The sequence below is a fragment of the Lemur catta genome, chromosome 11, assembly GCF_020740605.2.
Source record: "Lemur catta isolate mLemCat1 chromosome 11, mLemCat1.pri, whole genome shotgun sequence".
Lineage (NCBI taxonomy): Eukaryota > Metazoa > Chordata > Mammalia > Primates > Lemuridae > Lemur > Lemur catta.
The window spans coordinates 54,488,172-54,632,350 of NC_059138.1; the positions used below are offsets into that span (position 1 = coordinate 54,488,172).

Here is a 144,179-nt window from a genome sequence, read left to right on the forward strand (position 1 = left end):
GGAGGCCAAGGCGGGCGGATTGTGTGAGCTCAGGAGTTCGAGACCAGCCTGAGCAAGAGCGAGACCCCATCTCTACTAAAAATAGAAAGAAACTATATGGACAGCTAAAGAAATATATATAGAAAAAATTAGCCAGGCATGGTGGCGCATGGCTGCAGTCCCAGCTACTTGGGAGGCTGAGGCAGAAGGATTGCTTGAGCCCAGGAGTTTAAGGTTGCTGTGAGCTAGGCTGATGCCATGGCACTCTAGCCTGGGCAACAGAGTAAGACTCTGTCTCAAAAAAAAAAAAAGAAAAGGGGTGATCTCTTTTGTTCTCTCACTTTCAAATTTTTATTGCAATTATAATTAAATAAACAGCAAGTCATAATTGTCATTTATTTTTGTCCAAGCTACATCTAGCACCACAGAAAAAGAACTAGCTCTTCCAGCATTTCCTATCAACAGGTTTTCAGTCGTGTACTCACTTGCAAATGATTACACATTTGCAGGAAAGAAATGTGTTTTGGTTGGAAAAAGTCCCAGCAGGCCCATAGGGTGGGCATTTGATTCCTTGATAAAAAGCCAAGTCCCACTGTCTAGAAAGGAGGAAATTAGAAAAGGGGCAAAGAACCATTTGCTTCAGGGCCTAAAATAACACCAATTTCAGCAAGAACTATGAGCAGCAAGATAGCGGAATTAAACAGTAAAGAAAAATTCCTGTCTAAGACTTCTTCAGCTATAAAATAACTTAGAAAATAACTTCAAAATAATTTCCCAATTCACAATAATATTTTGACCAAGAATATATTGAAAGGCAATTTGGTAAGATGTTTTAGAGGACTTTAACATAGTAAAAGATACCTTTTTAGATCAAGAAGAGATGAATAAATACTAATGCAACAACAAAAAACCTTTGATGTACCTTTTAATCCTGAGATTATATTTTTTGTGTGTGAGTTATTTCCTTGTGTGTGTGTGTATGTGTCTTTTCTCACCCCACCTCTCTCTCTCTCTCTCTCTCTTTCTCTCTTAATTATACTGTAAAAATCAAGCCAGCAGGAACCGCTTCTTAACATTTAATCATTATCCACCCTGGCTGTCATAAATTTTTTTTCTTTTCTTATGGAGAAATTTTTCTTTCTATTGCCTATACTTCTCTCTAGCACATTAATTATCTTTCCTGTGACAAGCCCCTAATCCATTTTTGTTCTGTGAAATCTGTAGCACTTAATGAAGATTATTCTCACTTTGTAAAGGCTTTAGAAGGGACTTTTCAGATCCTGTCTAAATGAGGGCCTCTTAAGTCATATGATGAGCTTAGATTGGAGCCGTGGTCTCTTAGATTTGATTAGCAGGTCCCGATGGCTTGCTACTACTTTGCTCAGCTCTGTGATTTTAGCAAGAAAAAAAGCAAAAAAAGAAAAACAAGAGTAGCTATCTGGGTAATAGCAGGAACAAGTCAGAGAGGAGAATATCCACCTGCCATATGCACTATAACTGAATACAGTCATTAGCTACAGATGCCTGGTAATTTGAAATGGGGACCTTTATGCCTCTTATCTTAGGTAGTCTCAGGGCTGAGACCAGTATGTGTAAATAAGAGCCTATTCATTTTCTACTGGGGCTTAGAATTAGTAATTCTAGCATGTGGTTCTCCCTTCCTGTGTCTTCATGACCTTTCTGCCTTTTAAAGAATCAGTACTTCGTGATTATGGTATGCTTGTTTTTAGGTCTGCCTACGCTATTCCCTCTCAGGAGGAAAAAGGCATATAATGTATTAAATCCCAGTTCTGGGAAAATAGGATCCAGGTCTAAAAAGCAGATGTCATTGTGACTATCACTAAAGGAGCTTAGACAACATGATTCCCATCTTCTTTCACACTTGGGGGGAAAGTCATATTCCAGCCTTATGCTATCCGAAACATGTGCACCTCACCAGATGATAATTAGATTCGAGTTTCCAATATTCCCCCAAATTAATGACACACACACACCCAGGTGTTTTAAATTGGAGCTACACATTTGGCAACTTATGGACCACCGATGGCTGGAAGAGTAAAATCAAACACTGGGAACAAGATGACATGATTTCGAAATAAATCTAAATAATAGAAAATAAGAAGTGATGGCTTTTTGCAGTAACTATGATTAAACTAGCTTCTTCTGCCCCTTGGAACCAGATGAGAAAGAAAAAATGACAACAAAAACAACAACAATTAATATTTATTGGTAATGTACTAAGGTGTTTCTTTCATTCTTTTGATTATCATAACAAATCTTATAAGATAGATATACTGTTTCCAGGTTTAATATATATGGGAAATAAATTGTGAAGTTATATTAACTTGCCCAACATCGCGGGTTTTGGAAATAGAAGAGTCGAGATTCTAAGCTGGGATTCTGTCATGTCAGAGCGTGTGCTCTTAATCACTACATCTTCTTCACTAGGGCCCCGGCCCCACCAAGCCCCCAGTGGAGATTTGCCACATCCCTCCTTCCAAGCTGTACCCAAGTCCAAGCCCAGACTTCTGGTGGAATCCCACCAGCCAACAAGCCTGGGAAGGAACATAACTAGATTGCAAAATCTTTATGATGTGGATGAGGTATGATCCAGAAAACAAACAGATATAGGAATGCTACCTCCCATAGAAAAGCTCATCCTTAGCCTGATGCCCAAGGCAATCAGGACTCTGGGATGTTGCCTGATACTTTTCCTCCCAGCCTTCATGCATGATATTCCTGTTCCTAGGAAATTGTCTTTTGTTTCCCCTTTCCCTGACCCACCCAAACTCTGGCTTCACTTAGAAACTCCCATTTCAGCCTCAGTCTGAAATTCACTTCCTCCAACAAGCCTTCTTGATCCCCCTAGACCAGAAGAGAATTATCCCTCATGAATTCCTGTGCCCCTCTACACTTTGCTTATTATAACACAAATTACCATGTGTCATACTTTCTTGTTTTATTGGTCTTCCTCCTTACTGGATTATAAATTCCATTAAAGTCGAAAACCCTATCTGCCCTATTGCCTAATTCATACTAGACCTTAAATATATAATTGTTGAATAAGAAGTGAATAAATGAAGAAATAGCACATCTCTTGATAGTACAGAGTACCAAATTCTGAAATACTTTTTACAGGTAGAAGATAGAAATGTACTTTTTCTGAAAATCCTGAAAAGCAGGATCAATCATCAGGTAAGAAGAACTAACTGTCCTTTCCAGGTCTTTTCTAGTCCTACAATTCTTCTTCTTCTTTTTTTTTTTTGAGCAAAACTGCCAACATAAATTTTAGATTAATAATTGTGTTGTCGTCATTATGTCACCACTTCACTAGATGAGTGCCCGAGACGAAGGTGAATAGCAGGCCTGGCCTCATCTAATCAAGCCCTGAACAGCACTTGTCTCGAGGTGTGAGGGCACAATTCCACTCCTCAGCATTAATGCCATTAGAAAAAAAGAGGCGATAAGGAGATTTCTGTTAAGTAGAATTCTTTAGTCTGTGCGATTTCACCCTCGACACTGATTATTTACCAAGCTCACAGTCTTTGTTCCAGAGTAGGCAGATTTTTTTTTTAAAGTTGACTTTCCCTGTTAACCAGGTGAATTTCTGCACAAACAAATATTTTATTATGTTCATCTGACAAAAGTAACTAATTCAGGACATGCCATTCTTAAAAATCAACTCTGTCAATATTTCAGAGACAGAATAGCTGGTTTTACCAACTTGATGGACACCTTTTAACATAACATAAAAGATTTGATATACCTATTTAGATTGAGTAGGGGCCATTGTGTATGAAGGTTTATATTATTTTCCTGGTATGATGCAACTTTATAGAACCGGACAGCTTACTGTTGGCTTTGTAAACTGGAATATTCAACAGAAACTAAAAATGAGGAAGAGAGAGTATCAGTCATTAGCATAAAGTACTCCTTCTTATTTCCATCTTCCCTGAAGGTGTCACTTGAACCCATTTTAACCTATTTTAGGTGAGAAAAATGAGGCACTGAGAAGTCAAAGTCAAAATATATTTTAGTAATCTGACAATAATTTTATTTTTTTTTTACTCTTAACTGTCTTGATGAAGTAATGCTCATTTGGAAGGGAAAATGTGAAGGACCTGGAAAATAAACTGAATTATGAAATATTTTAAATACATAAATCCATGAAAATCATTGGACTGTGGGGTCTTCAGAGACAAACTATTACCTTCTGTCTTGAATTTTCAGCCCAATGTCTAGAGTAGAGCTAGTACTTAATACAAGGCAGATAAGTCAAAGAATAAATAGTAGGGATATGGCATGCCCATTTCACTTGGATATATGGTTAAAGTCTTCAACCTTGCTTATGAGGCCTCTTAGGAGCTGTCCTTTGCTTACCTCTCCAGAATCGCCTCTCGACGTTTCTCCCTTGCTGACTACCCTCCAGATATTTTTTCAAACATGTTTTGCCTTCTTTTTTGCCTTGAAAACTTCAAGCATGCTGCTCCCTCTGCCTGCAGCTCTCACCTCCCTCTTCACCTATCCCCTAGAGTCTTGCTTCAGTCTTGGCTTAAATGACGCCTCGTCTGGGAAGTTTTCCCCATCAGGGTCAGCTTCTACATTCCCAGCACCTGTTTTTCTCTGTCCCAGAACTTATCCCACCTGTTTGGCATTGTCTACTTAACAACTGTGGGTCTTTCCAGTAGATTCTATGTTCTTTGAGGCCAAAGGTTGTGTCTGCTTAATATTAGTCAGGTCTCCTTTTGTTGCAAGTCACAGAAAGCCTACTAAAACTTACTCATGCTAAAAAAAAAAAAGGGATTTATTAGCTATATATTTAGGCATTCCAGATACTTGTTTGAAGTTATCAAGCCTCTCTTTCTCCTTCTTCATCTCTTTCTCTCACTCGTGCTTCTCTCTATATGTTAGTTTTCTTATCTCTACCCCCTTTCATCTTCTATGATCTCTCTATCTCCACCATCCCTTCATCTCTAGCTTGCTAACTTTCACTTGTGCTTCTTTCAATATGTTAGTCATCTTCTTTCCCACTATAGATAACTTCCTGCAAATGTTGGGACAGTACCTAGGGAGGTGTGTGGGGGGGTGTGGTTTGGCTATAAACAGCTCCAGATTATGTCATCCCAGTTTAATGATCACAAAGGAAAAAAAGCCTCTCTCTTGGCATCCAAGTATAAAATCTGGGGCTGGAGCACTGGGTTTGGACCAGTGCTCTGGGATTGGACCAATGCTTGGACCATTTGCTGCAGCCAGGGGAAAGAACTACTATGGTTACTCAGTCCTGAGGCATATTAGCAGCCCAAGGGTCTGGGCCAGTGGGGGCATGTGACAGGCAGCCACACCAGAATTAGAATTGAGGACGGATGGTTTCCTCAAGTGAAAAGGGTACTGTTACTTGAAGAGAGGAGGAAGTGATGCTGTGTGAACAAAACAATAAAATTTCACTCTTACTTGATTAACATTATATTCCTAGACCCTACTATTAAATCTTGCATACTGTTGTTGTTCAATAAATAGTCAATGAATGAACGAATAAATTAACTTAGGAAATGGATTTGGATGACAAATTAATATCTGGGGTACTGGAACTCATAAGTGAGCGTGAAAAAAGCACAAGCTATTTCTTACGACAATAAGAAAAAGAGAGCAATGCGTTTTGATGGCTAAAAAGCTATTTCTACGCTTGGTAAATATTTACAAATGCAATATACTTAAAATTATGTCACAGAATGTCTGCCAGAAGGTCAATGTGTTTGACTGATGATTGTATAATGATCAATTGTATAACTGATGATTATATTAATACAATGTCCTTCCTGGCTCCCTAGTCCCATGTAAGCCTAACTAGCAGATATGCCTACAAAACTCTCACCTTTGAGATCAGGTCTATCTTTTAACTGAGACCAGTGTATTCTAAGCAGGAGGTACCTATGCCTCTCTCTTTGTATGGCTCTCTGTTTCAGAACTGAGGTATTCTTGTGACTTCAGAGCCTTGGGGTTAGGTACCTATCTTTTTTTGGTCTCCTCCAAGCCTCTGTACACCTGTGCCCTGCATTCTAGCCCTGCCTCTATTCACCTTCCGATTTGGATCTAAGTGGGTACATCCATCTTTGGTTTCCTACAAATTCCTTCGATCATTGGACTTTGAATAAGTTCACTCCACTGGACTTCCCTTCGTTGTCTGTTTTGTTCCTGGCTGCATTGAAATGAGAGATCCAGAAATCTGGACCAACTCACCTCACTGTACTCAGTTCAGTTGGTGAATCCTTTCCCTAGAAGTGATTTTCTTTTCAATGTTCACTGCTCACAAATGAATAGCACATGGACACAGACTTTGTTTCAACCCATAGTTCTGCCGGGCCGTTTCCATTATGGCTGATTTTTCTGGCTACTCATTCCAATTGGAATAGATAATAATTTTCCAGAAAATTCTATCTTATTATGATCTTCTAGTAAATGAAGATTTACAAGAGTAAAATATTCAGCATCATTTTATCATGCCTACTAATTTCCTCAGAAGGATGGCACATTGTGACATTTGACTCTGAAATGCCCTTATAAGAAATTGTAGTGAGGTCGAATACTTCCTTGCCCCAGCAAAGAAAAAGCCTAAATGACTTACCACATAGTATTTTATCAAACACTAATTTCTTTAGTTTCCTGGGGATACAGCATTAGCTTTCAATTATAGCCTTAATATAATTTCCAGAATATGCTCATTTCAAGATACATTAAAATGTTTATGTTTATATCATTAAACATAGCATTCCTAGTTATATCTTCCTAAAATCATAGAAACTGAATAGTTCCAAAATCTGAATGTCAGTTAAGTTCTTTATTTTTCTGGTTATACACTTGAGAGAAAAAACAAAAAAGTCATCACTAACCTAATCACCTGGCGTAAGAGACTACTTATCCCTTATGTGTCAAAGTAATAATCATTTCAGTCACATGTCAATTTGAATTTCCAAGAGGAAGAATAGCCCACCACATTTTTCTTACTGTTATTTAAGATGACTATCTAAGAACTAGCAGACAAACTGTGTCTCATACATTCATTTGATTATATATTCTCTGTCATGCCAACTGGCATTCATTCATTAAACAAACACCAGATGCCTAATATATATCAGGGCAATGTTAATTCAAATCATAGATCTTGAACCCTAAAAGCCAATATTCTATTTCACCACTAAAAACGAAATGCCAAGAAAAATTTTCTTCCTGCATAGTTTTGTGATAGGACTACAATTCCTTACTTTTTGTAGGGCCGTTGCAATACATATCATGGTGGTCATGGCTTAGAGCCACTCAGTAAATCTCACACATGAAAATTCTGAGATAAACAGATTAATTCAATACTTCATTAAAAAGTAAGCACGAGAGAGATCAAATGAAAGTTCAGGTCAATTTGTCTGCATTCTCAACATTTACTATTCCTAATTCCTTAACAAGGCATTTTAGATTTGACTAAAGAAGCCTCAAATAATTATATGCAAAATGCTCCAAGATGAATAAAGGACTATAATAGAGGAATAAACTTCATTTTGCCTCCTTGGAACTATTAAAATAAAATGCAGTCATTTGGGACATTATCCTCTGATATAGCCAATAAGAGGTGCTCCAGAACTGGGTACAGGGCATTCCCAGGGATTTCTCTCTGTGATTTATGAGAGGTATTTGTCACACAGGACCTGACTTCTGCTTTTCTCTCTTTGGTCCAATTGCTTGCTACATATCTGTTAAATCTGAGGTTCTGTTCAGGTAAAAGGTTTGGAAGGGAGAGGCTGAAGGAAAGGACTAAAATAAGGTTGGGATTACCTATGAATGTAAGTTTTTCCTCTGCCAGGACCACAAATAATAAAGAGGATATTTTAAAGGCTAATAATTAAAAGCAACTCCACCCGCTTCCCCTTTGGTAGATGAGGAAAACAGGCAGAGAGATGGTGCAGGCTGCAATACTGTGGTTCTGAAGGAATGAGTGCTAACGTGGCCTCCTCCCTCTTGGAACCAAACCTATATCATTTGGAAAACCTTTATTCATTATGCAGAAGCTGAGAGACACACAATATTCCAGCTGGTTTCAGAGACCGATGTTACTAACAGCCACGTCACCTCTCTCTCCCTTCCTCTTTCCCTTTTCTCTTCATTTTTCTCTTTCTTCCCTTTTCCTTTCCTTCCTTCCAAGTAAGTGAGTTTCCAACATCCCCTGTTATTCTTAGTTCTCATAGCATGTGCTTGATTTTTTTTTTTTTTAAATCATGGCAAACAAACCGTATTGGTGGCGTTCAAGGATTGGGCTTTTTCCTTCCTATCAACTTGCCATGGTGCAATTAAATGGAGGTAACCAAATCCTTTTAGAGAGGCTGTTGCCATTATCCTACAAGGTCTGCCCTTTGCATTAAGAACCAGGAGACATGGGTTAGAGAGGCAGTCTCCAGCCCCTTGGGAAAGTGAATTACCAAAAACAAGGCAGCTTGGGAAAGCCCCCTGAGACAACATACTTCAAGCTTCTGGGTGGGACTCTGTCCTGGATTGCAGGAAGAGGACAAGAAAATGACATGAATTGATTGGTCAGATATAAGAAGAAACTCTATAATTTCAAGATTATGTGTTTGTGTGTATTCAAGAGAAATAACTTTTATAGGGAGAAAGAAATTTTTAAAGAAATTAAATTTTGGCTAAAAGAGAAGTACACTAAAATCCCAAGATTTATAACTGAAAGTGTTTCTTAGACTCTGCAACTACTCATGAGCTTTTAGTCTTCTTGAAAACCTCCCTAGTAATAAAGAGGAAAACATTATGAGTATCAAGTTTCTATAGCGCAGCTGATGCTGGTCTGCCTGTCTGGAAACACCAAGAGTAGTGACATATGATTTCAATTATGTTCACAGTTCCACAAAAATATCCTCTGTACAAAATGGAAAAAGTGCTAGAATAGGACCAATGTTACTAAGGAGCCTTTGGTTTATCCTTGGGCATTTTAGTGCATTGTTCCTAATAGATTTCCAATAATAAGGTAATCACATCCTCAAAGTCTCAACAAGGCCTAACTTGGAACAATACTGACTGATGAATGAATGATCACATTAGTCCCAGGACTCAGTATGAAATCAGACATCGAATGATTAAGTTCTGGAGAATCTTTGCTTCCCATTGCCAGGTGCTGAGGCTTTGCCCTCTGGAGAATGGTCATCTCAATCGTCTTTGCTCTTTATGCTCAAAGGAACTTTGTGCAAATTTGTTGGATGACACCTCAAAAACATTTGAAAGCCTCAGAAATGTAAATTTCCAAACACTATGCCTGCAAGCACCAAAATTACATCAGAAGTTGCTTTTATATATTAGCTGCCACTTTAGTTCTATGAAGAATAAAACCAGAAAATTTCCTTTCTGTACAATCCTTCCGTTTACTCACATAATCACACCCCAGAAACTATCAATGGTCATATATCTGGAAGGTACTATTTAACAAAATATCATTTTCTTCAATTCTATACAGAAATAGTCTTTAAGTACTGATTAAGGTTATAGCTTAATAATTACGTTTAAGTAGAGTTCACAAAGAAAAATGACTCACTAACTTGATATTTAAGTTGTTTGTTATTCACTAGTATCCTTCGTGAAGAAAAATATAAAACTGATCTTTCTCAGAATCGAAAGTATTAAGCATGTTAGCCTGGAAAAGGGCCTTCCCTCCAAAAACCTTTTGAGTATTTACATTAAAATATTCAGATATCTATGATCTTCTGGCATAACAAAAGTCACAATTCTAACGAGAAGTTTTCAGATACTTGGGAACAAAACATCTGCCCATCTGCCATATTTCTGTATTCTACTTTGGTTTTTTGCATAATCATCTAACACTGAAAATAAATGTATGAGTATGTGTCTAAACTCTGAGGTCTCCGTGGGATGGCTGAGCCTATGAACAGAACTACAATAAATACCTACAACTATACTCAATGGGAATGGTGCCATGCTACACAAAGCCATGGGAGTTTGTCTCTTGTCATCAACTTGCATATGAATATTTTATGACTAGATGAAGAGTCATGACTATGAGGAAAAGTCAGAGTTTCCTCCTGGAAAGGGGGAATTCTAAATCTAGATGAGAACTTGGACATGATCTAGCATAATATCCTCATTTAATAGATGAAGAAACCAAGGCCCAGAGCATTCAATTTCTTTCTTTAAGGCCTCCTGACTATTCAGTTAGCCAAAGCGAATTGGAACCAGCAACAACAAGCACACTTTTAAATTAGACTTATTTCAGAAATGTAACACTTGCCTTAGCCAGCATCGTATGCTATGTTTTAATACTTCACACAGAAGTCGAGCTTTTGGGAAAATGAGGCCTGTCTTCTTCACTAACTTTCAAGCCCAAGTCTAACTACTCAACTTAGCAGGGTCAAATTGGTCTCATAATTTTTTTTAAATTTTAGACCCGAAGGGTTTTACGAAACATTTTTGCTTATATCACTAGATGTATAGTGGGAAAACTGAGACCTGGAGAGAATAGATGAATTGTCCCAAACACAAATAGAATCCACGCATGTGGACACAAGAGGCACAGAAAGTAATTTTCAAAAGGACATCAGGGAAGGCCCCATTAAGAAGATGACATTTGAGGAAAAACTTGAAAGAGGGAAGAGAGTGAGCCATGTAGTTAGGTATCAAGGAAAGTATTTCCCCCGCAGAGCCATTTTCCAGGAACGTAACGAGGCCAGTATGGCTGGAGTAGTGTGAACCAGGTAGAGAGAAGTTGGAGATAAGGTCAGAGAAGTAATGGGAGGCCAGATCGTGGAGAGCTCTGGTAACCATTATAAGGATCTGGGCATTTACTCCAGCTGAAATGTAGAGCTACTCAAGGTTGTTGAGCAGAGGAGTGGCATAAGCTATCTTTATTTTTAAAGGATTGATCTGGCTGCTATGTTCAGAATCTACTGTAAGAGGGCAAAGTTTGAAGCAGAGACCACTCAGAGGTTCTTAGAGTAAATCCAGGTGAGAAAGGGTAGGAGCTCAGACCTGCCCCATAGAACGAGGTGGTGAGGAGCAGTCAGATTCTGTGTGTGTTCTAAAACCTAATGGATTTAGAGTCGGGAAAGGGAAAAGCCAAGGGTAACTCCCAAGGTTCTGGGCTTGGGTAACTGGAAGGATGAAGCTGTCATTAACTGAGGTGACAAAGGCTGTGAGAGAAACAGGAATGGGGGTGGTGAAGATGAAGAATTCAGTTTTGGACATGTGAAGTTTGAGATGTCTCTTACCATACACAAAGTAAATAAATCAAGTGTGCAAGTGAACACGCAAGTCTGGAGTACAGGAGAAGGTCCAGGCCAGACACAAAAATTTGGGAATTATCATTCTGTATTTGTCATAGGTAGTATTTGAATCCCTTTTCTTAAGTTAAATACAAATCTTTCAATGCTCAGCTGCAGTAACACATAAAGCAATAAAAAGAAAAAAAAAAGATAAAAAAATAAAAAAAAAAAAGAAATACAAAAACATGAGGCCGAGGTGGCTCATGCCTGTAATCCTAGCACTCTGGGAGGCCGAGGTGGGAGGATTGCTTGAGGTTAGGAGTTAGTTAGGAGGTTAGGAGACCAGCCTGAGGAAGGGCAATATCTCATTTCTACTAAAAATAGAAAAAAAAAAATTAGGTGGGCATAGTGGTGCACATCTGTAGTCCCAGTTACTTGGGAAACTGAGGCAGGAGAATCACTTGAGCCCAGAAATTTGAGGTTGGACTGAACTAGGCTGACCCAGGGTGACAGAGCGAGACTCTGTCTCAAAAAAAAAAAAAAATGTAATATATGAATTGCATTTAACTGTATTTCAATGTCCACTTAAGAAAAAAGCTAGCAAAAATGTCATAAAAGAATGAATTAAATCTTATTAAATTTTATGTTTGCTTTGTGGCTGGTTTCTTTGGTATTCTAAATATTATACCAGGAAACATTGATTTTCTGGATGAAAATGCAATCAGTTTACAATATGCCATAGGGTTGCCTCCTTATCTTTAACTAATTTCCTTAGAAATACACATTAGATTAGTTTTTACAATTATGTTCATTGTATCACGATGACCCCATCCTGAATTCCTACATAAAATGATGTTTTAATTTGACAATTAATTACCACTTTCTTCACTTCTCATGATCTGAGAAAATCAAGAGACCTTATCTGGGATATGCAGAAAGAGATGTGACCCTGGCTGCCTTACTAACAGTTGACAAGGTTTGACTTACTATAAGCAATATTTTGCCTTTTCCTTAAGAAAGTAATTCAGAAAATACACAAAAGATGTATTTCATGAGTATGTAACAATTTAAGGATCAATTAATTAATCATTAAATTTTCCCCATTAAGTACTTTGGTTTATATCTCTATAGTACTATAAAGTCACTAATGAAAGCCACATATGCTGTAGTTTCATTTCCTTTGAGAGAGTACCTATTAAATTTTTTTAATTAGCCTCCTTTAAATACATTTAAATCTCTTACATCTAGAATATTTTACACAAAAGTTCCCACTTAGGTTTAGGAATCCCCTCCTTAAAAAAAAGAGAGAGAGAGAGAGATGGGTCCAATTAATACCTATTTCTGGAACGAAACTCTCTGTAAATGATTTTATTTTAAACTGAGAAAATAACACATAATTAGAATGGTATTGAAGAAGATACTTAGCATGCAAGAATCATCGGGAAAGAATTGAGGTGAGATAGTTCCACCACTAGACATTTCAGAGTAAATTCTTGTGCTAAGACAGGAGTGACTGACTTGTCTGTTTTCTCTGCAGATTCCTGCCTCCCCCTCAAAAACGTACTTAGGGTATATTTAAAGGAGATAGGAGATCATAAAACAATTCTAAAGGCAACACAAGTGGAGGCAGCTGTTGGATTTATTTTGTTTTGGCAGTATATAAAGGTAATTAAAAACAGAAAGGCATATGGAAGGGGGAAGTAACACAATTTACAAAGGCATAAGCCATCCAAATATACAAAAACACACACTAAAAATCAAAACACTTTATGTGGAGACCATCATCAGTGAATAAACAATCTGTGCATGACATGTGTTCCCCTTTTCTACTCTTACTGTGAGAGATCCAACTGTCATGCATTAGTCATTCAGTCAACAAATGTCTAGAAACTCCTCTAACCCTGCCCTGTGCTAGTCACTGAGAATACAGTGGGGCACATCTCATGGAGTTTTCAGTTGAGTAGGAAAGATACATAGGAAAGCAGGCGGGTGAGGAAGGATGAATGTTTGTAACGGGGAATCTCAGGCACCTCTGCTCTCCATCATGCTTACTACCAACACCTGCCACAATCCACACCTTTGCTAGTGTCTGCCATTGCCCTTCTGCCCAGGAATTCCACTTGATCATCTAAGGAGGTTCTGAATCCTACCACCCAGACAGGTGAAGGTAAGTTCTTCATTCCTTGGTTTGTAATTGCCATAAATCGCTCATACAAATTCTTAAATTTATGCCACGTATACCTCTCTCCTCGTATGTACTGGCCACTGCAAAGCCCAGGAGAAACAAACCATGTTCCTTGCTCTTATCAGCAGGGACAGATATGAACATGAATATTCTAACACATATCACCATATGATAAGGCATCCAGAGTCAGGTATAAATGACATTGTTGGGAGGGGCCAAGGCTTAGGAGGAAAACATTCAGTACAAATCAAAAGAAGACTACCAAATCCATGAATGATATCTGAGATGGATCATAAGCAACGCTTAGAATTTCAGTAGGCAGAAAAGAGAATAAAGGATAGTCCAATTTAAAGAGAACAAGATAGCAAACTCACAATTATGGAAAAGTAGGGTGAGATGAAGGGATAACAAAGGGTCTGGAAGAACTGGAGTGTGGAAGGAACACTTCACTTAGTCCACGTTATGTCTGCTCACTTGTGTGTTTGTCAGTGAGTGATTTCTGTGGATTTCTTGCATATTGACATCCCTGCCACTTTCCCAAAAGTGCTTAAGTGACAAAGTAAAAGCCTTGGGCTCAGAAAACCTAAGACCCAATCACATTGACTACACGACCATAAAAAAGTCGTGTTATCTTCCTGATGTCAGACTTCCTCTTCTTTCTGTGAAATGGAGAAGAGAATCTATCTTACAGAAGAGTCCAAGGGCACAATAAGATAATGGCCTTGGAAACATACCACACTGTAAAGGTTGTGAAAATGCTTAAGATCTTTCCTGGGACTTAATAGTTGCACATAAAGGGTTTTGTTGTTTCATAAGTCAGTACAACTACAGCCACAAGTTTTTATTTAATTTCAAGTCACCAGTTTCACTTGGCAGTTTCACCAGAGATCACTCTGTCACAGCAAAATTGACCCCACCATTACTCTTCCAAAAGACTTAGTCTTCACTAAGTAATGACACACATATCAACATCAACTACAATACTTAACCATATTTTAATTTTTGATTTGAGATTTCTGTTAGGGAGAGAGGGTATATCACTTTTATAAAAAAAAATCACAGCATCTAACATGGTTGTTATCACTTTCTGCAGGAATATTACAGTTTATGAAAGTTCAAGCTAGCACTATAAATTCTTAAAATTAGGGAGGACAAAAAGAAAATGCAGAGGGGAGAAAGGAATAGTTAAGAGGTAATGCTATTCATTTCCATGTCTGGAAGATACCTCCTGGAAAATACAAAAGAAGTTTAAGAACTGGCGTAAGAGCCTTGTTTTAAACCCATATGTGTACATAAAATTATAATCTACATTTAACAAAGATGCTATTTCTTAAATTGCCAATTGAAAATATGAGGTTTTTTTCCCCCTAGAGCGACATTTTGGTATGTAAAACTTATCAGAAATATACAACTGCTCTAAGAAAGTGTTATATATTAGAATATCTCTGTGAACTTTTATCATTGCTAAATGTAAACTCATTTCATTCTGAAACTTAAATTCAAATAGCATTTCAACTTCTTATAATTCTAATGCTTCTCTCCTTCCACGGTAGCAGGCAGATATTACTAAAATGTATTCAATTTTCTTTTTGAACATTCCATTGAAAGAAGAAGCCTAAATCTCAGTGAAATAAATGGTATTTAGTATGTATATATAGTGCTGTCAAAAAAACTGAACTAAGACTAGTTGGTATGAGAAAATAAAATAGCTCCAAAACTGATTGGACTCCTCAGATGTGATATAAGAACAGCCCTTGTCACTGCACTGGCAGTGACATTAATGTGATGTATAAGAAACCCAGGGGGAATCTACTGTGTTTGCATATGTGGTAGAAGGCAGTGCGATGTCATGGAAAGAGCAGTGGTTTGAAAGCTGGAGGATCCTTGCTCTCTTTACAGTGCTTGTGAACTTGAGCAAGTCACTGAACATCTCAGGACTTTGTTTTCCTCATTGACAAAATGAGAGGCTAGCCTTGGGCAGAGTTCTAAAAAACAAAACAAAACTCCTATGATTCTAATCATTGTTTACTTTCCAGTTACACACAGGAAGGATGACCAGGAGCTCTATGGCAAATTGCCTCAGAAAGTTCCAGAAATAAAATTTTTAGAAAGTCACATCACAAGAACTGCAAGTCCTGTTTTCCTCATCTTTTTTCTCTTTTGCTCTCAGCCATTTGTGGGGGGTGGGGAGGGAATGGAGGGCAATTGTTGCAGCAACATTCTCAGAGAATCTTAAAATATTTTAGAAAGGAATAAAGCTGTTTGGTTTGGTTTCTGTTTGGTCCCAAGTAGATTGCCAATAGTCATCCTTTAATGTGTCTCACTCTATAGCAGCTGAGTCAGACGGAAATGTGTTTCTCTTTTAAGATTGGATACAGTTCTTAAATTGTCTCCACAGTGAGTTCTCCTACCTCCATAACTCTCTGAGCACTTATTTTATGCTGACTTACTATTGTAGGATATTTTTAAAGTATTTCTTCTTAGATAGATAGCAAATCACACTTAGATACACACAAAATATTGTGTACTTCTTTGTATTTGGGGCCCTTCTAAAACCCCAGTCCTTTGAGGCATTACTGTCAGGAAATTTAATATTTTTTAAAAAGTATAAATAAGAAAAAATATATAAAGCCCCAGTCCATAGAGCAAGGCTTTTTATACATGTCTTTAATAAATATTTTATTATGAATTAATAAATGAGTGTGGTAGAGAGATTCTACAATAGCTCCCAGTGACCCTCGCCTCTGTGTTGTCCCCTCCCCTAATCGTGGGCTGGACTTGGTGACTGGATTCTAATGAACAGAATACAGGGAAAGTGAAGAGATACCATTCCCATGATTAGGTTACAGAAAGAATGTGACTTCTCCCTTGCTTGCAGTCTCTCATTCTTTCTCAGAGCTTTTAATCTAGGGAAGCAAGTGGCCATGCTGTGAATAGCCCTATCAAGAAGCCGACATGGCAAGGAACTGAGGCTGCCAGTCAACAGCCATCATGAGTGTCCCAGCAGCCATGCGAGGAAGCTTGGAAGTGTATCCTCCCCAGATAGCACCTTGAAATGACTAGAGCCCTCGATGACACTTTGACTGCTGCATTGTGACAGGCTCTGACACAGAGGGTCCAGTTAAGCCACACCCACATTTGTGACTCAAGGAAACTGAGATTATAGATATTTATTGTTTTTAGCCTCTAAATTTTGAGCCAAGTTGTTACACAGTGATAGATAACTAATACAATTAGCAAAGCAATAAGAATAAGAAAGGAAGAAAAGAAGGAAGGGAGAAAGAAAGAAAAGAAAGAAAGAATGAAGAAAGAAAGAGAGAAAGAAAGGAAAGAAAGAAACCATATACATTTAGAAATGTAGCATCCAAGGATGTACAACTTTCCTGTATTGATTTTCTTTGAAAAATATTGAGGGGGAAAAAATCCTTTCCCTATCTCTCTCACCACCACCTCATACACAAACACATAAAGTTTCAACTAAAATAGACCACAAAATTATTTCTGCACTTGTCATATTTTTTTGTTGGTCCATAACCATTCATGCCATTAGAAAGATCGACCTTTGTATCAAATTAAAACATTTTTGCACAGCAAAGGAAACAATTAACAGAGTAAAGAGACAACCTACAGAATGGGAGAAAATATTTGCAAGCTATACATCTGATAAAGAGTTAATATCCAGAATATATAAGGAACTCAAATGACTCAACAGCAAAAATAAAATAACCCAATTTAAAAATGGGCAAAAAACCTTAATAGACATTTCTCAAGAGAAGACATACAAATGGCCAACAGGTACATGAAAAAATTATCAACATCATTAGTCATCAGGAAAATGCATATCAAAGCCACAATGAGATACCACCTCACTCCATTTAGAATAGCTATTATCAAAAAGAAGAAAGAAAAGTGTTGGGGAGCGTGTGAAGAAAAGGAACCCTTACATATGGTTGATGAGAATGTAAATTAGCATAGCCATTATGGAAAACAGCATGGAACTTCCTCAAAAAATTAAAAAATATAACTAGCACATGATTCCAGGCATAGGATCAGGCTAGAGAAAGGACAGTTGATAAGACTCAGATTGAATTTATAGATAAGAACTAAGGCCTGAAAGACTGACTATGTGTGCCCTGCTGTGTACATTTGTTATCCTCTGTTCAAGGAGAAGTCATGAGAGGGCTGTAGGCAAGAAGAGAGCAGTAAGTTAGCAATAGGAGGGCCTGAGATAACAGCAGGGGACTGGAGACAAGAAGACTGATTGCAAGAGATTCGGTGTTTAAGAAGTTGTATCTCTAAGACCTGATGATTTATTGCAGGTTTAGGTAAGGGAGTAGGAAAGAAAGGATGACTCACGAAATTGGCAAAATGGAAGATCTGTGGGGAATATCTTTATTTTTCTCTTACATGACAGAGATGAGTAATGTAAACAACAGGATGGCCCTGGGTATTCAAGACTAAAGACATGTCTATTGTTCATCATTGTATCTCTTGATATTGGCAGTTCAATAAACTATGGGGACATTTGTACCCCCGGAGGTAGAGAATTTGAAATTCGAAAGAAATACTTCATAATTAAAATAGCAGAGAAATAGGTAGGATGCTTTTTTTTTAAATAACACAAAATAAATCATCTTTACATTCTTTAAAAACTGGATAGGAAGTGGAGGTTAAATCACCAAATCTTTACTTAGGAAATGAAAAATTATCTAACTATTTTTCTCATTACTCCTTGTCTTCAGATCACCAATAACTTTACTGAAGTTGCGAAAACAAACAAAGAAAAAAAAAAAACTTGAAGTCTTTCAGGAGATGTTTCTCCAAGTGGAAACATTGAGAAAACATTGTAATAGGGATGGGGAAAGATATGCTTGATAAGTGAGAGAAAACCTCGGAGTCTGAGAGAGGAAATCATTTTTGGAAAACATTTTGAAGAGGTAAGAAAGGGCACAAGGCAATAACAAAATGCTTGCCTGGGGGTAGAGAATAGGATTTTGAAAGAAATCGAAAAGTCAAGAGTGCTGAGTACTGAGCGAGAATAATTCTTAAGAAAGACTAGAAAAATAGGAGGGGAAAATGGAAGCAAACAAGCGGTTTGAGAAAAAATAACAAAGCAGTCCCCTAAATCTCACTCTGAGGTAGAAAAGACAAAGAGGTTAAAAACAGTGTTAGGATACTGTCAGAATTCTTTAACTCAGTAATCTAACCCTCGGTTTCTTCATCTGTAAAAAAGGGAACCAATTCAGGCTTGTATTAGTCAGGTTAGGCTGCCATAACAAAATATCACAGACTGGGTGGCTTAAACAACCGAAATTTATTTTCTCACAGTTCTGGAGGCTGGAAGTCCAAGGTCAAGGTCTGGCAGGATCAGTTTCTTGCGAAGGCTCTCTTCCTGGTTTGCAGATGTCCACCTTCTCCCTCTGTCCTCCCGCGGTGGAGAGAGAATAAGCCCTCTGTGTCTCTTCTTTTAAGAACACTAATTCTGTTTGATCAGGTCACTTCCCTGATGACCTCGTTTAACCTTAATCATTTCTGAAATGCCCTATCACATTGGCAGGGGAGACAGGGCTTCAACATATGAACTTAGAGGGACACAATGCAGTCCATACATAGCAAGGTCATTATAAGAAATACGTGAAGTTATGCAAAGGACATTGTGCCCGGCACGTAGTAAGTGCTCAGTAAATGCTAGCTAATGTGAGCTATGACATTTCATTGTGATAGGTGTCATCTCTGAAGTAACTTATGCTTTTTCTTTTATATTTTGCAAGCAGTGCTACAGATGGAAAAAGCACCTATTTCCTTCCCACTGCTCGCCTGAAAACAGCTCAGTTGCTTAGCACAATAAGGTGTTCTCAGGTCTGTGTTACAAATCCCATCGAATGTAGAAGGAGATATAAAGGAGCCCAGATAAGAAAAGGCAGTGGAGGAAGAGAAGATCGAGGGAGGGGAGCGAAGACAGAGGGGGCAGAGTTAAGGAGAACTAAGAGCATGCAGAGCTTCTCTTCTTCCCACACATCCACATGACTGCAGCTAAGTTACCTGATGAAAGAAGGCACATTACAACTTCCACCTCCAGGAGTGCTCACTGGAAACCTCTATTGAGGAAGAGACAAAAACATGCTATTATTTAAGACACTTCAGCACTATTCTCACGTTATTCCATTCAGAGAAACCATGGTAAGCAAAGCAGACCACATCTCAGGTGGTCATACTCTTAATAGAAATGTTGTTCTGACCTATGAAAATATTTTAGTTTGGAAAACATGCTGCTACTTTTACTCAAAGGCTACTGTGTACATTAGGCTCAAAGGATAAGACCAGCTATGGACTATAGAGTCCATTAAAGTATAAAAACTCCATAAAAAGGGCTATGAATTTTCCATCTCATATCCTAAAATTTTAAATAAAAATACAGAAAGAAAATCATTGTATTGAAGAATCCAGGAAATTGGCCAGGTGCAGTGGCTTACGCCTATAATCCCAGCACTTTGGGAAGCCAAGGTAGGAGGGTGGCTTGAGCCCAGGATTTCAAGGTTACAGTGAGCTATGATCTGGCCACTGCACTAGAGGCTGGGCAACAGAGTGAGACCATCTTTTAAAAAGAAGTAAAAAAGAAAATGCAGGAAACGTAGTCTACATAAGTCACTCAATTTATCACAAACCTACCACGATGCATTTTTAAACTATCTACCTTCTCAAAGGGGTGAGACATTCTAAGTTGAAACAATGCCCTGCTTGGCACTACTATAAATGCAGTGACCATCATTTATTCAGTGCCTAGAATGGCAGGCACTTTAAAGATACTATCTCATTCATTTATTCCTAAAAACCCTGTTGGATTGCTATTATTTTTTAACATCCCACAAATAAGTAAACCAAAGATCTTGTCCAAGGTTATACAACTAATAAATCAAGGTTAGAATTCAAACCATGTCTAACTGCAAATACAACCCTCCTTTATGCCAGATCATTATGATCCTTAGGATATAGGGACATGTGAGTATGGCTAGGAAAACATGGGCCAGCCTGGTTAAAAACAAAAAAGTTGACATTGATTCTTAAATCAAGGTATGTATTTTCTGATGTCATTCTTATGAGTATTTACTTACTCACATTTTTTAAATTGCCTAAAAAATGCCTCAACACTGAAACATTGCTCTACCATTCTAGTCACTTGATCACATAATGGGCTTTTTTATTTAGATTCTAGAGCAGAAGATCTGGGTTGCAATTCAGCATTGCTACTTCAAAACTGTGTGATTTCGGGCAAATTGCTTATCTCCTCTTAGCATCCATTCTCGAGGGAGCATTATTGCCTATGTCATAGGGAAATTTTAAGAATTACATAAAATAGTCTGCAAAAGCATTGTAAACTGCCACATTAGCACTTAGTGCTTATATTTTAAAAGTTAATGAAAACATTGCCAACATCTCTATTTCTAAATAAGGGCAAGCAAGAGAGACTGTATGAATTTTTACAAAGAATCCTAATGCCTGAAAATTAGGACTCATTATCATGTAAACTCTAGACATAATCAGAATTGTTTCCAAGCTTCATTGTTCCAATCTAGTTTATCTCTGTTCTCCCCCAGTTATTTTGATGGGTGTTTTACAAACTATGCAGACTTCAATAACTCACTCTCCAATAATATACTTTGGATAATTGTTAGCTTCATGAAATGCAATTGCCTATACTTTAAGTTATAATTAAAGGCATTACTTAAACCCTCAAGTGGCCTTTGGAAATCTGAAAATGGAAGTTGAATTCATAAATACTAAGGAAGAATAGGAAATCCCAGAACCCTAAATCACCAGACTCCAATTTGTGCGAACACACTGAAAGAGAGGCCTCCTCTTGCTTTGTTTATAACCACCAGACTTCTGCTGACATTAACACCAGTGCTACAGTTACTAAATGAGAAAACTGGGCTCACTAAGATCAGCTCTTTAATGTTCAATACATCTACTGATGGAAAAGCCTTTGTGACTCAGTGGAACAAAGGAAATGCAGTTTTAAAAACAGACCTTTTGAATAAAGGACAACGGTAGCCACGAAGACAGTCCAAATGTGCCTCTGCAGCATCTGATTGAGTGAGACGGTGAATTTTGCAAATTAGGTATCTAAGACTTGGTCAATCTGGGATCATTTGCCTCCTTTCCTAAAATATGATTTGCTGTTGTCAGAAAATGACTTCAGTAGCCATATATAGAAAGACCCATAAGTTATTGCCATTATTGACAGCTTGAGCATTCTATAGTTTTTTTTCAAAAAAATTGATAATTTCTCTACATTTCAATAACCTTGTCAGAAGAATTCCATTGCACTAGCCATTCCAAAATGAAGTTAAGATCATCTCACCTTAAAGTCCTGCTCCAAGCTCTATCTTCTTTTCCATCACTGTAAGCCCTAATTCTCTACCTAATATATGTATATGTATAAACTACATAGACTCTAAACTCTACCCTTCCTACCTACAAAATTAAAATGTAAAATATGAGTTTAAATACATAACTAAGCTCCTCCTCCCTAATGAACAATAATGTTGGTCCTTTTTTCAAGTAAGTTCAATTTAATACACATTATTTTTTTATTCTTATGGCTCAGCTACACTAAGGGTATTTAGGGCCAAATACACTAAGATGAATAAGCCATGAACCCTATCCTCGAAGATGTCACTAGAAAGTAAGACTTATATGATATCTCTACTTTATGAAATGTATTAATAGATGGCCTATCAGTTCATAATGTTCCCATCTTTCTTTCAAGACCTATATTTCCCATTTTTCTCTAAGGTTGTCTATGACTATATCACTCCACAGAACATCATTGTTCTGGCCACTGGTTTTGGTACTTTTTTAAAAAAAAAATTAGAATCAGATTAATAAAGCAGAAAGTAACCTGAGATCATTGATTCCAGCCTCCTGTTATATAGGTGAAAAAAATAAATGAAGTCTTTCTCATTCTGATAACACAGAGGATTGAGGAAACATAATCACATTCCTGTTAAGCTATATAGAAATGTATGATAAAATAGAACAAAAAAGTGTTCCATACATAGCCTGCCTCTAAAGAAAGACAGAGGAAGCCCTAAGGCCAATAGGAGAGAGGAATTTATTCCAGCAGGAACAGTACACTCCGAGTAACACTGCCACAGTTCTTAGAGCTTCTGGACCTCACAACTGGTCAGATCTCTGGCTGCCTCGGGCCCTTCTCCGCCACTGTGGGCCGAGGTGGTCACTGTCAGTAGTGGCCACAGAGGCTAACATCTCCTTCAAGAAAACTGCTGGCAACTTCGTTGACCATCAGCCCCAGCTATCCCTTTGGGAGTCATACTTTCCGTAGCTGTCCCTAGCCCATGCCTGAGCATCACATGGAGGGCTAGAGCCAACCCATTCCTACCTGACACCGAACTCCCCCAACCAACAGCCTTGGGTTGAGGAGTCCCCATCAGTATGGCGGATATTTTCTCAGAACTGTGCTGGGGTCTGAGACTCTTCCTCTTCAAGCCTCCCTTTCCTCTCTTCTTTCACAGGTGTCAAACTTGTGGTGATATCACAAGACTCTCCCTGCCACATCCTACTCCTTCCCCCTGGATCCTTCAGAGCCACTTTCCAAAATAAATCTCCTTCAAATCTAATCTCATCTCAATATCTGCTCCTTGGAGGACCCAAACTGACACCCAAGCAGAGCCCATCGTTAATGTGGTACACTACATCTATTGAGAACTGGGGAAGCTCCATGCTAGACAAACTTCCAGACATGGGCACAAGAAGACCTGCAAACAATGATGTCCATTACAGCATGGTCTGAAATAGCAGAAAATCAGAAACAACCTAAATGTTCAAACATAGAGAAAGGGCAATTTTGAGGTATATTTATTTAATGGTCGAACAAATAAAAAGAATAAATAGAACTACAGGCATCAACATGGATGAATCTTGTCAACCTAATGTTAAGTGAACAAAAGAAGTTGAAAAATACTGAAACGATACAGCAAAATTTGTTTAAATTTAAAAATACATAAATAGCATTCTATATCATTTTTGAAAATTATAGAATTTGGGTAGCAAGAATACACATCAACTTCAGGAGAGTGGTTATCTCTGGGTTAAGAAGGAGAGAAAATACGACAGGGTAGATTTCAAGTCTATGTAATATTTTATTCTTTTTATCTAAAGGGTAACAACTGTTCAATTTCATTGGTGAATACAAAGGGGGTTGTTATAGTATTCTCTGTATTTTTCTATGTGTTTGCAATATTTCCAGATTTTTCAAATGAAATAAAATAAATATTTCTTAAAAGAAAAGAAGCTGAGGCCCAAAGAAATGAAATGACATGCGCAAGTTGACATATTCAGTTAATGGCAGAGCAGATGGTGGCTCCGGGACTGGCCTCTGGCCACCACATTACACTGCCTCTGGTGTCATGTGAATATCTAAGAGGGAAGACTATGGTCAACGTGTCTTTTTTTTTTTTTTTTCTTCACAGTGATTGGTACCATCCTGGGTGCAAGAAAGCATTTAAAATGTACTAGATAAATTGAACAACAAACATCCAACCTCTAATGCAAAATTATTTTATCACTGAAATAAGACTCCGAGAGAAGAGACCACTTGCTTCGGTCTGACTGCTAAATGTTCAGAAATGTATGGGACATGCATTCCACAGGGTCCTTTGGGCCCAATTCTTGGCCCAGATCTTGTCCAGGAGCACCCAAAAAGGTGTGTCAGACATTAATGCAACCAATCTGAGGACAGTTAAAGTGTACCTATAAACGTATAGATGATTTTAGAGAGCTTACATTCCTCCTCTGAAGATTCACATACGTAAGAGTCCCGCTGCTGGCTGTACTCAGGAACCCCTTTGTTCAGAATCTGGGAGATTTAACTGGCTCCACTGTCTATATTCCAATGATGAGGCAGGCTCCTTCTTCTCCTAAACAGAATGTGGACCATATACTGACTCTCTCATGGTCCTCTAGAGTCCGAATGAAGATTCTCAGTGCCTGCTGTCAAGAGCTATCCAATATACAATAGAGGCAAGGCCAATAGCAGCCAAAGCAAAGCACATTTAGATATTTTAAAACTAAAATATAAATGGGCTAAAATCACAAACAGAAAAGAACAATTAGGATGCAACATCTATTAGGGTCCTTTTTATGTATTTCATTGTGAAAGGCAATTATTTTTCTAACTTCAGTAAAACCTAACGCCTTTCTACTAATTTGGATTATGTGGGAATTTGAGGTGAGTATGTCCTTGAGGGTAAGCTTTGTCTTTTTCATCAGTATATTTTTAAAAGCTGGCAAAGTGCTTGGCACATTATTAATGTTTGTTGATTGAATGAAAGGATGAATAAATGAATATAAGCGAAATTAAGACATATTTCTTACTGACAGACACTAATGACTAAAAAAGGCTTCCAACAAATGAGCAGAGTTGACAATTAAAGTGTAAATAGGAATATAATGAATGTTCTAATTGATCTTCCCTGCTTTAAAATGTAGCCAGAATTTTTTAACCTTGAGATACAATGCTCAGCAAATTAGTAGACTGTCCTTGTGTGAAAATCTCTTTAATCAATCTAATAGTTAGTTTGTCTACTCAACGATAGACTTTAAGACCTCTGCCAAATTAGTGTTTTGTTTTGTTAGTCTTAACAAGAGTTATGTCTTAATAACAGATTCATATATATAAGTTTAGCTTAGCACTTTAGACTTCCGTGAAAATAAAGAACATATGTCAAATTAAAAAAACAAAACAAAACTCTTCAAAGGTAATAAAGCTGGAAGGTAAAATAAAACTCTCATTCTTTCTTGATGATTCTACCTCCAAGAAAACAATAAACCCTTAATGTCTGAATCAGGTTTTAACAAGATGTTTTTTTAAAATTGATTTTTTTCTCTTTAGTTCTGCAGAGGCCTCAAGATAATGGATGCTAAACATTCCTTCAACCCACTGAGAAGTTTGATACCAATTATATAAGGCTTGTTAAGAGGTGGTATGTAACAGAGAATGGAGGCTGAAAGGGAAACTGGAACTTAAAAGAGTTTTCTTCTTTTGGAGTGTACCTTCAGTGAGAAAATAATTTTGCATTAGAAGTTGAATGTTCGTTGTTCAATTTTATCTAGTACATTATAAATGCTTTCTTGCACCCATGATGGTACCAATCACTGTGAAGGATAAAGAAGACACATTGACCATAGTCTTCCCTATTAGATAGCACATGACAACAGAGGTAGTGTAATGTGGTGGCCAGATGGCCAGTCCCAGAGCCACCATGGAAGAGATGGAGACAGAGCTCAGCAGGGCCACCTTCCCTCCTTCAGGCCGTCACCTCCTGCAGACTTACGTTAAAAGAGATGAAAAGCCTCAACTACAACTATTATTAAGGTTATTACATAAAAGTAGACATTTTAATGGCCAAAATAAAACCTCTCAGGTGACTAGAAGAGCACAAAGAATCTCTCATTATCTGACAGTAATCAAAAAAGACAATGCACCATTCCTGGAATTTATCCAGGGACAGAAAAGAATTTGTCCCACTGAGCAGGTTGGAAGAAGGGGGAAAGATTAAAGCTGTCTCATGATCCCGCTGTAGGAGTTCTGTTTGTTCACTACCACAAAATTACTTTCCCACATGAAGATTCCACTAAGTTTTGTTTTCTAGTCTTCATGATAGGTATTCGGAGAAGGAATGAGAGAGCAGTCACACTTAATTGTTTGATGTCCATGTGGTTCAGCAGGAAGAAGAGCGAGAGCCAGGTCATGAAAGACTCTGTCCTGTCTCTCCAGCCCCGACCTGCTGCAGCCCAGACCCCGACTGACTGACTCAGGCAGGTGAACAGTAGTGGGAATTGATTTTGCTGCCTTGAGTTCAGTTCCAGCTGATGCTGGAGTCACTCTTCGCCCCCGCCAGACTTCACCATGATTTCTCCTAATGCCCCCTTCAAACTGACCAGTTTGTTTTCTAAGGGTATAATGGTAACCTGCTTTCCCACACTAGACAGACCTGGACCCTCTGTCCCACACGCCCTGCCATGAGCCAGGGTCACCCTCCCCATAGACTAATCTCCTAGGCTCTCTCCAATGTCACCACCTGACAACAAGTTCTATCCACCATCTGTGCTTCCTCTGCTCTGCCCCGCTGACCAGACTCAACACCCACCCACATCAGGCCTGGCTGTGCCACACCCGCAGGGAGGGATCTCAGCCCTGTCCTGGTTCTGACTTCAGTCTCAACCCGACAATTTTTGCTGTTGGTGTCCCAATGTGCCTTGCGGTTGAACCCATAGAAAGTTGGAATGAAAAAAAGAATTTGGAGGGATTCATCTACAACTACTTCTTGCTGGGAAAAGCGGTGCAACCATTATAGAAGAAAGGTGGGCGGGAAAAACTGGGGCCTTAGAAAGTAGCCTTCTGTTATCATATAGGACTAGAAAAGTAGCCACAAAGTGTTCCTAATGTTACTCGGTGGTTATCATTTCAAATCAGACTCAGACCAGAAAGATGCCAGGATAATCATGAAATACGAGGCACATCACTGCCGAGTCCCAGTTAGTTCCAAATGTGTTCATTTATTCATTTGCAGTAACAGCCTCAGAAATCAGTGGAGTGGTCTCTAGGAAATAAAGGAGGAAAATAATTTTCCAACTCTCATAGTCAGAGGGCTAATTCTAATTTCAAAAGGAACACTAACTTGCTTAAAGTACCATAAAAAGAGAGAGAAAGAGAGAGACGGAGAGAGTGGAAATTCCATCCTGCTTTAATCACTGGCCCCTGCAAGTTTCCTTAATGATTTCCAGCTGCCTCCATTTAGGCTGTTGCTTTGACAGAACTTTCATACAAACTTGGAACATTTAATGTATAAAAAAAAAAAATTTTTTTTTTTTTTTACTCTGCCCTCCACTGCATTCTAACCAAAAGCAGATTTCTCTTGGATTATGTAAGAATATGATGAGCTGGAAGGGGCTGGAGCAGAGCAGGGAGTCTGCCTCTGCTTTCTGCAGTCTCCACAAACCGTTCCACAAGAGGCACAAAGGAAAATGTGAAAACCCAAGCAGAGGCTCACAGCCCCGCAGAAAGCCAAAATACGCTTTTCACTTCAACATACTACTGCATTCTGAAGTGAAGAGAGACTACTCAGAATTAAGCTAGCACAAAATGATTATGTCCCAATTCTAACATAGTTAAAAATGTTAAACGTACTTGTCTGTGTATGTGCTTGTGTGTGTGTATGTGTGTGTGTGTGTGTGTGTGTGTTTGTGTGTGTGTGTGCAGTAAGTTAGTATGGAAATATTTATGGTCAAAATTGTGCTGACCAAATAGTCTATGTCTCTAAGTTATCCATTTCTTTGCATGGGGCAGGGAGCAGAGAACAATGGAAACATAGATATACAGTATCACAAAAGATGAGATATTAACACTTGAATAAGGCACTTTATTACAAATCATAAGCTTGCAGTTATAAGCCCCTTTAGGGTCATAATTTCCTTTCCAACAGTGTTGTATGCAGCAAAGAGTGACCACTTCTTAGTATTCTTTGTCTTCCCCCACAACCTCTAGTAATATTAATAGCATCTCATATATGGTAGGTCTTCAACGGAGGCATGTTAAAGTGAATAAAGTGAAGCTTTCAGACACTGATGTTAATTAAGCAGTAGGATATGTGGAAAAAGAAAACTGCTTGCAAGTAGATGAATTAATAGATTATTTCATCTTCGTGATCTCATGAATTTATGATTTATTCAGATGTCGTTTTCCATATAAAGATAAGTCTTATATTTTTGCTAATAGGGCAAAAAGGAACTTTTGTTGGTCTTTATGTTATTCTCTTAAAAACTATCCCAGACTACTGAAAATCGACTCTCCTTTTGAAAAAAAAGCGTTCTACAAACTAATCTATTATTTCTTGTCTACTAGGTCAGTAAGGAAATACTCTATATATCTACCCCAAATCCTATATGTTGCAAACTGAACTCTTTGAGGAGAGGGGGTTCCTAACAATATTAATAAATGAATAATAATTTCCTATTTAAAATCCAGAAAAAGGTATAAAGAAGATACAGGAAATAATAGCTAAGTAAGTCTTTGAGTCCCTTCTCATCCTTATCTTCATTCATTTTGAAAAATATTTTTGAGTACCTACAGTGGAGCAGATGTTGAAAATCCCATAGATTTTTCTCATAAATTTTATTTTCCATCATGTAGGGACATTTTGAGGCTCTACCTAAAAAGGCCCTAGGGATGATAATCTGGTTGGTTGGAAAGGATCCCAATTTTGTCCTCAAGCTTCACGTGAATATCAAGCACACTGTTTTACTTACATTGCTTCTTTATTTGGGGATTGTACAGGGTTGAATTCTCTCACGTTGCTTGGTGCTGTCCCTGTTAAGAGCCTTGTTTTATTAGTAACACATTTTTGAGCTTTAATTCTGAATCTTTCCAAGTTCTCCATTATTATTCTCAAATTCTAGTGTCACAAACTGTACAGAGGGACCCTAATGTGGGCAAACACAGAGCTGAAAGCAAACTCATCAGTTTACAGTTGCTGAATTTTGCCTATATATAAGCTCCAGTAATTGTGCTTACTTTTTAAACAATTTCACTATTCTTTTGATTCCTTATGACTAATTTCAGGAGACTATCACCACAGGCAATCACTTATTTTCAAAAAAGTGTTCTGCAATGAAAGCAATCAATAATATGGAATATGAGTATGTTATATCTGAGCCTGCCTTCCTTTTGCTCATTCTTTCTATACATTTCTACTCCTGCCATTTCTTATTTAATATATATTTAATAAAATATTATTAAAAACATTCCTGCGACACATTATTATTTTTTTCTTTCATGGTCTATGTGTCTTACCTTCTTTACCAGATTATAAATTTCTTAGTTGTAATGATGGTGCCTGGTTCTTGTTTGCATCCTGCTGGCCAGCATCTGGCACACAGAAAACATTGACAACGGTTTGTTGAGTGAATGAATGAAAGCATTGAACCTTGAACCCTGGAAAAAAAGTATAAAATAAATCTTCAAAACTTTAATAAATTGATTCAAAAACTGTTTCAGATAAGCTATTAGCAAGTCCTCAAGTCTAACACTTCTAGAAGGCCCACTAGGGAGGGTCAACATAACCTGGTAAGAGTGTAAACACAGCTGTTGTTCTCTCCAGGATATGATTAGTTTTGATTTATTGCACATGTCCACCTGCAAGGCTTCTCAGAGCAACAGAGTCATAATCTCCAAAGTCACCTAGTGACAAGTGAGTCCCTCAGCTCCATTGCTCACCTGGATCAGCAGCTCTCATTTATCTATCGGGCAGCTCAGAACTGCTCCTAGCCTCAAGGCCTGGAAACTCAGACTTTGACAAATCAAATAGGCAATAATTTACAATGTAAGTATCTTTTATAGAATAGTGAGTTATTTCTCTTCTTCTTCATCTTTTTTCCTCACAAAATAAAACCCTGGAATTTTAGGCCAGGTGTAGATTTATAGTCAGTTTTTCTTCTTAACAGGATATGTCCATTATCACCTCATTGGTCACAAGGAAGATGAGGCAGGAAGTTGAAAGGGTCCAAATAAACATATCAACATTTCCCCCCAAAAGACTCAAAGTACATGGGTTAGCTGCATATGGCAACGAGCTGAAGATTCCAGAAGAGAGCAGGGAACACTCAATCTTGAAACGCAGGTAGCTATGTAAAATATTAATAAGAAGGAAAGACAGAATAATCCACAAGGAAAGCTGTGCTCCCTGAGGAGTTAAAATGCTAAATCCTGAGATACTAAATTTTAACTAGGCTTTAAATCTGATGAAGTTATCTTATGCACCCATAATTTACCTCTGCAGTGAGATTTGTGCTTGTTTCAAATAAAATGGACAAGACCTGATACGTGCAGAGAATGTCATAAATGAAAAGCAGGCTGAACTATGTGATTCCCCAGTGGAAAAAGGGAGAGATGCATGTAGTTATCCTACACAAACAACACCATTTAACAACTCAGGGTTCCTGGATCAAACATACCTAGCAATTAATGTTCTCACCAACAGAGAAAGGTTGTCCCCTTTCATCCTCTCTTAGCAGTCTCTGCAAAGAGAAGGAAGCATTTCAAAATTCTGCGTACCCACAGGTATAAAATATGCACGCCCACCCCACAGAAGGTAGAAGCAGCTACTGCTTTTGAGGTTTCACATGACAATTTTTCTCCATTACACAATACTACTACTTAACTGATTCTATGTATTTGGAAGCAAATTTTCTTTGGTGAAGACCATTGAATTAGGAATTAAAACTTGTGTTCAAGTCTTAGCTCAATCTCTTACTAAATGAGTGATTTTTAGTAAATTACGTAAGATCTCTTGATTTTTTTCAACAATAAAATAGGGGGTTAATGATACTTGCCTTAATCACCTTCCATACTGTTAAGAGAATCAAATGAGATGCGGTATTTAAATGTGCTTTGTAAACTCTACAGTATTATGCAAATATAAGATACTAATTGAACACATTTGATAACATAAATGCCTTTCATAGGAATTTTTCTATAGTCCTCTAAGATGGAAAACTGCTTTAAATCTTTCCTATAACAAGAGAGTGTATAAATAAATGACTATGATACATAAAAAGCTTTCTTATGACTACAAACCACCTGTACCTACTAAAAACAGCTACCAAAATTATAGAAATAAGCAAATTCTTCCAGATAGTTCCCTCCTCTTGCTTCATTGAGCTTTGGGGAAATATTTTTTAAGTTCCAGTCTATTCCTCTTAACTGGTTTCTGATGTACATATGAAGGATAACTCTCTCGATGCTCACTCTTTCCAGAAAGTATTTACTTAGAGAAAATTAGAATTTAATTTATACTGGATGATCAATACAGACCTTTATGCATGCAATACATCTAATACACCGCAGCCAGATTAATTTCCCTAGTCAGTGATTAATTGCCTACTCTGTCCCTGGCGCAGGAGAAGGTGCCTGGAATACAACAGAAAGCACACTGGGCAGAGTCCCTGCCCTCCTAAATGTCAAATCCATAGTCTCATTTCAGAGCTCATCTTTCTCAACCCCTGTGACATTTGATTTTGTTGCCAATTTGCCTTCCTGCAGCTTTCTTCTCTCTCGATTTTGAAGACATTATTATTCTTGCTTAATGTGGCAGACACCATTGGCTGAGCACTCCAATCTGGATTTCCAACCCTTTTCCTCATCACCTTCCAGCTATCGGGAGTGATGTGACATAGTTCTGACCAATTGGATGTAAAATGAAATCTACCCTAATGTTCCTGCAATGTGTAGTCAGCACTCCTCCTTCTTCCTCATTCCTTCCTTTAACATGTAGGTATGATGACTAGCGCTGTAGCCGCCAACCTGCAACCCTGGGGAAAGATCAAGAGACTGGCAAAAATCGGGGCTGATGTTGGTGATCTGTTTAAGCAGTCCCCATAACTCTTCATGTTCAGACTTCTTGCTTTGTGAAATAAACAAACAAACAAGCAAAAAAAAAATCCCATTTGTTCAAGCCACCATGGTCAGGTTTTCTATTTCTTGCAGCCACATACATGTCTAATTGACACTTCCAGTTTCCCTTTTCTTCTGCCCAATATTTATTTCCTCCAGAAACTTCACAATTTTCTCTGTCTGTTCTTTAAAGGTCAATTTTTAGCTCTCTTCCACGTATTCTCCCTGGGAAATCTCAATTTGCCTATTCCATTTGTTCTTTCATTAAGTTATTCAGCAAATAGAGATTTACAGAGACTACCATATTCCAGGTGCTGCTCTGAGCATGACAGATAGAGGAGTGAATGGGGAAGCTTCTGCCTTCACGGCAGTTACAGTGTGGGAGAAAAATACAACCAGCTAAGTCTCCCAGTCGAAATCAGCACATCCTGCTAGATATTTTCATAGCATCCTGTGGTTTTCCTTCATATATAATATATTTTTAGTTATATATTTGGTGGTGGTATTTATTTTACATCTTTCTCTTCCACTAGAAAGTAAAGGAGTAATTAAGTCTTTTTATAACCGTCCTATATTCAGTATCTCACAGGTTATCTAGCACATATTATGTGCTCAGCAAATACATGTTGAAATTTCATGACTTCTCTAGACTTTTGATTCAAATTACCTTCTGAGCATCTCTACCTTAATATTCTTCAGGGGCTTCAAGACCAAAGATCCATAGTAAATTAATTATATTTGCACTGAATTTCCATTCCCAGTTCATGGCATCACCAGAGATCAAAGTCAGAAACCTCCAAATCATTCTTACCATTGGCTCTTCCATTCCCCCTCATATCCAACTGGTATCCAAATCCTCCCAATTCTACCAACCTACTATTCCTCCACCCTCCTCTTCATCCTAGTTAGTACTGATCATCTTTCTTTACTGCAGGCCCTCATTATACTTGCATTACTACAATATTACTAATACAGCAGATTGCTCATTCATCTTCCTGTGTATTTAAATCATCTCATTATTAATGATCTTCAACTAATGAAGTATTGTACCCATTTACAGATCAGAAAAACTAAGGTTTCAAGAATTTAAGTAACTTATTCCAGGTCACCCAATTAATAGTAGCAGATACGGAATTTACACTGGTCTATATTCCTAACCAGGAGGTGTGGGAGAGAACTTCTAGACTGCAGGATGACAAAAAAGCCCCAATCCAGCCACCGTAAATTATAAAGGTGTGTTTATACATGGATCACTCTCAGATCTCTGTGTACTTCTTGAGAACAGATAAAAAGTCGCCCTCATTTCATTCCTCCCCATCTTCTATCTCTTTCCCACCATATTATCTGCTCCATTAGAGGCTATCAACTGATTTTTGAGATAAGGGGGGAAGAGGAAGGAAAGATAAAGAAGGAAGGACTCAACAAGGGAAAGAAAAGGAAGAGGATTCAAGGTAGTAAGACAAGCGAAAAAAGAGACAAAACCAGAAAACTTAACTCACTTGGTTTATACTCTTGTTCAGAAATTATGCCTTTGCAAAATGTGTTGGCTAGAATTTTGGCTGATGTTTTACTTAGTTCAGCACAGGGAAAATTTTGACTTGGCTTTTTCCCCCAGGAACATTTATGAAGAGTTAAGAGTTATATTAAGATGTGAAGTAAAGAGTCACTGCACATATACCCTTACTCAAAGTAAAAGTTAGCAGCTAAGTGCCACCAAGTAAATCACCTCTCCTCTAAAAGCTCTGCCCTCTCTCCTTCAAAATTACAGTCTAAAAAGCCAGATTGATTTGTCACTTTTTTTTTTCTCACCATTTTGTGCTTTAAGAGTAATTTGGGACTGTATTTAGGGCTGTAATTTCTCCTCTGTAGCAACTAAAAGCCTTTCAATCTGATAATTAACCTACCGTGCCATTTCACCCAAATAATCTTCTAGAAATTTACCAATGTACCCCCAAAACTTTTCAGGCTGGTTTTGCCTCGGCACCACTAAATCACTCGGTATCATGTTTCCCATAGGCAGTGACTGAAATGAAATGTGCATACTATGTAATTGGAAAAAGATTCTGTCTTATCTGCCTCAGCTCTTCTTCCTTGTTGGAAAGGCAGAGGGAAAGAAGGCAGCAAGAACACCTTCCTGCTGACAGCTTAGAAAGCAAGCTATCATCTCAGAGCCACATCAGCAGGGGCAGGCGGAGTTCCCTGAAAGCTTTTGACAGGGCCCTTCGACCTCAAGACCTTCCTCACAGTCCCTTGATACTGAACCAGAAGAGTTTCAGTAAAGCGATATGGCATGCAATTCCAACACACATCTTAAGTGCCCCCTACTCACTGGCTCTATTCCTTTGCTCTTGTTCGGCTTTTCCCCCCAGATTTTTACCTCCAGCCAAAGTGCCACATGTGCAGGGAAGGAACACATTCTGTTTTTATTTTTTTATGTGCTTTCATAATCCTTGCAATAAAACATATTAAAATGAGAATCTTCCTCATTAGGCTGGGGTTTATATGGGAGATGATTTAAAATTTTATAAATTTATAATCACTTTTATTTTTAGTTCTCTATTATTCAGAATTTAATTGTTCAATTCATGAAATAATAATAGCTTGCACTCATTGTGCCTTCCATGTGTCAGGCACTGATCTAAGTGCCTGATATACATTAATTTTGCCCTCAAAACTATCCTATAAGGTGAGTGCTCTTATTACCACTTCTGTCTTTATAGATAAGATAAGTGAAACACGAAGGGTTAAATCACCTGCTTAGGTCATCAGCTAGTAGGTGATACCCATACCATCAATGTGTCCTTCCATCTCTGTTCCCTTTAGGACCATTGTATCCATGTATTCTTTTAGAGAATGTGTACCTTTAGAGAATGTTATCAATATATAGATGAGATGCCATGAGGCATATCCCAAAACTGTGGAACTAAGGGAAATAAAGTGGGTTCTGAGAATCCTTCAGAGCATGTAGTAGAAGCAGTCAGTGCTCCCGGACCATCCACGGATGCCTTACTTTGCCAGCTTTCCTTGAAGTTGGATGGAGCCATGTCACTAGATCTGGGCAATGGTCTTTGAGCAGAAATAAAGCCAAGTAAAAACAGTATACTAGGAAGACAGAGCGTTCCACTGTATCAAACGCCACTGATAGGACAGATAAGGTGGGAATTGAGAATGGACTGTGGCAGCAGTCCCCAACCTTTTTGGCACCAGAAAGTGTTTTCATGGAAGACAGTTTTTCCACGGACCAGAGATGGGAGGAGGATGGTTTGGGGATGATTCAACCACATTATATTTATTGTGCACTTTATTTCTATTATTATTACATTGTAATATAATATATAATATATAATGAAATAATTATACAACTCACCATAGGCTAGGGACCCCTGGATTATGGGATTTAGTAATATGGAAGCCATTGTTGACCATGATAAGAACAGTTTTTCTATAAAAATTTATTAGAAACACCCCTGAATCAGAACAAGAAACTAGTTCACTAGTGAATATAGAATTTTAGTATATGAAAGTTTGTCAATGATTGACATAGAGTTAGAAAGCCTACATCCTCTCCTTCAAACCTATGCTGCTTTCTTACCTAACCTACCAGAAGCCTGGTTTGCTTTTCCTGTTCCATTACATATCCACATACATATATGTATAGGTCAAGTTGTCATAAATTAAACTTTTGGCCCAAATTCTTTACTTTCCTACAGTAGTGCTACACATCCATACCTTTGTCATCATCTCATGGTAAGCAGAGTGTACTTTAGAATCCCTTAACTTTGGATTTTGTCATATGATTTACTTTGGCTAATTAGACATTAGCAAAGACAATCTGAGCAAAAGCACTGAAATTTGCTTCAGCAATTGGATTTGCCCTTCTGTGCATGTACATAGCCCCGCGTTAGTCTACATATCTAGAGAGTTCACTGGCCTCATATAAACACACAAAGCTACCTGAATCCTGGAGCCAAGCCCAGCCTACGTAAGCCAAACTGCAGTCCACCTGTAGAGACCTAAGTGAGAAATAAATGACTTTTTTGTTAGAAGTCAATGAGGTTTTTAGTGATTGGTATATGGCATTATTGTGAATACAACTAACTGGGACACAATTTGAGGTAGAAATATTTCAAACATCCTTAAAAAATAAGGCACACAGTTCTGCCTGGACACTTCTGTAATTACAAGCTTCAGAGTGATCCCAAAATGCCATAAAGCCACTCCACTCAATACCCACATCCACACGGTAAAGTTGGTTCACTCTCCTTTTAAAACTTCAGAGATTTTAAGAACTGAAAGGGACCTGAGTAGTCATGTCCATCCACCTCTTTTCACATCTGAGAACAACCAGGAGGGAAATGATATGTCAAACATCACATTACTAATCACAGAGAACAGCAATTGGAAGCCAGATTCCTGACTGTTACTTCAGTACTATTTCTACTGTGTCGCACTGCCTGTCCTAATTCCAAACTGAGGACTGTCAGGTTGAAGCTATATTCAGAAACAAGAAATCTAGGATTCAACATGATAAACACTCATTCTCTTGTCACCTACAGTATCCTCTTTCCCTTTTTCTAAGCCCCTTTATCTGCAGTGTCTGAACTACTACCACTATCATAAACACACACACACACACACACACACACACACACACACACAGAGTCTTGAATTTAGTCTTTAGTTTTTGATTTGACTATGATTCTACATCCTTCAAAAATCTCTGTTCCATCAATAATTAGCATACATGTTTAAAATTTTTCATTAGAAGGTGTTATAAAAAGCGGTGTGCCCAAAAGAATCACAAAGTTATTGAGCTAACAACTTCATTTTACAGGAAATGAAATTGAGCCCTAGAAAGGTAAGATGACTTGCCCTAGGTCATACAAATGGATAGCAGGAAACAATCCTTACTTCTCTGTAGACTCCTGACTTTTCTATTAATACCTCCCAAACCCTACCAATTAAATCCAGCAATATATGTATATTTGTGCCTTGTTGATTCTTAACCTCATTACTTCAGGAGAAACTAATTTTACATTATTTTTCAATATATTGTTTCTATACACATCTCTTTCTAGAATGAAAATAGAAGTTTTCATAGTAGAATTTAATTCAAATGGGATTTCAAAAGTCAATGTGACATTAACTCTTTTACAAAGACCATCTCTCAAGAGGACAGTGGAGATAGCAGTCTTTTCACTGGTGGGTTTTGAAACAAAAAGGCATTTTATATACTTAAAATGCATCTTTCATCTTCCCATCTGTAGAGTTCGATAATTTCAAAAACAACTCATTAATTCTTTCTTACCTCTTGTCTCCTTAGAAAAGAAGAAAAAAAAAACACTCAAAGGCTAAATCATTTGCCAAAGGTTAAACAGAAAATCACCAGCTTAGCACATTGCCTCTAAAAGGTCTTGGTATGAAATTCTACCTATAGTACTACTAATAATAACTCCCACAAAACTAGCATTCACTGAAGTTATATTGTATTCTACACACCATATATGATTTTATATGCATTAACTTATTCTATGATGATGGTAGTCTTAGTACATAATATTATCCTCATTTTAGAGATGAGGAAGATGAATCTTATAGGAGTTAAACAACTTTTCCAAGGTGACACAGCAGAATGAACATGCCCAATTTCTGGCAAAGAAGTCACGTCTCCAAAGTATTACCAGATCAGGGGAAGGAAAAGATCTTGACTACAGCATTGAAATAGTGAACAAAATGGTTTCCGAGGTTTTCATGGTGGATTGTTACAGGTACATGTATCTATTTGTTCAGAGGACTGTGAATCTGTTCGGGTTTGAGCTACTTCATGAAGGTAAATTAAAAATTAGTCTTTAATGTTAGAAGTCAGGATGGCGGTTTCCTGTAGAGAGAAAGGAGGGTTCATGACTGGGAGGCAAACACTAGGGCTCTTCTTCAGTGCTAGTGGTGTTCAATACCCTGTTGGAGGGGATCATTATATAGGTGTGCTTCTTTTGTCAATATTCATTGAGGTGGACATATGATTTGTGCAGTTTTCCATGTGTATGTCATATATCATTAAAGTTTATTTAAAATTAACTTTTGAAAATGTCTAAAAACATATTTGGAATAGATATACTGTATACCTCTGAGAAAGCTGTTTACATTTACCTGCTGTGAAACAAGCAAGGCAGTGTAACACGTTACGGTTATGGACTTTGAAGATCATAGGTCTTATTCATTTTCATCCCAGTTAAGGATTTCTAAGCCTCACTATTCCTGCCTATAAAAATAGAGGTACTGAGATCAATGAGGTCTAGTATAATATTAGCTATGTTCTTTGTTATTTCATCCTCTAATGAAGGTTTCTGTTTGACTTGTGTGTTAGTCCAAAAAACTGACAATAAGATGTAATTGAATATGCAATAGATTTTTGGGGGGAAACATCAGAGGGGGCCTGGAGAGATGTCCAGCGGCAACATAAGTGTGAACCTTGCAAAGGCGAGAGGACAAGGTGCATAGAAACAGACTATATTTCAAAAGAACCAGGTTTGAGGAGAATGAGAAATAATGAATTCAGGGTTTTTTTTTTTGGGTTTTTTTGTTTTTTTTGAGACAGAGTCTCACTTTGTTGCCCAGGCTAGAGTGCCGTGGCATCAGCCTAGCTCACAGCAACCTCAAACTCCTGGGCTCAAGCAATCCTCCTGCCTCAGCCTCCCAAGTAGCTGGGGCTACAGGCATGCACCACCATGCCCGGCTAATTTTTTCTATATATTTTTAGCTGTCCAGCTAATTTCTTTTTTTTTTTTTTTTTTGTTTCAGCTTATTATGGGGGTACAAAAGTTTAGGTTATGTATATTGCCCATGACCCCCGGCCCCGAGTCAGAGCTTCAAGCGTGTCCATTCCCCAGACAGTGAGCATCGCACTCATTATGTAGGTATGGGGTCTCGCTCTTGCTCAGGCTGGTCTCAAACTCCTGAGCTCAAACGATCCACCCACCTCAGCCTCCCAGAGTGCTGGGATTATAGGCGTGAGCCACCGTGCCCGGCCATGAATTCAGTTTTGACGTAATGATCTTGAGGTGTTCTTTAGACATCAACCTTGAGACGTCAAAGGGAGATGTGAGTCGTAGGTATGCCAGAGTTGTATGTTTGAGAGTCACCTGCAAATGGGCAGTAATGGAAGCCAAAGGCATAACGAGAAAGCATGAGGACAGAGCCCCAAATGAAAACAGAAAAGGGCCTCAAGCATTGAGGAATTCTGATATTTGAAGTCAGGAGAAAGAAGGATGAGCCTGCAAAGATAACAAGTCAACAAAGAGATAGGAAAAAAGGCAAAAAAGAATTGTGTCCAGGCAGTCAAGGGAAATAAGAAATGATCAACAGTGACAAATGCTGCAGGAAGGCCAAGTAAGAAGAGACCTGGAAATGTTCATCGGGTTTAGAGACAGGGAGGCCTTTGTTGATTTTAATAAGAATGATTACATTTCAGTAATGGGGACAAGCCAATCCTCCTATATGATGAAGGAGGGGAGGCAAGGAGGGAGACAGAGATAGATAGTGTTCAAATCTGAAGTGCAAGTAAATAGATTGGCCTTGGGAAGGATGCAAACAGCTCCTCTATTAAGCAGGAGGAAAGGAGAATAGATGAGATATAGATAAAGGCAGTGACAGAAGTTTGGAAATGGGAAGATGAGAGATCTCAGTCTTATCTAATAGCTTCCATTTTCTCTTAAAAATATTATCTTCTGAGAGCAACGGAAAAGGTGGAGAAGTTGGAGGATTACAGAGAACAAAGTTTGCAAAAATCTTTTCATAAAGCGAGGGTGGAAATTGAACAAAACATGCAGCAAGTTAAAAGGCCCATTTGCTGTTGTTGAGTATACATTTAGAGTAGATCCAATGAGTCCTGAGTACATCCAATGTCACCATGAACTGTTAGATACAACCACAAGAAGGGCAGATTGTTGGGTTGATCTGGGGCTGGCTTTATGCCAGATGGGGGCAATGAAAAGCCAAAGGGGAATGTATTAATGATACTAGCCATAGTGTTACTATACTGGTCACAGTGTTACAGTGAAATAATAGTGCATGATGGACTCATGGTTGAGTAAATAAAGAAAAGGAATAATGGATTGAGAGAATGCTAGGAATCATGGAGAAAACCCTAGAACCTGAACGTTTTGACCTCTAACATTAAACAGCTCTTCCAAAATCAATGGGTTTGGTCCTCAAGAAAAAGCATGTTACACATCTTACATTTGAAATATTAACTACATTTATGTTAGCAAACACAAACAAAAAAATTCCCTTGCCTTCATTAAGAGTATATTCTAGGGAAGTGGACCTAACAATATTTGTCATAGAGAAATACTACCCAATAAAAATATAATGTGAGCCATATATGTAATTTTTAATTTTCTAAAGTCACATTAAAAAAAGTAAAAATAAATAGATAGGCTTGCCAGATTTTTTTTAAAACCAGGAAAATATTTATACTAAAAAATTATTCCTGTTTATCTAAAATCCATATGTCAAGTTAATAAATCTTAAGTGAAATAAATATTAAGACTGTTTCTTGTGCTTCATTTCAACATATAACCAAAACAAAAACTGACATATTTTAATTTTTAATTAATTAAAAGTAAATAAAATTAATTCAGTTTCTCATTCACACCGGCCACATTTCAAGTGCTCAGTAGCTACATGTGGCTAGTGGCTACTGTACTGGGCAGCATAGTTTTAGACTATAAACACCTGAAGTCATAGATTGATGTTCACCTCTGTAAAATCCCAATTGACTAACAATATCAAGCCTCCCTAATTACCACCAACAGAAGGAGATACATTTGAACAGAAATGATGTACAAAAAGATAGATAATAATGAGCAGAGAAGTACTATACATATTAAGCAAAAGAGGCTTCTAGAAACCCAAGAAATTATACCCTTTGGACAGAAACTTATATGGGAAAATAGTACTTAGAGAAACAGTTTCATAACCAACTGGAATCTAATTAAATATATATATGTGTACACATATATATAGTGTACCACAGCAATATATACAGAGAAGAAATGTGTCTTTTAAGGAAATTTCTATCCCGACATGCTCCAGACTTTTTTTTCTGTATTTTATATGAAGCTTGATTCCTAATATGAATATATATGCCATAGAAACAGCACCAGAAACTCCATCTCTGTAAAGACTGCAAGGACAAGTTCTCCCTAAAAATTTCACAGAGCAAAGACTTGTGAAGTTGGGTATCTCTGACAAGCATGACTATTTTCTCTAAATTCTCTCAGGGTGTTTTTAGTTTTCCAAAGTAAAAGCAACCTGGAAATTATTGACTTTATGGTGGAGACCCAGAAGAAGAGTAATGGCAGGTGGAAAGCTCTCAAAAAGAAGTCCGAAGCTGTCCCTTTCCTCAGGGAAAACAATCTGAGTCTGACTGCAATACAGTCATTTTTTCCCTGCCATTCTTTCTACCTGCAGAAGCTGTGCTCTCCCAGAGCATTTATCAGACAGCTCTTCTCAGTTAGCAGAGAGAGCTCTGCAAGAATTCTAACTCTGCAATATGATCCATCTTGGAGGGAGGAAAATATAATGAAAAGGGAAGGGGAGATAATTCTTGTATTGATGTTTACATTTCCCAGACCATATAAAACTATCATTTAAAACTAATTGCTCACAAGACCAGGATCTCACTGAGAAAATGTTGCTTTGTTCAGAAAGGAGACTGACCTGGAGCCCCTTTGATTTGGAGACACTGTTTTAATTATTCTTCTGTCTTCACTTCTCAGATGAACCCCCTTTAATGGTTCCATTTATAAAAAGTTCTCCTCCTTTGAATTTTCAGTCTGCTGGAGTTTAGAACTCATTATATCATTTTTAATTAGTAAAGAGGTTAAAATTTCTGAACTGCCAAAACAATGATTTTTTTTTCCCACTCTACTAATGGATTTTTTTCCTATGACAATTACAGGACAAATTTCTAAAGCTTGAATCTACCTGTAGTGGTAAGGTTAATGTCCCAGGTTGTGTGGGAGGATGGTATAAAAATTTTAATGATCTTACAGTGGCTGGGTAATGCTTGAACATTGGAAGGATGACAGCCAAGGTACACTACTCACTGGTAGTTGATTAAGGCATGAACTCAGGAGCAATACCTGAAAAAAGGGATCACTATTTAGTGAAAAATCACTTACTTCCACTACTTAGAAGAGAACTGACAAGTTACTACTTCTTGAATATATTCAGCACATAATGATAACTCTTCTTATCCCTTTCTTTTCCTCCTTAATCTCCTAAACCAGTGTAACAACCCTACAGGAAGATAACATGGTCTAGCAAGGAATTAGAGTCCTGGCTGGAAAAAAATTCCACTGCCCTTTATCCTAAAAATAATGACTACCAATTCTGTCTTACAGCTACAAAACTGTTAGAAGACAATTCTCTGTGGGTTTCACATTTTTGCACATTTTGCAAGAGAAGCACTAAATTGCTTTTTTATTCGGAACTATATTTTCAAGGATGTTTGTACAGTGAACAGCCTTAAAAGAAAAAGATGCTATCTTCCCCCCGGAACAAAGGGCAGGCATTCCTATCATCCAGTCAAGTAAAGATAATGCTTTCCTGTAAGCAAATACAAGAACACTTACTTTCCAGTGTAGAATATTTGAGTTCACTGAACTCAGGGTTCCTCTCCTGGAATGTAACTCACCTCATGTGCAGATGTCATCTGGCCCTTTTTTGCATCACTCTGTGGTGCTTAAAGAACTGGCAAAAAAATGCTTATATTCTGACCATTGCTATTACTATAAGTAATAAACAATTTTTTGTCTCTTACCTGGGAGTCTTGTGTCTTTTTTTTTTTTTTTTTTTTTTTTTTTTGAGACAGAGTCTTGCTCTGTTGCCTGGGCTAGAGTGCTATGGCATCAGCCTAGCTCACAGCAACCTCAAGCCCCCCAGGGCTCAAGCCATCTTCCTACCTCAGCCTCCAGAGTAGCTGGGAATACAGGCACATGCCACCACACCTGGCCAATTTTTTCTATTTTTAGTAGAGACAGGATCTCACTCTTGCTCAGGCTGGTCTTCAATTCCTGAGTTCAAGCAATCCTACCGCCTCGGCCTCCCAGAGTGCTAGGATTACAGGCGTGAGCCACCATGCCCAGCTGAGTCTTGTGTCTTCTACTAGTATCCAGGGCAAAAATCCCAAACCCTTCATGGTTCTTAATAAGAATCAACTAGGGACAGTTGCATAGAGATAGACTTTTACCACTCAAATGCCTGCTCCTGAAAGTCTTTCAAGCTAAGGCTGCTGGAGAGGGCTAGAAAGAGGGCTTTCTAGAGCACAGATTCTCAACTAGTTGCAGCACACTGGGGTACTGCAAGCTCTCCCTCAGTATAGAGTTGTGGCTTAATGTGTAAAATGTATTTTTGTTGCAGCTGAGGACGTGTACCATTATGATGATGTCCACCAGACAAAATGCTGAGCTGACCCGACCATGCAGTATATTATGGAGTATACCTTTTTGAGGGTAAGAGATGAGGAGTTAAACTCAATCCAGTATGAAAGAAAGGCTGAGCATTTGCTGGAACGTGTGAGTTTCTTGCTTACTGAATGTAAAAGTATTATCAAAACCTTCGAAAACTTGTTTCAAATAAGGTCTGAAGCTGAAGGGTGACAAGCTGGGATGTGGGGTAATTTCAGAACTTTTTGTTTAGTTTTCCAAAGTTTTCTCTTTTTTTTAAACTGCTATTCACCTTTTCATCTTTTCAAGTTTGCTACCCACCCCCACCTAGAATTCAAAAGTGTGCTACAAAACACAAATGACACAAGCCACAGATCTGCAGTGTTTCCAGCCATGTATTGGGTTGGGGTTGCCAAGCCCAGAATTCCCAAGAAAATCCCTTGTGAAGTTGATTCCCATAGGAATTTATAGGTCAGAACCAGGTCTAAACACAGAGCTGAGCAGAACAAATAGTACTTACTTGGCATCATCATTCTAAAAGCAGCAGGAAAAACCTTCTCTTCAACCCTCTAAATTCCCCTCTAATTCTCAAAACTAGTTCAGCCTAAGTATATGAAGATATTTAAAAATGTATTTCTCCGAGGTCAGCTCCAGACCTCATATATAAAGCATTACCAGTTATACCTAAGGGGTAACAGACACATGACTAGAGAGAGACAGTCCTTGCCAGAGGGAGACCTGCAGGAGAAGGTCTTGTACCTCTGGAGAGAAATCCCAAGACAGGAGAGGGATTGCACAGACCACAGGTAAGAAGAAACATGGTGCAAGAAGACCCAAAGACAAATGGGCTTGACTGAGCCCATTCCTGCCCTGCCCTACGAAGTTATGCAGCGAACACTAAAGGTGGTGAACTCCCTGGGTGTCAGTTAGAACACATCGCTGCTATCAGACATTTTTGTTTCCTCCCTAATAGTAATGTCAAACAACAAACAAAACAAAACCAAAAAATCCAGCCTCTGGGTCCATGAAGTCATACAGGGTGAGCTATAGGAAGTGACCTCTTCTGACATTAGCTGGAGAAAAAAGAAAAGTGATTTCTCTTAGGAATAACTTCATTCTTCACCTTTGCTTAAAAGTAAGGAAACAAAAATATATTTTAATTTAGGCGAATGTGCTAGTTGACTACTTGCTACGTTTATAATTTTACCTTGTAAAGGAAAACCCTGCTGTCTTTCTACGAAAGATGTCTTAAATAATAAAGCCCTTTTCAGGAAAGTTCAATGTGAGGATTGGCTGTACGTTTCAATGAAGACTTTTGACCTCTGGGAAATATAAGAAGGAACATCCAGAAACAGCAATAATAGATTTTCTGTCTTTTAATCCTGATGGGAAAGCTTCTTTTAAAGGATTTCAATTTTTAATGAAGATATACAAGAGATGACAGAACTGATTAACTGCTAAGAGCTCAATTCTTCCCCAGTTATCTATTCAGGTTTTGATTCCCTATTAAGATTCAGTACTTAGGTCCACTAGTGAGGGAAGGAAAGAAAATAATGTCTCTTACTTCAAACTTCTAATGGCCTCCAACTCTGCTTTGCCCACTTTAAGTAGATTGCTTGGTTTGGCTACTTATACTGTTTTTTCTGGAAACCACTCACACTTCTTCTGGGTTGCACTCCTAAACCACTGGAAGTAGTCTGGCTGGGAAGGAATTAGAGTCCAAGTACTTTTTTATGGCTTTATTTTACCTACTCCTTTTGAGCACCCTGAGCTTTAACAAACACAGAAAACAAATTTATTGACAACGTCTTACAATTATGTCCTACAGGAAGATTTTGTTGTTGCCTACCTCCTTCTTTCCAAGTTTTACTGCAAAAGAATAAACACTGCTGAATCCAGCTGGTGACTCCTATGGAAAAGTTTACCACAGAAACATTTGCAATCAGTTAAGACTTTGGTCCCATAATGCTTAGCAAGAGAGAAGCTGAAGACCATTCGGAAGGGAAATGGAATCCAGGCACCAAGCCTTAGAGCTAAGCTTTAAAAAGTCACCCATGAAAGATGTGCACTTTTCACATTGTTTGGTGCCTCTGGTGTACGGAGACAACAATGGCTTTAAGAAGATTGTATCCACTAGATTTGTGTCTGCATCTGTAAAGAACGTTATTGTCCCCTTGGCAGCTCACTGAGTCTTGCCCACATCTGTTTCTGCTTTCATTTCTATTGCCCTGTTCATTTCTGGCCAGGAGTCAAAAAGAACTGCAAGTTTATAAGTGCCACGGAGGCAGGCATATGGTTGGAGGAAATATTTTCCCTTCTATTAAGCCCGTATTTCTGTTTCGATTTTTTTTTCCTATTTTTCACTTAATTAGGAGCAATCACAATGGCGTGGAGGTTTTCATTAATATTCTTGAAAATGACATTTTAAAAGGGCAACTTAGAGTGATATAAATGCGTACAAACTTTATTTTTACTACCGAACTACAGATCATATTGAGGGGCAGCTCTTTATTGAAAGCCCATGGACTTTAGAGTTAGGCAGAGTTAATTCTGATCCTAGTACTGCCACCTACGGCTGTCTGACCTGAAGCCTAGGTTTTCTCATCTGTATAAAGGTGATGAGAAAAAAACCAGTATCTTTAGGTTGTTGTGGAGATTAACTATCAATGCACGGTAAAGGCTTGGGAAAGGGGGAGTATTATCAATGAAGAGTAGCTCATATTAATAGATTGCAGCAGTAAAATGCAACATTCTGGTCACACTCAGCAATTAAAAAAAAACTTGCTGGTTATCATCTCTATGAAATCTAATTATTATGTAGTGGCTTTCCATCAGGCCCAGTAGAATGTCATTGCTAACAATAAAGGATGTAAAGGCTTACTGAGGCATGGAAGTTTTATTTGCTTAGTGTGGGCGAATGGGCCCAAGGACAACACATTTACGTTTGGGGAAAAATAAACAAATTCCTATAAAAGCCAATAGTATAGTAAACATATCAGAGAAAAATAGAACACTGATAGAACATGAAAATAAGTCCTGGTACCAGGAATAAAGGAAAACAGTGATTATCTACTGAAAATCAGATAATAGATCTAAATAAAACAGATAACAAGATTAGCCAAAGGAAACCATTCTCCATCTCTCTCCTCTACTATCTCTTGATTATAATCAGCTTTGGCTCTTAACTGAGGGAAAAAAGGCAGGCTCCAGCTAGGTAAAGCCAATGGCAATCTTTTTTTTTTTTTTTTTTTGAGACAGAGTCTCACTCTGTTGCCTGGGCTAGAGTGCTGTGGTGTCAGCCTAGCTCACAGCAACCTCCAACTCCTGGGCTCAAGCGATCCTCCTGCCTCAGCCTCCTGAGTAGCTGGGACTAAAGGTGCACACCACCACACTAGGCTAATTTTTTCTATTTTTAGTAGAGATGGGGTCTTGCTCTTGCTCAGGCTGGTCTGGAACTCCTGACTTCAAGTGATCCTCCTGCCTTGGCCTCCCAAAGTGCTAGGATTACAGGCGTGAGCCACCGCACCCAGGCCAATACCAATCTTAATTAACCATTTAAGATGACAAATAGATTTGTCTCAGAATGTCAATTTTGCTCTGTAAGCAGTAATATTAAGCAAGAAGACTTATCTACACCCATCTAGCTCAATCATAAACATAAAAGACACCAAAGTCTAAAATAAAGAATTTGAACAAGATTTAAGAGACAACAACATTTTGGGCATTTATTCCACTTCTGGAGTCAAGCAAAGTTGGGTAAGAAATATTGTACTATTTTGATAGGATTTACACACCTAGCTGGATTTAAAGGTTACTTCTTCTGGGACGGTGATGGTGTTTGCTGTATCAGGGGAAATATTTATCATTCTTATCTTTAAAGCTGTGATTATTTTCTATACTTCCTAACAATTTTCCAGGTACCCCAAAGACAGCCACATTCATCTATATTCTCTAAAAATATGTTTTGTTTCTTCTCTCTCTCTCAGGTGAGGTTGACTTTCATAAAGGAAGATAGGGATTCTGCTAAACATTGGAGTCTTTCCTTTAATCAGTTTTCTTGTCTCCTATTTGGTATTACTTACTTCCCTCTGGGTCATTTCAATGAAATTATACCTCACCGTGCCATTCTGAATAAAGGAAAAGAAGACTATGAATTAATGAAGTTTGGGTAATGTAATTCTTTTAATGAAATTCAGGCTTATTGCTTTAAAGAACCTATGGTAATTAAAACTAGACTGAGAACTGCTTCGTTGAGATTCAAATTTAATAAATAACAAAGCAAGATCTGCAATTAGAATAGCATATTCCAGGCACCAGCCCAAGTATTGCCAACGTCTGCTTATATTGTAAGTATATTTTTTATTCATTTATTCATTCTTTCTTTCAACACAGACTTATTGAGTAGGTATTATTTGCCAGGCACGATGCGAGATGCTAGGGAGAGAATGGCTAACAAGAGAGGGTTATTCCTTCACCTGCTTGCTTCTTGTATGCTTGGAAAAACTCTTCCTCTAATTAACCTGTCCCCTTATGATCTTCCTTATATTATTCAGTATATTCATATAATTAAACACTCACAATTAAATCTTAATTAATGAAGCTTTATGCTACTTTTTTCAAGCGCAGACACAGATCAGCAATGCTTTCTTTTTCTGCAGCTATGTGTATTAAAAGATAAAAGGCTACCTGAATCTATTTTCTTTTTCTCTGATAGTTTGCAGGAAATGGATGACTTTTGGCTAGAAATGGTTTATCAGGCCAATCTTTTTTTTTTTTCCTGCTACACCAATTATCACAAGAGTTCTAACCAACAGCAAGTTAAGAGAAATATTATAAAGTCAAAAGTACAGTAAAAATATGGTAGAAATACATTTTGATGGCAAAAAGCTAAAACCTCCCACAGTGCAAAATAATAAAGTTGTCTGAGGTGGCAAGATGACTTCAGAAAGTTAGGCACAAAAGGACAAAGCTGTGTAGTGCTCAGATGTACACCTGGCACTGCAGCAGGATACACTAGCCATAAAGAGCACAGGGTTCTGGAAGAAAAATTGAATCTGGGGGTCCCAAGTTCTGCTGGGACCTTGGGTCAGTCCCTTCACCTCTTAGGGGTACAGTTTACTCCTAAGTGCTAGATTTGAAATAAAAGCCTGATCAAATCCTCTCAGGATTTGTGACTATGGCCAAACTTCTTCCCTTAGTGGGCTCTTCTGTCAAAATGATGAGATCAGACGAGAAGTTCTCTAAAGGAGCTACCAGTGTGGACATCCTTCATTTCTAGAATTAGAGTTAACCCCAGAGCTGCTTCCCAGGCAGAAAACTTTTTTAAAAATATTGATCTGGAGGGCACCTGTCCCACTCACCACTCTCCCACACGCTAATCCTTTTGGGATCACCTAAGCGTAGAGGAGACAGTGGTAAAGGTGGCAACTCCATGTTAGGGGTTGGGTTGTGTCCACCCAAAATACATATGTTGAATCCTAACCTATAGTACCTCAGAATGGGACCTTATTTGGAGACAGAAGTTTTCAAAGGGGCAATTAATTTAAAATGAGGTATTAGGGTGGGCGAATGACCCAATATAATTGCTGTCTTTATAAAAAGGAGAATTTAGACACAGAGATAGGCACAGAGGGAAGACAATGCGGAGAGGCAGGGAGAAGACAACGGTTGGGGTCTGTCATTTACAAGCCCAGGAGAGACACCCGGAAGAACTCTTTTTTCACGGTGCTCAGAAGGAACCAATCCTGCCAACACCTTGATCTCAGGCTTCCAAGCTCCACAGCTGCGAGGCAATACATTTCTGTTGCTTAAGCCACACAGTTTGTGATACTTTGTCGCGGCAGCCCCAGCAAAGTGACACATGCCATTGAGATAGTTCCAAGAAAGAAGAAAAAAATGTCTGACTAAGTCAAATATCAAAAAGCAGTGCCTTGGATCCTGGACTTCCTGCCCCTTGTAAAGACATCCCCCAGTTTGCTTCGTGGCATCTCCTTCTCTCCTCACAACTCCTGCTCCCCAAAGCAGCCTACAGGCATGTTTTCCCTAGATATAAACAGGCCAATTGGATGTAGAGGCTTTATAACTTGATTTATCTATGCGTACCCAGCCTACTCCCCTGCCTCAAAATGTTTTTCTTTGTGGCTGGACTTCATAATGGGGACCCCTTTTATTAATAGCTATAGTAACTATAGAAACATATGTGGTAGGTAATCAGGAGCCTCTGAGACATTCTGAGAGAAGGAATGACATGATTAAATGGTGCTTGAGAAATATGTACTAGTAACCATCCAAAGGAGGGATTAGAAGGAGGGAGAAATAGAGGCTGAGAGACAGCGGTGATAGTAATCGCTGGAGCAGGTGATATGACCAAGTTGTCAATTGGATTAGACTAGATCAGTGGTCTTAAACTTGACTGGGCAGCAGAATCATCTGGAGGTGATTCTTGTAAAAACACAGATTACTGAGCCAACCCCAGAATTTCTATAAACATAAGATTGCCACCTCAATGCTAATTGATCATGCAAATTCTATCTTATTTGGGGCCATATTAACCAGGATTTAGAAGTCTCAGAACCCAAAAACTAAGGGAAAAGATGATGAATTGGTGTCCTCCAGTCTGACTGCAGTCTTAAGTTAAAAACCTAGGCATCTCCCACTCCTATTCCTCCACCCTCATCACCCCAGTTGAGGATCACTGATTTATAATTTGCAAAACCTTTCCATTTTATTTGCAAGAATGATTGGTAAATTCACATTAATCACTCAGTTCATCATTCTATGTAAGTAGGCTGAGAAAATATCACCCCCAATTTGTTGATGAAAAAAATGATACTCAAAGGGGATCTTACCCCCCTCTCTCATTTCTGTTCTTGCCAAGATTTTAATAATTTGCCAAAGAGATTAATGTCCCAGCTCCAGAAGTTGCCCTTAACATATACGATGGGAACAATATTATACTGATCCTTAAATTCACACAACTAATTTAAAGCAAAGCACCACACAATCAGAATCCATTAAAAACAGCCAATCAACCTTAACAGACTTTGTCTCCATTGGTAAATGATGGATCCTGCTTGAATAGTCATCCTATAGGGCTGATCAACGTTCTGGTTTTTCCCTGTGTTCTTAGAATTTATTTTGCATAAAGCGGCTTCAAGCTACAGATTCAGCAAATGGTCCCTTGTAAAATGAGGAACAAATAAGCTTCTTATTTCTGATTTCCTTCAAGTTTATGAGGAGAAAAATCCCAAGAACTGTACTTTCTATTAAATTGAGAAGAGGAATGTGTAATGAGGAAAGAATTTTGTTCAACAATAGCAGCAGTGCCACATAGCTGACCAGTTGGAGCTGAGCCTGGCTGTGGCTCCACCGCCCTCCCTTCCAGAGAGAAGCCAGCGTGGCTCAACCTCTCTCTGTGAGGGTGAGAGGTTCCCTCACAGACGGAGTTTGCCCTCGGCCTCCAACAGAGAAACCAGCCATCTCTTTCTATAGCAGAATGTGTGCGGTTATAAAACTTTTGTGCTCTTGCTCTAGTGCTCTCTCTCTCTCTCCCCCCAACTCCTACTTTTTAAGTCAGTTTTGTGGCTTTCACGTGAGCATTTAAGCGTATTTGGGGTCTACCTAGGCTATCCTTGGATTTAAATGAGTGGTTTTTATTTCCTTGGGGATTAACTTTACTCAAAAGGTGAGGGTTACACACTGACACTTTACCTTTGAGAGAGAGAGACCCCATTCCGAGACCAAAATGTTTCAACCTCTCCTTCCTGATTGCTATTTAAAGCACTTATTCTGACTTGGGGAAAAATGTAATATATAGTTCCTTAATGTGTTTAGTTAAGGACCTCATGAATCATGTTGATTTCTCCACAACCTAAGTGGTTATTATGCTGACCCAAGGGTGTGCCTTTTTGTGGACACTTTATCTTCGTGTCCCTGTTTATTTGTAGCAAGCAAGCTCAGTTCTGTAAGACACTGATTAGAGGGACAATGGAAGTTGTTATCTACTGTAAGTTGCATACAGCAAAAAGCTGCCAAGTGTTGTTCACATAATGGAAGAGGTCGAGCTTTCAGACGTGATTGTGATTTTTGGTTTGGGGACTTCCAATTCTAGCTCAGGCTCTCAGTAAGGGCAAGACTACTTCTCATCCCAATAACTCCTTTTCAGGAACAACACCTCACCGTGGATCTCGGAGATTGCATACGAGTTGCTGTACTTAAAACCTCCTTTTTAACTAAGAAAATCTCTTCCTTAGTTCTTCCAAAGTTAAAGAACTAAAGCTGCTGCCTTTGCTTACTGCTGGATTTAAACTTTGCAAGGAATTTTACTAAGTGGAGAAAGGCAGTGGGGGATGGTATCAGCGGTGAGTTACTTAGTGCAACTCTGAGCTGAGCGGGAGGAGATGCTGTGCTTTCTTACCAGCTGTTATACATCAAGAAGAGGCAGGCTTGTGTAACCCTTTCCTGGCACACTAGTTTCTAAAGAAAAGCCCACTCAATGCAGATTTTCTTGTGGAAAACATACACACAACATACCACTATGAATTCATTCATAGGTAAATATGTTTAATAGAATGTGACACTGTTTGTTTCTGTGTTTTCAATTATCACAAGAAAGTGTGAAAAGGCATTAAACAGTGTTGGTATCATTGACATCCAAAGGGCGCTGCTATTTGCTTCTCTCTCAAAGAAAATGACTCTTCTCCATTGAGGAGTAGAGAAAGAAAACACCGATCTGAAAAACATAAAGAAAAAGCGTAGAGTTGGACCTGCTCTTGGTCAAAGCCCAGGAGTGTATTCAAATGTGCTTCCCTTAAGGGTTAAGTTCAGGGCGCCTCCCAGGAAATGACAAATGGCCCCGCAGTCAAAGTTCTGTTCGCTCCCGCTCCCCTGCCCCCAACATCCAGACTTCCAGACTTCAAATAGTTAGAAAAAGTGTTTGGTTTGAAATAATTCCTGAGGTTTAGCTTGCCTCACAAACCACATTCTTGTTACTCTCCTCCCCCAGCCCAGTTTTAAAAAAAGGAAAAGAAAGATGGCTTGGAATTCTGATGATAGATTTCCATAAAATTGTCCACGTTGCTTGCTGAGGCAGGAAGAAAGGAAGGAAGGAAATAAAAAAGAAAGAAAAGAAAAGAAGGAAGGGAGGGAGGGAGAAAGGAAAAAGAGAGAGAGGGAAAAATCTATATAAAGTTATGACTGTAACTACTAAAATGTTGGTCTTCGATTGGTGATATTTGTCTTCTATTTTTACTTCTTTATATCTTGAATTCTTACTGTAGTTTTCATTTTGCACTTTTCCATTCTAACAACTTCATCCCATTTTAGCCCTGTACCCATGAAGATATCAACTATTTTCTGAAGTCCAAGGTCCCTGGATATTCCCAAACCCTTAAGTCAGTCCGTGACATCTTTTAACCTGTCGATGCCTGGAGCCCACCCTTAAAAATTCTCATTCAGAAAATCTGGTTTTGGGCCTTAGAAAGTGTAATTGGCTCCTCCAGTGATTTTTAATGCAGAGCTGAGCTTAGAAAATACTGCTGCATAGTGTACACCTACACACACACACACACACACACACACACACACACACACACATACATACATTGCCCCCCTTAGTGACTGCTATCTGAGAACAGTGATCATTAAGTGTTCTGTTTGTAATTCTATTGTAGAGGAAGACAAATCCTATTTGTCCTTTATTGCTAAACTTATTGAAAAAGTGGCCAGTAGGGCCCCACTATTCCTACTTCCTAACCCCTGGGGCCACTTGCTCTAGGTACAATCTAGCATATGATTCCTAAATCAGTAGTCAATGACCTCTTAATCATAAAGTTCAATGTTCTTTAGTCCTCTGCTTCCTAAACATATTTTCAGCATTTAGCACCTTCACCTTCCTGAAGCCCCCTCCTCCTCTGCGTTATGGAGATCTGTGCTCCCCTGCACTCCCCCCAGGTCTCTTCCTAGGTCTTTCTTTACTCTTTCCCTGGGTCCTCATATTCTTTCTACTACAACCCCCCACTGTTAGCCCCACCTCCATATCTGTCCTGGGCTACTTTGTGTTCCATCTCCACAAATTGTCCTCTGGCAAGCTTATCTAACCCCACAACTTCAGTTAGCATCTCCTCATCAGGAAGCTCCCAGATCTATCTGTCTAATCCTCACCTCTCTCCCAAACTCCATTCTTCTTCTCTTATTGCTTGCAAGACTCCTTTACCTGGTTCTTCCATTATGCCTCCAAAGTAACACATTCAAAAGGGAATGAATATCTTCTCCAAAACGCTCAACCTCTCGGCTATCGGAGCTTGAAGTTACAATATTGTCTCCGACTGGTTTCTAGACAACAACATCCAAACAGCCATCTAGCCCTGTTAATTCTTGCACCCAAATATCTCCAACCCAGTTTCCTCCTTTCGATTCCTACTGCCAGACTATAGATGCTATTGTATTTCAAAAATGGGGAAATTTTTTTAAAATTAGGGTAATCAAAGAAAGATTTTAAATGCTCAAAATGAAAGTTGAGCAATCCTTGAAAGACAGGTAGGGTTTTAGTAAGTCCAGGGATGGATGCGAGGGAATCTGCTGGGAAAATCAACATGGCTACAGGTCCGGATGCAGAAATAAGCATGGCATGTGCAAGCACAATGAGAATCTGTTTGACTAAAGCCAAGTGTGTTATTATATTTAATCTCCAAAAGTTACTCTTTAATGAACCATGCTTCCAGGTAATCACACCCTTGTGCAATCCCATCCTCTTAAATCTCAGTTGGCACTGTGGCTCTCTTCTTTATTATAGAATGTAATGGAAGTGACACTGTGTGACTTCCAAGGCTGAGACAGAAAAAGCTTTGTCACTTCCTCTTTGCTCTCTTAGAACACTCTCTGGGAGTCTAATAAGAAATCCTTTAGCTATGCTAGAGATGCCAGATGTAGACATTTCAGTCAACAGTTTCAGCTGAGTCCAGCCTTCCAGTCGTCTCTGTCAAGGCAATAGATATGTGAACAAAGCTATCTCAGACCCTTCAGATAGTACCAACTGCCATCTGAATCCTAGGAGACCTCAATCAATACAAGGTAGAACAGAATAAGCCTTACTTGAAGTCCTGATCCAAAAATCAAGAGATATAATAAAATTATTGTTGTTTTAGGCTACTTAGTCTTAGTGTAGTTTATTAGGCACCAATAGATAACAAAAACACAAAGGCATGTTATTTTGAGCAGTAGAAAATAGAATTAAGTATGTGTAGTGGCTCCACATTATGTATAGTCCCGAAAACATTAAGCGAAGAGACTCTTCTTACTGGTATAGGATAATAGAGAGCCAATGAAAGTTTTTGAGCAGTAGAATGATAACAATAGAATTGTTAGTTTGGCAGAAATACACAAAAGGCATAGATAAATGGTTAGCATTTGGCAATTTGATTTAGAAGACCTAGGGTCCAAACTTGGCTGTGTGATATCGGTAAAGTCATTAACTTCAGTATGCTACCTCAAAGAGGTGTTGTGATGGTTAAATGGGTAATTTACGTGACAGTGCTTTGAAAACTCATTCTAAATGCTACATAAAATAAATTATTGTTAAACAGATGACAGAGAGTCTAGAGAAAGTAGGATCAACAAATCCGAGGTGTAGTGTGATACATTCCTTGATTAGGATGATTGATTTGGTCCCTCTCTAGCCTTACTTCCTGCAACTTTGATTCACAATTTGTGCTCTAGCCATGCTAATTATGGACAGTGGCTTCAGAAGGCCATATCTTGTAAACTTCCCTGATTTTCATAGTTTGAATTAATTGCTCTCTCATTGGTGCCTCCACTGGATGTTGTGCTCTGCAATGATTCCGTATCATATTAAATGGCATTTGTTGGTTTACATATTTGTCCCTTCACAAGTACTATACTCAGTACATTTGATTACCTCGCACACGGTGGAGTCTTAATAAATATTCATTTTTTTTTTTTTGTCTATTAACTGGAACATTAGGGATAGCAACATAAGAAGGATTGAAACAAGAAGCATCTTAAAGGAAAAAAAGACTTTATCGTCGATTGAATTTGAGGAACAAAGACTGTGGAAGAATCAGAGAGGAGCCTGAGGTTTCAGATGTGTGCAGCTACAAGAACAAGAATGCACTACAAGACTCAGGGAAAATGATAAGGACTCTGGACAGAATGGAAGAATTTTGGAAAGCTGAGATGTGAATATGTTGAACTGAGAAAATGGCAAAGCATTTGAATAGAAATATCCCAGGGATAGTTGTGAATGTAAGAGTAACACTGAATTCATAGAATAAGAGTCAACCTTGAGTTACAGTGCTTATATTAGAGTGACGATATTCAGTATCTCCTTAATAAAAAAAAAATTTCTTTTTGAGGTATAGCGTAGAGAGAGAAGAAGAGGCCCATCTTTTGGGATCAAGAGAAAGAAAAAAGTTACAGAGAGATTGAAATCTGCCAGCATTAACAAAATCACCAATGGTGATATCACAGCAGCCAGCAGCAGTTGCCTACCAGTCAGCCACGTGTCCTGCAAAACATACCAAGTCCAAATCTAAGTTCACATCCAGAAGCTTGCCTTTCCCTCTCCTTTCCCCATCTCTGTTAATGACACCATCATCCACTCAGTGCTCCAAAGGAAATTTAGAAATCATTCTCTGTTCTTCCCTTAATCCTGATATTCTCTTAACAAGTTCTATGAAGCTATCCCTGAAATATAATTCCCATCCTCCTTCTCTTGTCCAACTCACTACCACCATGTTTCATGATGCAGTTGCTTTTTAACTGACTGCCTCCAATATCAGCTTCCCATGGCCCTCCCTTCCCACTGCTATTACACAATGGTTCTACAACACAAATCAACCACACAAGAGCCCCACGGAGAATCCCTCAGTCATTCCCCATTCCTTAAAACACGCACCTTTGTCCTCCATGATAAGGATGCTGCCCACTTCTTCATTTCTTTTCTGATTCTTTACCATAAGCAGTCATGTTCTAGCCACAGGAAATTCTGTGCAGGTGTTTCAAACACAGCATGCATAAAAGGGAAGGCATCATTTTTTCAAGTCCTCAAATCCTCTCTTCTGACAGAATTCTCTATCTTAGCAACGTTACCACAACAAGGCAGAAACCTGATGGTCATATTTGATTCCTTTCTTTTCCTGGTTCTTACAGCCCAAATCCAGCTAATTCTCTTCATTCCAAATGTTCTCACCCCAAGCCCTACCACAATTCATCTCTCATCTGGGAGAGTTTCTTAAGTTCCATTTGCCCCTCCCCAATCTATTCTGTAGGCCACAGAGAGAGCCATCTTTCTAAACACACATTCAATCAGTGTTACAGTTTAGAGTAAGGGATCGGCTTAATATTTGGGTTAGGATTTAACACTCCTCAGTGGATTCTCACTGCAGTTAGGATCAATTCTTTAACAGGACTTTCAAGACTGTCCCTGATTATCCGCTGGCTAACTTGGAAAATACCTCTGCAGACTCAACCCCTACCTCACCCATCTCCCTTCCCTTCACTAACTTGTATCCATTTATCATGGAATGTTTGTGTCCCCTCCCCAAATTCATTTGTTGAAGCCCTAAGCCCCAGTGATAGTATTTGGAAGTGGGGCCTTTCCAAGGTAATTAAGTTTGATGAGGTCATGAGGATAGGGCCCCCATGATGGGATCAGTGTCCTTAAAAGAAGAGGAAGAGACACCAGAGCTCACTGAGTGTGCTCCTTCGTGCTCTTCGTGCTCGAGTTTTCTCTCTCTCTCTCTTCCATGTGAGGACACAGTGAAAAGGTGGCAGTCTGCAAGCCAGGAAAAGGGCCCTCACTGGTAATCAAATCTGCTGGCACTTTGATTTTGGACTTCCCAGCTTCCAGAACTATAAGAAATAAATGTCTGTTGTTTAAGCCATCCAGTCTGTGGTATTTTGTTATAGTAGCCTGAGCTAACTAAGATACCATTGTAGTTCTGAGTTTGTCATTTCCTTAGACTCTTTCCTTGTGTTCCATGGCTTAGGTCAGGGACTCTGCCATGTATTCCCATAGCATCCTACGTATTTCCCCTAAGATGCTTTGTAACGGCTTATTACGCAGACTTAATTTAATGTCTATCTTTTCTGTTACACTATAAGACCCTAAGCACAGGAACCCATTTACCTTAGATTCCCAAAGCCCATCACAGTGCCTGAGACACAGTAGGCATAAAAAACTTATTTCATAAATGAATGAGTGAATAACTTGATTGCACCATGCTCCCATCATATTGCATATTTCCTATTTATTTCCTGGAGTGCCAGGCCAACAAATCCTCACTCATCCAGACTCATCATCTCTTCTTGGGGAGCCACCTTCATATTCCCACTTAAAGCTAGATACCTCATTTCCATTTTCCCACAGAAAGACCTCTATCACTAATGTTTTCCCATTGTTTATCTCTCACACATGCCCATTAAATCAAGCAACTTGAAGGCAATTATCATCTTAAGCATCTTTCTGTCTTCACTGCCTATGATTCAGTCCATGTTTGCTTGAATGAATGATAAATGATTCACTTGAGAAGGTAGAAGTTTCAGTAATACTGAGGGATGGGGCTATCCTAACGAGTCAGTGATTCCACCTCTTTATTACCTTATTTGAAAGGAATTATAAACATACAAGAAACAATATTTTATTTTTAAAAAAAGAGATGTCAAAAATAAGAGTGCAAATATAGTAATTTTACATTAGGAAAATACCTTCTGTTAATTGTAAGACCACTTTGCCAGTTCCTTATTGTTCTCTATAGATTTTTAGCCCGTTCTTTATTTTTATTTTATTTATTTTTTTATTTTATTTTATTTTATTTTATTTTTTTTGAGACAGAGTCTCGCTTTGTTGCCTGGGCTAGAGTGAGTGCCGTGGCGTCAGCCGAGCTCACAGCAACCTCAAACTCCTGGGCTTAAGCAATCCTACTGCCTAAGCCTCCCGAGTAGCTGGGACTACAGGCATGTGCCACCATGCCCAGCTAATTTTTTTTCTATATATATTTTAGTTGGCCAGATAATATATTTCTATTTTTAGTAGAGACGGGGTCTCGCTCAGGCTGGTCTTGAACTCCTGACCTCGAGCGATCCACCCGCCTGGGCCTCCCAGAGTGCTAGGATTACAGGCGTGAGCCACCGGGCCCGGCCCCCATCTTTATTTTTAAAAACAACTTAAATAGTGAAGATTTCTTAATGTTCTTTGAAAAATCCATCTAAGACATTAAAGACCATATAATTTTAAGTCGTGTCATGTGTTTCCACTATTCTTTCTTTAAAAATTCTTTTTCTATTTGTAATTCTTCTAATTATCACTCTCATTTTCTGGCTTTACTGTCTGTAAATATTTTGGAGATAAAAATCTATAGAAGGAAAAGATTTAAATTCCAAGAATTGGTGAACTGTTCTATTTCAGACCTCTGCCATTGACTGGTCACAAGACATTGATGGAACTACTTTATGTCTCTGGAATAACTCCATTATGCCTCACATGAATTGTGGCAATCTTGACTGCAAAAATACAGCAAATGGCCTCTTAAATCCCTTCTCACTCCCTGCTCCTGCCATGGGCTTTCATTGCTGCTGAGGCTTTATCCAGACAGTTTCTCCAGCTTGAAGAACATTTTGTATTATTTGAGACCATTAGTGATAGCTCACGTTGATTTATCATATTTTTACTAGTTTTTCTTTGAGACTGTGTGCTTCCTTTTTTAAAAAAAAAATTTCAGGTGAAATTCATATAACATAAACCATCAAATGGTTTATGTTTCATGAACTAACCATCTTAAAGTGTAATTAACCATCTTAATGTGTTAAATTCAGAAGCATTTAGTACATCCACAGGGCTGTGCAACCATAAAAACTATCTAGTTCCAGAGCATTTTCATCATCCTCAAAGGAGGTCTTACAACCACGAAGCAGTCATTATCCATTGCTCCCTCCCCCCAGCTCCTGGCCACCGCTAATGTTTTCTGTATCTGTGCATTTACCCATTCTGGATAGTTCATGTAAGTGAAATTATTATTAATATAATACCTTTTGTGTCTGGCTTCCCTTATTTAGTGCAATATTTTCAAGGCTCATCCATGTTGTAACATGTATCTACTTCATTCCTTTCTTTTGCTGAATAAAATTCCATTTTATTGGAATTTTGGAATGCCATATTTTGTTTATCCATTTACCTGTTGATGGACATTGGGGCTGTTTCCACGTTTTGGCTGCTGTAAGTAGTGCTGCTATGAACATGTCAGCTTCTTAAAGACTGGAATTGTTTTATTTTATTTTATTTTTTAAATTTTTTTATTATTTTGAGACAGGGTCTTGCTCGGTTGCCCAGGCTGGACTGCAGTGGCATCATCATAGTTCAGTGCAACCTCAAACTCCTGGGCTCAAGCAATCTTCCTACCTCAGCCTCCCAAGTAGCTGGGACTATATGTGCATGCCACCATCCCCAGCTAAGTTTTCTATTTTTTGTAGAGACAGGGACTTACTCTTGTCCAGGCTGGTCCCAAACTCCTGACTCAAGCAATACCCCCGTCTTGGCCTCCCAAGGGCTAGGATTACTGGCGTGAGCCTCTGCACCTGGCCCAAGAATAGAATTATTTATCTCGGTATTCTCTGTGTCTGGGTAATTGATTAACCAAAGGTCTTGTTGATAACAATATAAATTACTATTTTAATGAATATTCAAAGGTAAGCTCATACACATATACACACACAAATCCTGCTTCTCTTCCTGTCTTCCTCATCCCAAGTAATGATACCAACACCCACTTAGAGTAGCCCAAGCCAGAAAACTCACCTCCATTTTCCACATTTAATTGACCACCATGTCCTATCAATTCTAAGTCCTAAATGTCTTTCAAATCTGCCCCTTTCTCTCTGTCTTCACTGCTTCAGCCTTATGTTAGGGCCTCATCCTCCCTGGCCTACACTATCACAAAACCTTTCTAAGTGACTTCACAGTCTATGGGCTCTTTCCAGTGCTGCTTGGTTATCTCACTAAAACATAGACCAGATGGTTTCATTCTCCTGCCTAAAACTCTCCAGTGGTTGTCCATGGATTATACATTAAAGGAAGACTCCTTAATATGACATAAGATGCCCTCCATAATTTCTCTCCTTCACACCAACAGCCTATTTCCCTACTGCTCTTTAATTATATTCCAACTACTAACTTTGAATATGTATTGATCTTCCCTAAATGTGCCTTCTCTTTCATGTCTCCCTTCACTCAGTAAATTTTAAATGAGTACCAACTCTGACTCCAACCATGATAAATTTTATAGACACTGTGTTGAATAAGACAGGCAAAGTCCCAACCCTCACAGGACTTACGTTATAGAGCAGTGGTGATATTGACATTTGAAGTGGATAAGTCTGTCATGGGGTCTGTCCTGTGCATTGTAGGAATGTTCACTAGTATCTTTGGCTCCTGTTCACTAAATGCCAGTAGCATGACAGTCAAAAATGTCTCCAGGTGCTGTCAAATGTCCCCTGGTGGACAAAATTGCCTTGGGTTGAGAACTACTGTTCTAGAGGGAGATCATTATAACATTAATTATTTAAGTACAAATTATGATAAATGTCACCTCCCACTACACATGTTGTACCATCTTTCTAAAGAGAGTTTTCCTCTCCTTTCTGCCTGGTGAATTTCTCCAAGACTCACTTTTATCATTCCCTTCTCCTGGAAGCCTCCCCAACTTGCCCAGGCAGAACTAGTTACTTCTCACTCTTCAATCCTCTTTCTGAACTCCCTTATACCTTGTTGATACACTGTTCACTGCATAAACGCAAAATATCTTTGTTTTAGAGAGTTAATGTATTATTTTCTCAGGTTAGGCAAAGTACTCCCTCCCCATTAGTAAACTGCCTCTACTTCAAATCTCAGTAAACAAAGGATTTCAGTATATACAGATTTCATTTTGTATACTTTTTCCCAACCACAAGAATTTTAGTTACAGTATATAAGAATTATGAATCACTCCTGTTGGGGATAATTAGAAAACGAGGAAATTGGGTGATGGGAATTAAAAAGTAAAGGAAAGTAGATGGCAAGGCAGTAACAGAGGTTTTTGCCTTGAGGCTTTAGGAAATAAGGGAATCTGAGGAGATGTAAACCAGGACCTTAAAATGGCACTCCCGCAGCTGCAAGGAAGGAGAGAGGTGATATTTGTGTAAAAGGGGCCTGATGGCATGCACTTTGGGGAGTTATCTCTGGGACTGAGGACGCAGGAATCAACAATTCCAAATCATGAAATCAAAAAGGCATTGCACGTTTGGATGGAGGATCAGACACAGGGTGAAGGGTCTTTTCATATTTATATTATCTTTAACAAAGCAAAGAAAATTTATGGGCATTTCATTGAAATAGCAGGGGAGAGAGACCCTGAGAAATTTCACTTGAATAAAGGATGGTAAATGGAAAGCAATTGTACTATAACCATTATTAATCATTTACAATGTGAAAAATGTCACTGAGCCTTCTTTATTTAGCATGATGTCTTGATGGTTCCACTTTAGAGATGATACAAAGAAGATTTGTAAGGGCTCGCATTTAATCCCTCTGTAATTTTATTGTCCCCCTAAAATCTAATGTACTTCAACCTGCAAAATCTCCTTTCCCTCACAATTGGGAAGAATCTGCTGTATTTTTAACAGTCACCCGAGATTAGAATGTCTACCTTATCCCTCTACCTTTCCCCACATCTACCCCCAACACATAATAAGAACTCCATTATTGTTTGTTGAACACAAGATTCAAAACAAGATGTGGCAAGAGGAACTGGCAAAACTCATACTCTTCTCTCAGATGGAGATTCTGAGAGAAAAGTGGAAACTGGGAGCAGGCATGGCAGAAATGGACTCAGCTGCAGGAAGTCAGAAGCGGAGAAAGCACAGAGACAACAGGCCAGAGCTGCTACTCTTCAGATTGTTGTAAGGATTAAATGTTCAAAAATAGTCTAGACAAATGCCAGATGTTACAAACAGAAAGGAACTTGCAATCAACAGACCAGTCCCCTAGTTATAGGTCTACCATAAGCTGGCTAATCACGTACCCTCTCTAGGCATGTTTTCTCATTTACAGAATTGATTCATTCATGCAACTAGCACTTACTGAATACCTGCTGTATACCAGACACTTATTAGACATTAGAAATATGGTAGAAAAACAAATCTTAATTCCACACATTTACAATTATGATTTGGATGATATTTAAATTATCTTCCAACTCTAAAATTTTATGACTTGTAATTAATAAAATTAGCTTTTCCCTATTCTTAAAGTACTCTCTTCTTCATAAATTTGACTTAATAAAATAAAATATTTATGAGTTATCAGGGAATAATTAGGTGTTGCTATTGGGTGAACTGGCTAAAATGCATGCATGTATTATTTAAGCAAATTTCATGTGTTGATTGCCACACTATCAATAAAAGGAAATTTTAAAATGTGTAGATTAAATAGCAAACCATCAGTGAAGAAAATAACCAGTATTTATATTTAAGTTCCTTATTTTCCAGTTATGTCATAACAAATCAATATTGATTTATTGAGTAAATATTTCTTGAGCATCTCTAATTCAGCACTATGCTGTAAAAGGGTGAATAAAATAGGCATTATCTCTGCTATAAAAGATCACACATTTAACTGAAGCCAGTTAATGAACAATTACCTTTTAATTAATTAGTCAACTAGTCTGGTGACAGATATTAGATATTAAAAGTACAAGCCATTTTGAAAATGTGCAAAAGAAGGACTTGACCCATTCTAGGATATCTAGGAAGCCTTAGACAAGGCACTTCAGCTCTCTGAGCCTCAGTTTTCTTACTTGTAAAATTGGAAATAATAAAATGTACCCCACCAACAATTAGATAATGATTGCTGACACTTTGAGACAACTTATGTAAAATTCCTACCAATAGTACTTACACTATATAATAGGTAGTGATGATGTCACATTAAGTAACTGGAAGATTATCACACAAATAGAATATTCCAAAGGTCAAAATCAAATTTTAAACTTTAAAGAGTTCATCAGTAATACCATTAGCTTAATTTGGTAGTTATTTTTAAATTGAAATATAAACTATATTAATTCTGCATATGGTATCACATAGAATTAAATCTTTATAATTCTTTTTCTACACATAATATATGAACCAAAGAGTATGTATCTTGATTTGACTTAATGGGTGAATCAATCTATTACCAACACTCAGACCTTTTCTTGCAACTGAAGTAAAAGTCTCCTTATTTCTTCCAGCTACTTGAGAAGAATTGAAAAATATAATTCTGGAAACCAAGCCAACCAAAGTTCTAATAACCAGAGTAGACTTTTGGAATGCATCAGCATTCTGGTGCTCTTCAATTTAAGGATGAATTTGGAACTGGCTGAAAAAAACGTAATCAGCATCTTCTCCAAGAAAAAGGTGGACTTAATTGAAAGCTGAAATTCGTATGCCCTAATACATCTCTCTGAATTACGGGGCTTAGAATAGTCAATAACAAGATACTACAAAACAACTATTTCCACGCAATCTGTACACAAGAATACTCAGAATCATGTATAAGTAAAGTGGTTGTCTATTTCATGTTTCTAAACTTGAAAAATGGGGCACTGAACATTAAACTGGGATTCATAAAATATGAAATAAATAGACTCTGTCTATACATTTAAAGGGACCTCATGAAAAAAAATCAATCACTACCAGGATGAAAAAAAAATCTATATGCACTTAAATGTTCTTGCTTCAATACTAAAAAACAAATGAGGAGGAGCATAACAGAAGAAACCTAACGAAAAACATTTTCATGGAGGGCTTTAGAATGGGAGTTAGTGTCAAAACTAAACGGCTGATTCAGATGGTTTCATTCTAAACACGCGTAATCCTCTTGCATATTAACCCTAATATCATCCTTAAACCACACCCAGTTCTCTCCCACCTCCTAGTATAACTAAAATTTGGCACTAGATGTGTTTATTACCTCACCTCTCTCCCACTTTCTCTCGCTTGGATTCTGTTCCACTGAAACCACCTTCACCAAGTTCACCAGTGACCTCCAAGGTACTAATTTATATAATCTTTTTAGCCTTACTTGACCCTTCAGAAAAATATGAAACTTTTCAGTACTCCAAAAATCTATGCTCTCCTCCCCGCAAACAACCTGTTTCCTTTCCTTCTGCCACATAGACATTGTGATTTTGCCTCCATCCAGTGTGGCTGCTCTTCTCAGTTGCTTTGATAGTGTTTCCCCTTTTGGCCATTCTTTACATGCTAAAGTTCTTCAGGGTTTTGTCTGAGGTTTTATTATTTTCTACTTTTGTACACACGTGGAACCTGGGGGATGGCATCTACTCCCATGACATCAGTAATCTGATGACTCCCTTATCTATAAATCAAGGCCATATATAAACTGTGGACTTCAGGCCTAAATAACTAATTATCTATGAGACCTATCCACTGGGACGGCCCATAATCACTCCAAACTGAACATGATCGGCCTCTTTATCCTCCCCTCCCTCACCTCAAGCTATCTTCTCCTCAAATGTTCCCGAACTCAATGCATGGTACCTCCAGCCAGCCAGTTGCCAAAGCCAGAAATTGGTGATAATCCTTGAGTCTTCCCTCTTCCTCATTCCTCACAACCAAACGTCACTGTTTTCCTTCTAATTCTAAAATATTTCTAAATTTCACCAACTTCTCTTGAGCTCCATCACTATTACCCTAGTTCAAGCCACCGCTGTTTTCCCTCAGAATCACTGCTACAGCCTTTGGATTTCCCTTTCTCTGCTGTGTTCCCCTTCCAATTGTTTATCCACGTTGCAGCCAAAGTTGTCTTTAAAAGCACTCTCTGGTCACATACTTTCTCTGTTTAAAACAATCTAAACACTCCCTTGGCACAGTTAAGAAAACACGAACACCAGAATACAGCTTAAAAGGTCCTTCTAGATCTGGTCCCAGCTAAACCCACCAATCTCATCTCTAGCTCCTTCCTCTGTTCTTCCCCTTTTTCTCCACAATCCCATCATGCTAAAATGTTTTCCATTCCTCAGATTGCCAGATTTTCTAATGTCTCTGTGCCTAGACCACTCTCCTATCTCTTTTTAAAATTCTGTTCCCATTTAAGGTGTAAACAAGAATGTTGCATCCTCTAGGAAGCCCTCCTTAACTGCCCCCACCTAAACCTAGATTAGATGTCCATCTTAAAGCCCTCCGTAAACACATAAGCACTCTACTCCTCCATCATAATACTCATCGCACTCTTCTCTGTCCTGTAGCAGATGATGAGCTCCCTGAGAGCAATGACGATGTCACTCTGTTTCACAGTTATACACCCACCAACTAGTACAGTGCCTGGCATAACATTAAACATTACTTGAGTGAATATACATCTTGTCTCATGCAAATAATCAACAGCAGCTGAATATCCTAATTGATATGACCTAGAGCAGGAATCTCCATGCCTTCTAAACAAATGTCACAGAATCTTTTCAGCTGCCACCTTAATTATCAGCAAATACCTTCCTTCTTAGCAATTGTTTGACAACCACCAACTCAACTAGAACTGGAACTAGGATGAAATAGTGCAGTGCTGGTACTTTTCACAGAATGGAGCCTCAATAAATGTTTGAAAGGAAATGTCAGTCAGATGTTAAACTTTGATCAAAGAAAGAAGTTTAAAGAAATAAGTTTAAAACCACATGGCCTTATCAGGGTTCTGCATTCCTTTATCAGCCAGATTCACAATGATTCACTTGCCATATGTAAAGGCGTGGCCAGGTTTGTAATCTGTGGGGTTGCAAGAAGCTGAGGAGATCATCTTTTCTTGCATCAGAAAATAATTTGGGAATAGGAATCCAGGTGTTCACTGTCTAGCAGCAAAGTTGCAGAAGTTTTTGATCTCCTCTGCCTCCCTTCTCCCAGCCCTCCACTCTCAGCGTTGACTTTACTCCACTCCCTTCCTCTTTTTTCCTTCTCTGTCTGCTCCCTCCCCGCCCACCCCCCTCACATCATCAAGGCCATTACCCGGGCACTCCTTAAAGCTTGGGTCAGCTCTTACAGTCCCACCCCCATCCACACAAAAAGCTGCTCGCTATTTGGAGTCACAAAAATATTTCACAGAGATCTAACTGTAAGCATTGAAGCATTCCTCCTTTAAAACAAACACCTAACCAACTATTTCCCCCCAAGAAGTGATCAGTAAGTGAAAGAGTGTCAACATTGTGTGTAAAAACGGCTGGAAGTGGAATCTGTTTCTCACTTTAAAGAAGAAAAGTTCCTGTTCCGTTTTCTCCATTTTCATTGCTTCTTTCTAGATCCAAGGCCTCCCACCAAAGGCTGACGAATGCCTGCTCCAAACCCTGCCACATCAGCAGGGAGGGCGTGCGGCAGCATTTGGTATTTGCATCAGTTTCCAGGAATGCTTTTCAAGTTATCAGTTCGCTCTGCCGTCTTTAGCAGAGATGTTTTTCCTCTAAGTTTATAGATGTGTGCTTGAACTTAAATTTCTCTAATTCTCAAAAACCAGCTGAGGATTTTTCTTTTTTTGCTAAAAGGGAAATTATAATCACTTCTAAAAAATGTTCTACATCTTAAATTATTTTTGACAACAACAAAACCCACAACAGTGTTTAAGATATTGGGTGGCTATTGCAAATCCAATGATTTGGCCAATTTGACCCCAGAAGAGCTATCAGAAGTAAAAGTGACCTCACTGAAAAGCACTTGAAGGATTTCTTTCATAAATCTGTTTCCTTACATACCTGAGTAATTTTGTTCAGAATTAATCTCTGCCTTTTAGCTACATAGGACAAATGCACAAATAATGTTCTGCAAAGGCAATTCAACAGAGTGGTAATTTAAAGTAAAAATCATTGGTCTTCTGATTAATGCAGAAAAAAACATTGGCTATGTAATATTGAAGGTTTTTTTTCTTGATAAAAGTGATTTTCACTTTTAAAGTTTTTGGTTAGTTCTATAATAGCTACATTTTGGGAAAAGGGCAGAAATGTTCTTGGAATATACAACTAAACCTCAGGTCTTTTGTTGTTGTTGCTAGAACATATAAAACTCTAAACATTATTGCCTAGTTAGAAATAAATGTGACTGTGGATTCCCCCTTATAAACAACCTCCTAGGACTGACCAGACACACTTTCAAATTCTTTTACCCCAAGTTGTTTCAAAAAATCTTCTGGGGGCGGGGGGCCCAGAGGGACAAGGGCAATATACATAACCTAAACTTTTGTACCCCCATAATATGCTGAAATTAAAAAAAAAAAAATCTTCCAAATTTGTCTCCCAAGTCAGTGCCTTTAATCAGAATAAAATAAGAGTCCAGTATAGTTTTTGGTTATTCACTTTCACTTCCATTAACTTTTTTTTCTTTTAAGTTTAGAAAGAGTAACCGGTTTTCAGACTATTCAGTTCCTTCAGTTTATAGCAGCTGCTGAAGGAGTTAATTTACGCAGAAATTTTTCCTTAAGGCAAAGCAGAAAAGGGGGGATGGGGGTAGGAGGCAGAAAGGAGAAAAGATGATTCTCAAGGAACTGCAGCCCACTCGTTTCTGGTTTCTGTTTTGCAGAGACAGAGCTGACCTAAAGATGCCCCCTTTGCCATGACTCCTGGGAGAGAATGGCGCTCTGACTTGTCCACACCACTGCCTCACCCAGGGTGCTAGGCCAGCAGCAGAGAGGCCTGAGACCTGTGGCCTTTCAGATAGAGACCCGGGGCCTGGAATGACCAAGAGGTTTGGGAAAGGGCACTCAGTATTTCACAATGCACAGGACCCCCGCATCCCACAGGACCCCCGCATCCCACCTTCAACGCCTCAGCAAGGGAAGAGGGAAGTTGAGTGTTGAGGAGAGAGTTAACACCCACGTTGGCGGGGCACTGCTTGGGGTGTTACCAGAGAAGACTGCACATGCCCCAAACTAGAATTAGAAGGCCCTCGGCGTGGGCTAGGCGTTTTCTCCTGGGAAAGGAGTTAGGATGAAGGCAGAGAGGGGCCTGGGCACGGGCTGGAAGAAAGGGGTCCGTGAACGGGCAGCAAGGTCAAGAGGGACTGGGGCTCACTGGAGGGTTATCTGGGTCCAGGCTCAGGATAAAGCTGGTGAATCCCGACTAGGAGTCTGTGGAGAAGAAGAGGGGGGACTGGAAACATGAAGGGCATGGTGTGGCATCTCCACCACAACCTCAGAAAGAAGAGACTGGAGAGGTCCTCGGTCTCCAGGCCGGTTGCAGTCACTTCACAGCTCCAGATAATTCCCCAAAAGAACTGGATTAGATTTAGCCTCAGTAGAGGCAAGCCAGGAGCTCAGGAGGTCGGAGGACTCCCCAGGTGACTTGGTCTAGAGTGCGCAAAGCCTATCCGGGGGCCTCGGTGCCCTAGCCTGCCCCCCACCCCATGCCCCAACAGTAGGCGTCCTCAGACGGACTGCAACCCAGCCATCCACAGACGGGAGCCCCCATCCACAGACGGGACCCCCCACGCCCTATCCTGCAATCATGAGAGAGAGAGAGAATTACTGCTGAAAAAGTGGGCGCGCACACGCCCCAAAGCTGGAGAAAAGCGGGACGGGGGCGGGGGCGGGGTGGAGGGGGCGGGGAGGGCGGCCTGGGCTGCGCCACGCTGTCGCGTCTGCCCTCCCTCCTCCCCTGCCCCGTCCGCGCCCCCCGCCGCCCCTCCCCCCTGCAGGTGGCCTGCAGGACACCAGGTGAGGCAGGGCTGGACAGCTCCTGCTTTGATCAACGGGCTCCCGATCCCTCTACAGCTGCCGGGCTGCCCTGAGCTCCGCAAACTTTGCCCACGTCGGTGTCTGCGGAGCACTCCGACGTGTCCAAAAGGGTTTCCAAACTTGGAAAGGGCGGGGGAGGGCGGAGGTATGCAGACAGCGAGTCAGAGTTTCCCCTTGAAAGCCTCAAAAGTGTCCACGTCCTCAAAAAGAATGGAACCAATTTAAGAAGCCAGCCCCGTGGCCACGTCCCTCCCCCGTGCGCTCCCTCCTCCGCGCCCCCGCAGTCTCCTCCCAGCTGTGGCCGCCCGGGCCCCCAGCCCCGGCCCTGCCATTGGTGGAGGCGCTTTTGGAGGCACCCTCCGGCCAGAGAAACTTTTGCCGTATAAATAGGGCAGATCCGGGCTTTATTATTTTAGCACCACGGCAGCAGGAGGTTTCGGCTAAGTTGGAGGTACTGGCCACGACTGCATGCCTGCGCCCGCCAGGTGATACCTCCGCCGGTGACCCAGGGGCTCTGCGACACAAGGAGTCTGCATGTCTAAGTGGTAGACATGCTCAGCTTTGTGGATACGCGGACTTTGTTGCTGCTTGCAGTAACTTCGTGCCTAGCAACATGCCAGTGTAAGTGTTTTCAGCTTGTTCGGGGCACACCGGGAAGAGTGAGGTTAGATGGGTGGGCACCCTGGTCTGAAAAAGGAAAACCTAAACCTGAATTCCAGGCACAGCTTGGAGGGAAGGCTCTCTGGCACGTGGAGAAACGCCAGAATCGATAAGAAACACGGAAATTACTTTAAAAATGAAAACATAAAAAGTTCGACTCTTGGCAAAAGTTGGGAAACTTTGCCTGTTATTTCAGAGTTAGACAGCGGAGGATCTGGGTCCTCAGCTTAGTGGAGCTCAAAGTGAACGGGAAGTCTTTTCCCCAAGGCTGGGATATTAACCACTGCCGCCCTGAGGGAAGTCAAGGGCCTCTGCCTAACAGGCCCGGTAACTGCCCCGAGGTCCGCCTTGTAAAACTTGAGGCCTGTTTTAGAAAGCCCTTTAATTTAGTAATGTAAAACTCACCTCCTAAGAGCTTTTATCTTCTGGGGGTTGTAAGGCTTGTCTGGATGATGATGATGATGATGGTGGCGGTGGTGGTGGTGATGATGATGATGATGATGATGATGATGATGATGATGATGATGATGATAAGGCGCCCTCTGGAGTGAGGAAAATGAAAGCACAGGGGACCAGACCTTCAGCTAATGGAATCCCAAGTAGAGACTCTACAAGTTTGTAGAGAGTAGTTACCTACATTTCTGGTTGGAGCCATTCCTGCTAGCTAGTCATTGTATCCCGGGAAGGAAAATGGATGCTACTTGGAATGGATACATTCTAAAAAGTAAAATAAGCTTCTCAATTCACCATCTGGTAACGAAAATGGTAACATCAATTAACTAAAATCTGCTCTACCTTTTGTTCAGCCTTAGAATTACCCCTTCAACACGCCCCCAGTGATAATCAGACATTACGAACACAAAGTTGGGATATATCAACATTGACCTGAGGCTCAAGAGACCGGGGTTCTTCCTATGGCTTTGACACTAATTTACCATGTGACCTTGGGCAAGTCAAACTGGGCTTTTTAAATAATATGGGATGGACTAATGGACTAATGAGACTCCAAGGCCACTTTTCAGCTTTACATGACCAGTTTCATGTGAAGATAGAATGAAGAAAACCAGTCCGTTTTCATCTTGGAAATGGCTGCCAAAGTACTAGACAAAGATATTGACTTGATGGTGGGGATGAAGGGTGTCTGGCCACACCCAACATCCCAAAAAGTTGCTCCACCCACATACCACCATGTTGTCTACCACTGCATAATGACTGATGCATTAGTATATGTGTGTATGTGTTATGTGTTTGGTTTTTCCCTTCTTTCACTTTTAGTATACACACTATGGATACTACGGACTACGGAGCAATTGCACTGAACAAATTCACATTACAGAGTTCATTTTTTATGAGATCTGACAGTGGGAGGAAAGGGTTGGCTGTTAGAGAAAAAATGAAAACAGACGTAGGCAAGTGTGAAGGTACAAAAGCAACTCACCTTCTGATCAATAGCCAACCGCGGTCTGGAACAAACATCACAAACACACGTTCTTCAAGATGTCTCACTTCTGAGTAATTAAAAGGCAAATTTCCAAACTCTTAAGGACTTCCGTTAATCAAGTCAGGCATAATTATTCTTCCTACTGATGGACACAACGGAGTAAACATATCATTCTTCTAATTTAACAGTAATTCTCATAAATTGCCCTTAAATGTCAGTGCTGGATGTGTTCCACCCTCCTGAATTGTGACTCTTGCAACAGATGTTCTCACTCCAAATAACACACTTCTTGGCCACCTAATTAAAGCAATTTTTAGGAGTGATTCATCCTATTGCAAGTGTGGCCACAGTTGTATCTCGTATTAACCTGTAATTTTTATACCATAGGAGATGAATTCAGTTTTTAAGGATTTATAGCAATTATGGCAAAGGGGGGGTATTAAATTAGGTTTTTTTCCGAATTATTTTTCAAGATCTTTAATCCACAGTTTTTCCATTTATACAAAACAATCCTTTCTCATGGACAAAAATGATATATATTAGTAAAATGACCTTACCTAATTTAAGTGAACTAATTTAAAGCAAAAATTCAGATGTCTGAATTAATCCATTTTCATAGTTAGCAATGTGCAAATTAGACCTTTTGAAAAAGGATATTAAGAATGGTAGAAACTTAGTGAAGTACTAAGTAACTTCGATGTTTTATAAGAAGCAAAATCTGCTTTAGGTAACATCCTTTCCAAATTTTCCCTTTTTAAGATTTTTAAATATTAAAAATGAACCAAGCTATAAATTATTTCCTCATCAATCTACTGGCCTTGTCTTAAATTCAGTGATTCATTTGTGCAATTCACCAGCTTAATTGCTAAGCATTAAAAATATCCTTCAGACACATTAATATTTCACAGCATTTATAAAATAGTAAATAATTAACAATTTAATTCAAAATATATTTACATATTAATGTTGCAAACAGATCACCCTGCTGATCCCTGCCATTCTTTTGACCTGCATAATTTCCCATTGTTAGAATATTCTTAAGAAAAAATATAAATTGGCTCTTTAATTAGGTAACTCAATTTTATAAACTTGTGTATTTATTTGTTAATTACTGCTATTGATCAATGAAATGATACTAATATAATTTTTCCTACTTTCCCTTTTCTTCTACAGCTTTACAAGAGGTAGGTAAAATTATTTTTAGAATTTTTTTCTTTAATGCTTTGATTTCCTTGGTCACAACGATGTCTTCTCTGGGGAGGTAAGGAGAGAAACTACACTGTTATTGACCAACCTGGAGTCCCAAGAAAATCATGAAGTTGTGGTAGTCAAAATCTTTCTGGCTGCCTTAGAAAGTACCCACCCCATTTTCCAAAATGGGTGGAGCTACTGAATAAGACTAGCTTTATAAAATACCCGTAAAGAATACAGAGGAAATAATCGAGTGGAAGTTTGAGTTTTAGCATCAGCTACTATGAAGCAGAAGACTTCATTGAGCTAGAGAATTTTTTCATTCTCTCGGAGCCATTTGCAAAAATATTTATTATGAACAAATTCGTAGTTCATCCATTTAATTTGAGGCATAATTACAGATAAGTATATATATTTGGTTCTGTACCTAACATTTTATTTAACTTCTTGGTAAAATTTAGAATTTTGTTTTGAAATATTACATTAAGATAATAGTAAATACATAATATAATGTACTCTGTAGATATATTTGTATACTACACCAAAATGGGAGTGGTTTTTAAACATATATATACAATTCTCCTAATAATAATCTTTTTCTTATTCTTTTCTAGGAAACTGCAAGAAAGGTAAGAGTCCAGTACTTCTCCATAAGTACCTGAAATTATCAGGGATAACTTATAATTTAAAAAAAGTTGTAGTAGACCATAGCAGGAAAATACTTTGTCAAGATTTTGTGCACATTAATATGCATTAGCTAAAACATAAAATAAAGTAGCTTTGATGCTTAAGATAACGAAGTTTTATTATCTTCCAGAATCATCTCTAATTACATTTATGTTATACAAAGTGGTGATTTACATGCTAAAGAAAAAAGGCATGTTTATTCTGGAGATGGAATTCATTTTATGTTAATTATAGGTAGTAAATGAAAGTAAAGGACTTTGACTATATGAATGTGCCATTAAAGATGTAACAAAGTGTTCATTTCACCTGCAGTAATCATCTTACTAAAAATACTATGAATAATATTGGCCTAATGGCTGGAGACTAGAAGCTTCCAGTTCCCCAGTTGAAAAAGATCACATATAATTGTAATAAAACAATATGCTTTTGTCTATTGGATTGTGCCAATTTTTTAGCTACTATCTAATACCATTGTGGTTAGATCAGTCTTACCAACTAATTATCATCAAGAATGGTTTGCATGCTCATTGGAAATTACTTAGACATTTATTATTGTGCTGTTTGTGTCTTCCTTGCAGGGCCCAACTGGAGATAGAGGACCACGTGGAGAAAGGGTGTGTAATTTTTGAACTGTTAAAGGGCTTTGGCCCATATTTGAATAACTATGTATTAGATACTACAGGAGACTGACAATTTATAAGAATATTATCTGTTCAGATAATTGTACCACCTTTTAGACAGATAATGCCCTACAGAAGAGGAGAATGAGCATTATTATATATAATCAATATTCTTTTTAGATCAAGATTATCCTTTAAAAAAGAAAAAACTATTACAGACAGCCATATTCTTTGCATGATCTACCTTTCTTTGTTTTTAATTGACCTGTCTAACACATATATAATGGAACTCTATCTACCTATCACCATAGTCCTCTTTTTAACATATTTTGTTTGCTTTTGAAGTAAGATCCTTCACATAGCTTGGGAATAATAGTGCAACAGTAATCAGTAACATGTTTCTCTGTCCAAATTCATACATGTACAAGTCAGACTTACATTTTATTTTAGCATCCTTAGACCTCCCTATTATGCTTATTTGACATTTATAATTATATGGTTTGGCATTATATAACACTTTTGCCAATATATAAATATATAAATCTTATATCTATTACAAAGTACAGACTTACATGTACTTCATTCAAACGATTCATTAGAGAGAGAATTATATCAGTTAATTATTTTAACAACATAAATAGTGTTAATGGTAGGAAATCTGCAGAATTTTCTCTCCTGTGAGAAAATGACCTCATTAATTTTCATATCAATTAATCTATTCACACATAGCATACCAAAACTATTAAATAAGTTTATCACAGTCAGAAATCAACAATCAAAATACATAGTACATCCTTATACACTGTTAGATATATGAAGTTCATGGAATTATAAATTTTAGCTGCAATTTCTATCTTTCTTTGAATATTGGAGCTCTATGACATAGAAATTATTTATTCATTTATTCATTCAATGGTGGAGATATTCCTCTAGGAAAACTACCCTGTGTTGTCTTGGTACGGCAGTTACTAAACCTCCTAAAATAGACTCATGTCATAAGTGAATAATAAGCAATGACAAATATGGCATATTAGGTTTCCACCCTACTTGCACACTGAAAGGTCTGAGCAACTGATCTTACCACATGTATTCTGAGGTTTTCATGCAAGGGTTTCTACAGGGCCTGTCTAACTCTGATCTCGTTCGCTTTTCACCTGACAGGGTCCACCAGGCACCCCAGGCAGAGATGGTGAAGATGGTCTCCCAGGCCCTCCCGGTCCACCTGGTCCTCCTGGCCCCCCTGGTCTTGGCGGGGTAAGGGTTTTAAGTATTGCTAACTTTTAGCTAACTTTAGTTTCTTATACTTCTGTTGGAATAAGGCTCATTGTGAAATTTATTTTTGGCAGTTAAGGGAGAAGTCTGATATTTGGAAATTAGTATATTTTATTTCATTTCTTTGGTTTCTTCATTCAACTTTCGGTTTTGCTGGTTCTCTTTGTGAGCCCCTGTCAATTATGGGATTAGTCTTTGTGTGTGCTGAAGTTAGCTGAGGCCATCACTACCATTATTTAATTTGGGGATTTAATATCTTTTATCAGTAAGGCACAATAAAAGGTGTTGCATTATTAAAAAGTTTGATTAGATTGAATTACATAAGTGAAATTCCTGATCTTAAGCAGTTTCACAAACATCTTCCACATTTTATTCTCCTTGGCTTGAAGTCTGCTGAACCAACATTCAAAGCAGTTTTAGGTTTAATTTGCTTGAAACTAATTTGAGAAAAGTACATTTCCCTTTTTCATTAATATCTTCTTTTAGCTTTATGTCTTTAACAATGGTATGAGTGCCAAATGGCCTCACTGCAGGAAGGAAAACATATTTGCTTAATTGGTTAGCACTATGAATCAGAAGCCTGGTTCTAATACCCAACTGTATGCCAGTGAAATAAGACCTTTCTCCCCCAAAGATCTTATTATGATTGCTTATCTACTGAGTGCATTAAAAAGCACCTTTTTTTAATAGACTTACCACTATAAGAGAGATCTTTAACAGTAAAGTTATTACTGTGAACTATTTCTTAAAAGTTTAATCTTCCAAGGGGCATTTTAATTTAATTTTTCTCTAAACTTGAAAACTCTGTATATCCTTTCTGAAACTTCAGCAAGAAAAAGGTCTCAGCCATTTTGTGTAGTTCTGGTGCGAACGGGCAACAGGTGGAAGTGCAAAGTTTTCCTCTTGGTCTCTGCTGAATTTATCAGGAGCCCTCAGTGACATTAAATGTTTAGAAAGCTTCCCTTCCTCAGGGTAGAGGAAGGGGGTGCAAGTGGAGGTGCAGGGTTAACAGGGCAGAAGAAAGGCTTAAAAGATAAGGTAGGGAAGTTCTCCACTTCAAACGAGGCATGGGCTAAATTTTAAACTTATGTTTCTTCTGAATTCTTAGGAATTGAGCGCAATATAGAATTCTCAACCAATAATCATATCACAAAACTTGTTCTCTTTGAAATAACAACAGAAAAAAATTTTTTACAAATAGAATAAGAAAATGCACTACATGGCCAGTAATTATTTATAGTTTATATATATATAATGTGCATATATTTGTGTATATATGTATATATTCTTTTTTACCCCTCTAGAACTTTGCTGCTCAGTATGATTCAAAAGGAGTTGGACTTGGCCCCGGACCAATGGTATGTTTATCTCTTTATCTTAGCCAAAAATTTACTAAATAGAGAATTTATTCTATGTTAAGTTTTACAATGCCATTTTTTTAGCTACCTAGGTTAACGTTCAATACTTGGATCAAATGAAAAACAATAACTCTTTTTGTATTCAAGTTTATCAAAGCCTAAGCCTAAGTTAAGGGGTTCAAATATTCCTCATTAGGATAGGCCAGATGTTTATGTCCAAGAAATAATCTTTGGACAGAGGAGCCATCCTAGGTGAATTTTATTTCAAAAGAGTAATCATCTTCATTAATTTCTTTTTTACATTCTTTAACATTGCTTAGAATTTTAAGCAACACTGAGAAACATAGAACTATTTATTAAGTTCCCCAAACTTGTTTGAAAGGATCAACAAGTTCTAGTCCAGCATGATCATTTTAAAACTGGGAGTTTATACCCTTTTCCCAAGATCATGCAGATGGTTAATGACAGAACTATAACTAACTGCCAGGCAAGATGTCTGATAGTCAATGATATCATGGTTCATTGCATCTAGTCCTTGAATAAAGCATTCATTTAGTCAACAAATATTAATCAGGAGCCTTCAGTTGGGCCCCAAACTCTATAATGCATTGGGGAGACAGCAGTGAACATGACAGATTCTGACCCTTTCTCAGGAAGTGAAAAATAAGGAAATGTTTCTTTTTTGCCATTTGGATAAAAATCTCTTTTTTTAGTCTATTGATTATAAATCAACATAGAAGAGAATATGAGTAAAATTTAGCATTTAGCATTTATGTCACTCAGTACAAATATTTAGCAACATATTCTGTCATTTGAGTGACATTTAGAAAAGTTTCCTACGATTGTAATTATGATGACCTATCTAACAAATTAAGCTTCTAACAAGCATTAGTGAAATATTTTAGGGGAAAAAAAACTGATATGAGCATTCAAAATGTATACTAGCATATACGAAATAGAGGAAAATTTGCCGGAAGTAAAAGAATTAGTTTGATTAAGCACTACAGAATTTAATACACATGCACACACAACTTAATGATCCTAATTAATTGTTTCCAGACAAAGGTATTTATCTACTGAAAGTTACCATAGTCTTTAAAATACAGATTTTACCTGGGCAGTGCATTCAGTGCTCAATCTTCAAAAGAAGATGTTCTGTTGGAGCTAATGGTGTGCAATAAGCTAATACACTCTAAGGGCAAGATAATATTTTCTGTAAATTAAAACTCTCACTTGAGAAGTAATGTACCTTTAATTGATGATTTCCGATTCCCTGATTTTTCCTGGTAATTTAGAATGCTCATATCTGAAATGAAAAGGTAAAGAGTTTCTCTTGGCTTTGTTTATATTGGATATTTGAAATTAGCCGTTTCAGCTAATGCTGGACATTAATCAGTTTTAAAGCAGTACCTATATCTCAAGAAGCAGCAAAGGAGGAAAAAAAGTAAAGTGCTAGTAAATATCATTTTCAAAAAAAAAGCTCACATAAGCTGGGAAAACTAATATGGATTTCAGATTCCCCCATCTTTGGAACATCTCTCTAGGGGGCATAAAGCAGCATATCTTACTTTTAAATATCAGTGAAATAGAATTTAAGCTTTCACCTCCACACACATGCACAGACATATGTAATCAGCAGTGTGTGTTTCACAAACAGGGAAGATAGACAGCAATAAAGTATTCAAATAATTTTCCATGTTGGAAAATCAATAACTATAAAGTCCCACAGGGTTCTTCTCTGAATGAATGAATAATCATAGTCTGTCTCACAGCCTCCACAAAATAAACTACACTTTATGTAAATGAAATTGTTGCAAATACATGGAAAAATAAATATAATTAAAAATTCATGGTGCCAAAGAAAATCATTTTTAATGATGCCTAAGAAAATTATTTTGATTGAAAAGTGACAGTTTCTTTTAATGTTGAAGCAGTCTTGAAAACTAAATGAATAATTCTTATAATTAAAATTAGGTGCATTTTAAATAAAATCCATGTTATTTCACTCTAGGCATTACTACAGTCAGATAGGTTTTACTGCAGAGTCCCCATGGTTGAAGTGTCATGAACAAATGACTCGAGACTTGTACATGAAATATTTTCAGCATTATGAGGAATGGACCCTACAGATGAGCTTACGCAGGCATTGATTACTGCAAAAGGGAATCAAAAATGTATATTTAGCTCGCAAACTAGTAACAGTCTGTTTTACTTTACTTTTGTGCTACGGAAAGAACAAAGAGGAAAACAGTCTGCTACCATTGGAGCCATATTTTCAACAATAATATCACATAATAGACTCTTCCAGTAGGCCATTTCAATAATATTTTATTTTTCCTTCACCCCTCATTACATCCACTTTTGTTTGACATTTTCATCAGTCACCAACAGCCCTTAGAGGAGCTATAAGGTTATAACAAACCTCCTTCTAATCATTAAGAAGGACTTTTGATTCTTTTCAATTTATACCCTTTGTGGCAATAAAAATATCAATTGCTTAGCTAAGTATGACATGGGAAGATGACATATGATCAGGAGAATCCAAATGGAAATGCTTTGTCAGTTGCATAGAAGGCAATTGTATATTCTGCACTTGTGCAAAGACCAGTTCACTTTATTGCATCCGAACAGTCTCAATATGACCAATTTTGCACAACTTTAAGGAACCTATGACAGCTCCATCCAGTTCTCATTGAGTTCTGTTGATCTGGGTTGAGAGAAATGGTGGAGGAAACTTAGGTCATTAAGTGCTTCCCTGGGTGGGGCGGGGGCTGGTGGAGAGAAGGGACAAAAACTATGAAATAAAATCAGGACAATTTTGTTCATCTGCCTAGCAAAAAGTGTCTATGGCATTTCTTAGCTAGTCCTATCTAACCTCAGCCAAGGCCATGACAACGTATCAATGCTAACTCTATCTGTCCTCTTTACAGGGTTTAATGGGACCTAGAGGCCCTCCTGGTGCAGCTGGAGCCCCTGTAAGTACCAAAAGCTTGTACTCTCTCTTATGTAAAAAGACAGAGAATTCAAAAATAAAGGCTTGAAGTATGACATATTTTTTTTCTTCTAGGGCCCTCAAGGTTTCCAAGGACCTGCTGGTGAGCCTGGTGAACCTGGACAAACTGTGAGTACATTTTTCCCCCTTTGTGATAAATTTTTTTCAGGAAGTTTATTAATATGGCTTTAATGAAATGATGTGTCTTCCATTTCCTTAGGGTCCTGCAGGTTCTCGTGGTCCAGCTGGCCCTCCTGGCAAGGCTGGTGAGGATGTAAGTGTTGGCCCCTAAGCACTTCCAAAACACCTTTTAAATACTCCTGCCTCGATGAGAATTTCTAGCTCCAAATTAAGTATTCTGCCAAAAGCTGAAGATGCCTGATGTAACTCTTCCCATATGGGAAATATTATTTTAATGAAATATTAATAAGCTTGCTTTTAGGGAAATATAATTGTTAATTAAATATGTATTTGGATCCAAAATTGGTATGTGATGCCTTTCTCCTCTATTGTAAAAACCAAGATGCTCCCACTTCTGTTTGATGGTTACCCAAAAGGTAACCCTGTGATGCTTTGATGTTTTAGGGTCACCCTGGAAAACCTGGACGACCTGGTGAGAGAGGAGTTGTTGGACCACAGGTGAGACTTTTTACAACAGTATATATATAGTCCAAACATCAGAGGCCTCTAAGATATAAGGTAGCTGCTAAAACTAGCCTCAGTCTAACATAGATGTCACTCAAACTTATAACTCAAATCAGAGCATCTGACAAATAGAAGAGCCTACTAAACCATGCATATATTTTTTATGAATACCAATAATGGAATATTAATGATAGCAAGCATACTATAAGCAACTAAGTTATGTTTTCTACAAATACCATTGTCTTAGTTACTCACATTAGAGCAAGTTAATTTGTGGCTCTGTGCTTGAAAATATATTAGTCTTTGATCCCAAGCTTGAACTTTGCTGAGAAGTACTTTGGAGGGAAGCAATCATTGCCTTTTTATTTATTACAAAACATTTTTCGCCTTCTTCTCTGTTTCTTTCTCAGGGTGCTCGTGGTTTCCCTGGAACTCCTGGACTTCCTGGCTTCAAGGGAATTAGGGTGAGCACATTTTTAAGATAAGAGAAAATGCTGATAAATTTTTGGAAAAAACCCAGGTGTATTTAAACTCTTGGGTGACATATATTTGCTTCTAAATTAGCAGGAATTTGCTAACGGAGAGAGAAAGTGAAAGGGTTAAGATTGATTGAAAATAAAGTAGGATATAGTTTTTTCCATCGGTTGATAGTTACCAAGAAACAGGATCACTACAGAGAAAATTGTATAGAACCTGTATGACTTAACGGGTATTTACAACCATCTGAAAATGATACTACTACTAAGGATGGAAAGAATGCCAGAGAGCACCTAGCCCTGCATCCTTCCCCTCTAAAGTGCAGAAAGGGTAAGAGACTTACCCAAGGCAATAGAGTGAGTTTGCCAGGAGCTGGGACACTGGACTCCATTCTCCTGAAGCAGTCACAGATTCACCCAGGAGATGTTCATTACATAAAAGAGTTTTATTTGACCAAGCACTGTAATGGAACAGCATTTTAATAATAAGCGTTGCCTTTCAGGGACACAGTGGTCCAGATGGATTGAAGGGACAGCCTGGTGCTCCAGGTGTAAAGGTAAATATTAAATTAGAAGCATTGTTTTTAAACAATTCCCCATGACCGCCAAAAAGTGTACTTTTCACTGAAGTATCACTACCCATATTCTAAAAAGTATCTTGTTTTCCCTTCTGTACTTCAAATTTCTCAGTAGTGGGGACTATGAGATTCTTTGACAAAAGGTCTATTATTAAGATTTATTTAACCGAAGGTCTGTTAAATAATTGAGATAAAAATAATGTTCCTTCCTCCATTTCCTTTCCTCATTCTGTAATTTCATTGTATTTCTGTAGCCAAAATAAAAGTAAGTAAACATCATCAGATATTAGGACACTCTGTGTTATTTTAAACTGTAAATTCTCCTTTGCCGTGCACTAATTAGATAGGTACATTCATGTCACTATACACTTTTCAGCCTCTTTCCTGTGATTTATCTGTGCACACTCAAAAAAATTTTAATTAGGTAATTAAAGTCTCAGAAGTGTGTTATCTCTTGGCTAGGCTCTTCTCTGACAGCATTTTCAACTATAAAATGTTCTCTTTCCTATTAAGGAGATAATGTGATATTAAAGTGAATACCAACGTAATTACAAATTAATGAGTAACGAATACTAGCGGGACCAGAAATGAACATGAATATGGAGAATCTGTTCTAACTTTCCAGCTGCCACACAAATGGATAAGGTCAAACTCATTTTCCCAAGAGCTCAATATAACAGCTCAGACTACTAATCACAGTATCATAAAATGTTAGTGCTGCAAGGAGATTTGGAGACCCCTCATTTTGCACATGTGGGAAACTGAGGCTTGGCAAGAGCTAGTGACTTGCCCAGGGTCACACATCCAGTGGTTAGAAGGGCACAGGTTAGAGACTCTGATCCCCTCACCGAGGTGCTTATTCCTGAAGAATATACTTCCCATAGAATCCCAGAAATGAAGGGTCCTTTTGAGGTCTCTTAAACCGTGTTTCTTCTATTTCTATATCAGATTATCTCGAAGGAAATTTATTTCACTTGTGCCATGGTGCTAAATTACCCCCTGCCCGTACTACCACTATCACCATAGTTTTTACTCAGGATAAGAATATAGACTGGAAATAAACATGACAGCTCTAAAAAACATCATGAAGCTTCAATTTTTCATGCATATTTCATGAAAGTGATAACACTGAGTATTCAAAATGACATTAAAGAGGGTAAATATAGTTATATTAAAAACAAATTTATCCTTTGCCATCTCTTTTTATAACATCATTCTTAATACATAGTAAGCTAGTCTAGATGATGTCCAGAATCTAAGGGGAATTTGGGGAAGGGTACATGCAAATAACCACATCTCTTTATACCTTGATATTTGGCATTATCTAAATAAAAACACAATTTAGCAAATTTTCAAATTTATATACCTGGCATAATGAGAAACAATCTATATGTGTAAGAAATGTTGCAAAATATATGAATGATTCAAATTGAAATAATAGGGTAAAAATTGCACAATCAGAAAAAATAATCGAGATACATAATGAACAAAAACTTGATCCTTCTCTATGTAGGGTGAACCTGGTTCCCCTGGTGAAAATGGAACTCCAGGTCAAACAGTAAGTATCGATTACTCTGTTGTAAATCTAAATGTGTACACTCTTTGTGAGCTGGAACTTCTTTAATGTTTTTGCTAATTACCGTTTCCCTGTGCATTGTATTCTTTGATATTTTTCTAATAGCCTTCTGCATGCTTAATTGAAATCCACTACTTTTAGGTGGGATTAGAACAAGATCTATTTATTTTTAGTGGATTCTTGTGCATGTTGGAAATTGGAATGATGCCTGTGACTTCTTTTAAATTAGCATTCTGGATTTTATTGAATTATTTCTGCTTCTAGGGAGCCCGTGGGCTTCCTGGTGAGAGAGGACGTGTCGGTGCCCCTGGCCCAGCTGTAAGTGCTTCTATTTTTGCTGATTTTTATCCTTTTTGAAAAACTTCTAATGGCTGCCATATAACTTTCCACTTGATCTTCCTCTTTATTTTCTTCATAGGGTGCACGTGGCAGTGATGGAAGCGTGGGTCCTGTGGGTCCTGCTGTAAGTTTTGACACTGGGGAGTTGGAAGGGGTTGAGAGTGTGGCATGGGAGCTATCTTCTTCATTCATTTCTTACGAAAGAGTATCGTTGCAGACACTTTACCAAATGTTCTATGAGATCTTTTGCAGGCTCCATTTATAAGTAGTATAGGCTATTTATAAATATCTGGGGCTTTTGATTGATCTGTAAAGTAAAAATCTACCCTACCTTGGTTACTGTGAATGTCTTCCCTTTGATAAGATCCCAGTGACAACAGACCGGTTATAAGTGTTTTCTTTGCCTGTATCAATTAAGATCAAGACACTCTAAGCAACTTCAGTTGTCTGTTGTTTTCTTAATTTACTTGGAGGAAATTTCTTACCACCTTCTGCTTTGATTTCAGGGTCCCATTGGGTCTGCTGGCCCTCCAGGCTTCCCAGGCGCCCCTGGTCCCAAGGTAAAAACACTGGTGACCATTGTCACTACCTTGATAAACTTTTTACTGTGATGTGAAAGATCAAAACTATGTTTGCAGATAGATAGATAATTATAGAGCAATTACCTTAATTAGTCCTCCCTTCAAAATGGACATAGGATGACCAGTTTTCTCACTGCCATGTTTGAAATAGACCATCTCTCTGCACTTGTGCACTGTGATCATAGAGATAGACAGCAACATGGAAACCGATTCCATGGGGCAACTATGGGATATGCTCCCAAACTAGTCGGGACTGACTGAGAACCAGAGTCAACCACAGACAGTGAGGTAGAGTGAGGGTAGCAAAAATAGCCAAGACCCTGCAAGGAAAATAGAAAATCAAACCCAAATCTTATCCTAATGAACCAGATAAGGGAAATGATTGCAATTCTGAAGACATTTCATAAATTCAGAGATATACTGTTTCATTATTTGCTGGCGAATTCCTCAGTTTCATTTCTTTTAGGGTGAACTTGGACCTGTTGGTAACCCTGGCCCTGCTGGTCCCGCGGGTCCCCGTGGTGAAGTGGGTCTTCCAGGCCTTTCTGGGCCCGTTGGACCTCCCGTAAGTAGCCATTGTCATTAACCTTTATGGAGTAGAAAAAAAACAGAAAAAAAAAAAAAAGAGAAATGAAGGTGGGGTCAAAGAAGAACAGAAATATTCCCATTAACTGATACCCTTCTCCTTTCCTTTTCCTCGTAGGGTAACCCTGGCGCAAATGGCCTTACTGGTGCAAAGGGTGCTGCTGTGAGTACATCCGGGTAGCTAACGTGGTGCCGCTGTGGTTTTAAAGGCAATTTACAGGTGCTGCCCCTGCAGCCCATTACCTCCTAATGGATCATGCTGCCTTTTCCTTCCCAGGGCCTTCCCGGTGTTGCTGGAGCTCCTGGCCTCCCCGGACCCCGTGGTATTCCTGGGCCTGCTGGGGCTGTCGGTGCTACTGGTGCCAGAGGACTCGTTGTAAGTGGTCATAGCTGTGGCTGTCATCATCCTGAAATACCAGCTCTAGCTAGACTTCATTTCATCACTAGCTAGACTTCTTGTGATTTTATTACTCCTACTTTTTCCTTCCGTAGCATTTTTAGTTTGTTTTTCTACTATAAGTATATGTATTTGTACGTACACTCACTTCTCATATGCACACAGACCCATCTTTCCTGTTCTCTTAGAACATTGCCTAAAGATAAATGAGGCACAGTTCTACAATATCAGTTGTGCCCCTGCAACCAAGACCATTCCTCCATAGGCCATTTAAATATGAACTGGGCACATTCTTAGAGAACACAAGCTTCCTTTTACCTCACCCCATAAATATTCCAAGAGATTTGTCTGCGATAGAGTTTTGGGAAATGTTTGTCATTTGACCACTGTTTTGTTTTGGGTCCTAGGGTGAGCCCGGTCCAGCTGGCTCCAAAGGAGAGGGTGGTAACAAGGGTGAGCCTGTAAGTAGCTCTATCATCACAGTTTTATGGAATTAATTATCTTTTCAATCCAGTTTCTCTAGCTGGATATAGTATAAAAATTATGTTTCTACTCCCCCTCATTTTGTTCTTTTCATTAAACAGGGCTCTGCTGGGCCCCAAGGTCCTCCTGGTCCCAGTGGTGAAGAAGGAAAGAGAGGCCCCACTGGTGAACCTGGATCTGCTGGCCCCGCAGGACCTCCTGGGCTGAGAGTAGGTTCCAAATGCTCCTGCCACCGAGACATACCAGAGGCAGATGATGACACCCCTTGACTGGGAATTGGTCAAAATTACTAAGTGTGTTTTCTAGATGAAAAAAGCATCTGCTTTCCATCTGCTTTATTTTATCAAATCGTTGACTTTCAATTTGGTATGTTATAAAATTGGTCTGGAAACAGTATTGACCTACTTTTGCACGATGCTCATCCTCGCATTCCTTTGGGGTTTGGGGTGATGTTTTGGCTTGGTTTGGGTCTGGATCTCCCCCTCAGGAGGATCAGGCCTTGTCTTAATAAACTCTGCCTTATCAGATGCAAAGGTTTTCTCTAATTCCCTTCTGTTTCCTGTACTTTCTTGCAGGGTGGTCCTGGTTCTCGAGGTCTTCCTGGAGCTGATGGCAGAGCTGGCGTCATGGTAAGTCATCCATCACTCACTTCCTGGCAGGGAGCTTAATGCCTCTGGTGGTGGGCATGTCATTAACTTTAGCAATCTTCTCCCTCACCCCTTGTTTTTAATAGGGCCCTGCTGGTAACCGTGGTCCCAGTGGTCCTGCAGGAGTCCGAGGCCCCAGTGGAGATTCTGGTCGTCCTGGGGAGCCTGGTCTCATGGGACCCCGAGTAAGTTTCAGATGAGTTCTGAGCAAGTCACATCTGGCACTTTCTCCTTCTTTAAAGGGTTGGTTAATATGGAAGATAACAATAAAAACATCAAAAATAAATTTGTTAGTAGACTTGCTGACAGTTGCCTTTTTAATTTAACTATCAAAGCTCAGTAGATATTTTAATGTATTTAATTAGTTCATAAATTTCCTATTTGTTACTTGATACAATGGCTATGAGGTTTTTGGAAGAATAGATCTGTTTTAATATATCCAAATTAAGTTGGTTCTCCTATCAGCATGAATCTTTTATCTTAATTTGGGAGTTTTATATAAGATGTTCATGAAATATATTAGGACTATACATTATTAGTTTATTAGATTCATAAGTGAAATCATCTTTCCAGCAATCACAAAGTGCTATAATGTATTCATCATCACACTAGCTATGGAGAAATAACCTTTAGATCTGTAGACACTGTAATCCATAGCAATAGAGTAATTTTTTTTGCCTCCATTATCTCTTATGGGTGAATATCAACTGTAATTGTACCATAAACAAGGAATAGGGACACAAAATATAGCAATAAAAAAAATCCACTTTGGAAATTGCTTACTAACAGTATTAGTTTTTCTATTATGAGGTAAATAATGTGGTACATTTTACCCATATACCATGCTGCTTAACAGTTTTTTGAGATATCTGTAAATGGATCGGTTACACTAAAATTCAATAAAAAGAAAGGCACAAAACATAGAAAGAAGAAAAATTTCAGAGCTCTTTTCACACCTCCTAGCTAGTGGCTAATATCGCTAATGATTTACCCTAGGCAGCAAACAAAAAGTGTGGGGTCAGGAGAGGAGTGCTTTTGTGAGATTTCAATTAATTTGAGCCTGGAGTACGTGAGTTAAAGTGCCAATATAAAAGCATCCTCGTTTGTCTTATAGGGTCTTCCTGGTTCCCCTGGAAATGTTGGCCCAGCTGGTAAAGAAGGTCCTGTAGTAAGTATCGCTCGTTTTCCATTATATTCTCAAGGACACTTATTGCACCCCTATCAAGTCTATTTTGTGGCTTATTTATACATGAATACATTGAAAATAAATATCAGACACATACATCACCTGGGAATGCAACGTAATAGATTGTAATTATGGAGTCCAAATGAATGCAGCGCTGAAAGCAGAGCGGGGGGAAAAGAAAAATGTGGCAGGGAAAATTGAAGCAGGTGACCAGGGTATGGAAAGACAGGGGAAAGGGGGAAATTGCGCACGTAAGAAATTGAATTGGCTGGATGTGTACTGACATCCTATTTAGAAAGGGAAAATGGATTCGTAATTTATTGACGCTTTGTACAAGAAGCTCTGTGCATTCAGGAAACTACTCTGTTTCATCCTGTGGCAGCATCATAAGCTTGAGATTGCAAGAACGTGTGGATGTCCAGTAAACTTTAAATAAACTCTGATTCCAGGGCCTCCCTGGTATTGACGGCAGGCCTGGCCCAATTGGCCCAGCTGGAGCAAGAGGAGAGCCTGGCAACATCGGATTCCCTGGACCCAAAGGCCCCACTGTAAGAATCGCCATAACTTTTTCTCCATCAGCACTTTTTTGCCACATTTCACCAAAACTCTAGTATTTCTCCTGCTTATCAATCACATCCACCTCAAGGGGGTTCCTTTCAACACAGGAAAACTGCAGGCCATATACCACGTTCAAAGTTTATCTCCAGTGGATCCTTGCACACCTGCTGAAATCCATCTCCTGAGCCCCACACCTGTGCAGACGCACGTGCACTTTATTGCATGTGGAGCTGCGTGGTGACAGATCCTGCCTTAGATAACAAAATCGCCAAAGAACACAAAAGCAAGCTAGAAAATAACATTTCAAAATCGACATGGTTCGTTTGACATTAAATGTGTAAGGTGGTTGTTTTGTTTTGTTTTTAATTTTTATCATAGGGTGATCCTGGCAAAAGTGGAGATAAAGGTCATGCCGGTCTTGCTGGTGCTCGGGTAGGTGCTAACTTTTGTCCAGACCCATTCAGGTAGTATTTGCCTGAGAAACATACATCCCTAGAGGCCATCTGATTATCATTCTGTCACTTTCTTTCCAACATAACATCCTCAAGCATCCTTTTACCATCATAGTCTTTTTTTTTAAACCAAACTTATAAGATAGTGAGCTATAACAAATCAGAATGTATGTTAAGTCAAAAATACTTATAGAAGCATTTGGTTTTTATTTTATTCATCTTGTGATTAGAAGGGTATGGATCTGTACTAGCATTCTCTGGCCTTTATAAATTGCCTTTCTTCCTTGGACTTCTCTTGAGCCATATCAAAAGTTAGTAGATTCTGTGTGACTGGTACACACAAAAAAAGAAAAAAGCGAAAAAAAAAAAAAGTTTTAGTAGGCAGTATTTGGGTTTGGCAGGAACTCGCAATGAGTTTTATTCATGCTAAAATGACAAACTGGTTTTGAGGAAGTAATGCATAAGGCTTTGAGGCGTCTTAAACTGTCTGGCTTGCAGGTAACCGTCAGCTTTTCTGTTGAACATTTTTAGGGTGCTCCAGGTCCTGATGGAAACAATGGTGCTCAGGGACCCCCCGGACCACAAGTGAGTGTTTCTCTCACTCTTATGCTTTTCTGCACTAGAATGTACCTAGTCCCTCAAAACAACCGCCTTCCCTTTTCAGTCCAAAAGTTCTATAGATAGATAGCAATGGTGGCACGCATTGCTATTTATGCTATCTTTCCTGTCATTTTTAGGGTGTGCAAGGTGGAAAAGGTGAACAGGGTCCTGCTGGTCCTCCAGGCTTCCAGGTGAGTCAGCTAAAACATACTGCCTTTGGTCAGACCATCCAAGTGTAAATCATCCTATCACTCTCCCCTACCACACTGAATATGATTTCAGAATTGAACCAAAGAAGGGTGCGTTTTTTTCAAAACAAACTTTTGTGTAATGCTTTAATAACATAAAGTCGTGCTCTTATTGACAGCTGCTAATCCCTACTCCCAAACCCAATTATTAGCAAATCTCCCAAACAAAGCCATAAGATTGAGATTTGTATTTCTTTTCATTTAGGGTCTTCCTGGCCCCTCAGGTCCAGCTGGTGAACTTGGCAAACCAGGAGAAAGGGTGAGTAAAACCAGTGATAGTCTCCTATTTCATACCCTACTGCAGTGCAATTATACCATGCAAAAGGAAATTTCGTATTTCATATATTAACAGTAGTGTTTTACATGTGTTGGTGCTGATGGAGAGAATGAGTCAAGTTACTTTAGTTCAACTTACTTGGTTTTATGGATTTAATGAAACATCGCATTATGGAAATAAAATCTATCAATGAATATTTCATTTAATAGCCTTACTTTTTTTATTGTTCCTGGTAATGTTAGAATACAAATTATTTCCTTCCCCATAGTGAAGAAGTAAATGCACTGATTTTCCATCAAACTAGATCCTGAAAAATTGCTTTTAATGTTTTTCTTGGCATTCAGACATGACACTGCTATCCACAATCAGGGCATGAGTTCTGAGTCATTTTCTCTGTAATTGTGATGAATGTGCCTCAATTTAGTTGCATTCTGTGGCCTGGTCTCGTTTGTCAATAGTGGGGCACATTAACGAGACAGCTGGTCAGTAATAAAAGAGATACACTTGGGTGTACAATTAACTAGGTAATGTACAGAATATGATAATTTTTATTAAGAAGACATTCTGTTATATGGCTAAAAATAAGCAGTGTCTGATATTGTTCATGTTTATTTATGATATTATCAAAAGAGATAGTCTGTTTTATCACTTTTTTAAAGGCAATAAGGTAAATAATGGGAAATAATTGTTTTGTACCAGGCTCTGCAATATATAGCATCTTTGATATCAATAGAATTCTCTTTTTTATCTTTCCACACTAAAAGTTCTGTTGTTTTTATTATCCTGTGTACTTATGCACTTGTGTGTTAGAGCTAGCTTTATTTCACTCTTTCAAAATCTTTCATATATCTTAATCACAAGTGAATTTAGAGATCACACATAAATTTCCTGCTTCGTTGATTCCCATGTTTTGTCTAGGGTATCCCTGGCGAATTTGGTCTCCCTGGTCCTGCTGGCGTAAGAGTAAGTGTTACTTAATTAACTTTCATAAACTCTGGCAGTATATTTTTAAAAGAAGTAGTGCTTTCTCCCTAAAGCCACTAATGACCTTGCAACAAGTTCCTGACGCTCTTCTATAGTAAAATGTAATCTGTAGACAGCATTAGATTTCTAAATTGATAGTAGACTTTTTTGTACAGTTACTCATGTTTCCTATTCAATACAACATGGATATAAGAAACAGAAATGAATTAATATATGTATTATAGTCAGCAATTTAGTTAGACAAGCATGATATATATATGACAGTGGTTTGACTTGAGCCAAGGAAAAGTAGTTTCTTACTAAGATCTAAAGTCAATTTTTGCAATGTATATTGATGTTCAAAGTCTAAAGCTTAACTCATGAGTCTAATCTTATAAAGAAAAATAAAATAAGTAGACTTAGTTTGTCCATGGGTATTAGCATAACTGGAATGATTAGTTTGCCCCTACAGTTTCTCATTATGTTGCTAGTTACCATATATCTAGGATGCCCAAAAAAAGTTAGTGTCAAAAAATTACCATAGCATAGAACAAGGTGTTTTGAAACAATTACAATATAAACCTATGTAATAAATGTTCTGGGCCATAAAATGCTGCGTTATAGTGATATTTAGATGTAAATTGGGAGATATTTATATAGGTAGACAAAGATATATATAGATGCACAAATACACACATATACATATATATCCTCTTAAATATTATAACGGTTACATCATTATTGCATGAGATTATAAACAGGGGGCATAGATATAAGGATACCTAATCTTATCTACAGCTGGCATTATTATTTAACTAAAATGACAGTTGTTTCCTTTGAATACTATACATAATTGGCATAATTATTTTACTTATAAATCTATCACAGAAAAGACAAAAAAAAGAAATGAATTCCAAAGGTTAAATATTATACTCTAGAAGCAACAAATTTTGGACTTCTAGTCACAGAGTGTTAGAGCCAAATGAGACTTTAGAGATCTTCACCTCCCATCTCTTCATTTTACTAGTGAAGAAATTAGGAACAAAAGAAATTTTAATTTGCTAATAAATGGCAGAACCAGGGTTCAAAAGCTAAACAGCTGTGTGGACTCTGGTATGTAAAACAATATCTCTGATAGTGATGAATGGTGCAATGCTTCTTCTAATCACTTTTTTACAGGGCGAACGTGGTCCCCCAGGGGAGAGTGGTGCTGCCGGTCCAACTGGTCCTATTGGAAGCCGAGGTCCTTCCGGACCCCCAGGGCCTGATGGCAACAAGGTAAAATTGTATGTTCTATGTATTGCTGGTTTGGCCTAGTCTGCCCTAGAATAAGTAGACCTTTATAATAGAAGAAGAACTGCTTTTCAGATTTTTATTTATATTTAGTTCTGTGATGATTTCCCTCTCAGTAAATAGCAATCTGAGTCCAGTGGGCCTGAATTATGCAAAACAAACAAACAATGACAAAAAAAAAAAACTGTAGGAGAAATTTCAGTGTTCCACAAACATAAATGAATTAGTATGGATTTCCCCCTCTTCCCATCACACAGTTTATGCTTTTGTTTTAATCTAAAAACGTCATATACATTGGATGTTATTTTTAGAGAACAAACTTTTACCTTCTCAACATCTCACCCCATAGAATAAAATTACAAAAAGTGTTCTAACTTGTAATAATGAGAGAATTTATGATGATGAAAATTAACTGATCGTTATATTCACCCCCAAAATATAAGTCTGAAAACTTGTGTTCCAAAATGGAATCTGTGGTTTAGATTTTAAAATAGATGGAATTACATATTTCTGAAAAACAAATTAACCACAAGAAAAAGAAAGCAACTCATATTAGTTCTAATTCTTAACTTTAAGGGGAAAAAATATAAAGATTAGTTACAAAAAGCTATTGTATGTGGAAGGGTATTACTGGAGGAACAACAACAACAACAAAAAAAAGCAAGGTAAGAGGGAGAGAGAAAATAAGAAAGAACATATGGTTCTGTGTGGTAGCACTTTCAAGGGGTCTATTTATCTTAGAAGCTAGTCATCAGGTTTTAAGTATGTGAAATTGTAGGGTTTTATATAAAAGTGGAAGTTATAGCCTCCACTCTTAAGGAGATGAGAACACAAACAGCTCCCCAATTGACAAAATCTCTTTCTACGTTTCCTGTCTAGACTAAAAGACTTATCCTTGAAAAATGTCTGTGGACAAACATTTTTCACTATCTGCTTCCCATTGTCCTACCCTCTTCTTCATGTCTGCCTTCCTCAAGAGGACTGGAGTAGGTTATTGAGGAATCACTGCCACCCACTCCCACTACCCTTGTCTCCGTGTCATCAATAGCTTCTCTCTCTGTTACATTCTCCCTCCTTTCAATAGCCTTTGTGTCTCTGAGCAGGCGAGAATGCCATCCATATAAACATTGAGATTGAAATTCTTCAAGAGTTTGATTCTGTATTTTCTTCTTTCTCCACTGAAATAATTGATTTCCCATGTGCTTAATTCAAGGGTGAACCCGGTGTGGTGGGTGCTCCAGGCACTGCTGGTGCATCTGGTCCTGGTGGACTCCCAGGAGAGAGGGGTGCTGCTGGCATACCTGGAGGCAAGGGAGAAAAGGTACCCTCTCCGTGCTGGACCTTAATACATATTGTTGATGTAATCTAGCAAAGAAGGCCGTACACGAATGCCCGGTTTCTTACAATTCTTGGCAGGTGGTCTGGTAGCATTTTGATATCTATGTATACACATTTCCCTCTGCCACCTAGCACCTACGCATTTCTAAACTCACTAATCTGGCAAAATTCCTTGCTACCATGGAATTTCACACAAACAGATGGTGTTGAGTAATACATGAGGCTCATTTTAATGCCACTAAAAATAATGCCTCATCCTGCCCTAATTAATGGGAAGAAGCTATATTGAACAGCTGTCAACCGTGCTGCCGCATTAGTTATGCCATAAGAGTGATCAGGCACTGCAGCCCATTGTGATGTTGCCTTTTAATTCTGTCCACGTGAATTTGTACCTTGCCTGATTATGCTTCAGGATGGCATATGAAATTAGAAAAGAATGTTTAACAATAATCTGCAAAGGGTCTTGAATTATTTTTTCCTATTGTTTTCCTTGATTAATATCTTACAAAAAGGTAGGGAATCAAGGCATTACTAAAAGTCTCAAATGACTAAAGGTAGCATAGCATCTTCTGCAAAAAACCAAAGCAAAAAAACTTCATATGAATTTTGATTCAAAAATTTCATCAGAAAACAAAAAGTTGCTCTTGCTTTATGCTTTCAGGGTGAACCCGGTCTCAGAGGGGAAATTGGTAACCCTGGCAGAGATGGTGCACGTGTGAGTAGAGTTTTGTATGTTTCTTTGTACACTGATTTTTTGTGCTTTTACATTTTACTTAATTGGAACTCAATTTTCCAAAATAAAACCAAAAAAAAAAAAAAGATTCAAGATTACTAAGATACTGTTTCATTCCTTCCTGGATCTATGACTAAATAATACCATTTAACGTGTTCCAAAAGAAAAATTCAATAGGATTTAACCTCTTTGAAAATCATATCCTGAATTTTCTACTTTCCCCCGGTGTTAACTACACCAACCACAAACTACAGACCAAAATCTCTAGGTTTAACAGAACATTAAACAATTATTTTAAGTGATAATAGGGCTTTAAAAAAAAAAACCCACCAATTTTCTTAAATTTTATGAAGCCATAACCTCTAACAAGGTCCTATAGTTATTCAAATGTATGCTTTAGAAATTTATCACTCAAAGAGCAGCCCCAAAGATTAGCTGTTAATGCCAGGAAGATGCCAAAGATAATCCCATAAAGGTATAATTATCCTACCTAGGGAATTGGCATCAGGGCTCTTCCAGGCCATAGTCGGCCTTGGCTCTTTTTCTCACCTGTCCCTCAGAGCTGATAACTCACTGTAGCACATTTGTAATAATCCTTCCTTTGAATCACACAATTCTACCGGTTCCCAACAAGGCTACTCATTTGCTCCTCTCCAGGGAATCTTACAAGAGCAGAGTTCAGATCTCCCAAATTTCCAACCTGCCCTTAAGCTACACATTTCCATAACCTATATTACTGAGGTACCCTCCTCCTGAGAGTGGCTTCTAATAATCCTGATAATTAGAACTAAAATGCATCAGAAGCTTTCCTGATGCCCAACCAGAGTGTACAGAAAGTGTTCGGTCACTGTATGAGCAAGCAAAGAGGAATGACAAGGTTCACTTTTGATGGTATGGCGCGCTATTAATAAGACATGTTTCCTTTTTGGTACTAGGGTCCTCCTGGTGCTGTAGGTGCCCCTGGTCCCGCTGGAGCCACAGGTGACCGGGTAAGCATGCCTTTTCACTGACTTGTAACTCCCTGAGCCAACAGCAGTATCTAAAATTTCCTGCCTGCCCTGGTCCCAGAGAGCCCCAGCAATTCATTTTTTATGGCTTGGTATAAAGTCCACTTATTTAAAAACCTAGCTGTTGTGATAGGGTAGCAGGAAACAAATGCTATGTGTTGAAAATTTTCTTTCCCTTCCTATAGATGTGCCACCTATCTGATCTAAACTCTAATCCTTACCATTTGTTTTAAAGCCTTTCTCTGTTGCCCATTAACAATATCCTTATGCACTGAGCCTTCTCAAAGCCTTCAATTGTAGAAAATCAATAAAATACATAGCATGCCCATTTCACATTGAACAGTCCACTTAAAATAGATCTTATTTATTGTATCGCAAAGATTGCAGCAAATAGATCAGCCCTATGTCCATCTAAAAATTAAAATGTCCTCCTTCTGGTATTGTGGGCACTGATTTATAGTGTTTTTGCAAGTGTACAACCAATACCACTTCAACCCCCAAAATGAATACGGCATTAAGTAGAGTAAGAATCCACTTCATTGTACTCCGGGAGATGTGCATTAGTTATCTCTTCCAAGGCAACTGCAAACTCTGACAATAGCCCACTGTCTACCACTGTTCTCTCTCCCTCCTCCTTCTTTGAGCATCTTATGTGAGGCACCTTATTAACAGACTCATTTGTGGTCCCTATTCTAGGGTGAAGCTGGTGCTGCTGGTCCTGCTGGTCCTGCTGGTCCTCGGGGTGCCCCTGTAAGTAGAAACCTGGCTCATTTAGGATACTTCTACTTCTCAACTCTTAGACATCAATGAAACTAGGATTGCTGAAACATTTTTAAATCCCTTCTCCCACCTAGGGTGAACGTGGGGAGGTTGGTCCTGCTGGTCCCAACGGATTTGCTGGTCCTGCTGTGAGTATCACGTAATGAAGGTTAATCTGGAAACGTTGCAAGGTGGGGAGGAGAGTGGATCGGGATACCAGAGCTTTGACTGTGCCTTTCCAACAGGGTGCTGCTGGTCAAGCTGGTGCTAAAGGAGAGAGAGGAGCCAAAGGGCCAAAAGGCGAAAATGGTGGCGTTGGTGCCACAGGCCCCGCTGGACCTGCTGGCCCCTCTGTAAGTTGAATTTACGGATGGTCAACACAGCTTGTGTAGTTACTCATGAGACCTCATCATCCAACATACAGCAGTCCAGTGCCCACCGTACACTGGGGATTTACCAGACCGCAAACGATAAAAAAAAAATAAGAAGAATTAACATTTACATAGTGCTTTACAATTTATAAAAGTTTCGTAAATATTGCCTTATTTTAATTCTTCCATAACCCATAAGAATGGTAATGCTGAAGAAAGAACATGAATTTTATTTTTTATTTTGATTTTTGTTTGTTTATTTGTTTTCATTTTGCACAAATGCTCCAAATTCTGGGTGAAGGGACACTGATTTTATATGACATAATCGTTTTCTCGTTTTGTTGAATTTTCTTCTAATAGATATGGGAATGATCCCTTTGAAGAAAAGAGTAACATTTATAAGAGTTTGTTTTGTGGTTTGACCTCACTTTTTTGTTTGCATTTAGGGTCCAAATGGTCCCCCTGGTCCTGCTGGAGGTCGTGGTGACGGAGGCCCCCCTGTGAGTATTTCCAGTGGACTCTGATCACTTCTCTTTCTCCACAGTCTGTTAGGGACAACCTAAAAGTTTTGGCAAATTTGGACTCCTAGAGGAGACTCTAGGGATTCAAACTCATTCTGTTCAGAGCCATTCTGATATTGATGTTAACTTTCACCCAGCTGGAACTCGGTGTAGTATATATATTTTTCTACCTCCTCGCTTGAGGTAATAACCAAGGTCAACCCCAAGCAGTTTAATTGTGAAGTGGGGAAAATATTTCTCTGGTGCCCTTTATTCCTTTGTTGATGTCCCCCTTCTTCTGACTGACTGAATCCTTGCCGTTTGTGTCCAGGACTATCACACCGACTCTCTAGAGACCCAGAGCTTTCCAGGAAGAAGCCGCACTGACTCCTTCTCTCACTAGGCAGTGCTTCATGCTCTGGGTCACCTGTTGTAGCTTCCTCTGTCAACAACACTACTTATTCAGTGGTCACTTCGTTAGCACCCAGCCCGGTGGTTAAGATGGTTATTAATGTGTGCACATTCCTGTGTAATAATGACACAGTGTCTTATCTTCTTGCCCTTATAACCATCAGATAATATGTTAGCATTTCAAAAAAGATCATCAAAATCTTAATGCAAAATATGGGCACTGCCACTAGCATGCGAGTAAGCAAGATGTGTGGGGAAGGAGGGCCTTCAGGGTCCTGGTTAAATTACACGGTATAGGAAGCTGCCTATTACCTACTCCTTGGTCCATCCCTGCTCACATGTACTGAGGATTTGCCAAAGGAGAAATTCCCATCTTATCCAAATTCCAGGAGTTGGTGTTGACTGTGGAATTTTAATGTGCTTGGTTCTTAGGGTGTTACTGGTTTCCCTGGTGCTGCCGGACGGACTGGTCCCCCAGGACCCGCTGTAAGTAGATCACTGCAAACATGCATCTTCATTTACTCTAGCCAAAAGTCCTAGCCTCTGATAGGAAACTGGTAAGAAACTCTTTGGGAAAATACATCACTAATATTTGCTATTAATTTCCTGGTCTGAAATCAGTTTTTCTGAATCATTAAGGCCAAACCATCACAAATTACATTTTATAATATCAATTTAAGAGGCTTTTATTCATGCAAACATCATTCCCTGTTCAGGGGCATGGTGTCTTTGTAAAAAAATAAAAAACAGGACAGTTTTAGTCACATATCAGATATTTCTATATCTAATTACCCTTTGTGGCTAACATTCTGCCTCCATTCTTAAGGTATAATTGTTCCTGAATTTAAAGGTGGTTTGGCCTCTAATTTAATTCCAATTCAGACTCTCTTGTCAAGACTCAAGAGAATTTAATTAATTACCAAGGATTAAGTCTTCAGGTTAAGGTTTCGGAGGAAAAAAAATAGCAAAGATGTTGATTTCTTGGAATCCTTTTACAGGTTCATAACAGAAAACTTTTCAGTCCCTGTAGGCATTTAATTAAACCTAGCCAAGAGCATATGTGATTCCTCAATTATCAACAAAATGCCAGTATTGGCTTTCTTCAGAAAGAAATGAGCAGAGTCCTCCAAAACTCCAAGTACCACTCATTTACAATGAACTCACAATTTTGCATAGCTCCGGTGCCAATATACCAGGGTATTAGTGGCACAACATTGTTTTTCCTCCCAGAAATTTGCCATAGACACTCTCTCAGTTATTTTCTTTGTTACAGACCCGAGAGAAGGAAGACAGGAGTTGCTTCTTTCTAAAAGAAAGAATGTTAAAAAGTCTAAACATTCCCCCAAAATGGCCAGGATATTATTTTGTTGCATCTCACTGTTTGCATTTTACTACTTGGAATCTCTGCTGCTCTCTTCCGGGTTCTTTATGACCAACAGAAGGTAAATGATCTTGCACATTTGCTCACAGGGTATTACTGGCCCTCCTGGTCCCCCTGGTGCTGCTGGTAAAGAAGGGATTCGTGGTCCTCGTGGTGACCAAGGTCCAGTTGGCCGAACTGGAGAAACAGGTGCATCTGGCCCCCCTGGCTTTGCTGGTGAGAAAGGTCCCTCCGGAGAGTCTGGTACCGCTGTAAGTGAATTCCAACTCCTCTTTCTTTATACCTTATGTTGAATTAAAGCAAAGCCCCTGTACAAATCTTCAAATGGCACATACCTGGTGACGAGTATTGCAGGGAATCTGCCCGGCATGCACTGAAGTGCCTTGGCTTGTGCAGATGCTCAGAAGGCCACCACAGGGGTGGCAACACATGAGGGAGCTCGTTTTATCACAGCAGCCCTTTAAGCCACTGCAGGGGCCTTACTAGTGTCAGGATTAGAACAGCACCCCATTGCTGTGGCCGTCCTACCATTTCCATAAAAATGCATTGTCCAGTGTCAGTGCTACTCTGAAAGTTGCCTTAATTGCTTCAGAGGCCAAGATCAAAATTTGCTTCCCTTTGATATATTGATTTCCTTTCTTTGGATATATCCCCAGCAGTGAAATTGCTTGATCATATGGTAGCTCTATTTTCTAGGCATTTTTTTTTTTTTTGAGAAACCTCCATTCTATGTGCAACTATCATGTAGCCCTAATCATTAAAAATTTAAAAATTTTTAAAATTGCATCCCTGCATAGGTTCTATAAAAACTCTATTTCATCTCCACCCCCAGTGGCTTTATTAACCTCAACCACATATTTTTAAATGTTATACCGTTGGTCTCAAGGAGGAACCAGGTACCCAAAAAGTATATATGCCAAGATGTAAACTCATTGTCATCACTAGAGAAAAGATGCCCAAGGCTATGTCCTATGATTAGGAGGCCACTAGCCTTTTTCCAAGCTGAGGGCAACTCACTCTCACAATCCCCAAGCCAGCCTGTGTTATCCCAGGGTCTCCCAGTAATACTCGGTATTTTTCCTCTTGTGTAGGGACCTCCCGGCACTCCAGGTCCTCAGGGTCTTCTCGGCGCTCCTGGTATTCTGGGTCTCCCTGGCTCTAGAGGTGAACGTGGTCTACCAGGTGTTGCTGGTTCTGTGGTGAGTGTTTGACACCATTCTGATTCCCATTAACATAATAAAAGATTTAAAAAGCTGCCACTTCGAATGTGACAGATTGATCACTGAATAACTCCACTTAACATTTTTATTCATGGCATTTTCTTTATACAGATCACGTCACTTATCTAAGAAGCTTTAATACCACCTTACTTAGACACACACTGTAAAGACACAGCTTAACATTATGCAGAATGATTTTTGTTCTTTCTATGCGCTTAAGAACGATATAAGCTCTAATTGCATTTACTCCCCTGCAATATGAAATGCTGGCATCATTTATCCTGCAAGAAGAATGAAACTCTGGAAGTTCTGAATCATTCCATTAAACCTGATACATGACAGCAACTAGGAACCATCTCATCTCCATAAACTTATCAACCTTATAAATTCATTTTAGTTGGGATATTGGATAAAACTAGGCTCATCTTGTACAGAGCAATGTCCCAATAATTACATGAAGCTGACCATCTAAGTGTGGAGTAGGAGGGCAGGGATGACACTTACAATCCTTTTCACCATTTTGTGGCCATTCACACTCAATCTGCCTTCTCTCTTCATACAAGAATCTCATGGCTAGGGTTGGTTTTGGAGGGTGAGATTAGCATTCCATCCAATGAGAGGAATGTCATTTTATCTTCTCTGCCTGTTTAGGGTGAGCCTGGTCCTCTTGGCATCTCAGGCCCTCCTGGGGCCCGCGGTCCCCCTGGTGCTGTGGGTAGTCCTGGAGTCAACGGTGCTCCTGGTGAAGCCGGTCGTGATGTGAGTTCAACACTTGGTTTGTAAAATAAAACCAAGCAGGATTTTATTGTGTGTGACTTTATGTCCCGAGCTGAGGTTCTCCTGTTCCAAGTTTCTGAACAAGATAGTTTGTTGCTCCATAATATCTACACCTAGTATTGAAAATATGAAAAATTACTTGGGCTAAGGAATGAATGGTTTTTTAACTAGCACATTTCAAAACTGGGTCCAAATAGCAAAAATGCCTATTTAAAAAAAAATCTAGGTTGGCGAGTTCTTGTCGCTGGTTTTTAACAGTCTGAGTGAGGGTTCATTTTTGGGCACTGGGGGTGATGGAGGCAGAGTAGCCAAAACACAGGGGCTGCTGCACACAGAGCCTCACCAAGAGCCTTAATCTGCATGGTGTCTTTACAGGGCAACCCTGGGAACGATGGTCCCCCAGGTCGCGATGGTCAGGCCGGACACAAGGTCAGTACACTTTGCATCTGTCTCTAATTTAAAAGTGATTAAATGACAGGCCAGATTGATTCTAAGCTTCATTTTGCCTTTGGTAGGGAGAGCGTGGTTACCCTGGCAACATCGGTCCCGTTGGCGCTGCAGGTGCCCCTGGTCCTCATGGCCCTGTGGGTCCCGCTGGCAAACACGGAAACCGTGGTGAACCTGTGAGTCTGGAAATGCCACTCCCTTAATGCCGTCATCCTCGGGGGCTTCACTTGGGGACGATGAGGGTTTGGAGAGGAGGCTCTTGGGCCTGGTGGATGAGTTGTGTTTTTCTCTTCCATTTCACAGGGTCCTGCTGGTTCTGTTGGTCCTGTCGGTGCTGTTGGTCCAAGAGGTCCTAGTGTATGTACCCGGCGAAGATTTCTTCACAAATTAACATTTAGGGAGAAGCAGCCCAAAGCATCCATTAAGAAAATAAATAACATATAGGCTAGACTTCATATTTTCAAAAAATTTTAATGCATGCTGAGAATTAATACAAACAAATTGGTGTATGTTAAGTCTTTTGTGCTTGTTAGTACTAAATAATTATAAGGATCTAGCCATTTTACAGATGGCTTAACTAAAGCAGATTGCCCGAAAAGATGAGATCCCATCTAGAACTTTGCATGTCTTGAGTTGCCTTTGTAAATGGATTAAACAGTACTTGCAGTGGAGTGTCATTTTTTTCCAAAGGTAACAGTTCTATCCCTCTTTCTCTTTCTTTACAGGGCCCACAAGGCGTCCGGGGTGATAAGGGAGAGCCTGGTGATAAGGGGCCCAGGGGTCTTCCTGGCTTAAAGGGACACGGTGGATTGCAGGGTCTCCCCGGTCTGGCTGTAAGTAAAACGTGGCCATCTCGCAGGTATACCGACCCTGCAGGCTTTCGGTGCAGAACAATCTGCTTCACATTTTCACTGCTTTTGTTCTAAAATATCCTACATCATACCCATTTCCCATTCTCTGCCTAACTCCATCTCTCCCAGAGATAGTGCTATTTCATCACAACACGAAAAGGCGAGGGTTAAGGGAGATGGAAATATACATATATTAAAATCTCTCAGCAACAGTGTCCTTCAACCCCACTTAAAATAAATATAATTAGAGGAATGACTAATATCGCGCTGCTGAAATAGCTTGTGAAAAAAAATAATTGGATATAATAGATATAATGGGAGAAAAGGGCTCCACTTTACATTTTCAATTTTCTCAATTCAGAGTCCATCGGAACTAAAGTTTTCTATTCAGTGTGGGGAAAAAAAGAGCTATCTATTGGCACGTGTTCTGAAAGTGTGATTTTCTTATTCTCTCTTTAAAGGGTCACCATGGCGATCAAGGTGCTCCCGGCTCTGTGGGTCCTGCCGGTCCTAGGGTAGGTACACCCAAGTGACAGTTCATGTCTGAAATAGAGCCTGAAGCAGGCAGTGAGCCCCAGGCCACTGCGCCCTTGTGGGCCTTCACCAGCTCACGTGCACTTGATGTCCTTCTTGCCTAGGGCCCTGCTGGTCCTTCTGGCCCTGTAGGAAAAGATGGTCGCAGTGGACATCCCGGTACAGTTGGACCTGCTGGCATTCGAGGCCCTCAGGGTCACCAAGGTCCTGCTGTAAGTATGATTTGGGGAAATAATAAAGAATATCACTGACCTAAGGAATATTTTCTTTTCTTTTCTTTTCTTTTTTTTTTTTTTTGAGACAGAGTCTTGCTCTGTTACCCAGGCTAGAGTGCCGTGGCGTCAGTCTAGCTCACAGCAACCTCAAACTCCTGGGCTCAAGCGATCCTCCTGCCTCAGCCTCCCGAGTAGCTGGGACTACAGACATGTGCCACTATACCTGGCTAATTTTTTCTGTATATTTTTAGTTGTCCGGTTAATTTCTTTCTTTCTTTTTTTTTTTTTTTTTTTTAGTAGAGATAGGGTCTCACTCTTGCTCAGGCTGGTCTTGAATTCCTGACCTTGAGCAATCCTCCCACCTCAGCCTCCCAGAGTGCTAGGATTACAGGCGTTGTGAGCCACTGCCCCGGGCCCTAAGGAATGTTTTCTTCAGACTAAACCAAGATCATTATGACAACACATTAAAGTAGACCCACTTCAAAATATTCTCTAAAATATCTGAAAATTGTCTCTATGTAATGGGCTTTTTAAGCCCTTTCCTGCAAGTGTCCCTAGAAGCAAGTTATTTATTTTTATGAACTTGATTCCTTTTTAATTAATAGAACATGCTTTTGTGTGAAGCTCAGCTGAGTATCTCCTGCTATTGATATCTCTCACTGTAACCAAATACAAAGCCTCTCGTCTCTCTTTCACCTTTGCAGGGCCCTCCTGGGCCTCCCGGGCCTCCCGGGCCTCCTGGTGCCGGCGGTGGTGGTTATGACTTTGGTTATGATGGAGACTTCTACAGGGCTGACCAGCCTCGCTCACCACCTTCTCTCAGACCCAAGGATTACGAAGTCGATGCTACTCTGAAATCTCTCAACAACCAGATTGAGACCCTCCTTACTCCCGAAGGCTCTAAGAAGAACCCAGCTCGCACATGCCGCGACCTGAGACTCAGCCACCCCGAATGGAGCAGCGGTAGGTCAAGACGTCCAAACCAGACTGGCCCTTCTCATGAGCTGAGCTTTTCAAAATTAGTTTCCACTGACATGTGGAATGAAAATATGTTTGGGTAGAAAGTACATTTTGTGAAATCGTACCCAATTAATGAAGCATCTTTTTCTTCTCCCAACCAGCACCCATCCTCAGGTTTCTCTTAATATATATTTTGCCCTTTTCATGGTCATAAGCACCCATTTGACTTTTTTTTATGGAGGAGAGGAGAGAAGGAACTGTCTAATCTTGAAAACAGCAACCTTCTTCCTGCTAAATGTGGGTAGACACTATACCAGTACAATCAAAAGTGTTACTTGTGGTAATCAATATCTGACCAGTAATTATTAGAATCTATGTGCTGCACAATCAGAAGTTTTATGACCTGGGTCTTGTTTTCTTAAAAGGTTACTACTGGATTGACCCTAACCAAGGATGCACTATGGATGCTATCAAAGTATACTGTGATTTCTCTACCGGTGAAACCTGCATTCAGGCCCAACCTGAAAACATCCAAGTCAAGTACAGGAGCTCCAAGGCCAAGAAGCACATCTGGGTGGGCGAAACTATCAATGGTGGTACACAGGTGAGGAATGCTACAAACATTTCTCTTCCTACTGAATAATATTTTGTTAAGATTGTTTAATTATCTGCCTTTTAATCTCTTAACAACATGGGCTTATTAAAAGAAGCTGCTTTTTTCTTAGGTTCCAATTCTGTATAAGATTGCACATTAAAAGATGGATTGATAGAACACATCCATATAATTCAAAGTTATTATTCAAATTTGCCTTAACTGATAATCACTGGAGAAACTAATGTCATTTATTGTAAAGGAGCACTGGCCAGTATATACCCCCACACCCATGCAAATGCATTTTTAAAACATGAGCAGCTCTTCTGAATTTTTAATCAAACCTTTTCACCAGCTTTAGTGCATGACTACTGGAATTCAATAAATCACAAAATTATAGAAAAAGAAAGAGGTCCAAATCTCTATCTCCTTTCTCTCTTATTCCAAAGAGGAAACATACACATAAAGGCTTAACTGAAACTGATACCTTCTTCAGATGGCCTTGCCTTAGCCTGGTAGGTCTTATGATCACCTAGGTAACTGATGCTTCAAAGACAAGTGAGTTGAGTTTCCTTTAAAAGTACCTTTTTCCTAAGGCTTAGATCTGAGTCCATTATCCCTCCCTATATCAGACCTTTTTTTTTTTTTTTTTCATTTGACTCCTAGTATCTGAGTCCTTCTCTGCTTAACTGGAATTCCCATCTTATTCTCCGTAGTTTGAATACAATGTAGAAGGAGTGACCTCCAAGGAAATGGCTACCCAGCTTGCCTTCATGCGCCTGCTGGCCAACCATGCCTCTCAGAACATCACCTACCACTGCAAGAACAGCATTGCATACATGGATGAGGAGACTGGCAACCTGAAGAAGGCTGTCATTCTGCAGGGTTCCAACGATGTTGAACTTGTTCCTGAGGGCAACAGCAGGTTCACTTACACTGTTCTTGTAGATGGCTGCTCTGTAAGTATTAGTGAAATACGGGAATAGCATTTATTTTGGGAAGTAGGGGTGGAGGGAGTTCTAGCTTATAGCATTACATGAACAGAAGAATGAGAGACCTAACTTAATTTGATCTTTCTTCATAAATGGATTTATTCAAATTCAGATGGTAAATTGAGAGTATTCCTATCAGATAGTGCCCTCTGAAATCCTCTGAAATACTGAAATGTATACTATGTCCATGCACAAGTTGTTTTCCTTTAATATGAATTTCTTAAGTCATGATGTATGGCCAGAACTTAAAATTTCTTGAGATTTAAATAGCCTAAGCTATAATTTATAGGTATATGTATTTTGTTTTACTTATTAATGTGGTCTACATTTAATTTTTATGCTGTGTCTACAATATGCTATAAATAGAAGAAAAATGAAAATTCACTAGTTGCAATAGTGCATACCCACCCAGTTCCCCTCAAACACACACATGCATATACACATACCAATCCTAAAAATGATACTGTAGAAATAAGTCACTTGGAATGTGTGTTGAATTTTTTTTTTAACTAGACTGATAGGGAATTCTTTCCCCTAAAGGCAGTTTTTATGCTACTGTTTCAAATATAAACTTGTTGATCTGGGACACATATCTTCAGAATGACACAGACAAGCCAAAAAGTGATTATTTTAAAATGTATATTCAGGTATTATCAGATGCAGAAATAGTACGGCCTTATGTATCTTTTTTCTTCTTTTTTTTTTTAACAGAAAAAGACAAATGAATGGGGAAAGACAATCATCGAATACAAAACAAATAAGCCATCTCGCCTGCCCTTCCTTGATATTGCACCTTTGGACATTGGTGGTGCTGACCAAGAAATCCGTTTGGACGTTGGCCCAGTCTGTTTCAAATAAATGAACTCAACCTAAATTAAAAAAAAAAAAATTTTTTTTTTGAAAAAACTTTCTCTCTTTGCCATTTCTTCTTCTTTTTTAACTGAAAGCTGAATCCTTCCGTTTCTTCTGCACGTCTCCTTGCTTAAATTGTGGGCAAAAGAGAAAGAGAAGGATTGATCAGAGCATTGTGCAATACAGTTTAATTAACTCCCTCTCCCTCTCCCCCTCCCCAAAAGATTTGGAATTTTTTTTTTCAACACTCTTACACCTGTTGTGGAAAATGTCAACCTTTGTAAGAAAACCAAAATAAAAATTGAAAAATAAAAACCGTGAACATTTGCACCACTTGTGGCTTTTGAATATCTTCCACAGAGGGAAGTTTAAAACCCAAACTTCCAAAGGTTTAAACTACCTCAAAACACTTTCCTATGAGTGTGATCCACATCGTTAGGTGCTGACCTAGACAGAGATGAACTGAGGTACTCATTTTGTTTTGTTCATAATACAAAGGTGCTAATTAATAGTATTTCAGATACTTGAAGAATGTTGATGGTGCTAGAAGAATTTGAGAAGAAATACTTCTCTGTATTGAGTTGTATTGTGTGGTGTTTTTTTTTTAATTTGATTTAGCATCACTATTTTCCATCGTATCAAAGTATGCAGATCATTTGCCCAAAGTTGTCCTCTTCTTTAAATTCAGCATTTGTTCTTTGCCAATCTCATTTTCATCTTCTTCCATGGTTCCAAAGAAGCTTTGTTTCTTGGGAAAGCAGAAAAATTAAATTGTACCTATTTTGTATATGTGAGATGTTTAAATAAATTGTGAAAAAAATGAAATAAAGCATGTTTGGTTTTCCAAAAGAAAAACATTGAGTAACATTCCTTGCTTCAATGCTCTCTGCAATATAAATATGCATCTCTACCAGCCATTAGACCAAGTGCCTCTCATCAGATAGGAATTATGCAAAAAGGGCAGTTTGGTATGGTAGAAAGAGCAGAGAATGAGGACCCAGGAGATCTGAGCTCCAGTTCTGGCTCTGCTCCTTGTGGCTGAGTGACCTTGAACCTCTGAGCCTCTGCATTTCAGTTTTTGTATTAACAATATGGGAAAGATTCCTTCTTAGCACTACTAAACATTTGCTGTACTCAAAATATGTAACACCTAAGCAATATGGCATTGTTGACCTAAGTTTACTGTGAGCAAAGATCCGTGGAATCTTTTGGTTTATTATCCATTAAACACTTGGTAACAGTGGCTGAAAGTTGGTCTATGCACAATTAATACTATTACCTAAAACAGTTTCAAATATTCAGTAAAAATGCCATACACTTAAATGTGATGCAACTTGAGTACAATGCCTGCTAAGAGGTAATGTGTGTGCTGTCAATCAGCATAGACATTTGTGGATAATAGTACCACGAACACCTACTTGCCAAATCAAGTTCATTTTTCTCCCCTACACCTTTCAATGACATCTTTAATACACTTAAACATAGTAATGCGTCAAGTAAAATGTTAAGATTCATTTAGAACTTATTTCCTGTTGCAGAACATAATTGTGATTGTAATATTTGTCTCCTGTTATAAGTCATCTCAAGATTCTATTAGTTTTAAAGGCAAAAAACTGAAGATGATGAAAATCTAACTTTAAAAAGTTAGCAAGGTCTACTAACAAATAGCAACACCAAATTATGGTCCTTCTACCACCTGAATCAGAACGCTGGGATGCTTGTGAAAAAGGCAGGTTTCCAGGCCTCTCCACCAAATTCAGATTTGGTAAGGACAGTATTCTTAAGTACCCTGTGAAATTCTGATGTGCACCAATTGATGAACCACTGAATAAAGGTTATTTCCATAGTGCTTTGTAGCTCTAACATTCTATGCCTGACAAGAAGGATTCAATATACCTGACCAAATCGTATAATGAAAACTCAACTCCTGGAATCAGAATGCTAGTAGTACACCATACAAATGAGCAATTGAAATAGTCACAGCAAACTTACACGATAAAACGGTTAGAAATGTCTGGATTAGATATAAACCATGCCCTCAGGTTCATGGCACAAGAAAAAAAAAATCTACATTTATTGAGGACCTACTAGAAGCCAAACACTATGATAGAAAATAATAATGACCTTTGCCAACCTGGATCTGAATCAACAGATTTCCTAAGCCAACAGTCACTTAATAATCATTTAATCATCAGTGTGAGACAACAGAAAAATAAATAAATAATGGTATGTTTAATGGATAACAGTGAAGAAACAAATTATAGTATATCTACTAGATAATAGGATAAGTAGTAAAATTTTGTTATCCTATCAACATTTATGAGGATGATTGAGCAAAAGAAAAAGTACTTAGAATGGAATATTCAATCCTTAAAATATAATATTCAAGGACACTGTCACTGTAAATATATTAAACACACATGTTAAAAGATGCTAACAGTAGGTACATGAGGGTCATAAGATTAGGGATGATTTTTAAGCCTACATTTTCAAATTTACCATAAGGTGTCTATATTTCTTTATTAGTTACAACAAATTTGCTAATAGAATATTATGAAAATAAATAAGCAGTCAACAAGTAAAAAAATTCCTGGTTGAGGAGTGACCATCTCCAGGGAAAGGGTGGGCAACCTGCCACCCACCTATGTTCTGAAAAGAAGGAAAAGCCTGGCCTGAAAGGCAACATCCACCATATCCCAGCCGCCCTGAGAGACACTGGGGAGAGTATACACAGCTGTCCCCGGCGGTAGCATTCTCGGTATCTCCCAGTTCAGTTGCAGAGACAGAATAAAATACTGTGTGAACAGAATTTTAAATGAACTGTCCTCTGAGGAAAGCAGAGGATGCGATTAATTAATTAGCGGGAGTCTCGGGAAATTAACCTTTGTCTCATGTAGTAACCGTGATATTTGGATTGAACTGGCCTCTCTTGATAGAGATCTCATTTCTCCTTCAAGCCCTCTGTCTGGCTAAATGCTTCTTCTCTGGAAGCCACATATTAGAACAGTCTGGTACTTACCAAGCCAGGAGATCCACTGTGAGTGTTCCTAGAGTCCAGGCTCAAAAAAATGGACACAGAGCAATGTCCTGAAGGCTTAACCCTTCCATGACCAGCCCCCTCTTTAGAGGGCAATGAACAGGCCCCCCAGGGATATTCCTCACAACATTTCTTGACCCTTGGTCAAGCGAAGGTCAGCCACCTCTCTCACTTGTGCGAGTGTGAGAAGGAAGAAAACTGCACACAAGAGAGAGAAGGAACAGGTAGCCAAGATCTGGGGAGGGGCTATTAATCAAGCCTGGTAAAAAGGGTCATTTAAAATTCTAAAATCAATATAGCTAATGCACTGGCAAAGAGCAAAGACACCTGAGCAATGCTGAACACATTTGTTATCTTTAATGCCAGAAGACTTTTTTATGCTATTCCACTTAATATCACTGAAAAGGAAGTTCAGAAATTGGATTATATATAAGAAAAGTTGGAAATGTCATTCTGGGTCAGAACAACAATCCATCTGGATGAGTACTTTGCCTTTGACAGTGGCACCAGGGGAAATTTGGGAGAAAGAGTGGTTGGCACTTCTTGTGAAGCCAGCCTCAGAACTCCCATTTAATAACCCATTGTAAATCTTTTTTGTGCATAGATGTATCTAAACCCTTCCAGAGCCCTCTATCTGTTTTGAAATATGTTGGTATTACAGTACCAACAGGAGAAAGCTAATGCTGAATTGTTAGCTCAGCTTCCTGGCCCTCTGATCAAGTAGCTAAATTATGTTTTCTATCACTGTGCCTGGATCATCCAGGGATTCAACAACTCCACATCCTCAGGGAGCACCAGTAACTGCAGCAATGGGGCCATAGACAGCCCATAATGATCAACTTATCCCTGCAGTTCAGTGAAATGAGCACATAATTTGTGGTCGGCAGCCAAGGTTATGAGTACCAGCTCTACCATTGACTAGCCAAGGGCCCCTGGGAAAGTCTCTTAAGCTATCTGAGAATTTGGCTAACATACCCGCCCTCAGAGATTCCCATTAGCATACCTACCTCACAGAACTGCGGGGGACCACAGGGGGAATGCACACAAGTGCTGAGTAGAGTGTGGACAAATGTCACTTGTCATCATTAGTTCCAAAACTTCCCAGCCACTGACAATAACCTCTTGATTTAATTTCTTATTACCAGCCCTCCAATTTAGGAAGAGGAGAGTCTAGAATTTAAATTTAATTAGCAGTACTTTCTAAATTGATAGTCTATCAATTTTGAGTTATGCCTTCTTAATAGTAAAAATTTGAGCTCCGATGATGAATCTTATCTATGTATAAATGTTATGCATGCACTATGGTACTAATACATATAAATATAAAACCTCTACAGAAAAAAATTTTTTAAAGACAGAAAATAAATGCAAATAGAGGAGTCCATACTCCAGTGGATCATTTTGCACACCCCCTGGGGTTCATACACCCTCCACCCACCGTTTTAGAGACTACTGTTCTAAACAAGTATCCATGATGGGCTGCAGGGGAGGCGGGCATCAGTGAATTCCTGAAATAGCATGTTAAATTTTGTATGTATGTGCATTTTTTTAAAAGAAGATTCACTTCTCTTTTAAAGAAGGGTCACAACTTTCTTCAGATACTTTTTGGGTCCATGACCCAGAAAGATGTTATAAACCACTGCGCAAAAGAAATATTACTCACTTCATTAAAACCTAGATTTTTCTGAATTATGACTTTCATATCTCTTCTTGGATGTCTTAGTCAGAACATGCTGCTTCCCCTAAGACCTGGAAGAACCAACTAGCACCAGCCCAAATCAAAATAGAAGTTGGTCTTCATTCTTCCACTTTGCTGTTAGGAACAGTCTCTCCTCTGCCTGAACAAGGCTTGGCAGATACTTTATGACCCAGCCTATACTTTGGAATATCGAAATGCACCTGTCCTCAGAACCTTTTTAAAGAGGGAAAACTCAATAATGGAGGTTGAGTAATGATTCCTTTTAGGTGAAATATGCATTTGTTATTTACTTGATTTTAAAAAGCAATAAGTTTTAACCTAAAAGGGATTGCAATTTTTGGCACCGTAAAGTGTTGCAAGGACAATATTGTAATTGTTTTCCAGGGACCCTCCGATCACCTCATAGAACCAACTCTCCTCATCTGGATGCTCCCAAGAAAACCTGCTATTCTAACCCCAAGGTATAGGAGTAATTTTGGCCAGAATTAAAAATCCTACTGGAATCTAGAAAAATATCCTTAGAACTGCAATTCACCATATACTTAAAGATATTCATAAACACCTTTTCCCACCAAAGTGTACATATTTTTCTAGGACAGTATTGCTTTTGGTGTCCGATGGCTTAATTAACCATAGTCCAAGATGGAGGGAAAAAAACAGAAACAATCTTTTTTAAAAAATGGAATCTATAGTATTAATGCCAGGCAGGGTAAGAAGATTTACTCATAAACCGCTCGTGCTGTGCGGAAGACCTTTCTCACCCTTCAGGATGCCACTTCAAGTCCACTGCTCCCCCTGCTGGCTGGATCATAGAACACCCCGGTCCTTTCACAGTGCCACAGGCCCACCATAAGAGAATGAAAATTCAAATGTAGGAGGAGAAAATTAATAGAACAGCTTCTTGTGCTTATTGCCAAATACCTCAGACACACAACCTTCTCTCCAGCTTCCATAGTCTTCTACCTTTGGGTACTCAGTGCTCCCTATTGTACTGACCCTCTCCAATCTATCTTTAATGTCTCTTCCCTAGAGCTAATAAATGGACGTCACAAACGGCCAAATATAAGCTCAAGCAGATAATGGACTTTAGGGTGAGTAGAGCTGTCCAATGCTACAATGTTGCCCCAAGATGCAGTAAACAATCCTTGAAGATTTAAGCAAAGAGAGGGTGGGCATGTTTCAAAGATGGTATGGAACAGAGACAAGAGGGTGTTCTAGAAAGAGATGAGGCTCAGGAAGCAGAGCTATCTGGATTGGAATCCTGTCCACCTTCTCCTCATCTGTAAAATGGGGATAATGATAGCACCCACCATGAGACAGTTAGGATCAGAGCTAGAAATACACAGTAGCTTGTAAGGTTGGCAGAAAGTAGGCACTCAGAACTATTAGGACCATTAGGACCATTACTATCATTATCCCCACAAGCTCAAATCCTCCCTAAAAGCTTTTAACTCTATCAGCAAGAAAAGTAACCACCTTTCCACAAGTACTATCTTCTCTGACAACAGTGACCTAAAATGATAGCACCTCTACAATTCAATTACACCTCAATTTCTCTGACTTCCATACATACAGATTCCGGCAAACTTCCAAACCCTCACAATTTTGGTGAGTGCTTCCTACAACCCAATAAAAAAGCACCCAGCTTTTATTAAAAGTATGAATTTTTTTTCAATTTTTTACAAAAGTAAACCAATTCCACCTTCACAGTTAAAAAAAAAAAAAAAGTAAAATTGCTGAGAAAAAGAACAAATTTGCATTTAACTGCTCTTTGCCCCATGCCATTAGGGGCCTCCAATTTTGGAGAGAAAGGTTTCTGAGCTTAGAAATGTTCTCTTTGCTTACTTGGAAGCCAGTTCTTCTACACAATGGACTATAACTCACATTATATTTGCCAAACTTCTGACACTTCATTTTTACAATTTGATTTTTTAAAACTTCGTCTCTGGCAGTAGAAATTCTAACCCGAGTGTTATCAGTGCAAGAAATGATGATCATTATTAAATTCATGTCCTCAGGGAAATTTCTTGGTCTATATGAATTTATTTAAATGCTTTAACCATATTAAATCACCTATTATTTGCAGTGATTTGAATGTCTATATGAGTAATATTATAAGTGGATCCACTTTAAAGAAACATAGAAGCAGCTTTGATTATAGATATTTCCAACATGGTTTTTGTATCGCTGATTATAGATCTATTTTCCCTTATAATACTGAAGTCTCAAATAATTTCTAAAACTTTGTCAATACAACTAATTAAAATTTCCATCTACGACTTTGCTCATCATGATAAGATTTGTTCCTAATCAAAAGAATAAAAGAAAAAACCTTCCCCAGACAATACCTAGAAAATTGCCCATTTAACTATATCTCTGGGTTATTCATAATGAATATGTACTTTTAGTTACTGCTGGGCACACATTATAGTAAAATATATTGAATTCATGGTGAATTTTAGGCTCTATGTGTTTTCTTAGACTTTCTTCAACTAAAATATCACAATAAACAGTCCCCTCGCCACCATAAATTACAAAAAGAGCTTTGCTTTCCTTCTCTCAGCACAAAGTCCACTGAATCCTTTGAACCTTTGAAAAGAGAAAGACAAATCAATGCCAAAAATGATGTGCCTTCTCCCCAATACACAAATTAAACTGTGTATTTTGTAAGATTTACAGGGTTACCAGACTTTTTATTACCACTTTTGTGAGGTATCTGACAAATGAGTTTAATTCACTAAAATAGATTGATACATTGGGAAAAAAATCTCTAGTCTCCATTCCGGTTTGGGGGGAAAAAAAACATGCAGATGGTTTAGTCACCCTATCCTACTCACATTATGAATTAATTGGCTGGAAATATCATTTAAAACTCCCTTAGTGATTGTCATTTGCAGTAGATCTTGACAAAAAATTGTACTAAACCAAAGCCACAGGGTTCTGAAGCCCTCCCTCAAAATCACTGGCAAAGTTGGAAGCATGTGCCTATGTGCCTTTTCTGGGGAGACAGGGTACAGTACTTCTCAAAGCTTCTCCAGACCCCATACAATATCTACCAGAATTGCTGGGGGTGGACCCAAGATATCTCCATTTTTAATTAGTATATCAAGGTGATTCTCATGTATTCCCAAGGTTTGGGAACCACCGGTTTATTGCTGTCATCATATTTTTGGATCATTCTGTGTCCCACTCCCCAGAATGTTTAGGACCACAGCTCTCAAACTGTGAACTGTCTAAGCTGCTTTTCAAAAGAACATGTAATGGCTCATTGAACACGTGAGCAATTAATTTGGGAACAGTTGCAGTATTACAAATGTGATTACTTATTGCAAACCCAATTAATCCAGTCAGGAAGAATGTTAATTACAAAGGAGTGTGGAAATTAGCATGAGTGCATGACTAAATGCCTGAATTCTGACCTATTTTATTGTCTGTCTGGTAATTTACTTTAAAAATACTTCCACGGGAGATTTCATGCATATATGTGCATGAGGGCAATAAGGTAACATTAGTCCACATTCAAGGGCTGATTGAGTAACCTTAGAAATATCCTAATTAGGAAAATCCACAGTTTTAGATGTGGCTGCCTTGGCATTTCAAATAGCACTAAAATCTATACCAGAGGGTATGTTAATTAGCATAAAAGATATCACAAATATTTTTTCCTTGTTGAAATAATGGTCTTAAAGATATATGGCTAGCTAATAAATATTTAGCATTAACAAAGCTTGGGTTAAGTCTTGCTCTACTTGTAGCATATCACATAGTAGCAAGATTGACAAGAAAAGACATATAGTCCTATCCTGAATCACCTGAAACTACTTATATTTACCCAAAACTCTTAAATCACTAAATTGGCTACAGTTAGTTCACAAAACGACAGTCCCCCCAACAAAAAAATTGGGAAATGGCAAAAGATGGCCAAGAAAATGACACACAAAAGAAAACTATACTTAATTGATTAAAAAATAAATGAAATAATACTCAAAACAATAACTGTGTTTCTCTTATGAGTGAGGAAATATCAATCAAAACAAATGCAGTTATAATAGAAAGAGATTGGGAAGGACTCCAGAGTTCCCAAGAAACTATCCCTCCTTCGGTGGGAACAGCCAAGATTTACTAGGTCTCTGCTCTCAGGGCCATTTCCCATGGGACACAATTGAAAAGCTAGAAGAACCTTAGCCAAGCTGCGCCACTCAACTTCTCTCTTCTGAGAATTTAAAACTTGGAGTACAGAATGACCAAGAATGATGGACGCATACTAATGACAGAACTCTAGAGACAACTGTCAACTTTTGCAGATGAGGTCCCAGAATGGTCCTGGGATTTGGGTTGTTCTTTGAATTAGAAAAGAATCCAGCATCCTTTCACTAACTTTCCTTTTTGCTCAAGTTGGAGAAAATAAGTAGATCCTTAGAGTAAGTAGAAATAAGAGCCAAAAGTTTGAATGGTTTTAGAAAAGCACCCAGAGAAAGAACATTGTTGGAAGACAATTCTCCATGGGTGGTTGGCATTTCTGCATGTTTTGCAAGCAGAGGCACTGATGACCTTTGTTCTGGAACATCTGTTCAAGGATGTTTGTATAATGATAGTAAACAACCTTTGAAGAGAAAGTGGGTCTCCCTCCAGAGCAGAGGGCAGGTTCCTGTCCAGCATAATAAGGATAATGTCTTCTTGCAAGGCCAATGTCGGGCAGGCCCATTACAAAAGATCTGGGTTCCCCATGCTGGCATTTCTCAATTGTGACACATCCACTTGGTTGCTCTGCATTGTCCCCATGGGACTTGGGGGACAGGGGGTCTGAAGCAAACATAAAGCTTATGTTCCTTGCCTTGCTGTAATAGAGTCCTTTGTCTCTGTGACCCAGAAGTCGCATGTCTTGTGCCAGCATCTATTAAACTGCAGCAGACTAACATCTTAGCTTTAAAGTAGAGACAATCCCAGATCCGTCACAGTTCTTGACAAATATTTCAAAGAAGAATTCATAACAGAATGAAGCTGCATCAGTTCTGTATTCCTGTCTTTCGAGTTGCCTAGCAACTAGTTGGTCACCATTGATCTGACAATCTGCAGTAACGAACAACCGTGCTATGTAGAAAAGTGGGATTGAACTACATGCTTCTAGATGACAGAGATTGTATGACTCGTCTCCGTATCTCTACCACCTAACTCAATAATGAAGACATCTACTCAATGATTTTATGTTGAACAATTGTTAAATGAAAGAACTAACTATAAAAATGACTGTGGGGACATGGTATAGAGTTGTAGTGACTAAAACAGTTTTAAATCTGCACCATAGGTACTTTACCTTAGGATCATCTTGTTTCTTCATGTTTATTTAACCATAATTAACAGAGTTCCACCCAAGAAAGCTCATGTGACAAGGACATAAATAGAGAAATAAGAGCAGGAAGGGTAACAGCTTGCTAAAACTGGAGCTGTAACATGGCTGGCTATTTATTTGTTAGAGAAGGGGGTCTCGCTATGTTGCCCAGGCTGGAATGCAGAGGCTATTCAGAGGCACCATCATAGCTCCCTGCAGGCTCGAACTCCTATCCTGCTGCCTCAGCCTCCCAGGGAGCTGGGACTGCAGGTGTGTGTCACCACACCCAGCTTGGCTTTTTATTAATATTTAAGGGTGGCTTCAGAGCTCTCAGCAGCGGAAGTATGTGACTCTTTTGACTCTTTCCTCTACAGCTACACCACCAATCTGGTTCATTCACATTCTACATGTTTGGTTTCTTTTTTTTTCAGATCTGCTATTAATTGACAATTTTTTTTTTTTTTACTTGTTGTTCTAATTCCTAAAGGAGAGATTGTGGCATAGTTCACAAACCCCAAGGCAACCTATTAACTGATGACCTTTGAGTGGACATCCCATTGTTGAAGTCATGTGATACAAACACAGCCACTTAGACATCAGAAGCCCTGTGGGGGGCAATTTTTAAAGGGGGTGAGGGTTTGAAAGGCCATAAGTAACATCTCTGTTATAGGCTACATCACAAAAGCCTTAATGTTCTGGTTAAAATAGAAACTTTATTTAATTCAAATAATTTATCCTTTTTTAAGTCCAAGTTTGTTTGTATTTGGATGTCTGCTACCTATCTGCTCATCCTGTACTCTTCCTATCACTTCTTTCTCCTGAAAAATATTTATCTTATTTCATGACATTTGAGCATTTTGTCTTCAGATAAGTACTTAAAATACAAAAGGTTCTTAGACATAAATTTTTTAAAAAGTGTTTGCCCCCCCAAAAAAGAAGGGGTGGGGGAGACATAGAAAATGAATAACAAAAGACAAAAGAGCATTAAAAGGCAAAAAAAAAAAATATGTCCAACTCCTTTAGAAATTAAGGAAACATGAAGTAAAACCTCGCTTCATGGTGTTGCTAAGGCGTTAGCCAAAAGCTCACTCTCATATATGATATGAGTATAAATTGGTACAAAATTTCTGAAGAGGAATTTATCAGTATGTATCAAAAGCCTTAAAAACTGTTTATGCTTTGGATTAGGAATGTGTCCTAGGAAATGAATATCTGAACCTTCTAAAGACTTTTGGACAAGGACAGTCCATACGAAGGGTTTCTCACAAAGCTGAGACTCGAGTTTTCCCTCCACTGCCTAAATCGGAAGAGCACATAGCTGTCCCCCAATGCAGCTGTCCAGGGCAACCTAAACTTGGAGGGAGAGCTATGCAGGTTTGACGAACAAGCACGTGAATCACAGAAGTCTTCTAACTTTGGGAAATGCCATGGCTATTTGCAGCACAAAGCTGACAGAAGGAACTAGAACACGGCAGCTCTCAAAAAGCCACAGCAAACACATTCTGAACTATGTCACATGACGACATGTCAGTATAGCCCTCTGAACAGGTGTTATGGCAAGGAGTCTGCAAAAAAACACCAAAAGATTATATTAAAAAAATCATGCTTTATTGCCTTCCCTTCCATTGAAGGCAACTCTCAATCACTTCTAGTGAAGTCATATTCCCCTTTTTTCTATGTCTCATCAGCATAAGAGTGGCAAAAATGCCCAAAAGACACAACAGCATTAAGTCCATGTGCAAAAGTAATGACTGACCTTCATATCATATCTCAGACACAGCAGTTGTCATGGCTTTATTTATAACAAAACATTGGAAATTAACCAAATGTCTAATAATAGTTGATTGGTTAGAGTAGCTATGGCACATCCATATGATGATTGCAATACAGTTATTTAAAAATGTCCTTAAAGTGTACTTAATAATATAGAAAAAATTAATAACTATATACCAAAAAAAAAAAGTAGATTACAGTGGAGTTCCATCTCATGCAAAAGTTAGGTTTTGAAACCAGCACCTAATGGAAAAAAAATTGTACAGTCACCATTACCTTGAAAATCTCCAGGTTGGAAACCAAATACCATAACTTCAACACAGTTTTTCTTTTAGTGTTAGAATAGATAGCTGGTTCTGTGATTGAGCATCAAAGGTGTTCTCTTGAGTTTCCACGTTCTAAGAAAACATGTATTTTTACCATCAAAATCATTGTCACTATAGCAAGATGCACATACTATGAAGGACACACAGAAATTGGAACTGATTGAGGAAACAGCAAATTTATACCCTCCCATCTCATGTTTATTCCAGAGCATGCACTCATGAGCTAAATGAAGGGGAATTTTAAACATCTATTTAAATCGTTATCTCTCACACACACCCAGAGTAAAATTCACCTAAGTTAAATGTGTGTAGTGATTATTTGTGTAAATCATTATGTATAATATAAGGCCAAGTTTGCTTAAAAATATTTATTTTATATGGATATGCGTAAAATCCAGAAAGGACATACACAAAAATATTAATCTCTAATGAGGATGGGTATTGTTGAGGTTTATTTTTTCTTTCATATTTCTATATCTTTCAAAAATTTTTCAATGAACAAATATTACTTTCATTATCAGAAAAAAACTGATCATTTTTAAATAGCATTCTCAAAACAGAGATGATATCTTTGCAACTGAGCCTTAATTTATTACAAATTCAATCAATATATACAGAACAATACATGATTTTTGATGCGCAATTTCTGTTTCAAAAGAACAAGCACTTGGTTAAACAAATTACTGCTAAACATGACAAAAATATGAGAACACATCTTTAATGCAGGATGTTTCAATCAACAGAATTCTATTAGTTCTACCTTAGGAAAGCGATGTTATTAGGGACTATTGAAAAGGACATGGAAATAGCCTCCCTATATTGAACTGGACATTAAAATGTACTTGTCAAGGAAAAAAAGGTTCTGTCTAGATATGGATTATATAAATATACATACAAAATCTATAGAAAATTGCCTTAGAGGTGCTTTCTGAGCTTCCATAAATTCCTACCCTTTATGTACTTCCCTGGAATATTATTAGAAATACCCATTACAGCAATACTTTCCCTGCTTCATTCATAAAAGATGCATAGATGCATGCATGTAATAAAGGAAATTTCTTACTGAAACACATATTTCACTCCAGTAAGTCTGTTTTAATGATTGAAAAAAATAAATGTCTCACATGAGAAGGATTTAAAAGACAGGTCAGTTAAAATAGTTCTTTGATTATGTAAAATCACTGGTGGTTGATCTATTGTGTCAGATGTGAAATGAGATTAAATTGTAAGAGTGAGTTTTAAATTCTCAGCATTAGACTGCGTTAATAAATTGAGCAAAGACATGGTTCAAGTAGGATTGAAAGGTTCTGCTAAAACCAGAATGTTTAGATCCATTAGCAACATAGCTACAAAGAAAGAATATCTTATCAGAAAGCAGTATAGTCTATGGAAAATTAATAGAGAGTGCTAGACCCAATCTCAGTGTAGAATTACATGGAAGGGATTAGGAAGTGAGGGGAAGGTAATTAAGTAGAAAGAACAGCCGGAAAGAACTGAAAAGCAAAAGATCAGATGGTCCTGAAGTTGAGCCCCTCACCATCTGTTGGCAATCATCAAAATTTATTTGATCTTATTGTATATTTCCTTTGTAAAAGGAAAAAAAATAAAACCTCATTCTAGTGAATTAATAGGTGAGATGCAAGGAGAATGTCCATTATAACGGAGCTCATTATTGGAGCAAGTAAAATCATTCCCATTGCAACATAATAAATACAAATTAATATAATCTAATTGTTTTGTCTTTGTCCATCTCCCCGATATCAGCTTCATAAAAAGGTTCTTATGTTTTCCTGGCCTTTTGTGATTTAGTTGGAAGGCTTTGCCTATAATTTTACTGTCATTGTTTGTTGTATGTTTGTCCATACAATTTGCTCTTGCAAAATTTCTGAGTAACTGCTTGTATCCATTAGGAAAAGTAGGTCAATCAGCCCCTATGTTTCCCATTCTATTCTGCATCAGCACCTGTGATTTCAATATCAGTTAAGGGTGTTGCTATATACCCAGTCATACAAAGCAGAAAACTCAATTCCTTTCTTTACCTCTCGCTTTCATATCCAATCAAATACTGAACCCTCCTAAATGTTTTTCCTACATGCTTTGCCTTCTTTACCCCTTGTTTTGAGGCTTCCTCTCTTCTTTTTCAGCTGTACTGCAACTTTTCACTGCAGGCTTTCATGCTCTTTCACCCTAACTATTACCTGCCTCTTTTCTTGTCCCCCTCAAATCCATCTTCCATTACACAGAGAAAACACAAATCTGACCTTTCAATCCCCTGTTAAAAGATTTCTGTTTCCACGGCACTTACAGGATAAAGTCAAAAGGCATCTGTGTCGTATAAGAAATCTTTAACCACAGCATCCGCTGACTATTTCAGCTCTCTTAGCCCTTTTCTCTGGCGTCTCACAGTTTATGCCCTCCAGCAAAACCACAGTGAGTAATTTATAAAGCAACTACTAATAAATAATTAAGCGATTGTTATCATAATCAACTCATGACATGCCTCAGGGATGAGTGTTTCTATTTATTCTTTAGGTCTGTGCTATGCATTAGTAGTTAAAAATTACCTGCTTGGGTTTTAGAGTGTGAGGCTAGTAAGTAAGGCAGAACACACTCTACAGCCAGCTGTCACATGGGAGCATCTGCGCAAGAGGTCTCCGCACAGTTCAGCGAGACAAACAGATACATCATGGTATCTCTGAACACATATTAGTATTGCCCACCAGTCAAGCAATGTGCAGCTGCACAAAATAGAGCTGTATATTTTCCTTTATTAAAAAATGATTGAGACTGTCATTCTTTGTCTAGTATCATTTTTCACAAACCTAGCAGCACACTTTTAACATGCCGGACGGATATTTGAAAGCTTTATCAGAAAAGGCTGGGTGCCTCAAATCAAGTATTTTATTTAATTTAGTTCTGAAGTTGCTTAAGGAAAATAAATTGATGGCAGGTTTTTAATTTTAAAGTTACATTTGCATTGCAGATGGACTATTTAACAGTTCCCATAATCAATAAAATTACTACTGAAGCACAGGATGTGTTAATGAGAAACTCTAATATCTGAATAAATAGTTTCCTTCTGAAAATTCACATCATGCTTGCTTGCTTAATTTTGTTACTCATAAGAAATCACCATCTTGTGATTAAAAAAAAAGAACAGTTGAATGTTTCCACAAAGTAGTCAGCTCCTTGAACATAATGTTTATTTCTTTCTAGAGACTAACATATCTTGATAAGTAGAAATATTCTACTCCACTCTCCTTATCCTCCCACCCTTGCAAAGAATGTGCAGGTCCAAATTTGTGTAAACTGGTTTAAAATGCTAATTCATTACTGTGCCAAATGTCGGCAAAGAAATATTTTTATGAATAAATGTTTGGGGTATTCTACAAATGGGATAAAATGCACACTGAACTAGTAAAAAAGTGAACATTCTGCATTTTTTAACTCTTCATTTTTCTTTTTAGAAAGAATTGATGAAATTTTTTTTATTGGACAGCACTATATATTTATGACAGCTTTATTGAGGCATAATTGACACACAATAAATTGCACATATTTAATATATACAATGTAATGTATATATTTGATATGTATGTGTGGATTTTATTATTTCTAATTAAAAAGTTTGAAATGAATAAACAAAAATGGTATCCACAGTACTATAATCACAATTGAAATCTTACAATATGCCCTTATATGTTTTAAAAATCTATTCATATACATGTATGAATAAAATAGACATGTGCTTCCATTTCTATTAAATTGTGAATAAAGTGCATAATATATTAGGTTGCATTTTTTTTCACTAAAGCTTCCATGAATTTTTTGTATCATTAAATATCTTCCTAAAAGACAATTTTTAATATACACATAAATCACAAACATTTTTGTTTATCAGTAGTGAAATAATTAGAAAAATGAATGATAAAGAGAATAATCACCTATAGCCACCTATAACCTATAACCACCACCTACAACCATAAAAATATAACCATAGAAGTAACCATGCAAATAATTACTATCAATCCTTTTGCAGTTCATAAGTGTGATGATTGGGTGTTAACACACATGTGCCTCTCTCCACCCTTGTTACAATGTGGGCACAATACCTGTCTGACATGAAAAAAATACATAAATTACTATTAAAGCTCTAAAATATATATATTTTATCTACCTATATGATTTAAAAATGTAAACAAGTATATATACATACGTGCTTTCATTTTTTATTAAAATGTTAATCAAACTACATGTATTATTATTTTGTACCTTAATTTTAAAGAAATTTTAATAAGCATTTATATATTTTCACTTTTTATTTACAAAAAGTTAAAAAACACAGAAATGAATGAAGCAACAAATTATTGTCAATAACACTAATAATATAGATAATCACTATTTAAACTTTGGAATAATATCCTTCTGGACAGATATAGACAACACTGTTATTATTTAAATCCTACTTTTGATCTAAATTTGAAATGAGCATTTTTCCATGTTATTATATATCTTCTTAAGAAATAATTTTAAATAGCAGAGAAGTTCTATAACCTGAAATACTTTTGACAATGCTGATATAATAAAATATTTAAAATCTTGGTAAGTTTTATAGCTAAATTTTTCATTTTAAAAACTGTGCAATCCTTTAATTAGTCATTAGGTTAAATGTGTTTTCAAAAGCTCATAGACCTTTTTAAAAGGTCTTATTTGTTTTGCCGGTTCTGTATGCTATAAATATTTTTTCCATTTTATCATTTGCTTTTATGGTAATTTTCGTACACAGAAGTTTTTCTTTATATTTTTCTTTATAATTTTTTCTTTGCATTTTTGCTTAACCTAAATATTTTCTTATATATTTTTAAATTTATTTGATTTTTTTTATTTTTAATTTTTCACATCTGGAATTTGTTATATAAGTGAGGCAACCAAGCATCCTTGCACGTGGATTTGAAATGGTATCTTTATCACATAATAAATTATTCTGTATGCATTTGAATTTAAAATTTGTGCTAGTGGAGTGATGAAAGCTGCAGTTCAGGCTTCAGGCTTTTGTTTCTTTTGTATCTGTTTAGTTAAATGTGGCACTGATTTAGGGTGGTGCTTTTTTTTTTTAACACTCCATAAAGCACCATTATTGAAGACTTACATTTCAATTTATATATGCATATATAGCTATTCTTCTTCTTCAGTTTTATATATATTTTAAATCAATACAAGCTTTCTGTAGCAAAATAAACAAAATAAGTAAATAAAAGAGTAAAGAAGCTATACATTTTTTTAATCTTAGTACTCAACAGCAACCACTGACAACACTTTGGCATGTTTAATTTCGTGACTTTTTCACTTTCCTCCCTTTGTAGAGGCAGCAAGAGATGTGAATAAAGGTCTTTAAATGGGTTCATACTGATGATTGTTTTATTCTTCCAGCAGAGTTATAAATTGGTTCACAATAATGAAATTCTTCATCCTTCTCATGAGATTTGAAACATATTTTTTAAAGAACCTAAATGTACAAATTCATACTCTGAAAACAAAAAACAAATTTTTTCAAATTGCTCATTAAAATGGAAATTCTCTGTTTTCACCAGCGGGTGGCAACCTCAACATACACACAGCTTGGTGTTTTCTACAGAACGGTTTCATGCAAGGGGGAAAACTACCTAAAACGTCTGACAACCATAACTCCAGCAGCTGTTGTTGCCTTTTGGTTGTTGTGATTTAAAAAAAAGAAAAAAGAGAGAGAGAGAAAAAAGAAACCTGCAGGAATAATCACAAGTGAGAACATTACACAACATGGAACAAAATTACCTTGGCTTAATGTGGGCTTGGTGAAAATAAAAGCTGTGTGTTAAAATACTATTCCTCATGTGCTTCTGAAAAACCCAGCGTTTTTAAATATTTCTAAGATAGAATTGAAATTTACATCAAATTTCCTACAATTATGCAAATTTTAACTACTGCAAACGAAACAAAACAAAAGGTTATGGAGAATATAACTGTGATGAGGAAACAGCAAATTTTATTTGTTAGCAAAACACCCAAAACACATAAGCTAAGCCAACATGATAGCCAAAGGCAGTCCAGGTCACAGGAGGCTTGCAAAGGCAGGAGCATCTACTCCAGGAAGACCTGCAAATAACGTTCTGAAATTGCACTTATCTCTGATTTTAGAAACAAAAATGAACATGAAACTAAAGTAATTGGTTTTTTAAGTGCAAAATTCAATCGTTCCAAACATCCAATCATAAAAGAAAGCAGTGTGGGGCACCTTCGCTGATAGTTTTGATCTACGTATTTATATACTCAGTTCCCAACCCAAATACAGCATAAACATGGCAATTTTTTTTTTAATTTTATAGAGGAAACATACTCTTACCTGCACTGGGAGTTGAAAATAAATGAATTGACAAAAAAATCACCTAAGAGAGAGAATCCTAAAGTGCAGGGCAGTCTAAAAAAGAGGATAAAGTTAGCAGTAAAATTAGAGTTTATCTTCAGATCAAGAGCAGCTGAGCGCTTTGAATCTACTCTGTCCAACCCAGTTCTTTCTTGCTGACCACGAATCCTGGCCGTTGGCTATCTGCAGTTTGTTAGTTTCAATTGTTTCTATTCTGTTGCTCTAAAGCCTCTAAGTCTGGGGGAACAGAGCATAAAGTGAGTTTGATTCCGGATTCAGCAATGCTTACGCCTTCTGGCAAATGGGTAGGCATTTTCTCAAGAAGCTCCGTTGAGCAAAGACTAAGGAGCCTCTAAGGAAAACTACTTGTAAAGAAAATGATACAGATGATAAAGTAGACCTAGAAAAAAGCCAGGTAGTAAGTAGTAAGGACTGCTTAAGTGGTGACTCTTGTTGGTAACTACCCCCAATTCAGGCTCAGAGATTCACATTAAAGCTTGACTATACACAGAAATTTAAAAACTGCAAACCTCTCCAATAGCACCTAACATCAAAGAAAGAGAGATTTTCATCCACTGCACCATTCAGTTCTTTCAGCTGTTTTCTCATATAATGCAAGGTTTCTAGACGCCCCCTGCTCCCCCTCCACCACCACCATAATTAACCTCCTCTACTTGCCTCTTGTTATCAGGGAAATTCGTAGAGTGTAGATTCCCATAATTAAACCTAATATACTGACAATGGGGAATAAAACAGAGCTTCTATAAGCCGGACCCTTTTTCCCCATCAGTAGAACACAATATTCCTTGAGCTTCCTTAATATTGACTTAGAGCTTTGAATAAATATTTATCAGAGGTCAGTTTAATTGTGAGCAGCACTGAAACAGGCAGTCTGCTATCTTAAACACTATTTAAGCCACATTTAGCAATCGAAGGGGGATTAAAATTGCCTCAATAGATAGTGATGAAGGAATTAATGCATGATCAAATGCCAAAATGAGCATTTCAGATTCCAAGAGCTTTAGTAGTTCAGAGTCAAGGAGTAGTTATAAGGCAGACAGGACTTAACAGCTGACATTCATTGAGTGTTTATTTGGTGCCAGACCTTGTCCCATGTACGCCAGTAGCATGAGCTCATTTAATCCTCACATCAACCCTGTGAGTTAGATACTATTCTTATCTCCATTTCACAAGCAAGGAAACTGAGGCTTAGAGGCGGTAAATAACTTGCCCAAAAGTACACAGCAAGTAATTGGTAATATCTGGGTCCTGCACCTAGACAGCCTGACTCCAGACTCTCAGATAACCACTGTGCTGTGCATTCTGCCTACACAGCTGTGGCATCATCAGCCTCAGTCATGCCAAAAAAAATTAGAGGTGTCTCATTTAGCTTGGTTCATGGTAGCTGCTTTCTAATCTGCAGGGACTGGCACTTCCCAGCTCCCTTTTTATGTGAAACCAGGCAAACTGGCTGTAATGAAACAGTCTGAAGCTTAATCACACGAGTCCCCTGCATTCATGAGGATCCAGCCCATGGTGGCAGCTTTGGGGTCAGTGAAAACGAGCAGCATAAACAACAATATAATCCATAATAGAAGATTGATGAGAAGGGTTGCTGTTACAACCCATCTTTGATTTGGGGATAGTAACAGACAATTCAAAACTATTCACATCGTTTTCACTCAGATAACAAGCAAGACAGAATGCAGATTGTGTGAAAGACTCTGCAGTAGATACTGTGAGCATTCACTGCAGGGCTTTGGGAGATGTTTATGGCTCTTTAGAAGCCTAAGGTTTTTCTTCTTTGGTTTCTTAAGGTTTTTCATTGTGATTTAAATTTCGAATTCTAACCACACAAAGCTGTGGTGAGAGAGGTGAGTATGGAAAGTACTACACAGCAGCAGCAGGAAATACGGGGGAAGGAAACAAAGCTCTCCCCAAATTAGTTGAGAATATTTGAGAATATTAATTGAAAGCAAATAACTCCAGACCTCTTATGATAACATTCGCAACCTCAAGAAGATAGTGCTATGACTAACGATAAAATAGAAGGAATTCCTCTTACAGAAATAAAACGGTCTTTTAATATTGTTCTTGGGGGGGGTAAATAAAACAAAAAATTTGTCAACAAACATGAATAATCCATATTAGACTAATGAAAAGTGAAAAAATATACCAAAAAAAAGTGATCTTATGTTTTTTATTAAACAACTTAAACATTTATCTAGACAAGTACTATATTTAAGGAGCCAAATTGTGCCTCAAAGGGAACCAGCTGGCCATGAAATATAATCTCTTTAGCTGGATGGAGGATAAACAAAGTTTAGTCCTTCGTGGAGAACATGCAATGAAGATAGAAAGCACATTGCCCTGGGATTTGTCCTGAGCAGGTGTCAGCAGCCTCTGTGAGATGGCTGCCAAGTATTTATTTATTCACTCTCTCATGAATTGGAAGAGGAGAGGATTCTAGTATCTTTCGGTCACTCACACACACATGCCCAGGCGTGGGTATACTCGGAGGGAGCTAGGTTGCATCGATAAGCAGAAACACTGGGAAAAATACTTGAGTCATATTTGCTGATCCACAGAGAATGTGGGACTAGGGCATTTCCTCCCTGCCCCAAAGAACCTCTTTTCCCACAACACACTCCACACAGTTACTGCTCCTAGGGCTTATTTAAAGTCCTCAGGAATTTCCTTTTATAATGTAAATACTCTTAAGACAGACCACACCTCGTATTTACTTTTGCAAAAGACTTAGAGAAGCTAAGAACCAGATAACACTAGTTAGGATCTTATGCTCCTAGAGGAAAACAACTCAGTTCTGTGTATTTCTCCGGTCGGGGGGGAGTGACAGGGAAAGGCAGACAGTATTATTGGTTAAGAAAGCCAGTGGCCCCTTATATTCTCGTTATTTTATTTTTCTATTTTTATCTGTGTTGAGACCTCAGAGAAAAGGTGTTATAGATCAATTTTGAGGCTAGAATCCTATTGTTCTACAATCATGTTTTACATATATTTATGCTATGAGAGTGGATCAGTAAACAAAAATCACTGAGATCTGACCAGAAGCAACATGCTGTACCCAGGAGTAATGGGAACAATAAACAATAGAGCTTGGTTTGCCCCTGGTTTGCTAGCAAACAGAATTTTTTACTATTATTTACCTATTCACCAGAGCCAAGTGGAGCAATGTAATTAAAGTTTTTCATGTCATCATGATAAATAACAACAAAGTCTGAAGTGCACTTTGATCTGGATCAATTAAGGAAATATTTAGTTTTTCTGTTTTACTGTATATACTTCTTTTCTTCTTTTTTTCTTTCTTTTTTTTTTTTTTTTAGTTTGGTCCCAAATAAATGTTCTTTAGTCTATACATAAGTGAACAGAAATATTATGTAAGATTGATGAGAAAAAACTAATTAGAGGTTTTTAAAAACCTTTATAATTTGCTTAGCTCTGTAATAAAACAGAAACTCATAGCCACCTTCATACTCTACAACTGGGAGTTAAAAACCTAAAAGCCTGGTCTCTCTGTGTCTTCATATCCAACCATATCTGTATGTCTGTATGTAAGGCATTGTGTGCTTTCCCAATATGCATTGCCTCTTTTTTGAAAATTAAATTACACAAATTTCCTTAAAGAACTATTTCTCTACTCCCAACCTTCAGTCCGTATGTTCTAGGTGGCACACCATCCTGCTCACTGGCCAGTCAGAGCAATGAATACCCAGGAGATTGGGCCAGAGACCATATGATCCAAACTGGACCCAAGATTTGTGTGGAAATTGCTGGAGAAGACACTTTCTCCCTTCTCCTCCAAACTAGAATCTTGAAAAAGTTAGGCCTAGAGCTGGCCCGAGAACGAAGCCAATATAGGGAACATGAGGCTGGAAAGATGTGCAAGACTAGGGCCTGATGATACTATTTGAGTCCTGTCAAATCTCTAAAATTTTCTGTTATGTGGGCCAATATATTCTTTTTCTTAAGCTGTTTGGAGTTAGGTTTCCTTTCCCATGCAACCAGAGGAGACCTATTGGATATAGAAACAAATTTGATTGCTTCTTCTCACTCTATGACTATACATATACATATATATTATATATGTAAGAAGACATTATATATCTCTCCTTTTTGTTTCTGCTACCTCATTTAGTATATTAGATATTTAACAAAAATACCACATTTCTTTGACTCTAAAGCATACCTTTTGACACTTTGAGACATTGCCTAAACATAAACAAACTTACCTAAGTGAAGAAGGAATCTTGGCATTGGGTTGTGATTCTATTATTTGCAATGGTTTTACACACTATACATTTGCACATTGACTTAAATTCAGATTCCAAATTTTCACTTAAAATGCTTTCAAAAAGATTACATTATGAAGCAGTGTTGAAATTAAATGTTATTGTGATAGCAGAAGCTAAAGATTACCTGGCAGAAGCCAGGCAATGCAATTAAAGGCAATAGAAATGGCCAAATCTTTTTAATAGATCATCAGATGTTCAAAGCTAGGAGAGATTGGTGCAAATGATACATGCTTATAAAAAACCATAGTCAGGCCCCCAAATAGCTATCTGTCAAAAATCTTTGGCTGACTTTCAAAAGAAGCTATTTAACTTCCAGAAATAATTTAATTCTTTTATCTTTAATTCAGCTAAAGATAAAAAAGAAAGTCTAAGTTTAATCAAACAGGAGCTGCTGACAAAATCCCAGTGCTTTCCTATGTCATAGTATTAATATATTAATCCTAAACATGTTGAAGAAGTTAGTCTCCCAGGAATTGTATTCACCAAATGGTGCTACATATGACTGTGGATGAGAATGATTCAGAAGAGCCTTTAAATTCCAAATATGACGAAGAGTTAAATTCAATCTTTATGAAGATACAGACATAAAATGCCATTACTTACATAAATTTATTAACATACAGGTACTAAATTTTATTTATAGATTCTGGTTCTAAGAAGCAGACTCCAGCACATGCTGATATCTCTTCCTTCCATATCAAACTAGAGGAGAAGAAGAAAAAGAATGAACAAGAGAGAGAGAGAAAGAGAGAGAAAGAAAGAGAGAGAGAGAGAGAGAAAGAAAGAAAGAAAGAATCTCAATAAGAGAGGAAACTTAGTGTGTGTGAAACTGTGCAGTGAGCCAAAACTTCACCCACAAACTTAGGAGGCATCCACCCATCGTGGATAAAGCCATCATAACTGGAAGTCATTATAAGCAGGAAATCTTTGGGGTCTTTACATCTGAAGCATGTCACAGCTGCTGTGCTAAGTCAAGATAGCTATTCTGAAAGAAAATACTGCCCTTGCTATAGCCATGTCACGTTCCACAAGGAGAACTACATCATCCTTGCTGGAGTTCAGATTGGATCCCATGTAAGAGACTGCCACAGCCTGGCGATTCTCCTAAGCAGGAGCATTGTGTCACCAGAATAAATGTTCAAATAAATTTCACCAAGCCTATAGCAACATTGTAAAAAATTGTCAACAAACTCAGCCCCTCACCTCACAAGAAAGAGAATTTAACACCTGAGGAAATAAGTTAATATAATAGAAAGGATTTCAAATAAATGAGTTAATGAAAGGATTTATTTTTTGTTTGTTTTTTTTGTTGTTTTTTTTTTTTTTACTGGTCAAGTGAAGCAGTGGGAGTGGAGAAGGAACAAAGGAATCTGTAACTGGATTAATTAAAGGATTTCAAAGAATACTATAGGAGAATTGAAGCAGAGAATTTAATCTAATACATAAAATAAAAAGTGGTTATGAAATAAGGATAAGTAGCAATAAAAATAACAAGCTAAAGGTTTTAGAAATTAAAAATATACTTGTTAAAATACACAATTTAATAAATAGACTGAACAACATGTTATACCTACTACAGAGTAAACTGATGAGCTGGAATATATTGCTGAGCAATTCTTCCGGAGTGCAAAACAGAGGTAATGAGATGTAAACTATGGAGAAAATTTTAAGAGACATAACAAATAGACCCAGGAGTTCTAATATATGACTTAAAGAATTTCCAAAGGGGAGACAAAAGACAAAAAGGAATAGTTATGGTTACAGAAATTGAGGCAAAGAATTTTTAAGAACAAAAAGTGATGGGATTCCTTTGTCAAAGGCTTTACCAAGTACTATCAGAAAAGTAAATTCAATAGGAAAAAAAAATCCAAACTAGAAACATTAGAGTAAAATTTCAGAATACAAAGGATAAGAAGAAAACTCTTCTATTCCTCTTCTTCTTCCTCTACCTAATTGGTTTCCTTTCTTCCACTTCTCCTTCTCTGGAAGTGGCACCCTGGCCAAAGACGCAGGAGGCAGTAGTGAGTCTACAGCTGAAGGGATTGAGGGGCCATGAGGCCAGCAATGGATTCAAGGAAGTAGCAGGGACAAAGTAGGCATGGGGGCAGGGGAAAGAGAGACTTTGAGGAGGTGAGAGTGGATCTAATGGCCAAAGAGATAGCTGCCGTGGTCAAGAAATTAGGTACATACAGGAGGATTAAGGAAAGAAGTAAATACAGTCAGATGCTACATAGAAGGTTTCAGTGACAAACTACATACACAAACATGGTCCCATAAGATTATAATGGAGCTGAAAAATTCCTATCTCCTAGTGATGTTGTATCCATTGTAAGGTCATTCTAGTGCAATGCATTATTCATATGTTTGTGGTGATGCTGGTTTAAACAAACCTACTGTGCTGCCAGACATATAAAAGGATAGTGCATACAATGATGTACAGTACATACTACTTGATAGTAAGCAACTTACTGGTTCATGTATTTACTATACTATACTTTTTATTACTATTTTAGAGTGTACTCCTTCTATTTATTTATTTTTTAAGTTAACATAAAACAGGCTCAGGCAGGTCCTTCAGGAGGTATTCCAGAAGAAGAGATTGCTACTATAGGAGGTGACAGCTCTATGCATGTTATTGCCCCTAAAGACCTTCCAGTGGGACAAGATGTGGAAGTGGAAGACAGTGATATTGATATCCCTGACTCTTTAGGCCTAGGCTAGTATGCCAGCTTCTGTCTTAGTTTTTAACAAAAAAGTTTAAAAAGTAAAAACCAAAAAAAAAAAATTAAAATAGAAAATATCTTATAGAATAAGGATATAAAGGAAAAAATAATTTTATATAGCTATAAAATGTGTTTGTGTTTTAAGCCAAGTGTTATTACAAAAAAGCCAAAAAAAGTTTTAAAAATTTAAAAAGCTTGTAAAGTAAAAAAGTTACAGTAAGCTAAGGTTAATTTATTATTGGAGAAAGAAAATATTTTTTATAAATATAGTGTAACCTAAGTGTCCAGTGTTTATAAAGTCTACAATAGTGTATGGTAATGTCCTAGGCCTTCACACTCATTTAGCACTCTCTCACTGACCCACCCAGAGCAATTTCTAGTCCTATAAGCTCCCTTCCTGATTAGTACCCTATACAGGTGCCATTTTTTTTATCTTTTATATGATATTCTCACAGTATATTTTCTATGTTTAGATATGTTTACGTACCCAAATATTTAACATTGTGTTACAATTGCGTACAGTATTCAGTATAATAACATGCTATACAGGTTTGTAGCCTAGGAGCAACAAGCTGTACCATATAACATAGGGGTGTATCAGGTTATCCCATCTAGGTTTGTGTAAGTACACTCTATGATGTTTGCACAATAAACAAATTGTCTAATGATAGTATTGTACTGAATGGAGAAAAATTGAATGCCTTTCCTCTAAGATCTGGAACAAATAAGGATGCCCACTTTCACCACTGTTATTCAACACAGTACTGGAAGTTCTAGCTAGAGCAATCAGACAAGAGAAAGAAATAAAGAGTATCCAAATTGGAAAGGAAGAAGTCAAATTATCCTTGTTTTCAGATGATATGATCTTATATCTAGAGAACCCTAAAGAATTCACAAAAAAACCCACTTAGAACTGATAAATAAATTCAGTAAAGTTGCAGGATACTAAATCAACATACAAAAATCAGTAGCATTTCTATGTCAACAGTGAACAATCTGAAAAAGAAACCAAGAAGGTAATACCATTTACAATAGCTATAAATAAAATAAAATACCTAGGAATAAACTTAACCAAAGAAGTGAGAGATCTCTACAATTAAAAGTATAAAACACTGATGAAAGAAATTGAAGAGGATACAAAAAAATAGAAAGATAGTCCAATGTTCATGGATTGCATGAGTCAATACTGTTAAAATGTCCATACTACCCAAAACAATCTACAGATTCAATACAATCTCCATCAAAATACCAATGATATTCTTCACAAAGATAAAATAATACTAAAATTTATATGAAACCACAAAAGATTCAGAATAGCTAAAGCAATCCTGACCAAAAAGAACAAAACTGAAGGAATCACATTACATGACTGGACAAGGACATCTTGAGAAATACCCAAAAGCACAGGCAACCAAAGCAAAATTGGACAAATGAGATCACATGAAGCTAAAAAGTTTCTGCACAGCAAAGGAAACAATCAATAAATTAAAGAGACAACCCACAAACTGAGAGAAAATATTTCCAAACTACCCATATGACAAGGAATTAATAACTAGAATATATAAGGAGCTCCAACAACTAAGTAGGAAAAAAATCAAATAATGTGATTTAAAAAAAAGGCAAAGGATCTCAATAGACATTTGTCAAAAGAAGACATACAAATGGCCAAAAGGTATCTAAAAAAAATGCCCAACAGTATTAATAATCAGAGAAATGCAAATCAAAACTACAACGAGATGCCATCTCACCCCAGTTAAATGACTTTTACCAAAAAGACAGGCAATAACAAATGCTGGTGAGGATGCTGAGAAAGGGAAACCTTCATACACTGTTGGTGGGGACGTAAATTAATGCAACCACTATGGAGAACAGTATGGAGGTTCCTCAAAAAACTGAAAACAGAACTACCATAAGACCCAGCAATCCCAATGCTGGGTATATCCAAAGGAGGGGAATTCAGTATACTGAAAATATATCTACACCCCAGGTTTATTGCCAAAGTGTCCATCAATAGATAAATGGATAAAGAAATCATGGTACATATACACGATGGAATATTATATAACCACAAAAAAGAATGAAATCCTGCCATTTGCAACAACAGGGATGGAGCTGGAGAATGTTATATTAAGTGAAATAAGCCAAGCACAGAAAGACAAATCTCACATGTTCTCATTCATATATGGAAGCTAAACATTAAAACAATTGCTCTCATGAAGACAGACAGTAGAATGATGGTTACCAGAGGCTGGGAAGGGTAGCAGGGGTAGGGGAGGTGGGGAGAGGGGAGATAAAGTGGGGATAGTTAATGGATACAAAAATATAATTAGATAGATAGAATGAACAATATTTGATATCACAACAAAGTGACTATAATCAACAATAAGTTAGGTTATACTTTAAAATAACTAAAAAAGTAGAATTGTAACATTCCTAACACAAAGAAATGATAAATGCCTGAGGTGATGCATGACCCAATGACCCTGAATTGATTAATTCACATTGTTTTCCTGCATCAAAACATCACACATACCCTATGATGGTAGACAATTACCCATAATAATGGGTATGTACCCATAATAACTAAACATTAAAGTTTAAAAAAAATTTATTCTAACCCATATTATTAAATAGCATATATATAGATCCTCAAACATTGTTTGAACTTGTCTTAATATCTTACTGGTTTCCTCATTAATAAATACATTGAATAAAATCTTTCACATAACCATTTTTTATAAGAGTCATGATTTTACTGTTTTGAAAATTATATTTTAGCAATACAAAATGTCCTACATGAAAAAACAAAACAATGATGAATAGGATCATCATTTCTAATGAACAAAAAATCTATAAATTAACATGTAACTTCATAGTGTCTAGTAAAGAGCCAATTTAAGCACTGGCATATTCCCTTATATCATTAAATAATCCACAGATAGTTCTTAGTATCTCCCAGTATGACATGAAAGATATACTTTATTCCTTCTGCCTTATTTCCCAGTTTTGAGAGAAAATCTTTACAGGAGAAGAAAAAGAAGAAAACCCTTATTTTATGCGACATAAGAAAGGAAATGAGAAAAGAAGAAGAATCATAATAAATTGAAAATTCAAGATGAGAAGGTAGAAATAATTCTAAACATATCAGTAATTAAAGTAAATATGAATGAGAAAAATTCCCAAAATATAGTTAAGCTAACAAAAAAATTGAGTGTCCTTAACATGAAACAGATCTTAAATAAAATAAAATGACACACGCAGGTTGAAAAAGAGTGGAAAAAAACATACCAGGAAAATTCTAATAAGAAGAAAGCTGATAATATCAGACAAAAAAAAAGAATAAGAGATGAAGAGAAATATTTCATTCATATAAAAGTCATGAAATGTTAGGCACCAATTAATGTAACATTAATCAGAAAGAAAAAAAATTCAGAACTCCAAAGAGAAACTGACAACTGCAAAATTATGGTAGGGCTCCTTAATAGTCCTGTCTCAGACAGGAGCAGATCAAGCAGATTCAAAATCAGTAAGTATGGACAATGTCTGCATAAGATAATTTAATGTTTGCTAACATACATAAATATATACATACATGTATATACATGTATATCAGTGTATATATATTCATATATGCATACATATATCTGAATATACACACTCTGAGAATAAATATTTTTTCTAATACAAATGAGAAATTTACAATAAATAACCATGTGCTATACAAAAAGGAAGTTTCAATAAATTAACAAATTAAATAAAAAACCCCAGATATTATGCACATCATGTTCACTACCCACATGCAATAAAATTACACATATTGAACTAAGAGATAGGAAAAAAAAAGTAAAAACATATGAAATAATAAATGAAGCATTTATTTTTTGACTCTCAAAACTATCATTATTTGGAAGAGCATTTTACAATTGATGGCATCTTAAAATTTTGGAAATATAAACTCCCTTACTCAGAATACCAAAATCCAGAAAACTCAGAAAGTTTAAAGTAATTTTTTAATTCATTTGGCAGCAAAATATAATATGAACTGAAATTATTTGTAGCAAAAGCTGATCTTAACTGACAAGAGGTCATTTAAAATCTTTTGTTTAGGCCAGAGGCGGTGGTTCACGACTGTAATCCTAGCACTCTGGGAGGCCGAGGCCGGCGGATTGTTTGAGCTCAGGAGTTTGAGACCAGCTTGAGCAAGAGTGAGACCTCATCTCTACTAAAAATAGAAAGAAATTATATGGACAGCTAAAAATACATATATAGAAAAATTAGCCGGGCATAGTGGTGCATGCCTGTAGTCCCAGCTACTTGGGAGGCTGAGGCAGGAGGATTGCTTGAGCCCAGGAGTTTCAGGTTGCTGTGAGCTAGACTGACGCCATGGCACTCTAGCCTGGGCAACAGAGTGAGACTCTGTCTCAAAAAAAAAAAAAAAAAAAAAACTTTGTTTGTTCCATAGTGTGAATATTCAAATTGAATATTTTTAACTAAGCAGTGCTACCCCAGGTAACTCTGGAGGAAGTAACATAATAAATTCACATATGGTATATGAATTTATGTTACCATTGTAAAATTGAAACAGTTTTGAATTCTGAAATGCACCTCAGACCTCAAGTGGGTTGTATAAGGGATTCTAGACCAGTAAGTTTTTCTTCTGTATTCAGAACCTAAGAAAATAGGGTAATAAGAGGAGCTTTTTAGCTCCAATATCTCTTTCTCCACCTCCTGAAATCTCCCACTCAAGTATTTTTCTGTGGTAAGACAACAATTTTGTGACTATAATAATATGCAAACTTAAACTGTTTAGTTTTTTCTTCCCTTTTTTCCATGCAGAGAATGATGCAATGCAAATATTTTCCCTTGCCTAGAGGCAAGGTTTGAATATTAAGAAAAAGAGCTAATATTTTGGTTGTTAATGATTCAGCCTCTAAGGGTAATGAGCCATCAAGGTTTACGGTGAAAAGAACAGAAGTGAGTTTGAGGGAAGAGAGGGTGCCTATGTTGGAAATCTGAATAGAGTGGAATGGATTTTCCTCCCTCCTACCCCATCCTTGGCTAAGAGGAAGTTAGGAAGAAGTGAATAAATGAAAGGAGGTACCAGAAGGAGCCCCTGGAGCTCGCCAGCCCAAACAAGGCAGAAGAAGGCTTGTTGTCTGGGAATAAACAAGTGGGTGGACATAATTAAGAGCCATTGCCAAGAGCACTGTCCAATGCCTTGGTATTAAATGGAAGTTGAGTAAGCTGGAGCCTTCACTTGCATGAGAATGTCACTACCCCAGATAACCCTCTCATTAGCAACAAGAAAGGACTTAATTAGAACCCAGGGCTTCATCTATTGATTTTGGGCAGAGACGATGCCTCCTGGGTTATAAGATTTTACTAAGTCTTATCTGAATATCCTATGAAGAAAATCTCCATTCTAATTGTGACATTTCGGGACTCCTCTAAGCCCAAGAGAAGAGAGATGAGATCCTGGACATGTAGTGTGGTAGTAACGATGGGGAAGTCACTCCTTGCATTTCTGCTGCAGGCGAAGGGGTACAGAACCGCACAGAATTATATTTTGTAAGTGGCCTAAGAGACTGTCCTGCATCTGAATGATTGGTGAGTATATAATAGTTTATGCTTCTAGCTATTCCACCAGTCTTTATTGATAGTTATCAGCAATGTGGGCAGTTTTGGATACTGAACCAATCTATAAACTTTGAAATAAAGAGTAAAACAAGGAATCATGTTAAAAATGTTTGCAGTGTACGCAACAGATGTAATGGAAAAGAGATTTTCGTAAGCACTGTTAAAACAAACAACAAAACCTTGAGCAATCTTTGTAGTCTTACAGACCTATTTCCTATGTTGAATGGATCTATTAATATATTTTAAGCCTAGAAAAGGAAACAGGCTCTTGTCTTTCCCACTTTCATGAATTATCATTCCATCCATTCAAATTTGTCTAAATTCTAACCAATCCTGAATTTATTTCTTCCTCAAGAGTTTCCAGAAATGACCAAGCCTAAGGAAGCATTATGTTAGATGATAATTTTCCAAAAAACAAGTAAAAAAAAAACCTGACTCTCATACAAATATGAAATTAATACTTGTCAAAGATTTTATTTAACCTGTTAAACAAAAGACTCATTACAATGGATTCAAACATGGACTTGAAAGAAGACAAATTTATGAATTTGAAATATTGAAATGAATTTATGAAATTGGCTTTTCTGCAGGAGGAAAAGTGTTTTCCCTCCATCGGCAGAATTTCTTTGCATGTCTACAGACAAGAATTATTTGCACTGTTACCTGTCTTCTACAAGTTAGGTTTACTTTATGCAGAGTTGTAAAATAGCTCAGTTAAAGACAAAACTGTATATCCCTGCAGGTTTGTTAATCCCCAAAGGCTCTAGCATTGCATTGAATATATATACGGTAATCTCATTTACTTATTCCAAGTTCTTAAATTTTCCCTAACAAATATCATTTGTATACAATCTTTAAATTGTCATAGCTACTTCTGCAATTCTATAAGTCAAGATGAAGGTTATATTTTTAAAGAAAATGTTCATCATTCATGTGAATTATAATAAAATGTCAAAGTATCAATGACAGTGAGTAGGCAGAAATGATTATTTCCTGTTCTGATACTTACAGTTTGCAAAAACTCAGACAAAGATAGAGAAAAATATTTTGTCAATCATTACTTTTAGAATAATGTTTAGTAAAAGAAACATCTTGAAAGTCATCAGCAGCAATATCAATAAATATTTTTCTATGTTCTATATGATATTTTTGGATAGAGTGAAGATCAACAGAAGGATTCTGTCAATTCTCAATAAAGTTTTCTTAGAGAAAACGAGGCAAGTAGTTCACACTTTATTAGAGGCATTTTAAAGAGAACTGGGCCACTCAAATTGTCATTCCTAAATTTTTTTTATATCTAAGATAAAAATATAGTTAACTATATGTCAATGGTAGCTAATATATTAACTATGGATCAAAACATCAGTACAATAACATTTTTTCTTTAATATATTACATATAACATATGTTGAGGTCCCTTACATATACCACAGAGAAACTCAGTCTACTTTTGCAATTTTTAAATTATTACATCCTTGTATAAATTTTATAGCCTTGATTTATAATTTGAGGGGTTCTCCTTAGGATTTATTTGTTAAGTGTTTTGGTCACAAATAAAACTCTAAGTTAAAGCAGCATAAAAGTATCTGATTTTTTAAAAATATTATTCACTGCTATGACAGAGCTATATTGCAGCAAAAAGTAGGGATTTCCTTGTATATTTTTCCAGAGAAAGTTATGGAAACTATGCTTGCAACTATTTCAGAAGTGCTTATATCAATTCTAAATTGAGAGTAAAAAGTTAAATATACATATTAATCCCCAGAGCAACCAATTTACCTGGCATTATAATCTCCTAAAAAGCAAAACCTTTGCCTTGTTCGCCTTTCATCCTGAATCATTCACCACAGGGTAGTTAATCTAGTAAAACTGAATAAATATAATGAAACAATATTTGTTAAGGTGTTTTGAATCAACTCCTTTTAACTGGCATTGCTCAAATTTGAGTTATGATTCTGCTCTTAGTACAGTATTTGGCGTATAGAAAAGACATAAATGCAACTACTTCTAGTAGTAGTATTCTTAATGGTATTGTTGGAACACAATAATGTCATAGGTTGCACTTTCTGAATCATCAGGGGATAATCAATTCATATTTAAGAGCATAGGTTTAAGTGTGCCCAGACTTGGGTTTGAGTTTCACTGACTACCTATATGACCTCTCAATTTACTTATATGTAAAACTCACTGTATAGGGCTGTTGAGAAGATTAAATGAAAAGTCATGTAAATTGCTCAATGTATCACTTGGCACAAAGAAAGTGCTCAATTAATATAGGTTGCGGTTACTGAAGGAAGTTTTAGGGCTGATGATACCCAACACAAACTTAAAAAAATTGTAATCCATGCCTATTCACATATATACCAACTGAGTACTAATCAGAATATCTGAATAACCAAAACTTCCATTCCCCAACCTTGATGAATCACTGTATCTATAATTCCACCCTTTTGTGAGAGCCTTCACATTTTCAAACCATTTATTTTGTACCCACCAAACAAAAAACAAGATTGCCTTTGCTATCTTACCAGATGAAATAATGGCAACACAGGTCAACAATTCCTTTGAAAAATGCTAGGTGCCTGATGTCTTTTGGAATTCAGAATGTCTTGGCTTTAAGAAAGTTGTGGATATCTTCTGTAACAACCCCAGGGAGATCTGGTAGTAGCTCTTAATCAAACACATTAATAATTCTTCAATCATACATATGAATATTCACACAAAGCAGAATAAATAAAGTCTATAAGTTGTCACAGATCAGTTCTGGTCAAATATTGCCATATTGCCACTAAATGAGTTTGCTACAATATGCACCAAATTTTTTTTTTTCAGTTTTTCAATTTTAGAATTGCAAATAAGGGATTGTAGACCTGAGATGACAAACACTTAAATTGCATTTATGATGAGCCAAACATTTTAAAATGCTTTACATATCAACATATTGATCTGCAACAAGCCTATCAGATAGACATGATGATTATCTCCAACTTAAAAATGAGGAAACTGAGGCACAAAGAAGTTAAGTAATTTATCCAAAGTTATATACTTAATAAGGTATAGAATGAAGATTCTGTTCTGGAGCATATCCCTTAACCATCTTGCTATGTTGGCTCTCTGAAATCTAATTTATATCCTAATTATCTGGAAAGTTACACATTTAAAGGTCATCCTAAATAACAATTTCTAAATTCACCTGGATATCAGTCAGCTTCTGGCCAAAGGAACCATTAGACTATAGAAAAATTTCCCTGCTCCATATATACTCTTGCACTGTGAACAGAAATAAAAAACATTACTCAAAGTACCAATATGTACAATATTCACCAATATGTACCAACAACCATATTTGTTTTTCTCTGCCATGCTGGCAGTGAAAGAAATAGCAGGGGGTGAGAAATTGGTGGAGGAGGCAAGCGGAATGGAAAATAACATGTGAAAAGCAATCGAATCCCAAGTGGGTAGCCTTTTCTCATTCCCATGTGTTCATTTTTTATTTTGGAGAAACAAGATGGCAAGTTGTCTGGGCTTGACTAAAAGTCACATTGCATCGAGTCTCCTGGACCTCCTCTTGGGGAATTACATAAAAGTCACATTAGAATGCTGGTTATTGATTTAGAACATTTCTCACCACTGATTCACACAATGTATTAAATACAACTTGAAAAGCTTTACCAGAATTTTCTCTATCTTAAATTCAACTACAAACATACAATATCTTATTGAAGGTCTCTATAGTAACTATAGCAAATCATTACTTCTTTGAAAGCCAAGTGGTCAGCATTTTCCAAATTAGATTTCTATATAGATATATAGTAACCATACTTTGTCCACATATCTTCTGTTTAGGTGATTGGCTTTACAGTGTGGGACATTACAGTTGAAAATGTACTTTTTTAGTGAGATGTTTTCATTGTTAGTCAAAGACACAAAGTATTCATTGTGTCCTTTGCCATCCCAGATATAGTCAAATCTAGCCTGTGAAGGCTGAAAATCATTTTAATTATATGTCTCTATTCCTGTTGGCAAACAACCTGCCTTATTTTATACTTTTGTTTTCCTATTCTCATTTCATGCCCTGGGCCCCTCAAGGTAATCACAGCTTTGGCTCTTGCATTTGAAAAACAAGTTTTGTGAGATTAGATTTGATTCTCCTTGGTGAAAATGTTAGTTCACTGTAATATTGTATTTATGGTATCCAGAGCACATACAGAAGGTAAATAAGTCTAAGAATCAAAGGGTGCAAGAAGTTACTTAAAAGTTACTTAATTCTTAAAAAAAAAAAAAAAGGAAAGGAAAGATAAACCCAAGTTAGCTGGATCTATCTTGAAAGGTCTGAAAAACAAATGAGAACATAATATAGCAATAAGAGAACCACCTCCAGACCCCAGCGTTGGATACCACCAAGAAGTATTTTTTTTAATGTAGCTTAAGATCAAATGGACAAAAGTGGAAAAGGACAAAACTATATAGATGAAACTTTCAAATAACTCAGTAGCCCCTATTATCTCTCTCTGCAAGGGCAGAAGAGCCATTACTGCCTCTGTGGGAGAGTGAAATATTCTCCTCATTGCAGAATTGAACCAATCTCCCTCTCATATGGGTGATCACAGCAAGGGTAAGTACACTAAGTGAATCAGGGAAAGAGATTGCCGGCAGGGATGTCTGCAGACAAGGCGTGAAAGAGCTCTTTTCTGGGTTTTACCAAGGCAATCACATTAAGGTAAGAGAAACTTTCAATCAACTAGGAAGAAAAGGTTATTATCCTGGAAGTCCTCTTTTTCACCTGGTTACAACTCAACATTACAGGTTAAGAAGAAGCAAACTAGCATTTGAACACCGCAGTGGGCTAGGCATCTTGATGAGTACTTTGTTCGTGTGATCTCATTTGATGTTATAATAAATCTGAGACCTGCATGTCTTGTTCCCTTGTTATGTTGATGAGAGTAAAGCAGAGAAGCCGGGTAACTTGTCCACACCACTCTACTAGTAAGTGACAAGATGGGATTCAAATGCAGGTCTGCCTAACTTGAAGGCATCTGCTCTTCCCACTGCATTTGGGAAACTTCTGCCTCCCAAACAGATTCCCTCCTTCTTGCCTCTCTTCTCAAAAATATCAACTCATTTCCCTCTCCCTTATTAGAATCAGAAATTCTCCAAACTGAAACAGCCCTGCTTTCCCTCAAATAGAGACGCCTCTTTAATCCACTATTTTCCCTGAACACTTTTGGATAATGCCATCTATAAAGATACTTTGGACTGGGAACCAGCAAAGTCAGGACAAAAGAACAAAAACCTAAATTTTAAAATGTGATTTTTGAAATGGAGAGAGTGGGCACTGTTTTTTATTTGTAATACAAATGAATCCTAGCAGTTTGGGTTTAGGTCTATTCTAGATCACCCCTCAAAATGGTAGGTACCTGTCTATTCAAGTGCCAATCATAGCCAAGAATGCTCAGAGTATAGCCCTCATTAGAGGATGCAGCTGCCCGAGGGTCTGCAGATGCATCTGGGCATGGGAATGTGGAAATGGACATTAAGCAATCCTGAAGTGCTTTCCTTTACTTTCTTCATTGGCCTTTGTCACATGCCTGACTTTACTGAACATGGAGGGAAAAAATTAAAATTAGTGTGGGGCAGGAAATTTGAAACTGCATATTAACTATGACTTTTCAAGCACTCCACAAGTCAACCAGACATAAGCCATAGCAAAGTATAATTTCATCTACACAGTAGTCCCACCATAGTTTGTGCAATTTAGAATATCTCCTTTGTGGCTACTAAAGCATTGGGGGCTGGAATCCAAGGAGAATTTCATGGACAGTGTTTATGGATATATCATCCAAGTCATAAAGAGGAATAGTGAAATATTCTCCGCACTGAATACATCTTCAGAGATGAGAATTTTTTCAGACCTTCAGCTCTGGTATCTCTCCTGCTCCGCTGAACAACCCTTTCTAGCTTTCTTTAACAATGGATAACAGCCAACTCATTTTTCCCATAAATTCTATATTATTCAACTTTGTTAAACTCTCAACCTTAGCACTCACTGACCAATGAAAGGAGACAAAAAAATGAGATATGCAAGGTGACCGATGAAAGGAGACATAAACTCTGTCAGGCCAGTAAAATTGACTGCACCCTGAGATGGCATTAACAGTTAAAGAATGTTTATTTAACCAATTCTCTTTGTTGTGAATTCACATTCATGAAGTAGACTTCAGTTTATAATTTGACATCTCATGTTCACTTATCTCCACAGAGAGCATGGACTGGTCATAGACTATAGATCTCTGGTTAGAGGGACAATTATATTTGCCATTAAAAATTAATAAATTGGCACTTGATTTTAGACATCAAACTTATCAGCTTAGTTTATGTGAATCTGTCACTGAGAAATGCATCCATTCTCGTGGGTTGACAAAAACTTCAGGGCTTCAAGCCTAGGCAAACTCAGGAGCAGATTTTTTGATAAGTTCACCAAAGTAAGCTCCCTTGCAGAGTTCTGCGGGGTGTCTAAAAAGCCAGCTGCTGCCACCTCTCACAGACAGGGTCTGCTTTCACATTTCCATTGCTTCTGAGCGATGGTGTTAACCATAGCAGCCCATTAATTGCTGGCATCCTAGTCAGCCTCATGCTCAGAAATCTACCACAAACAGAACATATTCTTTACATCTAATTGGGAGTGGGAGGAGAATGTACTTGTGTTGTTTTCTCAGCCCACCTTATGTCAATTGTCACTTTTAGTGAGAAAAAATAAATTAAATATGGGAAAGTCAATAATCACCACCTTCCCCTTGCCACCAAGCACAACAAGCTAATCCACAAAAGATAACACTTTTAAAAAAAATATTTCAGACTTATAGGCTTTTTTCAAGTTACTATACTTGCTGACTTTTTGCCAGTTTTGATAAGGAAATACAAGATTTTTTTTCCCTGCACGATATTTTTCTGTCTTGAACATCTGAAAACAGACAGATTTGCAAATCCATCATCAACGTAGGATACTGTAAATATATTTTATTCATGTTTACTTGTGTTATCTAGAGAATTGTTTGCTTTTCCTACTGTTTCTGGGGAAAAGTGAGAGCTCTCCTTTACAGGACTAGCACAAACAATAGTAATGTAATTTCATGACAACCAACATGAAGAAGCACTTCTCAATCGGTTTCCAGATGTATTTTGAATTAAATCAACTGATATTTATTGAGCCTCTAATATACATGCTCAGCACAGAGGAATCCCCAAGTTTATATTCATGAAAATGGTACATTCGAAATAGGCTTTATGTGTTTATTTGAAATTGTGTTGAGACAGAGACAGGTGGGGGTCTTCATTTGTTCTCATATTGCTACCGTAAAAAGCTGGGGGTTTTTTTTTTCTGTGAAAAATGAAATAAGCCTCAGTTCTAACTATACAGTGGGCAAAAGGGAATTAAAATGTAACTCAAACATCTCAGCCACAGAAGTCTTATGCAGTCCTTTTGGTCACTAATAGCCCTAGAAACCAATTAATCAAGGGAAACAAAGTATACTTCTGTTGCCTGCAACTATAAGCAACATCACCATATAAGCCACCCTATTCAAATTCATCAGCAAAATCTTGGTGAAAAGGAGAAGAAAAAATGTTACACAAATAATAAATGATATCCATAACAAAAATGTACGATTTCTTTTATTTCATATTAGCTCTTTTTAACCTATATTGTTGTGCTTACTGTTTCTACAGTGTAGAGATTGATGTATCTTCTGAATGAGTGGGGATACTAAGGAACCACAGATTCTTCAGTGTCCTTGGGAA

At 37.9% G+C, this 144,179-nt stretch overlaps 1 protein-coding gene, 1 long non-coding RNA gene and 1 pseudogene across 2 annotated transcripts; 2 read left to right on the forward strand and 1 right to left on the reverse strand.

The window, feature by feature from the left end:
* Positions 1–29,348: 29,348 nt before the first annotated feature.
* LOC123647252 lies at positions 29,349–70,188 on the reverse strand. Its single transcript, XR_006738174.1, has 3 exons — positions 70,166–70,188; positions 30,460–30,522; positions 29,349–29,440 (listed from the first exon to the last, which is right to left on the reverse strand). It is a non-coding gene; the product is annotated as an uncharacterized LOC123647252 (long non-coding RNA).
* Positions 69,199–106,000, forward strand: COL1A2 (collagen type I alpha 2 chain). The gene is made up of 52 exons (XM_045564564.1): positions 69,199–69,721; positions 72,375–72,385; positions 73,007–73,021; positions 73,658–73,693; positions 74,861–74,953; positions 76,276–76,329; positions 79,260–79,304; positions 79,397–79,450; positions 79,542–79,595; positions 79,907–79,960; positions 80,377–80,430; positions 80,946–80,999; positions 82,534–82,578; positions 82,861–82,914; positions 83,015–83,059; positions 83,442–83,495; positions 83,983–84,081; positions 84,220–84,264; positions 84,379–84,477; positions 84,906–84,959; positions 85,083–85,190; positions 85,557–85,610; positions 85,715–85,813; positions 86,743–86,796; positions 87,264–87,362; positions 87,751–87,804; positions 88,356–88,409; positions 88,562–88,615; positions 88,878–88,931; positions 89,868–89,912; positions 91,092–91,190; positions 92,419–92,526; positions 93,205–93,258; positions 94,212–94,265; positions 94,980–95,033; positions 95,138–95,191; positions 95,288–95,395; positions 95,860–95,913; positions 96,757–96,810; positions 97,795–97,956; positions 98,797–98,904; positions 99,577–99,684; positions 100,078–100,131; positions 100,218–100,325; positions 100,453–100,506; positions 100,875–100,982; positions 101,462–101,515; positions 101,639–101,746; positions 102,454–102,712; positions 103,135–103,313; positions 104,018–104,260; positions 105,005–106,000. The coding sequence occupies exons 1-52, from the start codon at positions 69,652–69,654 to the stop codon at positions 105,149–105,151; spliced, it is 4,095 nt and encodes a 1,364-aa protein (XP_045420520.1). The 5' UTR covers positions 69,199–69,651; the 3' UTR covers positions 105,152–106,000.
* A 15,336-nt stretch (positions 106,001–121,336) lies between these two features.
* Positions 121,337–121,431, forward strand: LOC123647907 (annotated as a pseudogene).
* Positions 121,432–144,179: the final 22,748 nt, after the last annotated feature.

Excerpts from the sequence above, each read along its gene's own strand:
- COL1A2 (XM_045564564.1), top strand. The coding sequence starts at position 69,652 with ATGCTCAGCTTTGTGGATACGCGGACTTTGTTGCTGCTTGCAGTAACT. Across the intron at positions 79,451-79,541 it reads CTGGTGAACCTGGACAAACT|GGTCCTGCAGGTTCTCGTGG; the intron begins GTGAGTACATTT and ends CCATTTCCTTAG. Across the intron at positions 93,259-94,211 it reads CTGGCAGAGATGGTGCACGT|GGTCCTCCTGGTGCTGTAGG; the intron begins GTGAGTAGAGTT and ends TTTTGGTACTAG.